Consider the following 144,179-nt stretch of genomic DNA (forward strand, 5'->3'; position numbering starts at 1 on the left):
GAGTCAATCACTTAAGCGACGGAAAGCTATTAGAATCCCGTACGCGTCCGCTATCGAGTTGCAACTGAATGTTCTTTGTAAAACCGTCTCTCATCACCAGTAATTGTTTATTGATTGTCTGGTGACAATAACACTGGGGATTAGAAATTGGGTGAGGAGATAAGGAGTGGAATGGGAATATAAATGACCCAACCATGGGTCAATGCGCTTAAGGTAGACAAAGCCGGATACTTCGTGGGAGACCACGAGTTGGTCCACGTGGCTGGATGGTAAAAAGAAGCCTTCAGATTTTAAGTGTGTCTAATTGGTGCTCCAAGTTAAGGGAGAGGAGATGGTGGAGATCTATGTTGGACAAACTGAGCTGTACCCTACGATGTTAATGATGTCCCTAGGCAAAATTCCGCTCTTATTCAGAATTAGAATGCCGTCCTCGTTCACGTTTAGTTTCAAATTATCTAAAAAATTGTTAGGCATCTATGGTAAATGAACAAATACACCAAAAATCTTTAAATTGATATAGGTACACACCATCTACTGAGAATTAGAACATTTCCACGAAACTTACTCACAGACAATTGTGGTTTTAGGTTCGTGGAGGCATGTTGGTCTGACAGCTTTGGAGGCACCCTTGTGAAAATTTTGTCTCTGTGATTAACTGCACCGCTATTATTATATGTACGACAATTGATATATTCTCAAGATTTTTTATGCTTCCATTTTTATTTTTTTAAATAAGATGTCAATACTGTATAATGAATCCAATGCATTGTCAGCTTCATCGCTCTAAAAAGTTGTAATATTCGTTTCTTCATTCGTCACCTTTATGCAACGCATGACTTGCCTACTTACACGGGACGTCACTGGATGGTGGCCACCAAATTGCGAGTTCAAATAGAGTGTCCCACCAAAATGACTTATTATTTTTCAACGTTCGTTTAGTCAAGAGTATGAACTAGTATGTTAATATATATTATAATATCGCGAAGAAGCTCATAATTTCTGCTTTCCATATACATGTACACAATTAAATAATTAAATTCACATGTGAGAGGACGGTTCTAGAAAAACGAAATACGATAAAAAAGAAGCATCTCCTGGTTGGAGAATTTAAGAGACTTGTTTCATTGCAGAGTTACACTTTAAAACCGATGCTTTAAGATTCTAAATTGTCATGATAGATAGTTTAACCTATTTTATCTTAAAAAATCTCATTTAAACAATAGAGTATAAAAATACATTTAGCTGATTACCAAATATTCTTTGTAAGTTTGTTTAATTTGTTCATTTGCCATACTTAAATTAACTGACATAGCATGCTGTGACGTCCCGTGGGGGTAGGCAGATTGAACGTCGCTTGGGGCGGCAGTTACTCGAATGGCGGCAAATCGAGGAGAATCGTTAGATAAGTATAATCAATGTCGTCAATTGTCATTGAGTATATTACATAGAAATAGGTACCTACCTAAACTTAGTATTAACGGAAATATCGTTCCATTAAAAAAAATAGCCTAGGTAGGTACTGCTTGGAAACAAACTGTATTAATAAACATATAAGAGGTTTAAAAGGGATTTAACGCGATGTCCAGTTTACTTCCGTTATCCTTGAAAGTCACGTCCTTGATGACCAGGAATGACACGTGCAGATTTACGAATTATATTTGAATTATAGGTAGGTACATAAGTACTTAGGTAATAATTAATTTATCCAAATATTTTTGCCAGTCATTCGCGAGGTTTGAAAGCTGTCAGGCGTATTTTTAAATGTACTTATCTGAAACCGTGGACTCACAATATTGTCTATTATGGCATTTAAATTAGATTTTGTGGTATATATTTTGTTAGTAATGTATCCATATAACACATTGAAAGGGTGATAAAAAATACTGTATAAAAAGTGGGGCGGTATTTTGGCGCTGCCTACGGGCGGTATTTTGTCTAGGGACGTCATTGATAGCATGCTTTGAGTTACCCCATCTCTACCTGTCATATATATGCCGCCTTCCATGACGATATAAACGTGTCAGAGTGAAAAGATTTTAGTATCACACTTCCTTGTCCCAAAACAAAGCTGCACGGGATTGATGTACCAACCATGTACCTTGGTGCTTAAAGAAAGAGCTTATAAAACTTAAAAAAGAATCTTGACTTGCTCTGCCGTCATTTAGCAATTGCGATTATCATAATATGTCTTAGATTTGTTTCCAAGTGTTCTTAGAAGATATAAAACGCATGACAGGAAATGCACTAAATGAGTAGAAGAAAGTAAGCCTTCCTTCGTCACAGAAATAATTAAATTGTTGTTTATAATATAGTGGATAATTTATAATACTGTATAATATATAATGATGGTAATGGTAGTTTAACTATAAATGATATTAAATGTATTGATGTTTCGTGACAGTAACTAATAGGCAAAAGGGACGTACACATAACTCAGAGGAGGAGGGGTTTACATGAGTAGAAAGTATTTTTGGATGTTTCTTATAAACTTATTCATTCCCTAGACACCCATTTATAACAATATTCAATCACTGGTTATTGAAGTTGAAAAGGCGAGATATAACGTTAGGATATTTTTGAAATACATTTTTTCGAAACTCCCGACATAATCTTATTTTTTTTAAATGTGTTTAAAAAATAATTGTGTAATCTTTGTGGAAAAAAATGGTTGTTCAAATTTACAATTTATTAATATATCGTAGATGTTAGCGTAGTGCAGACCAGTATAAATGGTTGTAAACTTTTGCCACTACACGATCATTTGTTTTAAGCTAAATACATCTAGAATTACCTTAATGTAGAGTCCACATCGTGCAAATTTCCAGATTTTAACAAACCAATTATAGTCCACGCGTCACTGCTACTAATTATGAAACAAACAAAAAACAAAAAAAAATCCCCAAACACATCCATTGTTAGTTGTTACGCATATAATATGTTTATGGACATATATATTATATTTGTCTGGGATAAGCTTAAATAATTACAAGATAAAAAGAACTTTTTATATACAACGTTTTTAAATTTCCTGTTGAATCATATAAACTTTACTTCACTAGCTTAAACGATCAAAAAAAAATGTACTTGATAGAAATACTGAATAATGAAATGTCATTTCATATTGATTTCCATAGTAACGCACGTACATATTATTTAATAATTTAGTTGCTAGGACCCCCTAGATTGCAAGATTTGTACCGGACAAAAAAGAATATGACCTAAGAAAAACGTTGTAATAAAATAGACAGATCCCTCTGTAGTAGAAAAAATTAGTTGTTTTAATTTATTGCCATCAGTAATACATAACAAATGAATTTAGTATATTATGCGTTTTACCAATAGACATTTTGGAATAATTCAGGCTATATGGATATTATTATCCATGACTATATCCGACTACATTTCACTTAAGTATGCGTACATACCTACTCTAGTTTAAAATTAAGAAGAGATCTGTATGTTGCTACATATTTTTTCCGACTTGTTTGTCCCTTCAAAATAGGGAGCATTAACTTTTTGTTTTCCGAAAGTACATAACTAACCTGCCATTGATAATGCCAATTGGGAGAGCAATAAGTATGCTCAATCAAAACGCTTTAGATATTAATACAGTGCACTTACGTGATAGTGAGTTTAGTTGGAGATATATATTTTTAAATATGGTATACTTGTTCACTCGATGTTATGATTACTAATATTACCTTGTATTTTTACCACGTTTATTAGCTCGTATTCTTGTTTGTCCAGTACAATTTTTTTCTTGTTTGTCCAAGATTTGTATTGGACGATTGAAGATTTTTAACTAACTTCCCGACTAGCTAGACATTTTAAACTTTTAGAATATATCAGAACACGACGACAATTCATTCTTTTAATACTTTTAGCCATTTTAAAGCAGAACTGAATTGATTTTCAGTTAAATCTGTTTTGTATGAAAAGTTATTTCGGAAAAAAATCGTTAAAAGTAAGGTTACTTACGACTTTTCGGAGATTAGACGCAAGTGAGGCAGCGCATCACAGGCGACTGTCCAATGGTTTCTGTCATTCAATTGCATTGAATAAACATTATCTTAAAATGGCATTTTATAAATAATAAATAATACTAACACATGAAAAGTGATATCCCATCTTTCTTGGAGTGTTTAGTAGATTTTTTTTACAATTTTTAACTAGGCACATTGGCATTTTGTAACACAATAATAACGGTGGAGTCGAAACCTGACAGTCAGAAATTTTGTATGGGCAGACCCAGTGGTGTCGCCAGACCGCTTGCAAGCAGAATGTTCATTTGAGCGTAGGATACCGATATTAAAATATGAATTTCGCCATCCGGCAGACCCGACACAAAGTGAGTGTCATTTTATTTTCTAGATGCTTCGTCCATATTAATGTCATTGTGTGCAATATGTATGTCGAATCTTACAAGCCCACCTCCATCCTTCGCCACTGCTACACAACAACATTTACTTATTAGGAACAATATTATTAACTAAATTGGTACGTAAATCTGTAAATTTTTCAATTTATTACAAACTGCCGATAAGTTTTCTTCTCCACTGGACAAAAAATTCTTATTAATATGTTACCTGTCTCCGTGAAATATTTTATTCCTCGATGATAAGACGTAAAACCTCATTCACAGCCTCTCTTTTAGTCACCGTAACCCTAATCCTGATTGGCTTACCGTAAAGACAGTCTAAGTGAGGTCTAATGGTCTAATCTCGGTACGTAGTGGTATCACGAGCTAGTATTGCGGATAGAAAATCCCACCGTGACCCTTTCTCCGGGCAGAGTTTTACACGATATCAATATGAGATTTCTCTATAAGAAATATAAATCAGGCAGATTATATACGTGAGATAAGTTTATATGAAAATATCTGTTGCAGGCTTCTTATGGGAATTCCAATATTGAATTTTTTTAACTACTTAAAGTGCTCATTTTGAAAAGGGTTATTTCGTGATCTGTGTGCATTATGCGTGTTTCTTCTATATAATATTTTATTGTCTAAACTCTACAGCATTTTATTATATTTTGTATTCTTGGCTTACGTGTCTCTCAGTGCTGAGAACCCGCGATGGCCTAGTTGATGGAGCGAACGTCTCTGAAATCATTGGTCGATGAATTCGATTCTGTGAATGGCAAAATACAATGCGTGTTTCATACCGTGCAATGCGCAATGATTTTGGAGAATGACTGACCACCATTCATCACAAAATGTACGCCTATTATTATTATTATTTTTATTATTATTATGACCATCACTCACAGACCAGATGAATAAATGTAAAAGCCAGTCCACATAGACCAAGACAAAATGCAAGAAACTCAAACCCCGCCTGAATGTTCTCAAATAGTATCTACCAATATTGAATGTGCGTTAATTGTGCATAATAAAAATGCATATTATTCTGATAAAGACGTTACCATTTAAAATAACATATTTTTAACACGTGTTTAAGTTTAGCCCATATTTCTCCACATTCGAGAATTAAACCTTGCATTTTGGGTGAAGCTGTATACCCAAAATGCGACCTACTTTCCAATATTTTTGTGCTCCCTGTCCTCGCTATATGTATTTATGTTAAATTTAACAGAGTAGTGCGACGTGATATGGAAATATGCATGTTGGGCATCGAACAAAAAGACTACAAAATAAACGAGTGGATAAGGAGGTACGCGATCTGATAAAGGTCACTAAGCATACGAAATGGAAATGGGCTAGACTTGTCACTCGATAAGTGGATAACCAACAGACAAATGCGATTATACAGTGGTACCCAAGGAGCAGTAAACGACCAGGAGATGCCCTAAAATTCGCTGGATAGAAGAACCATTAATATTTGGTGGATATAGAGTCGGTATACGTTTTATAACTTTGCACTTTTTTGTACTTTTTACTGCACTGATACGCCTATTTACCTGATGACCTCGCAAAAATTAGATCAAATGATATTCACTGGTAATAATATAAATAAATAAATCGATATCAATACTATCGATTTAAGTTTTGTACTATTCCGTTTAAATCGTTTTTTGCGACCCGGGTTTTGCCTTTCGCCATCTTCAGGCACTGTACAATCACTAAAAGGCTAATAAACACTGACAGTGTTTGAGTGGTGATTGTACACAGTGCCTGAATATGCCGAAAGGCGAAACCCGTGTCGCAAAAAACGACTCAAATGGAATAGTACAAAACATAAATCCATTAGAATTATAAATAGATAATATATTTAAAATATATATTTTTAGAATATATTACATCATTTTCATCCTAAAGTCGGAGTGTAAAGTTATGAAGCGTATACGTATACGTGGCGATGAAGAACTTGGGACCGAGAAAAGTGTACGGAGGTAGGAGAGGCCTCTATCCGGCAATGGATTGATCTTGGCTCGATGATGCCATTAAATGTCTAATAAGCTTTTGCTACCGATGTTTTAAAAATAATAATAAACAAGGAAACTTTCGTCACTGCTAGGTGTAATTCCAATAACCATCTGATAATTTTGTCTATTTTACTTCTGTATTCTTTTTGGGTCGAATAAGGGTGTAAATGAAAATTATCCTACCTACTAAATAGTACGCAGTGTCAACATTAAGAAAAGCTACGAGTTAAGACAGACAGTGTTTTCACGAGCGGGAAATAAAAATCGACGTAACACCACCTCCAGGGATTTTCCATTCGGTCTCTGAGCGCGTTGTTTTTCTTTTCCCGGATTTATTATGCAAAAAGAAAAAATCTCCAGATAATTTAAACAAAATCTTGACTTTTCGGCAACCGAAGGAATAGGTACCTACTCCCTAATTATGTCAATAAAACTCTTGTAATTTCTTATTCCGTTTTACGTTCGTACAGGCCATTTTGGATAACTGTATTATTATTTGTAGACTTAATGAACGTGAAATAAAATTTCTTCCAAGATATCGTCAATTTAAGCAGTGCTTCTTAAACTAGGGGACATTATGTTCAAATATATCATCTACCTATTATATGTAAATTATTACAAATAAAAAATTCCAAAGTTAAATAATACACTAAGTTCAACATTACGATGCGTATTTTTGTATACTTTTCAATGCATAACTTTCTTTGTTTTTAACCTATTTTACCACTAAATTTTAAAAAAAAATGTTATGTGAGGAGTTTGTACCGACATTATGCTTAATCGTTCAGTGAAAATATTATCAAGAAAGTGTTTTTAATTCTCCTCCCCCCCCCCCCCCTCTCCATACTAGTTTATAGCATAACTCTTGCATCAAACATCAATACAGTATGTCCAGTTCGTGAGAACTTGTGGAAGAATGTGGGAAAGGGGCAATTACATCCTCAGATGATGAAATTATAGTAAAAAATGAATCTTAAATTAATTAACTTAAATTCTTAAAATTTAATACTTTTCCCGTATAAATCGTCTAAATTATTATTAAAAAATACTATTTTTGAATACTTATATTCTATGTACCTAAGTATATGAAAACAGCGTAATTTACAAACAAAGAAATATGCTTACCGTTTTTTTTTTAATCTGTTACAGTTAGTGAAAAGCACTGCTTTAAAGTATAACGATGTGTATCTTAGTCAAAACAAATTTCCAAAAACTGATGTTGAATAAACAGTAAATGCCAGTGACGTGCGGTCCATAGATGCTGTAGATACGGATCGTCACTAGAAATAGTCATTTAAGTATTTACTGTGTTATATATTTTTTTGTGTAATTGTGTGGTGTGGTGGCCCTCGTAATCTAATACATAATGCGCTGACTTTTCATCCGGGGACTCCGAGTTCGACTCGGTGATGTCACATTAAACATTTATGTGATTTTCTCAATGCCTGAATATTTGTGATTGTTTCTCTTTTATTAATAAATATACTACTATTTCACTACACTACTGTCATTGGTTATCATGGCCTGTTGTAGTTTTAAAAAGATTTTTTTTATTTATAGATTTAATTTAACAATACTTATTTGGTATTATGTTATATATATATATATATATATATATATATATATATATATAGTATCAATTATAAATAACATATTATATAGTTTTAACATAACATATTATATTATATCACAGTACCTAGTTTGTAGATCAAATATTAAGTAGATAAATATATTTTAACAGATTGCTTACAAGCAAAAATTACCATTTGTCAATGATAGCTACCTAAGTGTTAAGTTTGAAAAGGTGTTTAATTACTAAAAAAATCCTCTATACTAGTCCACAGAATCTCATGCAATCAACCTGACATTTTGTAATTGGTATAAATATAAATCCATTCCAACTAATCAACGTTAATTTGACAATAAATTTCACTAAAGAATTAGCGGTGACAGCTATTTCGGAATCAAAGCTCTATTGGAGTGCACTGACAGAGAGCTTTGAAAGTTTTGGCTCTAAAGCCCGAAACAGCAGTCACCGAGATAATAATGAAATTTCTAAAATAATAAATTATATTATATGTGTAGAGATTGAACTTTTTTGTTAACAATATAAATAAATCAATAATATCGTCTGTGGGTACGTGGTGGAATCTGAATTTAAATTATATAGGTACCTATATTGATTTACGTTTTGTACTATTATATTTTAGTAATTCCCTAATAGCCCATTACATTATCCAAACTGAACTTTTAGAAACGAAGTTTTTATATATTATTATAGTAATGATATAGTGGGGAAAGCTAGTTAGTGCGTAGTCTTAATATTTCTTCTTAAAGCCTATATTTTCTTACTTCAGTTGATACACTTAGTTTACTGATTATGGATTATGCCTCTAATTTATTTAACATAAATAGTGATATCTCTCATTACCTAATTTCAAACACTTTAGCTAGTTCCATAATTTATGGTAAATGACATTTTAATGTGCTTACTGAACGTATTAGTGAGTATAATAATTTATCTACTATGGTTTTTCTTTCTAAGTAATTCAAATTTTCAATACTATTGTTTATACTTTTTTCGTTACTTATAAAGTACCTATAAAGTTCTCACATTATTTTTTGTACTAATTTGTAACTTTTTAGAATTGCCTTGATTTAATAACAAATTTGATTCCCTTTCCCTATTGGAATTGAAACATCGTGGGCATCGTAGTTACTAGAATTAATTTTCTTAAGTCATAGACGGATCGATAGATTACGAACGTTTTTCCATATTCTGATCCGAACGTCCAAATCTTTGATTGACTGCTTAACTATATAACTATCTCAGATGATTGACGTTATGTTGATAAGTAGCATATATAAATAAATAAAGTATGTCAAACCGGACTATCATCTCGAATCACGGATTTTGCACGTTGGGAAACTCCCGTTTTATTTTTATCAATGCGATAATTTTCCATTTAGCTGTTTCAATGGTGCATAGAAATGTACAGCTGCTTTCACATATCACTAAAGCGGTACAGAAAAATCTCGCGGCAAATTATCGCGCGATTTTATATCGCGGCGATGAAATTCGCTCCGTGTGAAATAGGGGTAAAGTATTAGAGTACTAATTCACACAATGAAAAATATGACTTCAAGTTACTCTCAGTCACCTTTCTTGTTTTTTTTACAATACTATAATTTTGTCAATAATATCTAAGAATTTAATATTTTTTAAATATAATAGGTAAGTATATGAGTATATTCATCTCTTCCTTCTTGACCATGTCCGATCCTAATGAGATCATAATATAGGCCTCTACAGAGTGGAAGTTTGTATTAGCAGATTTCTTGTTTTTACAAGAAAGACCGAGTTAGCCACTTGCTCAACCTATTATCTACATACTCTGTCTCCAACAAAAATTTAAAAACAATGTATTAATTTGCATCTGTCAGACCCGGGATTCGAACCTGGTACCCACTACATTATAAGTGCCCATACGCACTTGCGGCAGATCGCCTCGCGGCTAGCCGCGGCGGCCTGCCGCCTATCGTTTTTTGTATGCCGGCAGGCCGCCGCGGCTAGCCGCGAAGCGGCCTGCCGCAAGTGCGTATGGGCACTAAGCCTACGAGTAAGCCACTCAGCTATCGAGGACATCAAATGATTATATTCAGTACATATTAAATACATAATAATAAGCTTCTCCTTCTTCGACCATGTCCAATCCTAATAGGATCATATGGGCCTCCACAGAGTAGAGGTTTGTATTAACAGATTTTGTTGTTTACGAGAAATGGATGTCAGCCACTTGCTCAACTTATTAGTTCCATACCCTGACTCACACACAAATTGAAAAACAATATGCGTGCTTGCCAGACCCAGGATTCGAACCTGAGACCCACGGTGTAATAGTCCAACGCTTAAGCCGCGCGGCCACCGTGGGGGTTAATAATATACAATATAATAATAATAATTCTTCAAAAAATTTAACATAATTGTGTAAGGATAAAAAATAACCAGTTATTTGTCAAAACCAGGTAATAATTTTATTGAGAAAGTACTTTCACTGAATACAAGCGAGTATTTGTGTTTTATTTACTTGGTCGTTTATAATTTGACGGTGAATTTATTACTCTGACGTAAATTTATTATTCTCGAGTAATATTAAAGGTATACCCCAGGCTAAGAAACTATGTAATACCTTCCCCAAAGCGGAGAGTTGTCATGACTAATCCAATATCTTCTTATTAATCTAGAAAAGCTGTATTTACGGACCTTCTTTTCGCTTCGTGTGGGCGATGGTACAGAAATAATTATAATTTATTTATTTGCGGTATTATCTAGGCTTATTAATTTTGCCTACACTATATATGCCTTCGGACGCCTAACATCAACGAGTACAGTGTAAACCGGTAAATTACAAAAGCTTGTACAATATTTCTACACCACAATATATTCTCAAACTTCTTTGACTTGCGACACCGTTTTAACCAAGTAACCTGCCAGTGACGTATAATCCATATACTAGGCGATTATATAAAGCCCACCTTCTTAAGAAATATATATTTTAACTGCATATTGACATATAATCACTTGATTATTTTATATTCTATAATAATTATTTAATTTACCAACGACATAATATGTCGTATAATAATGTAGGAATGTATTATACAGATTACAAAATATTCAATACAAAGTGTTTAAAAAATATACCACAGCAAGCCATTTGTCTTGACCTAAATAAATGTCGGAATATTCATGAAGGAATGGTGATATTTTTTCGTATGGACTTCACGTCACGTGACCTCAATCAGGCTGTCGGATTGTATGACATATGGTAGGCTCCTATCACAGAGCCTAAACCTTTGCGCATAATATTATTGTCATGACTACACTTTGTCGAAAATAATTAATAAATAGATAATTTTAAAAAAATCACAATATATTATCACATATTAGGTATGTATATGTAGATTGTTTTTAAAAATAAAAATAAATTGTTATCTAATGCTTTTTGATGTGTATAAATATTTTGAAAAATACGTAGGTAATTTAAACTCATAGATCAATTTTATGTCGTCAGTTTCATTTAATTAGTGTGTCGTTGTCATTAATGTCTACCTGTTCATTGGTAATATCGTATTTTCTTTTTATTTCTCGTAAGTATCTATACCTGACAAGTGTGCTCTTTTTCTCAGATCTCTACACCCTACCTCTTTCCAAAAGTCACCTTTCGCCACTGTAACCTACAACCCCCGTGAGTATGTACTTGTGTTGGCGTGACTCCTACGCGAAGCACTTGTCAGGATGTTGTTTCGGCAATATACCGTTTATATTTTATAAGATTGTGACGGCAGGTTACAAGATAGCCACAGGATTTTGTATTGAAACACTTAAGGACGTTAACTGAGTAAAATTTATTGTTATGAATTAATTACGTGGAACACTAACGGTTAGTTAATGTTGTAAGCCTAGTTAATTTAGTGTATGTCTTTTAACGTAATGGCGGTTGGAGACTGTATGACTGACTTTGAATGACTGAAAACACTGTGTTGAAATATTGTATTATTTTTCTGAGATAGTAGAAGAGAGATACTAAAAAAGCGGACCAATGAAATTGTAATAACTGTTGTATGCTGGTGATTGGTGACTAGGGATTTCAATCCCGAACTCTTTTCGATACCTATGAATCCCGGGATTGGTAAACATAATCCCGAAACTTTCGGGATTGAGATTTTTATCAATTTTTATGGAAAATAAAATAAAACCGGAAATATAGCAGAAAAAATACTTTTAATAACATACAAAAACATTAGAAATAAACTGAGTTTGAATGGAGTTTAATTTATTACCCATGTAAAAAGATGGAAAAAACAATGCTTCGCACTTTTAACAAAGTGATTCCACCATGTTTTTTAATGCATTTGTCATTTTTTTATCTTAATTGAACTTGTATTAATTTATTATCTTTTCATAAATAAATAAAACTGTTTCACTTTCACATTATTACTTATACTTATTACAATATTATTTACTCCGTTAAACCAATGTATTTCCAAGATTGAACGTACACAACATTAACAATAAATGTCTTAAATAGTATAAATTATACTAAATTTATTTTTGACCGATTTTATCAACGTTGTTTGTGTATATAGAAATTTTATATTAACTATTGAAAAAAAATGCCAATCCCGGCATCGTCAAATCGTAATCCCGAAATCCCGGGATCAAGATTTTGGCTCGGGATTGGATTCACTATTATTGGTGACTGAATAATTGGAGAGCTTTTTTGGATAAAGATTGGTGGCAGGACTGGTAGGAGTTGTTGGAGAAAGCTAAGAATTTTCTTAGGTTTTTTATACAACTTTTTATATACAACGTTTTTAAATTTTCTGTTGAATCTTATAAACTTGACTTGACTAGCTTAAACGATCAAAAAAAATGTATTTGATAGAAATAATACTGAAATGTCATTTTGACACTCATATTGACTTCCATAGTAACGCACACAGAAAAGAAAATTCTGAGTTCCCTGGTAACGCACGTATTTATTAATAATTTAGTTGTTAGGACCCTAGCAACCAATAATAGTGGATTGGATTACGGATTTCTTCCGAAATAACTTTTCATACAAAACAGAATTAACTGAGAGTGAATTAAATTCTACTTAAAAATGGCTAAAAGTATTTAAAAAAATGCATTGGCATCATGTTCTGATATATTCTAAAAGTTTCAAATGTCTAGCTAGTCGGGAAGTTAGTTAAAAATCGATTGCAAGATTTGTACCGGACAAACATCCACCGGACAAATAAGAATACGACCTAATAAAAACGTTGTAATATCTTTGATTCTGAAATTCTATTCCTAATATTAAAAATCCTATGGCACGCCACCGATTATTATCATGGCCCACTATAGTCAGTGACGCGAAACTGTAGACTCCGATGATAATGCTAGTTATTGCTTACACTTCGAATGCAATATGATACACTAAAATGATGAATATTTCATACTCAAATAAATGATAATATTTTGTAAAAATTATTTTTAATCGACAATCTTCATTTATTGCGAACAAGTTACCGCATCTCATTCGAAAATAATTAAGAATTGCCACTAACATCGTAATTCGCAATTATTTATTTTTTGTACGTAATTTAACACGTAAGCATAAAAAGGTTCACCATACCTGCTCTAGGCCATCAGGACTCTAGACGATGAATTTATATTTTTTTTAATTATTATATAATTACATTACAATTATTTTTTATTTTTCCAATTTATAATTTTACTATTTTACACAAGATTTAATATTGTAACATTATTATTATTGAATATACTTATATGAAGTACACATCATTAAGGGGCGGCTGAAGAGCTCGGTATTCAAATATAATTTAGTATGAAATCGACCTCGGCGTCGTACGCACGTTAATTTAAATCGATCTTTTGGCAAAAATCACTAATCATCGGAGATTTTATTTAAAAAAAAACATTATTATTAGTATTATTACTATTGTCGACCTTCTACATTATTATTATTGTGGACAATCTTACATTATTATTTGATAAACACCACCTGCACGTGTCCACTGATCAGAAAACAGGGCTGTCAAAATAATATAATATTTGTAAAATGTTAATTTCATCATAGTTTTTAATCAAACCTGTGCAAGTACATACTGATAACTTGGGTGGATATCGTGGCAAACATACTATTGATATATCTACGGGTATATTATTATTATAACCCAATTCAAATTGAACATATGTTGATACTCTAATACTATTATAGTATCTTTATGATTTCGAGAAAATAATACGATGGAATATATTATATAATCCATTTTGGTTGCCAGTTTTTACTGCGATGAATCACTGTGTTCCTTACTGTCTTTTTTTATTCGTAGGTTTGTTTACTATGTACACCGAGAAATTTCCATTAATAATATCGGAAATGAGTTGGAATATAATGCAACCAAAACTGGAAAAATTCTATTATGGGTGTTTACTTTTTGAATTAGTTGACCCCAGAAAAACAGGTACATGCCACTACGTGAACCACAGTGGATATTATGCCGGGTCCAAATTGGCAACATGTTGCCGGCAACCTCGTTAAATTTTACGATAAGTATGATAATTATCGTAAAAAATTTTAAGCCATTATGATAATTATCGTAAAATTTATCGAGGTTGTCGCGCGACATTGTTTTGCGCCAGTGTGGACCCGGCATTAGATGCACAAAACTTAAATAAAATATATTATAAATTAAATTTAAAAAGTACAATATAATTAATTGCGTTGGCAGCCCTGTCCGACACTTTTTCTAGGGACAGTCATTTTTTATAGTCATTTTTTATATGCCCGCCAGTCCGATGGATTAATAAAAAAATAATGTGTCTAGTGACTGTATGTTAATAATTATTTTTAGGCACTCTTAATATAATAATATATAATTTCGCCCATTGGCTTTACCTACCACTTGTTTCACTAGTATAAAAGTGAAGTTGCGCAGGCAATAAAAAGTCACTTTCTTTTTATAGGCAGACAGTAAATTCTACGTTTTAAAAAATATGCATTAGAATTAAACAATACCTATTATTTTTAATACGTAGGTCCTAAACATTACAAATAAACACTATTCATTAGTAATGGTTTTTGGATAGCACATGAAATAAAAATGTAGGTAGATATGTATGTCAACATCCTTAGTATATTTAGTTCTCGGACAATTTCAGGTTAAAAAGTTATTAATATATTATTAAGTTTATATCGTGGCTAACACATAATCAAAAAAGTTATCATATCCATCATATCAGTTGCAATACTTCACACTAAAGAACTGATAAACATATTGAATTTAGTAACATTTATTAGAAAGTACTATTTTTTGGTCACCCCATGACAAGCTTCACTTGTAGGGAGTTTATTGAGACAAACATTGGCGGCAACCTTTTTATATTAACTAGTAGACCAGTTATTATGGACCACATGTAAAAAAATCATATTTTCAATTCTCAAGGCCGATTCTGTAGAGCGTCCTCTTAATATACTTACCTATTAGAAAAAAATTTAACCTAGTTAGATTCGAACACACTTCCTCTTTTCGGTGAGTGCTTGGTTTTATGTTAATCATAAAAATAATATCGCACTAAAGCTTAATACGTTTTTGCAAATAAAATGTTATAAAAGTACCTTCTTATCATAATGATCATCGGAAGTAGATTCGTATAAAAAACTAGAAGTTAAGTTATTAGGATTCTTAGTATGTTATAAATAGAAGATAATTATGAATAAATCATAATAATAGTTAATTCTATCCAACTAATAAATTCGAATCCGGGATGCGCAGCTTTATATCTGGATCTTCTGTGCAATACTTCAATATGGTAAGCAGATTAAAATACACAAGGTGTATTTTAATTATAAACCTACTCATTGAAGTTAATTCACTAAACCACACCCGGTTTTAATCGGGCGTATCACGGGATCCTACGTTTGATGTGTATCCGCTTTTTTATGACTGGGAATGTCTTAGGAGCTGTTACCCAAGACTGAGAATGATATGCACTCAAATGTGCTTTGACTGAATTTACACAATTTTATGTAAAGATTACCCATTAGAGAGTGGAGCACGTAGAGGCAAAATTAAAAACTGTAGTAAGTAACAAAAGCTAAAACCAAACTGCCGAACGTTGGCAATGTGAAGCCGCAAATTTTCTAAACGCATCAACGGTCCAAATGACCCAATAGCCGACTTGAGCAGCTCTACCCTTTTCATACACATTTTAGGACATTCCCAGAGGATGTGATTTGTATCCTGTATTTCTCCGCTACATGGACATGTTGAACGGGTAACCCCAAGACGGGGTAAGACCAAGCCCATAGACCCTTACAGCGAAGCCACCATGTCCAGTCAACAATTGACTGGTGTAATGATCTAGAGTCAAAGCGGTTATCTCCATTCACCATAATGATATTTGGAAAATACATAATATATTGGTACATAATATATTATAATATATTCAGAAATATACCTACTTAGAATTAGTAGAACTATTATATAATATTCGACGAAGTGGGATTCGAGCCCACATCAATCAAAAGCTCTTACCGGGCATGTAGGTATTGTGTATATTAATTAAGAATATTATATTTTCAAATGTTATCTATGATTTCTTGTTTTAGAAAATAATAAAAATAATGAAATGTATAATTTATTTGGCAACCCAAAGAATCTCACTTTCGTTACTGTATTAATCATCATTAGACGCCGTAAAGTTTCATTTCTGCTTTGTCATGGGATAATTTTCGCATTAATACCGCAATTGCCCGGGCATAAGATATGATTTGGTTAATCAAAAACGAGACTTTTACGGCGTCGTAAAAAAGGTAAGGTGCTTTTTAAGTAAGTAGACAATGTCTGTGCGAACGTGAGAAATGGCAAATCTACCGGATATTGCTTGTGGCATTCGAAAAAACAAAGATTCCAACAGCGATAAATAAAACCCCATAACTTGTCAAACAATCTATTACTTTCACTCCTATTTTCTATACTTATACAAATAAACATTAATAATATTAATAATATTAGAACACATTTTATTTTTTACAACAGTTTTTTTTTATATTTTATAATATAATTCGCTGAGGTGCATGATTGTGGAAATTGATTTTAAATTCAAAACGCTCGAGTTTCGTCTTTCAACACGTTAAAAATATTTATGATCTTTTATTCAAAAATCTAAAGATATCACATGGCAAAACCAAGGTAGCAAATAACAATTTGTAATATTATGGAGATTTTTACAATTTTAAGAGTTTTTTACAATTAACTGTATTATACTATCTAAATTGCCATCCAAAGCAGTATCATTATCAAAATATTTAAATAAATTATATAATATGTTTGTTTACAAAATATTATATTTCATTCAAAAAATATGTACATACGTACAAATTTAATCAAAAACAAATATTATTTAGTAAATAATAATAATAAATTTTATTATTTGGTATTTAATATACTAAGCTTAAACCGTAATGTTAAAAAAATAATATTAACGTTCTTTTAAATATGCGTTCGCAAATATTTGCTGACATTTTTTTATTTAGTTTTTTTAAATGTACCTATCCATATTAAATAAACCTTTCACATAATTCAATTTACACATAATTATTAATATTATATAGGTGCACATAAGTATGGACATTCCAATAACGAATGAAATATATAATAATTATTGCCTATATTAATTTGATTGTTCTCACATTCAAAAAAAAAACAAATTAAAAAATATATTTTTTTTCAGTAGGTACCAGATAAACAATGTTGAATTTAATAAATTATTTTTTATTTAATATCAATATAAAAAATTTAAATAACTTATCTGAAAAAGTTTCAACAATTTATTATGTACGTACCTCTCTTTAAAAACTTCGTTGTCGCCTTATAAAAGTTAACTCACTCTCACTGGTCTACATTAAAAAAACTTTCAAAAAAAAACATCACAAGTCCACTTAATTATAATAAATTCACATATATTATTTAATCTGTACAGTAAAATATTTTTTCTCACTCAATTTATTAATTATTTTTGAGTCACGAAACTGTTTAAAATATTGTAGTATCTTTGACCACTGCTGTGCACTTGGCTGAATAATTGTTTATTAGAACAGCCGAATATTTAAACAAAAAAAAAGTATTCCGCGACGAAAATTCAAATTACAACGTTCGTGTAAAATTTGAAAACCGAACGCTCAGCGACCGGAGGAAGGTATCGCGTCAAATGACAGCGGGCAGTTATACTGCTGCATGTCGTAGTATCTCCGAAGCGGCGGCTCGTACAAAATTCACGAAAATTTAATATTATACGCGTCTGCGCATGCGCCGCGAAAGCTCGATCGTGATTGGCCGCAGCAATCTCGTATGCGTCTATTTCCTACGAACGTCGAGCGTCGGATATTTTCACGTTATTATTTCGGGAAATTTTGACGCAGGACAACGTCGCTCCCTCCCTGCATTATATTGTTAAAAGGGGTGCAAATTTTTCATATAGCGCGTAATATGACAATACAAAATAAATTATAATACTCTCTTCTGAAACTGAGAATCCTACATAATATTGTTATCATTTATTTGTCAATTGAATTTCAATATTTATGTTTTTATTCGCCTGTTCTATTAACGTGCGTGTCTCTCTCCTGTACAGATCGCTACAATTCCCCGAATTGAGACAATTTCTGTAGTACGAGTATTTCGCGTAGCCAATAAACTTTTTTCTTCCAACGCCTGTACCATCTTCTCTATACGGTCTTTCATGATGAATGATTCTAAGAATTCATGATTCTCTATATGAACGCGAAATACAAAAAACATGAAAATTTATATCAGAATATTTTAAATGTACATAAACAGTTTTGTATACAACAGTTTAATATAATATTCATTTGTCCACACACGGAATCACGGATGAATCTTGTTCAAGACTAGACATTAGGTACCTACCTACGAAAAATGTATCACGTAAAAATAAACATCAATTCTCTTAGTATAAATAAATTCATTAATAATATTGACCCGCAGACATTTTGTATTATTCGATTAAAACAAGATTTTGAAAATTCATCATCATCAGTCTGAATCTATCCACTGCTTGATGAAGGCCTCTTCAAGCTGCTTCCACTTCTCTCGGTCCTGTGCGTTGCGCTGCCACGTACTTCCGCAGAACTTTATCATTTCATCTATCTAGCTGCCTCTAGGTCTACCTTGCGGACGCTTTGTACCTCTAGGAGGATACCACTGGATGACTAAATTTGTTTCACGATTGTCTCTTCTTCGAGCAATGTTCCAGCCCATCTCCATTTGAGGCTTTTAATGAACTTTAATACATCGCAAACCCTTGTCTGCTTATAGGAAATCTTAAGAAGAAAATCTTAATCTAATCTAAAAAGAGATTCTTAAACTTAAGGGAAGCTTAAGAGGGAATCTTATGAACTTTTAATAGTAAAACACTTGGTGGCGATTCTGCAATATTTTTACGACGTTAAATTTGTGGCCACAGAAATAATGTATATAGTATAATAACCTAGTATAGGTTGGCGCATTGAAAATAGCAGCTATAAAATAGTATTTTCGACATTATAGTCATCATAGACATCAGTATGATGATTTTTCAATTTGTTCATCTAAATATCGATGTATTTGACTGTATATCTATGTGTGTATAATCGACGTTATCCATTCTTTCACAGATATTTATAACTACGTTAATATGAAGATTTCAATTATTTAGTGAATCATAAATGCTAAGTTAAAATGCTTGAGGTGTTTACCAAATTCGAACGATTTCAGTAAGAAGTTTACTATAATGCGAAATGACTTGCTGATAGTTTAATCATTAGTGTCAATTTGTAATCTTTTTCAGCTACACTTTCATATATTATTATTTATGTTCCATCTTCTAGAATCTAGAGAAAGTTTTCATTAACACATCTCGGAACCCTGCACTATTTTGGTAGTTCATTCTTTCATCATTTAGTTTCAGCTTTTATTTAACACATCATCCAGGGGCTCCGGCTTTGATTTCCAGTGAGGTCACAATATATTTAAATGATTTTCTTAAAGCCCGAGTGTTCATGATTGGTTCACTTATATTACTAATTTCAAAACACTACTGTAATTGGACCCCATGGCCTTAGTAGTGATAAAAAGAACATATAATATATATTATATAATATATAATTTTAAAAAAATACAATATTTAAAGTAGAATATATCATTAGGTACTGAAGATTATGGTCTTCATGAAGAGTTGCAAATATGGACATGATTCCCAACCAGTTGGTCCTGGATTCATCCGAGGAGACTATAGACCCAGTTGAATTCTTCCTTTTTCTCTTTTTCCATTTATGGCTCCAATCATGACCAGATATCCAAACTATCATCTCTTACTTGCTTTTATGAGTCACATAGCTAAAGAACTGCAGAGTTCGTCCGAGACAAATGATTAAGATGCAATATTTTATCTTTTACATACTTTTCAAAAACTTATTTTTTAAGGCGATACTTCAGTGAAACGGCAAATAATTTTCAACTATAGGCGCAAGGAAATTTTGGACTCACTGGGGAGTCTGAGAGCGAACGTCGAAGTGTAAATACGTCAATTATAAAATAAATACGAAAATTATTTGCCGTTTCACTGAAGTATCGCCTTAATACACTTGGTAATCTAGCGGTTTTCTAACACTACAAAAAATCACGATTCCCAATAATTACGGTACTTAGTGTAGTAGTAGCAGTAAAAAAAACACAGATATATACAACTTGAGAACATCTAAATATGAAGCGCCTAGTTTCAAAAGCCCCTAAAACGGTTTTTGAAAATTTTTGAGTTAGATATGTAGTTAGATGGATATTTTTGTGACCTATATGTTGGCCTAAGATTAAACTTTAAAAAACTCCAAAATTCGTCAATACGTATGATCAAAAATTAGGGTAAATTTCAAAACCCGATAAAATGGTTGGGTTTGCTTTTCAAATACCGCTAAAATGGAAATCCAAAATACTCTCTAGAATGTAACAAATTAAAAAATAAATACATAAAGTTCACAGATTTAATAGATATGTTTTTTTCTCATTTTTCTCAGAACTACCTAAAATCGTTTTAGGGGCTTTTGAAAAAATGAATCGAATCCGAAACTTTTGATATAAGAAACCAATATCTTACGAAGGTTTACCATTCTGAACATAGTCCTCTATCTACAACATTTTAAAATCATCGATCGGCTAATTTTATGTTCTATGTTTCCGCTGCAGAAAGACATATACAGGCGGGATAAATGTCATGAATAATTTCACGGTAAAGAGTAAAAAATCCTTTGTCTTTGAAAAGATTAAATTTAATTTATTATGTACACATAACACCGTATGTAATGATACTTTATAACAGACATTTTATTATCTATGCTTGTTAATTCCTTCCGCTCATCCTTGTTTATGGAGATTATTACTTAAATCTTATGGCATATGGGTACAGATTTTCATTATGAATAATAATGGGATGGGAAAACAACAGGATACAACAGAGCGCACTCCAATCTGGAAAACAAAATGCTGACAATAATTGTGAACATAATTTCTTAATAAAAAGTATTAATAGAAAAATATTATTTAACAATCTGTTAATATTATATATAATTTTAAATTTTCCAAAAAAATAAGTCTAAAATACATACATATCTTATGTGCAGTTCCAATTTTAAAAACGTTATTTTGAAATTGATTTTAAAGATGTACAAAATAATATATGAAAATATTTATCATTACTGTCATTTGCATACACTGGAAAATTGAGAAGTATTAATTAAATTATATGTATGTTTATTATATTATATTGTGGTTGTTTCTTAAAGCATTTGGTATAGCATGAGAATGATTTATTGTAGGTACAAAACATTTTTGCTACTTGTATAACTTTATAATAATTTCGCAGAGGTTATAGATTTTTTGTGATTGTTCTTAATTTAAGTTAATTATTTTAAAATTTTAATTTCAGGGGTTTTCTTAACAATATCTCTACATTTAATAAGAAATTGAATTGATCGAATATAAACTGAAATTATCTAAAAATATTTGCGGATAATAGTATGTATGACGTATAAATGACTTGCAGCTTATTTAATCAATAGGCTTGGTAAACTTTTCCAGCTTCATTCTCATATATTTTGATCTTGTCCATCTAAAGAAGGTTTTCTTCAATTTTATTGTCTCAAACATATACTAATGAATATATAACCATAGTTTTCTATTGACCAAATAACATAAATATATCATTATCGTCTGGTAGATATTACTTATTTCTCGAGTAAATTCAGACGTTAATAATCACACGCGAAAGCTTTTAATCACAAACAAAAGCTCGATTACTTGGTTGTCGTGATTTGATCCTAAAATACATAGAATGTCGTATTGCAGGTGAAAAGTCAGGAAAATAGGATAGGGATGAAGATGTTTCTAACTCACGTGGAGGAAGAGAGATTCTCTATGGGCGGTACGACGTGATACCCTTTTCAGGGCAGCCGTTGACAGGATGAAGCTTTCAGATATGATAGCCAACCACTTACGAGTAGAGATGTACAATAATTATAAGAAGGAAAATAATAATATTTAGTATTATGTCTTTGTAAATATCTGGAGATACAATCTTTAGTAAATAATGCTGCCACCCAATGTAAGAGAACGCTGATGATTCTTCTTCTTCTTGATTAGGTAGTCGTCATTTAATCCGCATTATTACGAATAGAAAGATTGAGAATTTATATTTTTAATAAATCCAATATAAAAAGAAATAAATCTTATTATTATAGTTACTAATATAACTTTTTAAAGACAGATATTATTGATATATCTCATTAGTTAACACCATTAAATTCCAAATACGTTGTCATTATTTTCCCAGTATTGACGATTTTACACCTCTCGAATGTAATATTATTATCTAATGATCCATTATTGGAGTTTTGACGATGTATAGCCAATTGATAGTGTTATTAGTGATAAGGGTTTCTACAAACACTTCAACTAATCATAATCTGTTTGTTTTTTATTGTGATCCTTGACTTAATAGGTAAGTGATATTTTTTGTACTTACTTTATTGTATTAATTTATTTTCTAAGTTAGAATTAATTAACTGTATTCGTTGTTACTGTGTATTTACCTTTTGCTGAGTGCTCGTAGTGCCTGAAGATGCCAAAAGGCGAAACCCGGATCGCAAAAAAACGACTCAAACGGAATAGTACAAAACTTAAATCCATTTGGAATATAATAGATAACCTTAATATTAGTAAATTAATGGGGAATTCTAATATAGAAGTTTTTTATATACTAACCCATATCTCGTGTTGATAATCATTGGAGTAACCGAAAATTCTTCATGGCTCTTCCGAGCGTTCGAAGTCCTGGAGAGAGTTGGAGAATGTCTTCATCTAATGAAGTAGTGATGAATCCACGTGGAAACTTGAATTTTCTACCAACTCCTCTATTCATCTTTTAGTTATCGCCCGGCAGTTTTTATATAAACTGTATTAAATAAACAAAGTAGATTCAATATGAAAGTAGACTCTTATTAGAAATAAAAAATTACATTATACACTATAAATAATATGTAGATATAGGTGTCCAAAAATAAAGATTTTAGTGCCACACTTCCTTGACACGAGGCGAAACTGATCGGGATCGATGTAGCAACCATGCACTTTGGTGCTTAAAGAAAGTGAGGATCTTAACTTGACTACAAAAAGTGTCTTTTGTATCTGTGTACTCTACCGAAGCAGATGAGTCAGGAGTTGAAAGTGAAAGTGATTATTCCGTCCTCCATAATATGATGCAGAAACTTTTCAAATGCCACAAAGTTGGCACCAATGACATTAATATGGACGAAGCATCTAGAAAATAAAATGACACTCACTTTGTGTCGGGTCTGCCGGATGGCGAAATTCATATTTTAATATCGGTATCCTACGCTCAAATGAACATTCTGCTTGCAAGCGGTCTGGCGACACCGCTGGGTCTGCCCATACAAAATTTCTGACTGTCAGGTTTCGACTCCACCGTTATTATTGTGTTACAAAATGCCAATGTGCCTATTAAAAATTGTAAAAAAAATCTACTAAACACTCCAAGAAAGATGGGATATCACTTTTCATGTTAGTTTTATTTATAAAATGCCATTTTAAGATATTGATGAATGTTTATTCAATGCAATAGAATGACAGAAACCATTAGACAGTCGCCTGTGATGCGCTGCGCTCACTTGCGTCTAATCTCCGAGAAGTCGTAAGTAACCGAGAATCTGTTTCTAACGCAATGAGTCATGACACTAATACGCCATTACAATAAAGGTTATATTACTATAAATTCTCGAAGCTTGTATCTCATAATGGAAATGGATACGTCATATGGTCACGTGACATCTACCTATACATCTGTGAATGACTTTCATGCACAATTTCTCGTGCGCGCCGGTATGAAGTGAGTTGTCCATTTAATATGTCATTGGTTGGCACCGATTGTTATCAAATCTGCGTGACCAATTCGAGTGCTTAAAATCAAGCAACGTTATCTGTAAAAATAACGTTATTTTAGATTCTCGACTACATGATAGTCAAAAAACTTTATGTCAATATTTTCTAGTTTTTTTTTAAATCGTCAGTAAAGTTTAACGTTAACTACATAAAGTTACCCTTAAAACCATACCTATAAATTTTAACATCACTATAAAGCAAGATAAATAATACACAATAAATTATAAAATATGAACATCATCATCAGGGGCGCGACAACCCGGTGTGGGTCCTGGCCTCCTCCAACAGCTCCCTCCACCTGTCCCTATCCAGTGTGGCCGCTTTCCAATTTGGTACCCCCAGAATACGGCAGTCACTGGCAGCTCCATCTAACCAGCGAATCTGTGGCCTCCCTCTTCTTCTACGTCCTATTGGATTGCTGGACATCACTCTCTTTACCGGTTCAGTGTCATTCATACGGTGCACATGACCTAGCCATCGCAGTCTCCCAATCTTAATTGATTGAACTGCGCTGCAATCTTCGTACTGCCCGTAGAGCTCAGCATTATATATTATCTTCTCCTCCAAATGGTGCCATCCCTGATCGGATCCTGATCAAATATGAACACTAGGTTTTAAATAAACTCGAACACTAGGTTTTAAAAAGAGTTACAAGAAACTAAAAGACGTTTTTTTTTCTCTTCTCTAAAGTAGCTCTTTTGTAGATAGTGTTGTTTGACATTAAGCCCTAGAATTAGGCCAGTAGTCACCATGGTTGGTCAAGAATTGACTTACCCAGTATATTATCTAAAGGCTGCAGAACATATCTGTAAAAGATCTCTTTTGAGACGGATCAACACTACTTGATTATTGTATTATTGTACTATTGATCGTTGTATAAGTCGAGGGTCAGCACCATTTCTAGGACAAGAAGCGTGTTTACTGTCTGATAACGTCGTCTTGTACCTAATCATTTTTCAACGAGATCAATAAGAGTCATTAAAGCGCTTCCTACTCAAAATAATGATTTTATTATAGGGTGCTATACCCTAGGGCCTAGAGGCGTAAACAGGAATCCCCATAAATATTGTGCAGTGAGATTTTATATCGCTTAGTTGCAGGAGAGTTAAACCTATAGTGGAATGTGTACGATTTGTGTAAGTACGTCTCCATCAGTACAGTGAAAAAAAACAAACTTCATTACCATAAAAGCATATGTCTTTTCCTAGGAAAATGCTACAGTAAAAAAATCTTACAACTCAAATAATGCTTGGCTTTAGAAATATTTTATTGGCACTGCATATGTATATTTTATTTTAGTTATATTGTTGGTAGCATATTGTGTGCAAATGTAAATACATACTGTGAGTAGCTAAGTAAGTAAGTAATTTGTACAAAATACATCGGCCGTAACCTTTAAGCCATGTGACGACAATTTTAGCATCAAATAAATAATAATATGCCTTTTTACTCCAAATTCCCTATAGCTTCCGCATTCAGGGGTGAATTGGTCGTATTAATTATTGTAATAACTTTATAACCTCTAGGAAATAAAAACAATAATATAAATTGTCGATTTCGCCCTTAAGGGGAGCATATTATTTGCCTTCTCAGAGTGGAGGTTATATAATATGTATAATATATATTTAATAGCAAATAATGTTTGCTATTCACTAAATGCATTGTGTATTTGCACTAGAACTTACACAATTCAACTGGTAATACGCCAATAATCCTCTGTATAAAAAATCTCGCGGAAATCAACCCCTCGTGTAAAAAAAACCACGTATAAAAATAAGATCACTAAATAAAATTTTCTTTTCCAGAACAAACATTATTTACCCATTCACTGCGGACATTTTAATTAATATTTAATTACCACATATAAATAAAATGCTAATTATTATCCTAAAACCTAATTAAATAGGATGCATTTTGCCCCCCGTGGCATCATACCCGCTACCCAAACCGTCAGAAACTTCCGCACGTATGCCACTGAGTACTTCGCAATATATCCTGGAAGTATACAATTTAAGGAAGTAGAGAATATGGCGTAAGGCGAACTTCCTTGGATGACGAATATCCTTGACTGAGAGAAAGGCATTTCACACAGTCAATTCTAACGTTGGGAGAACTCAGCTTGCAACAGTTAAAATTCTGAGCTTGTAAAAACCACATAATGTTTTTTTACAATGTGCGCTTGATTCAAAGCATGGCCCCAAATGCACAGATTACGAGCATCTTCCTGGCACCGTAGGTAACGTCTCCATTTCCATTTGTCTCTTACGAGTTTTTTTAACTTAGCCCCGAAAATGATGTCCTGATTTTCTCGTTAAAATATTTCCCTCTCTCCATCCGTTCAATTATTACTTGGAAATATATCAGATCAATTATAATCTAGACAATTATCCTGTCTGATCTATTTAAAAATAACACATTCATTTTACATAAAATCTAATCTTTCCTCATACAGATTTTTACGTGTATTTAAATAGTGCTCCTCAAACTCTGGTCCTACATTCTAAATCAAACTGAAAACTGAGTTTGTAAGAGAGCTTTTGCGTGTGAAGTTCTATTTTACAACGTTTTTATTAGCTCGTATCCGTATTTGTCCGGTGGTTGTTTATCCAGTACAAATCTTGCAATCGATTTTTAACTAACTTCCCGACTAGCCAGACATTTGAAACTTTTAGAATATATCAGAACACGATGCCAATGCATTTTTTTAAGACTTTTAGCCATCTTTAATCAGAATTGAATTCATTTTTAGTTAATTCTGTTTTTTATGAAAAGATATTTCGAAAGAAATCCGCAATCCAATCCACTATTATTGGTTGCTAGGGGTCTGGGGTCCTACCAACTAAATTATTAAAATATACGTGCGTTATTATGGAAATCAAAATGACATTTCAGTATTCAGTATTTCTATATTTGTTTGTTTTTTATTTACATCATATCAAGTACAAGTTTGAGCACATTGAGCATAATAATTGAACAGAAAATTTAAAAACGTTGTATAGAAAAAAAACTTTTATCTTGTAATTAATATAATATAGAAAATGATTGGTTTTATATTTGTTTTAAATCTGTCAAAAATTATTTTAAAGCAATACATTTTTATTGAAATTCTTACTTAAAAAAATGTAGTTATTTTTTTATTCAGCACATTATATACCTCCAAAAAATTTTTAAGAAGAGTAAATTTGAATGTTTTTTATTTTGTTTAATCCATAATTATTATTTTACTATTTATATTGCCAGCTGTTTTAGGCTATAAATCCCTCACTACTCGATAACAAGAAAAAACCTTTTGATACTACGAGGGTGGGTCAATAATTCCTTAGAAAAAAGCATTAAAACAGTTTTTATTTTTGCATTTTTTTTTTATTTCTCAACATAATCTCCTTGGAGCTCAATACACTTGGTTAGACGTTTCTCAATTTTTTTAAACCGTCAGAAAAATAAGTTTTCGGAAGGTCCTCAATATAAGCATTTGTCCGATCGATGACTTCTTCATTTGAAAAAAAACGTTGTCCACTTAGCCATTTTTTTAAGTTTGGGAAAAGGAAAAAGTCACTGGGGGCTAAATCTGGCGAATACGGTGGGTGGTCGACCAATTCGAATTTAAATTCATTGTCCTGATGAAAGAGGATTTTATTCCTGTTTAAATGAGGCCGTTTTTCTTCAATTTTGTTTTTTAGCTGGTCCAATAAAGATGCATAATAATCCCCTGTTATTGTTTTTCCTTTTTCCAAATAGTCAACGAAAATAATTTCACGTGCATCCCAAAATACAGTAGCCATAACCTTACCAGCTGATTTTACGGTTTTCGCCTTCTTTGGACATGGTTTGCCTTCGCAATCCACTGCTTTGACTGTTCTTTCGTCTCGGGAGTATAGTGGTATATCCATGTTTCATCTACAGTCACAAAGCGACGAAAAAATTCATCCGGATTGCGTTGCATGAGCGACAACAGGGCTTTAGAGGCCACCACCTTATTGCGTTTATTGTCGCCTAAACGCGGCACCCATCTTGCAGAAATATTTTTCATGCCCAATTTGTCATGTAAAATAGAAATGACGCTACCTTTTGAGATCCCTGTAACCTCAATTATCTCACTCAACTTTAATCTTCGGTCACTTAACACCATATCGTGGATTTTATTGATCATTTCTGGTGTAGTCACCTCTACAGGACGTCCTGAGCGTGGTTCATCCTTTGTTGATGTACGACCACGTTTAAATTCATTTAACCAGTTATAAATAGTTGCAAGTGAAGGAGCAGATATGCCGTGAACTAAATCCAACTCATTTTTTATTTCCTTTGCTGTTAACCCTTTTATATTAAAATGTTTAATAACAGCTCTAAACTCAATTTTCTCCATTTTCCATTTTTCCATTTTCCACAAGCAAATTTTTTTTTTAAATGTACGAGAAACACACAACAACCCGACCAATCTGATTGAAACTTCGCAGCATACTGAATCGGTAGTGCCGCTGCATGAAAACAAACCGCTTACAGTACTAGTCGCGCCACCTGTCGGCTTTTCTAAGGACTTATTGACCCACCCTCGTACCATAATAATTGTAGTGTTCTAGTACATAATCGCTAATTAAATCATTAATGATGTTAAATTTTTATTATTTATGATTTTTCAAACATTAGAAATATATTCTTTACAATATCCGGTGCTAATATAGGCATCCACAGGGTGGACGTTTGTATTAAATGATTTTTTTGCATTTCTATATCCAGGACTCGAGCCTGGAACCCACTACATTATAAACCGACGCGTATTATTATTCACATATTACTAAGGTTACATCGATAAAAAATGTTTTTTAAATTGTCGCGTAACCAATTCCAACGTCAATAGAACAAGCAAGTATTTTGAGATGTAGTAAATTTTAGAAAAAATATGTACAAAAAAACTATTTTTAACCGAAAATCGAACCCGGGATCCACAACACTATAAATAAACCGACGCGGTAGCCACTCGGCTATCGTAGGCGTAAAAACTACAAGCATACAAATCCGAACATTGCCCGCGTGTCATACAAAAATGGTCCGCGACACGTGTGACAACATGATTATTATTGTGTAATAAAAAACAACTTCACACGTTACATTGTTTTCTAACATAGATACATCCGAAACCCAAGTATTTAGATATTGTATTTCTTTGAATAGTTATATACAACTATATTTACAAAACATTTTTATTACATGATATTATTATAATATTATAATATACCGGTGCGCCCCACAAGAAACTTTAAGCAGCTCTGCCCTACAAGATTATTGAAGTGGTGGCAACGTAATGTATAGTCATAATATATAGCTAGCTGCTTCGCTTAGTGAATTTTTATCTGGTTTTAATCTTGATTCACTAATGCGACCCTGTCGTCGATCATACATTCACGTTTACGACTATTCCCCCATAAAATAAATACGTATCTTTAGTATTTGCATTCGTTTTACGCGAACAATTTCAATTACTTAATGGAACTCTACATAAGTGATGCCCAACCCTTTCTCTTGACATTTTCACCCTTCGCCGACGGTTGTCAAACTTTCGAGATGTGCGGCTGACAGTCTACTCAGACTATCACAATAATAATAATATTATTATCTATGTAATTTATTCAGTAAGCATTCGCAGTTTTTAAACACATCTTAGGTATCAGTGAAAAACTAAACCTGTGGACAAAATATTAATAGTTAATGATAAACAATAAAATAGTAATTAGATACATCTAGTGATGGAATTATGAAACCTAAAATTTGGTACAATTTATATTTAAAGTATTTTAAAATAAACACATCTAAAAACGTTTAGAATTCAAAGATAATCATATGATTTAAAAAAAAAACTATTTGAAAACGATAGTACGTTTAATGATTATTTCAGAGTATTGTTAGATATTTTTATATATTGAAATAAATTGTATTTGTTCAACAATTTCCGTCGGGATCACTATTTATTTTATAATTGTTTGGTATTTTAATTTGGTATGATGTCCAACTACTAAGTTTAATTCTATATGGATACAATATGTTTGACTAATAAACATAGAACTCTTTTAATGGTTGTTTATTATTTAATATTTATTTTAATATTACATGATAGTTTGGCTTTATTATTTTGATAGTTTAATGTCCATCGCGGACAAACACAGTAGAAAAATGTGAGAAACGATTATTTTATTGAGAGCTTATTTGTGAACGCTTGATTGAAAGGTTTGATATCGACTACTCATTATAATATCTAATACAATGTACTATGATAAGTTCGAGTGACGAGTAGTTAATTATCGTTTGTTCTATTTTAGGTTGATAGATATATACTATAATTTGTATTTTTTAAATTAAATATAGATATAATCTATTTTACATTACAACGTTTTTATTAGGTCGTATTCTTATTTGTCCGGTGGTTGTTTATCCGGTACAAATCTTGCAATCGATTTTTAACTAACTTCCCGACTATCTAGACATTTAAAACTTTTAGAATATATCAGAACACGATGCCAATGCATTTTTTTAATACTTTTAGCCATCTTTAAGTAGAATTGAATTCATTTTCAGTTAATTCTGTTTTGTATGAAAAGTTATTTCGGAATAAATCCGTAATCCAATCCACTATTATTGGTTGCTAGGGGTCTGGGGTCCTAGAAATTAAATTATTAATAATATATACGTGCGTTACTATGGAAATCAATATGGAATGTCAAAATAACATTTCAGTATTATTTCTATCAAGTACAATTTTTTTTTGATCGTTTAAGCTAGTCAAGTCAAGTTTATATGATTCAACAGAAAATTTAAAAACGTTGTGTATAAAAAGTTCTTTTTATCTTGTTATTATTTATTAGTTACTGTACAAGACATCGTATGCGAAATGACTTTCAACGAATAATTTTACCATTGGATTTTTTTTCATCATACAACATTTTTTGTATCACTTTCATATACTTATATTATTTTGGCTCCGGGACAAAAGATCGTATCCAGTGCGTTGGGTTAACTCGATAACTGAATGACTATGCAATAAAGCTGTACCTCCACATATGGTATATTAATTATTGAAGAATGTACCAGAATATAATATTATTTTTCGACGATTTTAACAAATATCCACCCACGTGGTATCGGTTGTCTATCACTATCCCAAATTTCCGCGAATCGTATATTATTCCGTTTTCGAGTAGCGGAACTTTTATTCGAAAATATCGTCCAACTACCTACTGACTAGGGGTTTCAATTCCGAGATACCGGTCAATCTCTTGATCCCAAAGTCCCGGCATTGAAACTGACGAAATTCCAGTATTTTAGAATTAGTTTTTATATTATGTTTTTTGCCAATTAATATCGAATATTTTCATAAACAAAAAGAACATAGTTAACTTTATTATTAATTAACTATTTTTTATTCAATGAATAATTCACAAGATTTAATAATGTAACATTCTAATTATTGAACATACATAATTTTGAAAACACTTCTGTAACTGTAAATTCTGAAAACAGTTCTGGCAGAACACACTAACTGGAGAATACTAGTTTTGAGTAATTTGACTTTGAAGTTGTTAAAATGTTTGAAATAATGGTCTATCATGTGAGTTTATTATGTAATCGTAAAAAGGATGACTTTAAAATAAAGACTGTTTATTTATTAAGAAGGTTTCCAGACGGTAAAGTTTGAAATAAGGAACATTTTGGTACTAACTCAATATGTCATTTTTTCGAATTAGTGTTTTCTGCCACAATAGTGACGATATATTATAACCAATAGAAGAAATCTTTTTGAAGAACCTGCATCTCTTGGGTATCGCGCTCACGTACATAGTCCCCTATGCTAAAGGAGTCATACTTAATTACGACTAATTTTAACTAGTTCACTCCTGCGGAGTGTTTTACTTTTTCAAAAAGATTTTTCTATTGGTTATAATATATTTTCTCAGAAATGTTTTCAAAATTATGTATGTTCAATAACTTAATTAAATGAAAGGGTCAATTTCTAGATGTAAAAGAATATATTATTATTATAATAGTATGGTCATTGCAATTCACGCAAGCCACGTAAGTGCAACAGGTCACAAATACTCGTAGTTGAGCATTCCACCAGTGGTTACAGGTGTACAGACAATGTAGCCACTATTACAAACATAGTCAATGCGTATGATAAGATGCACAGATAGGTTAAGTTGTGATTATATTGAGATGCACGTCGCGTACTATTACGTGACATTCGCTATGGGGGAAAAATGTATAATGTCGTTTTTCTTGCTGTTAAAAATGTTATCAGAATGATGTTGCCATCCCGTAGCACATTTTGAACCTTTAAACGAACATTTTCAGTTAGCAAAATTTGCCAAAATCACCAGAACAACAATGAGGTCACCTCGCGTTGTACCGCACTACATCGACACCTGCATGATTCAATGATCGTTTTTTATCATTTTTTACATGCCTACACATTTCCGACTCATGTGAAATGAATGATGAAAATGTCTTGAAATTGTTTATTTTATATGTTACTAAAAACCATGGTAAAAACGTGAAAATTTGATTTCACGAATCTCGAAATCCCGGGTTCGGGATCGGGATTGAGAATCACAATCCCAAAATTCCGGTATTGAGAAATCAGTCCAGAGTTTTAATCCCTACTACTGACATGCTTTTTTACAGTGCGACCGATTTGACTCTTCCAGTCAGTATTAAAAAATATGTTTTTCAGAATATATTTAATAAGTACGATATATTATTATGCTTGTCAGCAAGAATATACTTTGATGGCATCGATGATAGCTGATAATGATGTTATAAAACTAGTGAATAGACATTGCTTTAGAATAACAAAATAAATTATAACCAATATAGGTAGGCACATACAAATAACTAGAAGTACCTATTTTGTTACAAGTTAAATAAAATGTGAAGTATCTAAACGACTTAAAACTTTTAATATTCAGATGCTGGCAAATGAGATATTGACTAATTCTTCGTGACAATGAATGACAAATGTTGTCAGTGACGTCCCGTTTGGGTAAGTAGGTCATGCATTACATAAGGGCAGCACTTTATAAAGGGCGGCAAAAGAAGGAACTATTAGAAATATTATAACTTTTAAGAGCAATAGGTTTTTTTGCAACGTTTTTCTTAGCTCGTATTCTTATTTGTCCGGTGGTTGTTTGTCAGGTACAAATCTTGCAATCGATTTTTAACTAACTTCCCGACCAGCTAGACATTTGAAACTTTTTGAATATATCAGAACACAATGCCAATGCATTTTTTAATACTTTTACTCATCTTTAAGTAGAATTGAATTCATTTTCAGTTAATTCTGTTTTATATGAAAAGTTATTTCGACATCATTATTGGTTGCTAGGGGTCTGGGGAACTAAATTATTCATATATACGTGCGTTACTGTGGAAATCAATATTTTGATCGTTTAAGCTAGTCAAGTCACGTTTATATGGTTCATTAAAAATGTTGTATATAAAAAGTTCTTTTTATCTTGTAATTATTTATATACAAAGCAGGCGATTTGGTCGCCTTATTAGAAAGTATTGACATCTTAGTTGACAAAATAATCATAGCATATAAAATCTTGAAAATATAACTATTGTTGTGTTGTCATACCTACGTAATGTAATGGCGGATTATTGCATAGGCAAAATATTCACAAGGGTGCGTCAAATATGTCAATGCTACAAAAAGACCTCCACGTAATTAAAACAATCACTTTTTCTTTAGTAAGTTTCGTGGAAATGATCTTATTCACAGCAGTAGGTATAATATGGTGTGTATATTAATTTGAAGATCTTTGGTGTATTCATTGTTCGGGATTCCCGTATGGTGATGAAAGGTCTGGTAGTTGTTGTTCGTATGGATTGTGATTCGCAACTTTATTACTGGACAAATAATGTAGAATTGGTACTTATATAGAAATGTGCGACGTATCTATTGTCTAAGTGTGCGACAGTTAAACGGTGCAAATGTGTGACGTGGTGAGAGAGTGCTCAGTCCGGGGCGCAATGAGAGATGACAATTAGATACTGCGCTGGCTGTAGATGAATATTTAGTAAATTGAGGTCAGCTCCTATATCGCAAACTTTTAAGTTAAGGGTGGGCTGGACATCTGATAATTTAGTTATCATTATAGGAAAGAAGTAGTGCATATTGCAGTAGCGAAGGGTGGAGGTAGGCAGTTAAGATCCGCCATAAATAGTACACACTAAACTTTGTCAGTCATACGTATTTGTTTTCATTGAAAAAGACTATAATTATATACAGATGGTGTTTGGTTAATTTTTAAATTTAATTGAACCCTATGGAAACAAGGCCATAATAATACTCATCTATCTATAAAATATCTAAAATTATGCAATTAAATCATACATAACTTTCAATATTTTAAATAGATTATAGATTTAGGCAGGGCTTAATGAATTTAAAAAAATAAACCAACATTATGTGTAATATGTATGTAACGAATGTTGTAATATATGTATATGAATATATGTAACGAAAACAAATAAGTATGAATAAAAAAGTCTGCACAATTTTGTCGTATCTCCGAAAATATACCAAAACTATTATGGTTTGGTTTAGGCAAGGTTTATTTGATTTTTAAAATTAATCAATATGTAAATTGTAGTCTTAGTTCAATATAAACAAATACGTATGACTAACAACGTTTAATGTGCACTTTTTATGGCGGATCTTAACAGAATAACTCCACCCTTCGCTGCGGGCATATTGTATGAGTGACGTTATCACATCATAGAAGTAAATAACGATTGTCGTTAAACCAATCACAGTTAGTAGAAAAAGCGAAAGATAAGATAACAAAAATTACATATTATGTAAATACATTAACGGCCCACATGCTCAGCAAAATTGAGCTTTTATGGTATTTTCAGAGCATAACCCTGGACATTCCTTAAACGTTGTAGATAATCTATTTATATAATTTTGAAGCCTTATTATCCTTTATTTTTATATCAAAATGGAGCTTTTATGGTATTTTCAGAGCATAACCCTGGACATTCCTTAAACGTTGTAGATAATCTATTTATATAATTTTGAAGCCTTATTATCCATTATAATATTTATTTTAAACATTTGATGACTGCATTAAGTATTTTTATTACATAAAATAGTATTCTTTTAAACCTCTCGCTATATTTTTTTAGAATATAGTAATATTTCAGTACGTCCATGTGAAGTGGTGTTAAGATTTTTTACATTTATTAATTTTTAAACGCATTTACAAAACCATTAGTAAAATTAATATTATCAATTCGCGTAATACGTATTAAATAAATTAAATCGCAGCTTCTAAAATGTATGTATAAATGTTAACATTCAGCTTTAGGCAGTAGACAAATTAGATAAATAAGAGGAAGAAATAGTAAACACGTGAATAAAATAGATCCTTCCGTCTTTATGTATTTATAAATGAAAATTTAAGCAGAGTTCCTCAAACTTACAGGGATGAACTGTGAACTACGACCGCTCTAATGCTAATTTGCATATTTTAGTAGGTAGGTTTATTTAGCGTAATCTGAGTACGATATGTAGGTAAGTTAAAACAGAGGCGAACTTGTGAATAAAGTGGCTCTCAGGCATTGAAACACAGGTACGTCACTAAGTGCGGAGTACCGGCTCGCGAGTTCCGGATCGCAACCTTTTAGGATCATGAAAGATAAATAATAATGTAATCCTGTTCCATTTCATAAATTAAACTAGGTATTTTTTCTCCCTTCACAGAATGTTTCGTGGCCACCACGTGAGTCAGACGGTTACATGTAAATTGTACGTACTACATTTCACCGTAGCACAGTTCTCCAAGAGCTTTCTTATCGGAAAGAGATGACGGTATACCTACTATACGGTCATCTCTATAGCACCAAGATGAAAAAAATACATCTTGTTGGTGGAGCATTGCCCATAATAATGTTCAAATTTTAACCTAACCTAACCTTATCTAACCTAACTTAACCTAACATAACCTAACAAATAATCCAGGATATCGGTTGTTTTCAAAATTTGTTTGCCGCTGGCTTCCTGTAAACCGATAAGAACCGTGTTTTATTTAAACATGAATTTTATATCAGTGAAGAGGTTGGACGGTCTTTAATATACGACCATATATTTCTGATACAACATCTCACTGTGAAGTGTAATACGGCGAACTGCATACGTACATTTGGTTTTGACCGAGTACAGTCGTGACAGAATCGTAATGAGAACTTAAACTGGGATCCACCGTATGAATAAAACCATACGTCTCCGTATTATAGGTGACTACTTGATATTTTTGAATGTTTTTAAACGTTCCATTTTGTGAACAAAATTACACAGAACGCAGGACTGTGTCTTATACCTACTACAATATTCAGGTAAGCGCCTACCTAATATGCCTCACACCAAACGACATCTTTTTGTGCCTTTAATTAAAACATTAAATTTGAAAAAAATGTTTTGTCTTTAAACCAACGGCTCTTTCGCATAATGTTACAATTCGCCCACCATGGTATAAATAGTGGTAGCATATTACACTAGCGATGTGGGTTTCGGGTTTGAACAGCAGCAAACCCATAATATTATTATTATGTCGCGTGTCCGGAAATGTATACGTATGCAGTTCGCCGTATCACATTTCACTGTAAAATGTTGTATCGGAAATATATGGTCGTATATTAAGAGCACACCTACTTCAGTGAAACGGCAAATAATTTTCAACTATAGGTGCGACGAAATTTTGGACTTCGGAGAGCGAAAGTTAGCAGTGAACACGTCAATTTTTTTCGTGATGGCGACGGAAGTATTAATTCTTAAATCGTGTAAAGATGACTAAAAACCGTTACCCATTTACTTGAAAAGAAAACATGTCAATAAATATATTATTATTCTTACTAATAGAATAATAAACAGAACATTAAATGTACGCATGTTGGATTTATATGACAAATTATATTTCGTTCGGCACGCGTCATTTGCACAATCCGTGCATCGCCTAGCCACGATCTTTTTAGACCATACCTCAACTGAGGTATAGCCTCAAAGACCGCCCAACCTCTTTGGGTCGTATAGTACTGAGATGACATTGATGTCTAAATAAAACATGGTTCTTGTAGGTTTACAGGAAGCCGGCGGCAAACAAATTTTGAAAATATCCGATATAGTGGATTATTTGTTAGGTTATGTTAGGTACATTATTGTCTGCAATGCTCCACGAACAACACGTATTTTTTTTCATTTCTGTGCTATACGGTACACCTACTATACGGTTATCTCTTTCCGATAAGAAATCTCACGGTGAACTGTGCTACGGTGAAATATAATACGTACAATTTACAAGTAACCATTATGTTTTACTTTTTTGATATTATAATAGGTGTACATATATATTATGATATACATTCCCAATTTATCTAAAGAAAACTTGAATGTAAACTAGCCAATGAATAATGTTTTGAATTATGTGATAAACATTATTCTGTTTTGCTTGGTAAAACTACGTAATTATATGTATATAGGTATTATCTTCATACGAGACCACTTTAAAAAACACATATTTTAAAAAACCTATTTTACAATATTATGGTGACTAAGAAATCAGAAAGTTAAAAGTTTCGATGCAAAGATACATTTTAAATGATAATAATATAACATCGTAAATAATAAACTATTTCTATTATTCAACAAATAATGATTTAATAAATAATGAAAAAACATGATTTGAGAATGTTACACTCTTTATATTGAACGTACATCATTTGAAAACACCTCAGATATATTCTGTGACGTCCCATGGGGGTAGGCAGATTGAGTATCGCTTGGGGGCGGCAGTTACCCAAAAAGCGGCAAATCGAAGAGAATCATTAGGTATATACAGAAATAGCTACATAAACTTGGTTATATCGGGAATATCTTTCCATTAAAAAATTCAGCTTACTGGTTGGAAACAAAATGTATTAAGTAGGTACTATAAAAGTTTTAACAGGATTTCTTTGTCGGGTTCGCGATGTTCGCGATGATCTAGTTTACTTCCGTTGTCCTTGGACATCACGTTCTTGGTGAACAGCAATGACACGTCGTGTATACATAATTTAAAATTTATCCAAATATGTTTGTCAGTTACTCGCCAGTTTTGGAAGTTGTCAAGTGTATTTTTAAATGTACCTATCTGAAACCGTAGACGCACAATATTGTCTATTGAAGCAGAGATGGCGTTTAAATTAGATTTAGTTGTATATAAATATTGTTAGTAATGTATCCATAGACACTTTTCTCAGATATTTGAGTCATAAAAGGATGATATAAAGTACAATATAAAAAAATGTGGCGGCATTTTGGCCTAGAGACGTCACTGGATATATTATAATAGGGTCTAGGACGATTTGGCACCGGAAAATAAATAGACGTTAGGTACTTATAGGTAGGTACTTTAAAAAAATATTCAATATTATTATTTATACTGAATGATTATATTATGATTTAATAGTTGGTAAGAATGTGAATATGCAGACGTAAACAATGATTTAATCGTGCATATGTTTAAGTTCCATCGAAAAAGGAGTTTTTTTATTTAATATAAAGCCTTAGGCATGGTAATTATCAATCCGCGATAAAGAATACATTATGTTAAGAGTAAAATGAATTGAAACTACTAAGAAGAAAATAGAAACTGATTAAAATACCTCGTCTACACGTGTCTACGACAGTGCGGCGTCCAATTGTCCGGAGGCCAGTCGTCTCATTCCCTTATAATAATATCATACTCGTATCTACTAGAAAAAATCCTTCTTGAAGAAATACGATGCCCGACGGGACTTGATAAGCATTTCATGTCGTAATAGTTAGCATGCCCGTAGCTTAATTGGTAAATCACAATTGGGTTTTCTATACTTTTCATAAAATTAAAATTAGTACCTTCAACTTGTAATTTTATTCGTATTTTAACATGTTTCAAATAGTTCATTTTCATGCATGGAGGCCAACCAAAATATGATATATTATTATTATAAATATTATTTTTTTAAATCTAGACTTCGACAAAACATTGTATACTCATACTAATTAATATAGCTAAAAATGTCCATCTACTTAGTTCACCTGTAGAAAAATTGTATATCCATGTTTATTATTATCATTTGTCAATAAATTAGGTACCTACCCTACCTAGGTAGGTATTTCAATTATTAGCAAAATCTGATTTAGTAATTCCACTTTCCATATATAAAATCCCTGGAGTGACATTCATTATAAAAGCCTTTAATTTTGTGTGTCTATTGTTATTGTAGGATGCAATGGCGTTGCCAAAAGGGTTTTTGGGTACTACGTTTTTTGTTATGACGGTATGAATATTTTTTTTCACTCTCAGTGCTTAACCCTTTATAGGACAACTGTTTTTTAAAGATATGTGCTTAATTATTTTTTTTATGTATTCTTTATTCATTTTGATGAACAGAAAAAATATTAATTTTTTTTGAAAAATTTTAGCTTTTTCGTAATTATCGATTTCCCAGCGGTCAGTTTTCTGAGCGGTGTCCATTTAGGTAAAAAAATAGTGGTTCTCGGATTTTTTTTTAATAATAAAAAGACATGTTTTTTAGGAAAAAAATATAATTTCATTTATTTCTGTTACAATAATAATCACTTTATTAATTTACAGAAGTTTCTCAAAATAATAAACATTTCTAAAGCGTCAATTACATTGAGCTTCTTTACGAGCTGTTCGTTGGCGAATTTATAATCTGCCTGTAAAGTCGCCCAGTAATCATCGAACAAGCTAACAAGCAGGTTGTAAACACTCTACCGAGAAAAGTTGAAAGCCGGTCAACTTTACACGCTACACGCCGGCGTGTGGGCCTACAGCGTCTGCGCAGTAGAGCGCAGTAGCAACATCCCAGTAAAAAAACTAACTACGTTCTGTCAAAATAGTCGCTGGTTTGTGGCTTCTCATCGAATGGAAAGTTTTGTGTGTAATCATCAAATCGCAGTAGCTGAATCGCCTGATTTTAAATTCGCCAACAAACAGCTCGTAAAGAAGCTCAATGTAATTGACGCCTAAGTCTTTGTTAGCTTTTTCTTTTGTTCAGATAATTGGCACGGCATAAAACACGGTAAGAAAAAGGGATACTTTGCAATTTGTTACTGAGTTTTGTACCAACTTCAGCGTAGTGCTACAATAACCACATCTACTAAGTGTACATTTTTCAGGATAATGATTTGAATTGATATCGTCAGGAAATGGAGGTCGACCAACCCTTTTCGTGAAGTAAAAGATCCTATTAGCTGATCAGCCAACTTTTTCTAAAGTGAAGATGTGTAATAAGTTTTTTTTTCATTATCCAACACACTTGGTATTCTGTAATTCCTTCAAATAATCTCAGGAATGCGTCTTCACCCATGTCTTCCAGGTCTTTCACACTAAAACCTCCGCTTCTCCCATTTTCCATCCTCAGACAATAAAAAAAAATTATGTTCTGCAAAATAGGCTTCTACTTATACATATAACATTCTTTAACTATGTTATCTCATTCTGAGTTATGTATTTCATAAAATTATTACAATTTGAATGAAAACAAAAACAATTATTTTTACCGGTAATGTTTATGGAAATCATTTTTTCATAGAATGCCACATCTCATCAAATAACTCGATAGCGACTAATTATCCACAAAAAATAACTAGTAATTATGAAAGTTCACTATATTGTTATATGAAATTAGATGTATTTTGGTTTAGAAATTATTTTTAGTGTCTATATTATGTAAATCAAAAAGGGTCCAAATTATACAATTTGAGGTTAGATTCTCGACATGCCACTCAATAATTTGATATTATTTTATTATTACACATACAATTTATAGGTGAAATACAAAAAACTATATATTTATATATGTATTATAAATTTATTTACTTTGTTTTCAGCAAATAAGTCACAATTTTCGAAAAACAAGAACTTAAAAACACTGTTGTTGAAAAACTGGCAGCTATCATGTCGCTAAATGGACACCGGTCAGATAACTGACCGGGACGCATTTTTCGTAATCTACTCAATATGTGCGAGTTTTAGGACCGTTGGTTGTTAGATTCAAGACGTCTGTTTGTTATCTGAGAATGATTAAAACCCATAAAGGTGTTTATAACTTGTAAAATTAAAGAAATATAGACCTTAATGTTGCCGGTCTCAAAACTATCCGTTTTTGGGATAAAACATCTGTTCCTGTTTCCTTTTAATTTGATTTAAAAATCTAAAACTCTTATTGTTGTGTAAACATCTTTATTTGTATTGGTTTTACATACACAATACAACGCTATTATGTTAGTCATAAGGTTTTTTTTTTGTTTCTTTTGCCTTATCCAGACTCACGCACATCGGTTTATGAACAAATTGACATTGTGTTGGTACAAGCAAATTGTTCGAAAGACTAGAGGTGTTTACAAACGTTTTCTATTCGAGAATTTATATTATGTACATTTACGTCCGATACGATACCTATTCTGGATCAGAACTATTTTCTCGAGTCAAGCCTATTTATCAGGCACCATTAGCGAGGGGTGCAAGACTAGTAAATACGCTCCCTATAAAGACATAAGACATTTTCAATGATGTACCTACGATGCATTTTGTTTTTAACTTTTTTTTATAGTATGAAATTGTTTATGTTTTTTATATTATTATTTTCTTCTTTTCTCTTGTGAGAGTAATATTTGTTACAATGTAAATATCATGTTGTAAATGTCCTGAATTTTTATTTGTTATTTCCACAATGTTTTGTTTTCTTAAATAAATAAATTAATTAATGACCATGTAGTTTCGTTGAAAACATTGTTCACATACAGATGTCCTTGGTCTGAAATATGATTTTGATATACGAGGATTGTTTGAAAATTTTATTAAAAAATATACTTATTTAACAAAACACATTTTTGGAATAAAAACAATTTTATTTTCCAACATAGTCTCCTTTGGGTCTACACCAGCGATTTCCAAACTGGGAGGCGCGGAGTGTTGCAAAGGGAGGCGCGAAAAGTTTAACACCAATGTAGCCACAGGTTTGCAGTTTGCAAATGCCTAGTTTATAAAGAGCATCGGAGCCCGGGCATAACACACAACACAAATTTACTCTAATAGTTTTAAAAAAATTCGCTTGCGGCGCTGCTTTCTTTTAGGCCTATTAAACATTTTAAATATGTGGTTGTGCGTTGCAATTTGATGTGATACCTTTCTGATGATTGCATAATTTACTTAAACAGTACTTTAGAGCAGTGCTCCGCAACCGGTGTGCCGTGGCACACAGGTGTGCCGCGAGACGACGCTAAGTGTGCCGCGGTGTATCGCTTCAAAAAACAACACAAATAATTTTGTATACTATACAATATGTACCTACTTACTTAATAGCCAAATTTGCGTATAGGGCTTGTAATATATTTGAGAATGAAAATATATTGACGTGCTCTGATAAATTATAAGGAGTTAAGATCTCTGCAAATGTACCAAAGGAACTACCAGACCACCATTGAAAACAAATAATTAATTTTGGATCCGTCTCAAAAACATTTAACTTTTCTGCAAAAGAAATTTAATCATTACTTACTTTAATACGACTGGATTCGAACCCCTTTTGCAACCAATGCCAAAAATTCTGTAGAAGCACTTTCGCTATAAATTCGAAGGGAATTGAGAAACGACGGGATGCTAAAACTGAACTTCGCCGATGTTTCATTGGTTAATAAAGAATGTCCTCGGATTTCCGACAAGGCTATCGTAGTTCAGCTCCCATTTTCTACGACATATCTAGTAGTTTTTATATTGATAATACAAATACATGGAAATATGTATATTTAGTTCTTCGTCGTGTGCTATGTTGTTTGTATATTTAATTATTCATCAAATAAAAAAACATACATAAATGTAATTTTGGTGCATGGTCCCTACAAGGGGGGGCTGACAGGACTCTAACCTGGGGACCCAGGCCCAGGGGGGGGTGGCGTGGCAGGTCAACAGATAAGTGAGATAAACAAAAATTTAAAATTTGCTCCAATTGTAAAAAAAGTCGCCTGCGGCGCTATTGTACTACGCTGGTATTAATATTTTAAAACATGCGATTGCAGGATACAATGTATTATTATTATGTCAGTACTTGACCCGACAACACTAACCATAATTCGAGTGGATATATTAATAAATACAAAAAAAAATGCTAAGCATACAATCAATACCATTAATTTTCCCTCGGTCACCATTAAAAAACGCTATTTTAGAGTATGTGGGTTCCATGTTTTGGTGTATAAATTGTTTTACGTGTGGTGTGCCGCGGTATTCTGGGAAGACCTTTAGTGTGCCGTGAGTGAGAAAAGGTTGCGGAGCACTGCTTTAGAGCACCACACTGCCTCTCAACGATAGGTAGGTGGGCCCACCAAAGATCCTGCCCTGGTAGCCTGCTTCAGGAAGTGGGGCCTATGATAAAATCCATTTGTCAATGAACGATGATGAATTTGGATTAACTACTATTGAAACGGAAAAAAATGATTGAATTATCATGTGACAATACATTGAAACAAAAACCCTCGTTCAATTTTGGTTGCATTGAAGTGAAGAATAATATAATACTTTGTCAAGAAAAGCAATGTAAGTTGTTACTAAAGTAGGTACCTACTGCAACTATTGCGAAACGGGATTTTCTGCATTAGTTGCAATGAAATACAAACATCGATCCCGTTTAGTAGAAAAAGAGCACTTTGTGATAATAAACAAGCACATCCATCGCATGACAAACAAATTAATTTAAAAATGAATATAATAAAAGTATGTAGTAAAATCTTGTTTATTTTTATAATTAAGTTTTTTTCGTTTTTGTATTAGTACATTTTTGGCTATTTTTAAAAAGGTATTATTTAATGAAATAATGGGGGGAGGCGCCAAAATTAGATTTTTCTAAAAGGGAGGCGTAGTAACATAAAGTTTGGAAACGACTGGTCTACACGGTTTTTTATTTATTTCTTATAGCCAGAAATTTTGTTTATGTCGAACTCTCGAACTCGGTTCTTTCCGACAAGCGATTTTTTTTAAAGTTGTTGTCACCTCCGAAAAGGGGGGGTATAGGATGATGCGCTGGACCCCCCCCCCCCCCTGATGATGTAAGGTCACGGTGATCGTCTGCTGGCTTCTTCTTTCGGGGACATGCTTATTGATTGACAACGCGGAATTACAGGCGAAAATAGGGCGTTTATTTGTCGGAATACATTTACTATAAATTTACAGCGTAGAAAATATTTATAAAAATAAATAAATTTAAAATGGCGGTGACGTCGGCGAGCGCGGCTCCGCCGCCGACGTCACGCTCGAAAGTTTGAAAACCGAATGACCCTCTTCTAGAGGGCCATGAGGCCTTGGATCCTCTGATGATGCCATGGTTTAGGCGGTAACATTGTCAAACGGAAGAAGTCACACGGAGCCAAATCCGGGAAATATGATGGATGAGAAAACAAACCCAATTCATGTTATTCTCCCGTTGCAGTGGTTGATACTATGTGAGACGGCACGTCGTCCTGGTGGAAGATAACTTTTTGTGTGCAAATCTTGACCGTTTTTCCATCAACTCGTTTATCAATGATCTGAGTACACTTTATATGACCTTGTCTTGTCAATTCAAGAGTAATCAGCCATAACGATTCCTTGAGAATCTAAACACAACTGTGTGCATCCGGCAAGACGTTATTCGTATTCTTACCACAAAGCTTTATTACTATGTTAGTGAAGCAAAGAATGGCGCTTAATAAGGTAAGACTATAGATTATAGATTTAGGTACAACGGTCAATGAGAAATGGGCCCAGTGTCAGGAAATAAAAACTAGAATTGAGATCGCAAGGAGCGCCTTTCTCAAAATGAGACGCCTCCTTAGCAATCGAGATCTTAACGTAGGTCTGAGACTGCGTATGGTACGTTGTTATGTTCTATCAATTCTTTTCTATGGTATGGAATTATGGACGCTAAACCAAGAGATGTCACGGAGACTTGAAGCTTTCGAGATGTGGCTGTATAGACGCATCCTCAAAATTCCTTGGACTGACCGGGTGACAAATGTTGAAGTTCTCAATCGAATAGGGAAGGACCGAGAAGTTCTACGTAGTATAAAAACCAGGAAACTACAGTACCTCGGCCACATTATGAGAGGACAAAAATACAGCATTCCCCAACATGTCATTCAAGGAAAGATCAATGGGAAGCGTAGCAGAGGACGGCGCCGCACTTCGTGGCTTAAGAACCTCCGTGATTGGTACGAGTGCAGCTCCACCGAACTGTTCCGGGTAGCAGACGACAAATATTAGATCGCCTTGATGATGGCCGACCTCCGCTAGGGGATGGCACAATAAGAAGAAGATGGTAAGACGCTTGCTACGGGTACGGGGCAGATCACATCGCAAGGATGAATGAAACGCAGCCGCTGAAAACATTGCAGAAAAAAAACCGGAGGAAATAGGTAAACAAAATGGAAAACCGAACTTCAAATGACTTGACTGCGTGAATAGAAACGCTATCTAAGAAAGGCAGACGTGGAGGTGGCCAATATACATTCCAGATTATAGACCATATTATGACCATTGGTGTAGTATAACAGAATTTACGGTAGGTACAAATATGCTTTTATAGAAATGTGTCGACTTTTTTTTAAACCAGCGTACGGATAGATAAGTACTATTTTATTTAGCACTGAATGATGATATTATTTTGTACCTATATACATTCTTAATTATTTTTGTTGTAAATAAAGATTTTAAATTATAGTAGACACCATCCTCTAAAAAATCTTGATTACGCCACTGGGTACGAATCCTTCCGTCTATGTGGAACCTACATATACGTAGGTAATTAAGGGCAACGAAAGCAGAAAATTTCAAAGCGTGTTACAGACAATCAATTTCATTAGCCGCCTGTATCACTCCCCTAAAAATTCAATTACAGGAATACCTGTTGCAAAAATAAAAATCATAAATACATGAACAAAAAGCCATGACTAATTTCGTTGGATAAAATTATGGAACAAACTTAGGTAGGTATGTGAATGGATACTACAAAATAGAAATTGAAGGGGTGATTTTATTTGAGGCAGATAATGCAATCGATTCATCAGAAAAAATAAAAGGGGGCCTCGAAACAGTTCGAATCAGTAAATCAATTACTAAATTATACGAAAATATTCAAAAGATCCGTTTTTCTCACAAATTGAGTAGACAGAAGATAAATACTTTATTTATATAATATATATTTATTTTTTATATATTACAATAAGTATATTACTAAATAATCATGTCCTTACTTTTTCGTACAAGGTGGTTGTTAGTAATTTTAAATAATCATAAACACCCAGGTGTTGAGAAAATCACATAAATAACATATTGCGTCATCACTGGGAATCGAACCCAGAGCTCCCGGATGGAAGGCCAGCGCCTTACGCACTGCACCACGAGAGCCGCCTAGGCATAACATCAAACGGCCCTGTAACATGACCACTTAATCAATACCTACTCTACACAAAATCGAAAACCACTAACATTATTAATTATAATATGTGTCACTGTCATCCTCAAAAATAATTAATTTTGATTAAGAGCGTCCGCACACATAGCCACCGAACGCGACCACAGCTCAATCACTAGTGTACGCGTTGAGTTACGGCATAATTTTTCAATGGGTTTCAATGAACGCTCCGCACACCAGATGCTTGAGTGGACACGTCGTGCTCGCTGCTAGTGGTCAACACTAGTGGACGAGCGTTTGCGCACACTAGGCATACACGCCTGTGACTCTCAGTCTATCTGCGAGACGAATGAACTCAGGTAGTGGCCGCCACCGGTAGCTCGACTCAGTCATATGAGGCCACCACTAGTGGCTCAACCCAACTGCTAATGGCGGTGGGCTTAAAGTCAAGCTCTAGCTCTGATATAATGTGATGATTTGTGACGAAAGGGGGAGGGGGATCAGAGAAAATGTGAGGTCACTAAGTAAACAAAAAATATAAAAGGATGTGAAAATACAATATTGGAGATAAGGATAGGTACCTAGTAAAAAAACATTTTTCCTGTTTTTTAACGTTTAGGGGGAGGTGTGAAAAATGTGACGGAATATAGACGAGGTGGTAAAAGGTTATGTGACGAAAAAGGATGATGGGGGGGGGGGTTAAAAAATAGCCAAAATCGTATGACGCCATAATATGTGGATATTGTGATTAGTGGTGTTTATTCTATTTTTTATCGAGGAGGAGTATTAAAATCAGTCAGTGCATCAGGCATCCACTTCGCTAAGCCCGCCACTGAGTAAATGGCTTGTTTGACATAAAACCTGTATATATTACCATTATCTTCACGGTGACATGCGTCTGAGAACATGTTTGCAAAAAAAAATACAAATTGTCAGCAGTGCCGAATAGTACTAGGTATAATGACTACATTAATTCATATAACTGTCATAATAAGTGTAATAAGCATCCTATTACTCGCACATGTACATATTATTATATTATATCAGAAACTAGTGTCATCTATGAACAGTATTGCCAAGAAACCTAACTCACAATAATTGTTTAAAAACATCCAACACCGCACTATGGCAAAATAAGATGAATATTAATAAATCTGTTTACCTAAATGAATTTATTGCCCCTTATATTATACTTACTACTTATCTTATATACCTTATATACTCTGTACTATCTTGTTTTTTAAGCATGTCGCGTCACAATATGAAAGCAAACATTGGATGCCCCAATTCATGAGTGCCACAGGTCTTCCACTGACATAGATGTAGACTACCGAGAGAAGTGGGACCAACCCATTGAGAAGGATGTTCGACAACCAAATCACACAGGTCACGATCCTCAGTCATGAGGTCCTGACAAAGAAAAGGTAGTAATATCCCATTCACCTAAATAATTTGTTCTACACCCGAACGAACTCCAAATTTATTTATTATTAAATTTAGGTACCTACAGATATTCCCAGAATAAAACTAGAAACATGAATTTTTTGTGAATGGATGGTTTTATTTTATTAATTTTGACACATTTTGAAAACAAAACAAGATCTACTTGTTGCGGAACCAAAGCATTCACATTATTATATAATATATAGGTAGCTACAGTCGCCTGTGAAAGGACAGACAGTGATAATTATTTTATATAATAAAAATTGTAGGCAACCAAATATGCATCTTATTTTAAAGAATATATAAATAAACAATTTTATCGTTACATCATATTATTAAGTAGGTATGTCTTAATTATATCGGTGGTATTTGGGCATAACCTGATAACTGCAATATATTTAATTTTCAGGAGAGCAATTTTAAAATTTGAATTGCTCCCATAAATCCCGGTTTGATTTTTAGTCTAACATTCAAAATACATTTTGAAATAAATAAATAGAGAAGAATATAACATGAATTAGATTTTTAATTATTTCACTTATTGGGGAAATAATGTCACTTATCAGGAGTTGATCGAATAATAATTGTAAAACCTATCTTTGAAAGTATGCACTTACCAGGGTTTGACCACAATTGAGTCAAACTTTTTATTACACTTTATTAAAATGAATACATTATAGACTTGAACATTAAACACAAAACACAAAAAAAGTATGTCTGAATAGTATATAGATTAATAAAAGCAGATTTATAATATAACTAGCTGACCCGGCAAACTTCGTACCGCCTCAGAATCAATAATCTTGTGTTAACTTATTAGCTGAATTAAATTCAGTTTTTTATTAAGTTAAAATGAATACTCAAAATGAATAAGTTCAATAAATGTGCAAAAATCAAATCAAAATGAAAAGTATTTTAATTACATTGAACTGTACACACTGTACACCCACGATGACCTCGTGGATTAAGCGCCGGTCTATAGTGTCGAGGGTCCCAGGTTCGAATCCTGGGTCTGGCAAGTTCACATATTGTTTTTAAATTTGTGCATGAGTCAGAGTATGGTTCTAATACGTTGAGCAAGTGGCTGACATCCATTTCTCGTAAAAATAAAATCTGTTAATACAAACCTCCACTCTGTGGAGGCCCATATGATCCTATTAGGATCGGACATGGTCAAAAGAAAAATAAAATGTAATTCACGTGGCAGCAAGGCATTTGCTTTATTGAAGCGAATCGAAATGATTCGCGTAGCATTGTTGCACTACTTTCTGTTAAACTATTTGCTGGATGGGTTGCACTCGGGTCGATTCCCTTCATTAAAGCACCTTGTGATATACGACATTTTTTGTTTTGTTGTCAGGTGTGAAAACGAACAAAGCAGATGGTTTGCCGACACATGAACATGCTACGTACAATTGATCGTGAGAGAAACATTCATTTTATAGATTCAGGTCACAAACACACAAGGATTGGCCTTGTAATTTGTTGATCGACATGCCGAATGCAAGACGAATTGGAAATTGAATTCGTTTAAAATTGAATAGCATATCGGTTGGGATCATCAAAATTCTCGGAATGAGAACTTCCTCACCTTTGTTCATTCCTTTGATTATCGCCGCGTGAATCACATTGCCCGTGAGTTGTCTCACCATCAAACGCGTTCCGTTACATAGTTTTGGTTGGTTGAGATTTCAAAGCATGATGACTACCGAGCCAACCTTCAGTTGTAAATTGTGCGGTGGCAAGCCAGGCAGATCCAATGAGTTTAAAAATTCAGTTGGATAGTTGGTTGCGTCGTCTTCGTTTGTTACATAGTCGATAGATTTGAAGGAATGCAGTAGACCAACGATTTGATTTTGAATTGTGAAGTTTAAGTGATCCACATCTTTGTTCTTTGCCGCAAGAATGCTCGTTCACTCAACCAATTGTGATTTTTGTGATTAGAAGTGATGTTCGGTAACACTTTGTTGATGATGTCGTCCTTAGTTGAGACGAAATTGCAAAAATTCAGCGGAAACGAAATCAATCCGTTCGATTCATCGACAGGAACACGGCCTTTACCGATAGTCAGCAATTACTTGGAGAAATCTTCGGCAGATGGATCGTTTAGCAATGCAACTCGCATGTTTGTAGTCAGCTAAAGTTTCTTCACATAGCGCCACAGAGTCGATGATTTGAGGCAAGCATTTATTTCATCGGCAGCGGTCGATCTTGGAATGACTGGTAGTGTTTGGCGGAAATTTCCAGATAGTAGAATCATTGCGCCTCCAAAACTTCTTGAGTCATTGCGCAGATCTTTCATAGTTTGATTGAGTGCTGTCAATGCGCGTTTGTGCGCCATTGTGCATTCATCCCAGGTGATGATTTTACTTGCTAACAAAACTTTGGCCTTTGCTGAGTGTTTCGCAATGTTGCATGTCGGTTTTTCAGTCGTTTGCAGGTTTAAGGGCAATTTCAACATTGAATGAGGCGTTCGGCATCTTTCTAGTAACGTGGCCGCTATCCCAGAAGCAGCAACTGCTACAGCATTTTTGGATCTCGCACGAACGCTACGAACAGTAGCCAAAATCAATGACATGAGGAATGTCTTCCCAGTTCTACCGGACGCGTCAAGGGAAAATAAGCCACCATTTCCATCATCAATTGCCTCCATTAACATATCGTACGCTTTTTTCTGTTGGGGGTTCAACAGTGGTACATTCATTCGAACTGATTGGTTCAATGCATCTCGATCATATCCACGTTCACGTACCTATTCTCGATTGAAAGCGTCGTTCATTCCACGATATGGCGTTGGCTTTCCTAACTTGACTAACAAACTGCTGCACATGAGGTGACACATGTATTCGATCAAAAGCAAAGCCTGGTTATATAATATCTCCTCATTCACCTTGAGATCAGGATTTCCTGAACTGACACGAATTCGATGTAAAATGTCTTCTGACATGTCATCCTTGTACTTGTTCTACAGTTCAGGTGGATTCGATGGGAAGCATGTCGAAATAATGATAGCAAATAATGTGCTAATTTGGCGATGCAGAAACAATTGCTTCAGCGATTGTCATATCCCAATGAGTATCGTTTTCAAGCAAATTGAACTGTTGACATGAAGCACGAAATGTTGGGCACACTACACCATTGACAGTTAGACATTTCGACTATCATTCTTTCTTTTGTTTGTTTGTTTCTTGTTTATTTTCTGGTTTATTGTTTATTGTTTCTGTCATGTATCAGAGATGGCGTTGTATATGTATTTAATTTTTTTGTGATTTTCTTTTATTTTCGATTGCGCGAGATCCATCGTTCAAATGCATCGATATCAGTCAAAAGCCGTTCCATACAAAATGTATGAGAAAATGAATTTTCTTCATAATCCGTGATTTATCCGATGTTTTAATAGTTATTCTGCTATTCGGGGTGGAGACAAATCCAACAAATCAAAGATCATAAAAATCGGTCCAGCCGTTCTTGAGTTATAAATGGTGTAACTAACCCGACTTTGTTTTATATATGTAGATGTCAGGAAGAACATGCACCAACATAACCGCTACACACATAACTAAGAGCACTAAAAATACTATTCCTCATAACTATCATCACTATCAGTATCTTCATCAGGAACGGAGATGGAATTGTTAGTCAAACTTATGTAAAAATTATGGTAGACTGGGTCTAAAAATTGTAGCAAAGATATCAGATCGTTGTATTTTTTTTTGTCAATACACAGCGGTCCTGAATAAGCTTGTGGGAATGAAATTGACGACACATCACTGGGCCGTCCTCTTCTATTGAGTGAACATATTCGGAAAGGTTCATCGTTCAAACTGTATTTAAATTTTATACATCCAAGTCCATCACTTTTAATCACTTGGATCCAAAATAATATTAAAAAAAAATAACAAAACATCAAATGGCTTCATAAGATATCATTTATAAACAAGATTTAATTTAATAGCAGCCATTTTTCAATGTGCGAACGTACAAAATAAACTTTGCTATTGCTATCTAGTAATAAAAATAGACAGTGGTGAAGGGTTGAGGTAGCCTGTGAAGATATGACACACATTTCAAAAACTAATTAACACTATCTGCAATCTGTATTCTTAGTTTGATGAAAATAAATAGGCATGACTGACAAAGTTTAGTGTCCACTATTAATGTCAGATCTCCACAACCTACCTCCATCCTTCGACACTGATTACAGATCACAAGACTCTCTCTGGTTATATGTCTAACTCTTCAGCGTTAAAAATATCAATTCTAGTCTTATAGCGCCTGTACACATGCATGGAATTACTGTCCGCAATAGTGCTTGTTTTAAACTATTGTGACAATAACGGTTTCCATGTAAAAGTGCTGACTGTCTCTCCAATCTCATTCTTAAAGGGTAAGCAAGACGCGATGTTGTCATTAATTTTATACTACTATTTGACAGGACGTATTGAAAATCGGTTAACTTCAAAATGAGCAGTTCGTTTTTTTACCGACAGGTTCGCCATTATTGTTCTACAGCGCAGGCGCACATCTTACTTGTGAATAAAAAATCAGCACAATTCAAAAGCTTCCAAACTTGTTTGATCCACGCACGCAATCTTTCTAACTGTAGGATAATAGATACATGTACCCCATACATTTTCTTACTGTGCACAGTAAATCCATGCACATGTAAATGGGGTATTACTACAATAATAAATTATTAGTTTAACATTTTGACATTTAGAGTTTCTTATAATGTGCCTGAATTGCCTCGATTTTCTGCACTTTCTAGTTTATAACATGTCTGTTTATTTTCGTGTTGAAGAAGTTATTAGTGAAGATGACCTTTCTTTCCATTGCCCTTGTAGTCCAATGTGTAAGGCAATGGCTTCTCATCCGATTGACAGTGTGTTCACAGTAGATAATATTATATTATGTTCTTTTCTCATAGCCTGGGTGTTTCTTTGATTGTGTCACTGTTACATACTACTATTATTATAATAATATTGTTTCACTACTACATACTACACTATCATTGGGTTTCATGGCCTGTTGCAGTCTTAAAAAGAGAAGAAAATAAAAAAGAATTCAAATTATAAATATTGCTCATTACCACATCTCAAAAAAAGAACATTGTGAAAGAATAAGCAATCTTGAAACAGGTGAATTTTAACCTTAACTTATGAAGTTCTTTTACATCATAATAATCTTATAAAAATATTAATTATCTGCATTTTCAAGAATCATAAAATATTATGAGTTCAAATTCAGATAGCTTTGCTTTTAAATCATCAGCTATGTTAGTTCATTAATAAATAATTGATCAGCCATAAATCTTCAAATCTCATTCTGAATTCGAAATCGAAAATTGTGTCAAACAAATGAACAGTAACAAAACCGGAATAGTTTAATGTCTAATTTTCCGATTGGTAATAATATTATGTTTTCATTATTTAAAATAAAATGTTTCATTCCTCACAATTAAGATTAGTAGTTATTTTAAGTGTTTCATTATATTTACAGCATTTTAAAATTCTCTTTTGATTATCAGTGCCATCCTAGTCAGAAAAATGACAGGGTAAGTGAAAATGTACCGTTTTTTTCTTCTAAATAAAAATACCAGTGGCTACCCAATAATCTATATAATATCCTTAACAATAGGTATATATATCTAAAGACTGTCAAGATTAATACATTGTTGTGTTTAAAGAAAAATTCAATTTGATTCACGATGATTCTATGTATTCTAAACTCTATTGGCTTGTCGTGTCAAAGAACCACAATATTGTTTTTTGTAAATATTACAATGGCATGAATATCATTATATTTTAATGCAGTGAACATGTTTTTATTACAGGTGCGTTCCGAAATGTAATTCTTGCACAAGTTTTGGAAAAAAACAAATTTCACCAAGTAACCTGAGATGTGGATCGAACGGAAATGTTTCCCAAAAAAAAATTATCCAATGCTGTTGCTGTCCGAAGAAGGCTGTCATCGCGAGGAAAAAGGTAAACTAACATCTAATACCCAGAATAGATTTAAGTTGAATAACATATTGAACAGTGGAATTTCAAATTCTCAACTGAATAAATTAGAAACAGCAAACACGGTTTTTCAATAAGCTTATCGGCTCTTATTTATGAAGATTTTATAATCCTAATAATCCAAAATCTTCTTATTAGTGATTGAACTTTTTATCATTGAATATTTTGACATTAGAAACTAATAATCTAAGATATTCACAATATAACGATTTAAAAAATATGTACTATAATAATAATAATATACCGAATAAAGAAGTATACCGAGTAGATATGTCAAATTATTTCTGAAACATTTCCACATTACCATTCGAAGTGACTCTCATGCAAGTGAGCTTTTTTATGTAAATACAACTTTTACAATACAACCCACAAACGAATCAATTAGATTGAAAATAGCCATTGCTTTCCCAATTGCAGGTTAATTATATTCTTTTTCAGAAAAAAATGCTTACTTTCTGTCATGAGAAAATCATCCATACAGTATCAACTTAAAGTTTCAATTTGGTTTGTTCCAAAAAATAAGAGTAAATTCTAATTAAATACATCCTCGTGTTTCAATTGAATAAAAAATTAGAATGTGCGTTTCATAGAGAAATGACAATAATTTAAAAAAATTGCGTGCTTTATTTTCAGCGTTATTGTCAACCATCTATTCCGGAATCGTTCGCTCCTCGTCCCATCTATCGCAAGCCATGTGCGACGATGGATGACAACACTGTATACAAATTGTCTTATAAGCCAGTCGCCAACATTCAGCTTCGGAGCGCTGCTGTGGTGCAACCGGGAAATTTGACTCTGTCCTGCGGTAGAATGTCCGGTGATACCATCCACAGTGTGAGAATTTTTGTTATAAAAAATAGTCTTTAAATAAATTGTTACTTACTTATATTCTGGGGGCTATCAATTTCACCTGATGATTAAAATAATTGTGCAATTTTAGAGTGATTGTTCGACTTGTAAATCATGCTATATCTATATAACACTTAGTTTATCATTAATAACCTATTTTTATTTAATTTTTAATTTAATTTAATAATTAAATTCATTATATTGGTTGGTACTTGAATTGATATGAATTTAGTCATTATTTTACTTTTCAACCTTTAAAAATAATTCTCATTTAGAGTGTGGGACTTTGACAGACTTTGTACTCCATTATGTTATACTCACAACCTACTGCTCTCTCAAGATTATTATTGTTTGAATTCTTCAATCTAAAGCTACCATCTATTTTTGGTGGAACAATATTTTACCTAAATATTTTATGATAAAATTAGAAAATTCATTGCTTTGTTTATATTATTTATTTTGATTCCCTTCAAAAAATGCTCTTTACTTACACTCATAGATGTCGATACTGTATGTCGATAGTGTTTTCTTAAAAAAATAATTTTCTTGTTCATTTTTTTCAAGTAATCTTTCTATATAAAGAAACTATGGTATGTTGGTAATATTGTGTAGTGGCTTAAAAATTTTAAAGGTTTTTTCTCAGTGCTCTGGTGAAAAAATTGGTTAACTAATGTGTCACATATCAGTACACTCTCTTTTCAATAGATGGCACTGTTGTATTTATATGTCATAATACCATAATAGATGACATTATAATAAATTTAATTATTATTAGGGCTATGTTATTGTAGTCCTAATCTAATAGTCACCTTCATAATATTATAATGACATGAAGAAATTATTATAATATCATGTTTTCACTATGTATAACGATTACAAAACATTGATAAATATTTGATTTCAGCTGTCGTATCTCCCAAACAAAATAAAGCTTCCTAAGCCGTTCATTCCATGCGACCATGATTTGACAGGCAAGGGGCCAATGCAGGAGATTACAACTCATAAGCATGATTACGTTCCGAAACCACTCAGCGTGAGACGTCCATTCAGTGAATCGGGCAATTTGTGCAACTCTAAAATGCCAATTTCAGGTTCAATCTTACAACTAATTAAATATAATAGGTTCTTAGTCTTTTATGACGTGATGTTATTTTAAGGTGGTGTCAAATAGTGACAATGATATTCAACTGACTTTACCTACTATTTATTTATAAAATTTATAATAAAACTCTCGAAAGATCAGATTGCTGCAGTAACAGCAGACATTGATAAAACTTAACGATATTAAAATTCGGCCACTCAATCACTTGTATATTCAAAAACTTACCAATGTGAAAATGTGGGACATCACTGCAATGTTCAATGTTCTTCCAGCGATGTTGTCGTCTCTTCAATATGTAGGTATCCAATTAGCATAATAGCGGATAATAACTAAATCGCCTGCAATGGACAAAGGTAATGTCATTTGTCTCAGATTTGAATCGCAGGTCTGGTAAATTCGCTTGTTGTTTCTCAACGTGCTTGTAGACCCAAAGTATGGACCTACTATGTTGAGCAAGTGACAGTCTCTGTCAAATGTTCATGTCAAAAAATTTGTTACGAAACCTCTTCTTGAGGCGACTAAAGTCCACGCCGGATTGTAAAGATGATTTCAAAAAAAGATGAAGTAGCATTATGTTTACAAGTTTCAGGCCAACTGAGCATTGAGTGCAAGAATATAAAAAGGTACCGAAATATTTGGTCTATTGCATTGTAAAAAGTACCTACATCAAAAAAATTAATTTCACTAAGCAGAATAACCTCATTTGACGATATGTCTGAACCAAATCCAGGGTGGGCATTCCAGATATGCTTATTATGATGCAATATGTAGGGCTTGAAAGACTTCTCACTCTGCAAGTGTGGTGAGATTCAGATCACAGACCACATCGTGAAACTTGTACGCTTTCACCGGAGGAGTTCCAGACATACGCCGAGCTGAACCGGAAGCTATTGTGTGGATTCATGCTTTGGCGGTTTCATTGTGACTTGATGTATAATTATGTAGTTTGTTTTTCTTTCCCAATTTTTATTATATTACCCTCGCCATATGACTATATACGAGGGTGGGTCAATAAGTCCTTAGAAAAGCCGACAGGTGGCGCGACTAGTACTGTAAGCGGTTTGTTTTCATGCAGCGGCACTACCGATTCAGTATGCTGCGAAGTTTCAATCAGATTGGTCGGGTTGTTGTGTGTTTCTCGTACATTTAAAAAAAAAATTTGCTTGTGGAAAATGGAAAAATGGAAAATGGAGAAAATTGAGTTTAGAGCTGTTATTAAACATTTTAATATAAAAGGGTTAACAGCAAAGGAAATAAAAAATGAGTTGGATTTAGTTCACGGCATATCTGCTCCTTCACTTGCAACTATTTATAACTGGTTAAATTAATTTAAACGTGGTCGTACATCAACAAAGGATGAACCACGCTCAGGACGTCCTGTAGAGGTGACTACACCAGAAATGATCAATAAAATCCACGATATGGTGTTAAGTGACCGAAGATTAAAGTTGAGTGAGATAATTGAGGTTACAGGGATCTCAAAAGGTAGCGTCATTTCTATTTTACATGACAAATTGGGCATGAAAAAAATTTCTGCAAGATGGGTGCCGCGTTTGCTCACAGTCAACAATAAACGCAATAGGGTGGTGGCCTCTAAAGCCCTGTTGTCGCTCATGCAACGCAATCCGGATGAATTTTTTCGTCGCTTTGTGACTGTAGATGAAACATGGATACACCACTATACTCCCGAGACGAAAGAACAGTCAAAGCAGTGGATTGCGAAAGGCGAACCATGTCCAAAGAAGGCGAAAACCGTAAAATCAGCTGGTAAGGTTATGGCTACTGTATTTTGGGATGCACGTGGAATTATTTTCGTTGACTATTTGGAAAAAGGAAAAACAATAACAGGGGATTATTATGCATCTTTATTGGACCAGCTAAAAAACAAAATTGAAGAAAAACGGCCTCATTTAAACAGGAAAAAAATCCTCTTTCATCAGGACAATGCCCGTGTTCACACATGTTTACGATCAATGGCTAAAATTGAAGAATTGAAGTTCGAATTGGTCGACCACCCACCGTATTCGCCAGATTTAGCCCCCAGTGACTTTTTCCTTTTCCCAAACTTAAAAAAATGGCTAAGTGGACAACGTTTTTTTTTCAAATGAAGAAGTCATCGATCGGACAAATGCTTATTTTGAGGACCTTCCGAAAACTTATTTTTCTGACGGTTCAAAAAAAATTGAGAAACGTCTAACCAAGTGTATTGAGCTCCAAGGAGATTATGTTGAGAAATAAAAAAAAAATACAAAAATAAAAACTGTTTTAATGCTTTTTTCTAAGGAATTATTGACCCACCCTCGTATTATATGCGAACATCTATGTAAATACTAAACATTCATGTATTGATATTTGCGCCTATCTTGGTCTCAGAAAACGGAGCTGGTTACGGCCACTAAGTGTGCATGCAGCAGAACATCAGTTTTTTTGGATTTGTCGAATGATGTAGGTACATAACTGATGAATGATTTACACGAGTCCAAATAAACAAATTTAAAACATTTTATTGTACATCGAATGTGTCTTCAGCTTTTATCACCATCTTTTTGATTGAATGCTCTGTTGTTTAAAATCAAGATATATTTTTAATGCACTAAATGCCTTATACAAGATCGTTGTATATTCAATGGTCATATTTTAACAACACAAAGTAAATTAATATCATAAAATTGGATTTTATCAGATAAAACGGTGAACAGGATGTCTTACGCTCCGCCCGGATACCAGTTGAAGCCGAGGTCGTTCGCCCCGATCAGGACATACGACCCGCCAAAAGCCAGCATCGATTCTGCCACAGTCTACAACTTGAGTTACATTCCCAACCCGGTGATCGCGAGGGAGAGTCCGTCGTGGGCCAGAAAGTCCGCCTACCAGAAGCCGTGCGGAGTCATGAACGGCGATACGGTCTATAACCTGTCCTATGTTCCGCCCGGTGAAGATTGCGAAGACGACAGCCCGCCCTGCCCGGCGGAAATTTGCTGCTGTGCCAGTGATACATTGATAGGTAATCGGTTTGTCTCTCTTCGCTTGGTGCGCATGCGATGGGGTGGAAAACTTTTATCTGACACTGAGTGACGATATTCAAATGAAAATATAAATAAATTGACACGATATTAGTTAAATTGTTTTTTGCGGCATCAAACTTACCGCAGTAAAAAAAGAACAGTAGGAACAGATTCTTAGATTTTGATCTCTGATGAAATTCGCGGCCTTCAGGTATTTAATCAATATTATCATTTTCTTTTACGGTTTTGCTTCACTCGCCTTGCCCTCAAATTTTCTTATTATTCTGTATTTAAAATACTGTCAAAGCGCTTCAAAAACCATGTACCTACCTATTTAATAATAAAATAAAAGCGGTTTATTCGTTTGCCAATATCGACACAATTTAAGGATTTCAAATTTTATCGAATGATCTAAATCATTGTGTCAATTAAGAATGACATACAAAATGCAGAAATATGTACATCTAGAACTTTAATCAGAAATATTCTAAATATTTTTTCTTGTTATTGCAGCTTGTTGCCCATATACCGTGAAGTGTGCACAGGAATACGAGCTTGAATACCCCAGAGCAGGTTGTTGACGCTTCGAACGGAGTACACCATTTAAAATCAATGTGTTATATTTTTTGTTACTTATCTTAAAACGAAATTTGTCTCGTGATTATTATCGTTTCTTTGTTATAAAATACCTGTATAACTAAAACTACTCCCGACGATGGATATGTTATCAAATTTTGAATTCAATATTTATTTTATATAGGTACTTATTTATATTTTAAAGTTAAATACCCTATTTAAAGTTTTAACTATGTACAAAAACTGGGCACCATAGTTATTTTTTAATTTTTCTGATGTCTTTGATGACCCTTTTAAAATTTACCATTGTTTATGGCTAGTACCTACTTAGGAAAACATTAAATATTATATTACCTTAAGAACCGTCAATACAAAATTGATTGTCTAAATACAGTATTCAATTGTATCTAATTAACTCAATCTCAACTTTGGCTTTTACACTTCAATTTGAAATATAAAATTTCTCATAAAATATCATTTCCAACTTCTTTTGTAAGAACTGAGTGACGCAGATTCATATTAACTTCAACGTGGACCATAAAACAAATATTATAATATGTCACTGTATATTTTTTTAATTTTACCTCTGCAACTATGTATAAATCAGTTTCAAAACTAACAAGTAGAATTTTGTCATTGCTTTTATAAAAAATCAATTTAAATTTTAGCATAATTTTAAGAGCATAATATTATGTGAGATGTGAAGAAGGTTTTAAATAAATAAAATTTCAAGTCAATCCAATAATTAAAGTTCATTATATTTATCATCAAGTTTTGAATATGTAAAATTATTCAACAACAGTCTTTTGTTGTAGTATTTATTATTCCATATAAAATGGAAAATTTCGTTGATTTTGTTTGCAAACAAAAAGCATATTTAATTGATCTAGCTGAAAATCAAAAAAAGCATACAACATAATAAATCAAGGTGCTGAAAAATAGTATAAAATTAAATATTTAATAGATATACTTGTCAAATATGAACGACACGGCTGATATGACAATTGTGTCTTCCCATATCCATTTTATTTTCATTCATATTTGTAAAAGTACTAAAAAACATATTTTATAACCACTGTCAGCACCGAGTTTTTCTAATAATAAATATAGGGAAAGGGACTTTGGGAAATTATTATTCATATTTACATATAATACTATAATTACACACAGATATTTTTTCAAAAATTTGGAAACGTGGCAAATGCTTACATAATAAAACTAAAAGCCGATACATAAAAAACAGTAGGTATGAATAATTTGGAGGTATTTCTTTAGACTAGTGAATTGAAAAATTAAAAATCACAATCAAAACAATATGTAAATATGAAATTGAAATAAGGGACAATAAGGAAAATGAATGAAGAGAAGCAGAAATCAAACAAAATGAAAACAATACATTATTAAGCCTTATTTTTTAAATATATATTTAGAACAAGAAAATGTATAATTACAACCATTGAGGATATTTAATATCGATAAGTATAAACTATTGTTCAAAGTGAAGTTGTGACAATCTATAAAAGAAAACGGCCACTTTTTTGCAATAATCTCTCATTATTAATATATCCGATTACCAAAACGAATGGCGCTGTCGCGTATATGACTACGGATCTCCGTTTACTACTCAACGTGGAATGTTCATCCTCATATACAATATACGTGAAAAATCTAAGTACAAAATTCACATTCATTATGAAGGAAGAACGGGCTAATATAAAATGTTGGTGTCACTTCTTTCCTTAATTCCTTCGTTTTAATTAATTTCTCCCGTCTTATTTTTGCTCGCACGTCGACAGCATAACCGAGACGGGGGCTATTTTACATATTGTGCTTTTACTCATTGAGACTCTGGACTCGTTTGTAAACATGACTTTCATAAGTTTAACTTTAGTCACTTTTTAAAGCGACGGGGTTTCTATCTATGGCTTTATTTTTTTTTTCTTTACTTAGTTATATTATATCAGGTCACCAAACTGTAGAAATTGTTATATTTCATTCCTATATAAGTAATTATTATTTCAATCTGACAAGCTCAATATTTTTATTTTTTTTTTTATTAAAATGTCAACCGTTATTCAATGAATAGAGAAAAATACCCACCACGCATAATAACTAAACAAATAGCGTTATTATAGTAAAACTTTAGTAAAATCTCTATCATGATTTCTGATGCGAGCACTCATTAATATTTACATTATAATAAATAATTATTATGAATCAAATCAAATACTAAAATGGACATTGGACAAATACTTCTTGTTTGCATCATCATTCCAGCGTTTTTAGTCATCTCTATAATACATAACAATCTATTATCATTCATGAACTGAATTTTTATATCATTATTAAAGTCATACTATAATACCAAATGTATTTCCATCGATCCTTGTTTATTACTTAGAATGTGTTTTACAATATTTTATCAGAAAATAGTGAATATCATATTTTTTGTATAAAAACTGTAAATTCAGACTAGGTATATAGAATTTTTATTATAAATAACAAAAAAGTCACTTATTATGGTGTATTCCACCGCCGTAATAAACAATTGTCATTTTTAATGAATTTTATCAGTATTGGGTATTTTTCAGGGTTCCTTGAATGGTGATTTCGTTGATATTATTTATTTATCTAAAATTGATATTTTCAGTTGAAATCTTACAATTGCTTGAGGGTAATGGACACTAAATAATTTTTGTGCATTTTCAATATAACATGAATGATTATGAGCATTAATTTATCAACATACGGTGCTGTGGAAGTTTTAATTCAAATCGATTATGAAACGACAACGGAGACAAATATTATCAGCTTACAGCTTATTTATAGGTGTCGGTATAATATTGTTTTGGACACTCGCTAAAAGTAAAAATAATACCTAGTGCGCAGCACCGTAATGCTTTTGGCAAGGAATTAATTCTCAGTTTCATAATCTGAAGTGAATTAACGTGATATGTCCTCGAATAATGAATATATTTTTTTTTTATTCAGAACAGTCTGCCGGGTTTCATATTATTCTAAAAAGAATACGACCCGCAACAGACTTGTCGATTTTAATGTCTGATACACTTACCAACTTTAACAAATTTGTTTAATTATTAATATTTTTTTACATAGTGGAGTAATACTTTTCATCACATGAGTACAAAACAGTCTTACCGGGAATATTGTTATACAACTCCGATGTAACTATGCTCTGCTGCCAAAGAATTATAACAATGTGGGAGTAGGATTCTAATAAATCGGCACGTTCCTCATTTTACTTTCCCACCATAGTATCTCTTCATAATCATCAAAGATTCTCTCTGACGATACGTACTTTTTCAAATAAATTCTCTTTTCACCGGTTATATTTCTCTGGCAGTAAAGTATAGGTATGTTATGGGAACACATTGGTATACAAGTCTTCAAAATTGCAATTTGAACATTCATAGAACATTTTTTTCCAAATAAACTGCATAATTTACATTGAAAAGCTTATGTTTAAATAAACGATGAAAATTATTGTAATTGATAATTCGGGATTCAATAATACTTCCATCAGAATACCTATAGAGATAAATATTCTACGATCAATAAACAGCCTGCAATATTATGAATTCTAGTAAATACACGTTTCTATAATGAAAATACATTTCGTTCCATCAAAAAAATTTATTATGTAAATGTAATATTGATATAAAAATCTTTTTGACAACAACCACACTCATCCTAACTAGATTTCCTTACAAAACTATTATAAAAATATTTTTGTATCAATAAAACACTAAATAATAACACATTATTTTTGTGACCACGTTAAAATAGTCATAAATCAACATACACCGTAACCAATTCGATATTCCACCTCGACGTTGGCAGAAAATGCAAATTTGACATGCTTGAATAATATTACGCCAAACTGCGCTAGGAGTGACCGACCAGTTTTGAACGAGCATGTACAGCTAACATACTTATAATATTATTTTTTATTAACTAGTTTTGGTGTTTTAGGTTAGCAATTTATTTTGATATTAGAATACTGTCGATAATTATTATTGCTATACTGTTTGTTTATTATTACATAATATTTAGTCTACCGTACTGATAATAATTTTCCCAAATATGATCAGTTACAATAATTATTCATCTTTATTAAATAAAGAATTTTACAGAACATCGAATGTCTTCAATCATTCCTATCTCAAATATTACAACTTATCAATATCGAGATATTATAACTTTGCTGTTAAAATTCATTTTTAGTCAGAGTAATAAATATGGAATGACTTGAGACATTAGAAATACTGCACTTTTATGAATGACTGAAATAAAATTTGTTCTCACATAATGACATAGTAATACCTCATTAAACATTGATACATGGAAATAGTTTCTCGATTTCGAGAACTTTTGAGCCACACTTGAGCATTACCGAGGCAGATATATTTACGTATTTGTCTATGGAAGATTTTAATGATATATTATTAATGCTAACCGCATATCACACAATCAAATACTATACATTATATAACACTAATACCGGAACATCCTTCGATCGTCATCCTTTCATTTGCAATAGAGAAGAAAACCATAATTTTCATAATAATTATACCTAATATAATTTGAGGAATATTAAGCCTCAAATTAATTTGTGCGTCATTTGATCAAATTCTGACAATCAATAATTTTTATTGAATTATCACAATGTGTTTGACAGCGTTTTTTTGATTTCCTCGTCTACTTTAATTCCATATCGCAGTAGACAGGAGATTTTTGACCGATTGCTATTATATTGAGTCAAAAATATGATGGCGTTAAAATAATAATATATAATATCTCTTTTGCAACATTCTATTAATAACAATTACATATTATATTAGTTTTTGTCAGTTTTCTATTATGTCCCATATCAGTGTTATATAAACAGTAATCATTAAGAGTGATACCAATAAATTTCATTTTTTTCTTATCCATTTAAGTGATAAATATATAAACCTATGAAGTCGAAGTTATAGCAGCACCTGCGTATCTCTCCATTGTTATAATAGAGAAGAGAGTTTATTCAAATGAAATCTTCCATTAACATTTTTAGCACCAGCAATACAAATGGTTCAGAAAGTTCCACCAAATACTATACCGTCAGGCGTCAGTGAACGGCGACACAAACCATATCATGATATAGAATCATAGACTCTCTTAAATGTGTCTGTACTAACTGTAAGATAAATTACTTATTTCATGATAAATACTTTTACGAGATCAATTGTAACAATAATTGTTACATTATGATTATAGCCTTGAAATATACTTTTAGTTTAATTTAAATTTAATAATTTTTTCAAGAATCTATCGGCGTATGATTTATATTTAAGTGGCCGTTTGTTTCATTTACCATTTTATACTCGTTCATATATCACCAATACCAGACATAAGTAATAGAAAATGCTACATAATTCCTTGTATGATATTTAATTTATATGATACAGTAGCAGAATGTGTATATAATATTATATTTCACAGTGGTATTATAAATATGGTATATGTATTTATATAATTATTAGATAATCATATGACATAGAACTAACCATGCATAATGTCTTATATGTCTGTTATAGGTATTATTTGGAATTCCAATATTATCAAGTGTTATTTTTCATACAATGCAAATTGCATTGCCATAAATGTGCCAAGTATTAGTGTTAAATATTCAGGTATAGTATTTGTTTTTGTATAAATATTGACTTACATCAAGTGGTGAACATTCAGCGATACAAATATTTCTGGAATGAAATGTTTTACTTACGAGTTATTGGCCATTAACTTTTTGTACGTGATTTTTTTTATATGCAATCTCCTTTTAGCTAATGTCACAGCCTCATTTTTAGCCTACGAAGATTTTTGTTTTTAATACCTTTTGTTTCCTTTTCTCCCCACCGCCCTTCAGATTGTTCTCTGCACATTCAGTGATAGTGCGTTTATTCATTTCCAATATAATATAATTTAATTACACATTCTCTGCAACTATTTATTATCACCGTCTGACAACGCGAGCTATTTCCTATCTCAAATATATCTGTTATTTACACTATCACAGTATTGCCATATTGATTCCAATTTTCTCCGCTCGGCCTTTGAAAGCTTCGCAGTCCAATCTTCAATCGACTCTCTTCATAAATACATTCCTCAAAAATAAAATAATGGCAAGATGGAGAAGTTTCCTCGATCTCAGCGAAGACTTCTTCGAAGGACATCGCTTCACTGCATGGCATTCTGGAATAACGTTTCGACAATGACAACAATGACAACCCGACTGAAATGAGTGATTTATATTTTTTTAAAGCATAAAAACACTCATTAATTTTACGTTGCATATCTTATTGTCTGTTTTAATAAATTATTGTATTTAAATAAGAGTATTCATAATAATTATTGCATTCATTATTAAAAATGTAATATTTTTAGGCATAAGACGGCGTCGGGTTATGAATCGTGATACGTTATTTCAGAAAACCATTCAAGTCATATTCGATACAAATAAACGCAATATCAGATAATTTATAAGTGTTATATCTTCTCAATTCTCAATCTAACCCGAGATTAATGGCTATATATTTATTGCACGTTTTGTATTCTTTGTAAATTCTCAATTTAATATCAGAAGTAATAATTCTTACTCTTATCTAACCATTTAAATATATTATAAAAACACGGTCGACCCGAAGCAATCTTGACGCATCCGACAGAAGCTGATGAAAATATTCACCCGATACGGAAGGACGTTAACTAACACTCGACTCTGAGTCATAATCAGGGTAAATGAGAATATTATGTATTGCGTTCCTTAAAGTTAACAGTTATATACCGAGTTCATTGCACGAATATCGTTATAATTCCTCCCATGTAATACTAACGACTAGAGATTAATAATCATTTACACTTAAATACGAATATGAAAAAGACAATATTAATATTATTATTATGATGTTGGAGAATAAAAGGATAGAAGCTATATTGTATGCGATGAGAAAAAATTGAAAGTCGATGCGTCAATGAGGTGTAAATAGCTCAGTCGCTCCGGGACCGCGGGATTCTGTTAGGCCGATACCTGAAATCACTTCTTAACATAGAGGATTTTGTTAAAAAACATTTATTAAGCTGACTATCGCTGCTAACTACATGCCATACACGAACATAGCAACCACTTTTTTATGTCAATTAAAAATATATCTGGCAGAAAGCCAGCTTCTTCATACCAAAACAACAGACTCATCATTTACAGCAAAACAGTGCTGTAGACATAATTTTTAATGTTGAACATCATATTATAGTATTCAAACAATATCTGATAGTCATGAACGTTAGATGCCAAACTCTTTCTAAGAAGAAAACCACACACTAATACGTTTTAGAGTAATGTGGTGTGATAGTTCTAGATTCCCCAATGAAATTATTGAAAGTGCATCATAAAACAATCGATGGATGATTGTAACATACCTACTAAAATGTTGCTTTGAAAATTTAATGAATTGAGCAAATATTGTGATGGTTAACTCTTTTGATGTTAAAATTACTTTAATCATAAATGCATAAATGCAAGTATAATTTGAATAAGTACATAAAATAGTAATCAATGAAAACTAATTTTATGTTGTACCTACAATTACAAATAATATTTAACATATTATATATTGCAGCCACATTGAATAATATAAATTCAATAGGTACGCCTATGTTGTTCATCCATCTCCTACTCGTTGGAAGTTTACGCATGTGATATGGAAGCATTATCCTTTTGTGTTGTCGTATTGTAGGATAATGTAGATTTTTAAATCTACAGAATTGATATATTAATAATAAATATCCAATGAAAAGTTTGTCGCTGTGCTCGTGTGTCATTGCGATATAATGTGGCCTAAATGACAAAATCGAAATTGTAATAAGTATAATAATATTAATAAATATCCAATGAAAAATACAAATACGACGAAGAGCTGATTATGATAGTCAATAATAGGAGAATATAAGATAAGTATAACATGGACAGCTAAGTAATTAATAATATAACTGTAATTTGGCTAAATTTGATAATTGTTCAAACAGGAATACGTCGATGATGAATCGATTATAACCGTTCAATAAGAAGATTATGTAATAATAATTTATTTCCGCCATCGATTAAACATTTAAATATTTACGGATGCATTTAAAAAGATTATCTGATAACAACATTTAATTCTAACCTCTATAAAGCGAACACAGTATCGAAAGAGACGAAAAGGATTAGCTTCGGCATAATTTTATTTATTATGCCGTTTGCTATTATACTTAAATCCAAATTAATATAATATATTATAATATTTCACAAACGATGCGATTAAATATAATATAACTGAACCAATTGCGTAAACGTCATTTTGACAGCTTCGTCTGACATTTTGCATAGCCATAGACTATAGAGTATAGACATTTTAAGTTTTATAATATTGTGTAAATATTTTACATTGTCTATGACATGATTTCCTTCTCAATCAACATATTCTTCTCTTTTTTACAAGTCACTTATTTTGGGTATAATACAAGTCATTTGAGTTTGACATTTTCCAATATAATAAAGTATTTTAATAGTCCTAGTGAAAGTCATCATAGTTGGGACTAATTTTAACTTGAAAAACATTTTACAGTAGGTATATTATAATACCTACTCGTTGAGGGTTATTTGTAGCCAATTCTACAGTCAGTCTACTGCCTCCGTTCGACTTTTCTCTTCCTCGTGATATGCCAGGTGGAAAATCAAAAATTTTTCCGGGTAGATTTTGTATTATTACCATGTTGTTCTCATGGGATAGTAGTTAGGCTTTGGTGTTACCTATGCACTATGCGAATGCCTATCAAATTGGCGCTTGCGCAAATAGAACAGGATAATAAGTTATTAAATAAATAAGATCTATAAATCAATGTACGCAAGGTGAGTAATTTCCGCTAGCTAAAATGATAAAAGGCGGCAGTCTCTAGGCGACGCCCCTCTAAACACACAAAATACGAAACGCAACGGCGCGAAACCGCGGCCCTAATCTTAAATAATATTATAATATTGAAGGAAGGGGGCCGCGCGGCTCAGGGCGGTCTACATGCCCTTCATCTTGTTCGTCTTGAAGCTGACCTGCAGCACGCGGTTGCCGAGGGTGTACCCGTTCAGCGATTGTATTGCCACCACCGCCTCGTCGTAGTTGGTCATCGTGATGAAGCCGTAGCCCTTGCACTTGTTGGTCTGCAGATCCCTGATCACCTTCACGCTCTGGACGGCGCCGAACGGACCGAACAGCTGCCAAAGGACGTTCTCTTCTGTCTCGGGAGCTAAGTTGTACACGAATATGCACCATTCCGATCCCGGCATCGGGAGGACGGCTCCGGCGAGAAGATCTCCCGCTAGCGGAGAATAGCGTTGCAGCCCTTTGTTTATTGCCAAAAGGGACTTTCCGGAAGACAATCTTGGTAGAGGGGTTGGAAGTCGCAAGTGCGGAAGATAAGCTGCGAGAGGCGCGAGGGCCTTTCCACCGCTGCTGGGATTATTGGCGAACTTCACTGTGATAGGTTCGGTGGCCCCTTTTGGGACGGAGCCGTTCAATTCCTGTATCGCTCTCTCGGCTTCCGCGCGTTGGTCAAAGCGAATGAATCCCACGCCTTTGCTCAAACCTGGAGCGTCCGCTCCGCCAAACGGTCGCAGGGCGGAATTATCACATAGTATTCTAGATGTTATGATCCGGCCGTAGGGACCAAACATGGTCTCCAGCTCCTGTTGGCCCATGCTCTTAGGCAAACCTGACACGTAAAGATTGGCCCCTTTTATCGCCTCGCTGGAAGGACGCGCAAATGATACTTTTATGGTCTTATTTTGGAGCCTGAGCCCGTTCAGAGTTGCGATCGCCTTCTCCGCATCTTCTGGTCGATGATAATTGACAAAGGCGTACCCCAAGCTCTGCCCTCCCTGCAATGCGTGATTCAAAGCATCCGGGAAAGCGGCCCCTTTGTTGCGAATCAGCTTGCAGCTCTCCACTTCGCCGATGCTCGAAAACAAAGACCTTATCTCCTCCTGCGTCATGGCCTGCGGCAGATAATTAATTATCAGATTGGTCTTGCTCTCCTCCGCCGTCCCCCCATTCTGCTGTTCGGCTTCGATGACTTTAGACATCATGCCGGATTCTTCGATCTCCAGGATGATTTTGTTGTCTCTTCCTGTCACAAATTTACCACGCCCTCTTTCACTCGCGCGCGAACCCACCTCGCAGTCAATTTAACAATCTATGCTAAAGTTTTTCTCTCGTCAAAAGGAGTGTTCGATTTCACTGAGTCGACCGGTAAATCATAAAAAGAAACGCGAAATAAAAGGAAATAGAAACAAAAACGTGGTAAACAAAAATACACGACCTAGTCGACCAGCCGCTAGCCTCACTGTGGCAGTCGCCGGCGGGGTATTGATCGAGCGCGCCCCTTAAAACCTCCCTTGCCACTTTTCAACCCCCTTCTCTTTGCGAGCACCCCCGGCTGTGAGTAGATCCGCGACTTTCCACAGATTCTCAACAATCGCTTAATTTCATAATAATATGTTTGATATATAGCGTTAGAAATGTGTATAAAAATACAGACTTATATATTAAGTAGGTACATAAATAATGGCCTGAAGAAACCCTCAGTGGAAAAATAGGAGATAGCCTAGGCTCGAAGCCGGCTCGCGCGGTCCAGTCACAAAATATATGCAACTCGGAGTGTGTTGCTACGATGAGTTTATTTTCCATTGTACGGTATAATACAGTGTGTAGAATAATAATCTATTAAATGAATTAAATAGGTAATTGCTCGAGAATTTGAATCAGATGACCTGCCCCGATGAGGGACTGGGTCCGAACGCTCTTTTGTTTTTCTGGTCCCCATGCGAAGTATCACAGCCCGGCTTTTAAGAGGCCGTGTTCAGATAGATTTATCCGAATTTTGCTATTAGGTGCAAAATTTCTGGGGCCGACGCTCGGCGTTAACATTCGGGGCAACTGGTGGAATCATCGTCTTACCACTCTTTACTTCTCTCCTGGATGTTCAGTGAGGATTACTTTTGGAATCCGTTTTTATGGCGTACTGTGGATATGCCATGTCTACATAATAATATATAAGTCGCAGGATTTACCTAATATAAAATTTTACATGATGTACAAGTTTTATTGTGTCTTATTCCACATTTTCTTCTTTCCTGTCGGCTGTTCTGAATTTTTAGTTTTGGTTTTCATACATATTATAAATATTACCTACATACCTACTTAAATGACGAAAATATTTTTTTTGCCCACGCCAGGTTAATATGTAATGCGAATATGACACCAAATGCAACATTCGTTAGTTTTTAAATTCTTCTGTCATCGGGTAGAAATAATGTACCTACAACAAAATTGTAATTTGGCACGACACAGAATTTCACATACCTACCTACTTAAATACGTCTTCATATAACATGTTCGATCCTATGGGGCTCCATAAAGTGGAGGTTGTATTAATAGTGTTTTTCATGAGAAATAGTTATTAGCCAATTATTGCTTACCTATTAGCAGTGACGTCCCTAGACAAAACGCCGCCCCATTTTTTATACAGTATTTTTTATCATCCTTCCACAACTCCAATATCTAAGAAATGTTTTGTACGGATACATTACTAACAAAATATAATTAATTACCACTAAGTCTAATTTTATTTAAATGCCATCTCTGCTTCAATACCAATATTGCAATTCCACGGATTAAAATACATTAAAAAATATACCTGACAACTTCCAAAACTCGCGAGTGACTGGCAAAAATATTTTTGGATACATTTTAAATTAGGTAAGTATGTACCTACCTATAATTCCAATAGGTATGCCTACTTCGCAAATCTGCACGTGTCATTGCTGGTCATCAAGTACATAACGTCCAAGACCAACGGAAGTTAAGTAGACATCGCGAACCCGACAAAATATTTACAGTTCTGTTAAACCTTTTATGTTAATAACATTTTATTTCCAACCAGTGAGGTGAAATTTTTAATGGAAAGATATTTCCGTTATTACTAAGTTTATGTACCTATTTATACATATATCTAATGATTCTCCTCGATTTGCCGCCCTTCGAATAACTGCCGCCCCCAAGCGACGCTCAATCTGCCTACCCCCACGGGACGTCACTGCCGATTAGGTCCATAGTACTCTGGTTCCAACACACATTGAAAAATAACGGCTATCGTTGGTCAATATATGGGCAGAAATATAAATGTTGCTGAAAATAATACTAAGATTTAATTTTGATGTCTGTGATTTATGAATAGTTTTCGAACCACAGTTTGCCCTGTCCTCGGTTCACGGCTACTGCCAAACAATTCGGTCGCTAGCGCCGGAGACTATCAATAAAAACGTCCTCTTACTTCTACCTCAGGCACTTACAATTATTGTTATCAGACCCCTTTCATGTTCCGACGACCAATTTGCAATCTAAAATTACATTGTGAATATCATCATCATTCATCACCCCATCAACTATCGAACTCATCATAATCAACTCTCAATAATTGATGACTTGAATACAAGGCCTTTCCAAATACTAATTTGTTTTGATGTATGCCCTAACAATGTGATTTTATTACTACATTCTAACGATCAATTTTATAAATTTACGTTATGACTAATCTGCACTGAATAATGAATAGAAGCCTCCAAATTGACTGTTCCTTCAGTTACTTCTCGAAGGATTTTTTACAGGGTCAAACTTAAACTGATTGTATTGTCAGATCGACATAACGTGTTATTCAGGAAATAATAGAAAAATCTCCGACAATACTTATAATATAGTTTCTATCGATCGCAGATACTTAATACGTAATATGGTGTCCTTCAGGGCTCTGACTTGGAGCCATTTTTGTTTACGATTTTTATATAATATATCAATAGATTGGAACATGTACCTACATTATAACAAACTGGATTTAAATATTGATAAACGTTATATTTTGTCATTTACTATAACCAACATCAAGAGTATTGTTACCAGTTCTTATTCGATACACGGTACAGTTCTTTCGTTAATAATATGATTTGTAAAGGATCTTGGCACTACAATTGACAGTAAAATGATATTTAGAAGCCATTTTGGTTCTGTAACAAGTCGCTACAAAAGGTTGAACTTTTCTTGCATACTTTCCGGGTCTTTTCTGATATTACGATATTAAAACTTACCTACTTATATTGTGTTAGGTCAAAGCAGGGTTGACAAGGATAAACAAAGATTATCATTACATATCGTAAAAAAACACAGTTAAACCTGAAAACAGTATCTAAGTTGGTACGACCTCAAAAAATCCTAATAATATCAATGTTTTCTTTATAAAAACATATTTTTTTAATAAAATTTAAAGCAGAGGTGGTTTCAATCAAATACTGTATAGCAATTATACCATTCAGCATTACAAATGTGACATACTTCGATACCTATTAATTATGTTTTGCTGTCAACAAAACCAGAGTGGTGGAAGCGATTATCAGCATTTCCTCAGTCATAACCTAGATCAACAGTGTCTACGTTTACCAATATATTTTTTGAATATTTTTAATACAGTATGCATATATTTTTACGCCGTAGATATGATAGACGTAGCTGTTGACACGTTAAATTTTAGTGGCATGAATGAGGATTACTTTTGTGTCAGCTAAGAAGTTTATCATTACTTTGTGAGATATTGTTACATAGTGTTTTGCCTGTCATCAACAATTACTTAGCGTGATGACATGATGATGAAAGTGATGACTTTTCCAAATATTATTAAATATAATACAATTTATTAGTATGGCTGGGGGGTGGCGAATTCAATAAACAACTGAAGAGAACGGTTTATATTTTAAAACGTAATATTAATAACAACTTCTTGTTATGAGACCTTCACAAGCCAGTTTCGGTTAAATCTCCAAAGTATAATTTACAATAGTTTACATTATGTTTTCATCAATAACATCGTCTACAGTGTAGACTCCACACTCTACGGTAAGGCTCTACGATAGGTCTACGGCCTACGCCAACTAAGTTCTACGCTGCCTTTGAAACTTACAACATAACATTTTGACTTATACGGTGTTTAGTATTACGTAACTTGTAGTTTATTATTGCAAACAAACAGTTACATATTATATTAGTTACATTGAGAGTTAATAAATTATATATAGAACCAATAATAATAATTAAATAGTAAAACAAAATAAGTGACTAAAGATATAAAATTAAACGATATAAGTACATAATATATAAATTCTTATGGATTTTAATTCAAATTCCATCAAGTAATTTCGGTCGATATTATTAATACATATTATATATAAATAAATCAATATTATAGCATTGCGTTGTTATAAATCAGTAAAGTACAGTAACATTTAGTTGATTACAACTTAAAAATTACGAACACACACGATAGAAATGATATTTTTGGTTAGGTACATAGATTAATTATTGTAGCAGCCACAGTAAAATGCAAATGATATTTTTTAATCAGAAAAAAATGCTTAACATAGTACCATCTATTCAATTCCATCAAACAATTTTATATTGCCATCTGTTAAAACTTACATAAGTTAACAGTTTTAAAAATCGATAATTTATTGGTTTGCATATATAATAATAGTTTTTTTTGTATATCGATCAAGGACAATCATAATATACTTCGATATAAAATGCCGCAATCGGCAGCGTGTATTGCTAATGTCTATGGATCGATCTGGCTCGTCATATTTACTTTGTATTTCGATGATGCACTCTTCCGTGTATTTTGGAAAACAGTTTCCCTTCAAAAATTATTTGCATAAATACAGCATTGATTTATGAATGATTTATCAAATTCAGTTAAATCACATAAATTTAAAAAAAGAATATTATTTTTTACGATAAATTTGAGGCTAGGTATAAAGAAAGCTGAAAGAATGAACTGAAAAGTTTGTTGTAAAATTCAGATGAAGTGACGTAACAAATTACAAGGCAATTCATTTTCCAAATCATTGCAGCACCGAACTTCTACCATCGGTAGGAAAACCCAGACATTGTCGATAATGCAGCGAGCTTCACTATCACTTCGTTTTGTTCATACCACATTTTTCATAAAATTACACACTGATTTTCCATCATTCAATATGTTATTTACATTAAATTCTGAAGAGTAAACAAGTGAAGTTATCCAAATTTCGGTACAAATTTGTTTTTTACACGCAATAAAGTCAGTGTTTCGCGAACTGTATATGTTTTCAAAACCGTAAAAAGTCAGTTATCATTTGCCTATAACGCCTTTTACCGTAACGGTCGTTATTTCGTATTTTTTAAGAAGTACGGCCCGATAACCATGATCTCTACATCCTGAAGCGGGCCCCCAGGCTAGGATCTTTGGCGGCCTCCCTACCTATCGTTAAGATTAAAGGCAGTGTGAAGATCTACAGTTGCGTATTCCAAATAGTGTTTGAGGTTAAAGTAAGGGTATTTTTTAGCGATTTTTTAATACACCCACTTGAATTATGGAGTTGCCGAATATCGACAAGCAATAATCAAAAATTGCATCGCCCAAACACATAATTTGAAATGTCAATATATTCGAAGTAAAAAAGATTTTTTTTACTATTAGTGCAATTTTGTGATGTGTACTTATCTCATTTGTATCCGCTATGCCAGGGCCCCCTTAAGTTCGGGCCCCCAGGCTAGAGCCCAGGGAGCCCCCCCCCCCTGTGGGGGCCATGCCGATAACACCATCAGCCCAAAAACCACACAAAACAGTATCTTTCGCAGTATGTAACGGCTTCTCTTGAATCACTGGGTGAATCACTTGAATCAGTGGGTTTAAATAGGGTGGGTGAAAGTGTCCCTCATCTTTTGCCTGCACTTACAAGACCCAATCGCCAAATCTGCGATGCTTTCCGTGGTCCGTTGTCTTTGGTTCTTGCGTGAATCTGATCTTATACGAGTGCAAAATTCGCCATAATGAGCCGTATGAGATGCCAACTTGCTACGATCTTCTTGGAATCGACATTTCCGACTACCTTCTCGTAAATAATCAGAAATACATAAAATATATGGTAAGTTTCTACTTGCATGTAGGTATATTTAATTCGAAATTGGTTTTCCAAATATATTTAGAAATAAATTATGTAATTCAGGAAATTTGTAAAATGTAGGTAGAAGAGTAGGAAATGAAACCGAGTTATACCTACTTATGATACTAGCTCCTGTCGACGGGCGTATACCTATACTCGTCGAAGGCCTCGGCTGTGACGTTTGGATGTGTTTACGAAGCGGAGAGCAGGCGGATCGAGGACGGGCGGAGTAGGAGGCACCAGCATTGTACGGCGGCTCAGGAAGAGCGTAGTAGACGCCACTGCGCCGGCGCTGGAAACCCCATTCAGCGCTCGATCGAGCTACTGCGCGCGAAGCCCGGGGGATGTGACCCTCAGCCGGTTCTGTAAAGCCTCCAACTAGACGGTCTCGACTATTTTTATGTTTCCGGGTATCGCGTCAATTGAGCAACTCGTGTTACGTGGGATTTAATTAGAATAAATAAATATTGACATTTTAGACGTAGATATTATTAATATGTGACATAACATAACAATATTAAATCATTAAAAAACATTTTTCGCTTACTTCCCGTACACAGAGAGACATGACATGAAATTCGGTACACACGTGCTAATGCGGTGACAATATATTCTATTAATATTTAGGGGCGGCCCGGTACTCTTAACACGGGGTTTTCATACAACATTCTTTCGTTAATAATTTAAACTAAAATTTTCACGGATATATGTGTCGCTAGATTTCAAAATCAGCCAAGTCCATAATAGATAAATAGGAGAAAAACAGCTTTTTGTTTTCTCAAATACACAGTCACAAGGGTGAAAGTTTATATTATTTCGAGTATAGAATATTTAAAATTAATAAATTCCACATTTTGATAAAAAGCAGTAGTTTCACAATTTGAAAGCAGTAGTTTTACAGCAATTCATAAAAAAGTCAAAAATACCTAAAGGTGGACTTGGCTGATTTTGAAATGTAGCGACACCTATTCCTTATGAATTGGTGACATAATATTATATTGATGTCACTCAACTTTTTGAGATAACTATGTTGGTAGGACCACCATACAATATTCTAAAAAAAACGATCTGAAACCTTCACTAGACTAGTTTCTTCATGAAAGGTTTTAAGAAATAAATATTAAAGTAATTAGAGGTATTGGACTGCCGTATGGAGCCTCATTAGTGTAATATTTTTAAATGTAAGCCAATATTATATTATTTGTCATGGTCACAGAACAGATAATAAATAGAATACCGATAGGCTATATTCAATACGCTGCACGTTGAAGCAGGGTTTTTGAATTTGTGAGTATCCTACGAAAACGTAAAACGCACGCATTATGCACGTGCAATAGTGTGTGTAATACATCAACATTAAATGAGCGTAAATGCATAATGAGAGCAGTTATCAGTATTCGACGTAAAACGTATTCTTGACACGTGTGTAAGTTTAACCCGGATTCTTCGCGATTACGGATCGCCGTACCCGTTGGGTATTTCAGTTCCCATTATTTCAGAGATCCCTGGTCATGGTCCTTCTGTAAAGTTATATTGTCAGTTGAACATTTACAAATTTCACTTTTGATTTATTGTTAGAAAAATATAGGACTGAATTGGTTTGATGCAACAATTATCGCATTCCGGACGAGAGCTACCGATCCATTTCGCTCGAAGATTTTTTTTAAATAATTATGTAGGTATATTTAATGAAAGTATTACATTATTAAATTTTGTGAATTATTTGGTCAAACCATAACATAATATGATTAAAAAACATCCTCTAAATCACTTGTAATAATTTATTATAAAGCTTTCTGAAGGCCTAATATACTTAGTTAGATTATCTCAGATATTAATATGAGACGTCCAAGATACTCAGAAAGCTATTATAACCACTACATATAAGCTTTTTAGTAATTCAACTCCTTTATATTTGAATATTCCGCCATTGTTTAAAATATCAATTAATATCTTTTATTTTGCTAACTGTCAATTCATGGTGGAACTGCATTGAATTGTTGTTTAATTTAATAAAACATTTTTTTTGTAGTAGGTACTTATTCCACTATTAATCAATAAATAAGAACCGGTTTCGTCCGTCTCGGAGGGACATTTTCAACTGAATACTCTGAATATTGAATGTTGACTACTGAATATTCAGTTGAAAATGTCCCTCTGAGACTGACGAAACCGGTCCTAATTTATTGATTAAAAGTGGAATTAGTAGTACAAAAAAAATGCGTCTTATTAAATTAAACAACAACATAATTAATAATTATTGTAGGTACCAAATATTTTGGACAATGGTCAAATCATAATAATTATTATCTACTATTATATTTTGTCAACCTATAATGAAACATATTATTATGTGAATTCAATGTGTAGCTAGGTACAGTATTTTGTACATTTATATTTTTAACAGTTAACTTTCATGTTACATAACAAGTCTCTTTGTGTTACAATATTATTCACCTTTAACCTTTTTGTGAATATATAAAATGGTTATCGAAGGATTGAAAAAGAATTAGTATCAGTTATTTTTGAATTAATATATTGAATACAAAATTGTATCTCCTTTTATAATGGATATAATCATTAATCAAAATAATGAAAATATTATAACATTAGTACAAGACAGGCCTGGGCAAACTGCAGCCCGCCGAGTATTTATATGGGGCTCACGAGCTTTAGTCGTATTTCTGAAAAAAGTTTGAATATACATGAGTTGCAACATCGAGAAGAAATCTAAAAATTTTACAACACTCTTAATTCGGACAAATTCTAACAATTTAAAGATTTTTCCCGAAAAATGTTGACTATTTTTTGATAAACCTACATAGTATGTGAATAAACACTTTCAATTATGAATATCAATAAAAATTCTTTACGATCATTTACAAGCAGTTTCATTATTCTCATTAAATTGTTGGCTATTATAGAATCATTTATTTTTTTATATTGAAATTCGTTTTACGTGATAATAATATTAATAATGTAGGTACCTATGTCTAAAAATAATATTTTACTTGCAGCTCGCCGTTAATTTTATATTAGTACTAATGTGGCCCTTCATCCAAAAAGTTTGCCAAGGCCTAGTCTAAGATATTACGAAAATAGCATCTAGAATAAATGTATATTATAAATTTTACATACTTACATAGTGCACTGTGGATTGGAAAATCTTATCGAAAGAAAGGGTAATGATGCCTAGTATCGGTTACTAATATCTATCGAACGAAAGTATCTGTCAAAAGTTATCACTGTATAGCAGTGGCGAAGACTCCATACTAGGCGATTATTTTAAAGCCTACCTATAGTAATATTTTTAAATTGCATATTGACATATTTATATACTTAATCACTTTTAAATAATTTATTTTGCCAACGAGAGATGAGATGTCGTAATATATAGGAATGTATTACAGTATTACAGAGTTTACAAAACAATCTGCAAAGGTATTAAAAAATATACCACAGCGCGCCATCTATCTTGACGTAAATAAATTTCCGATTATGTGTGAAATAATTCTGAATTATTTTCGTATGGGCTTTACGTCTCGTAACCTCAGCAAGTCTGTTGATTTGTATGAAATAAGGTAAGCTCCTATCGCAGAGCCTAAAACATTCGCGCATAATATTGTTGTCACGACTGCGCACTTTGTCCAAAATCATTAATAATTAGATAAGTAATTAAAAAAATAATTTTAACGGCGTTTAATCTAATATTAATAAATAAGTAAGTATAGATTGTTTTTAAAAATAAAAATAATTTATCTAATAATTTTTGATGGGTATAAATGTTTTGAAAAATACGTAATTTAAACACATCGCTCATTTTTATGTCGTCAATGAGTTTTTGAAGTTTCATTGAATTAGTGTGTCGTTGTCATTTATTAGTGTGTACCTATTCTCGAAAGTATGCCTGACAAGTGTGCTCTTTTTAAAAGATCTCCACAGCCTACCTATTTCTAAAAGTCACCCTTCGCCATTGCTGTATAGTGTATATGTATTCATTATAACAATTAATATGAAATATCATGATTAAATCAGCTGGGATACGGTCCAGTGATAGTTTATTTACGAACAATTTAATATAACTATAAAATACGTATTATCTCATGGCAAATTCAGAGCCCAGCATGTTGCGATTTCTCCAATATTATGAGTCAATTGCAAACTCCAACGGAAAGTTTACCGAATATTTATTAATTCAGAAAACAATTAAATTAAATGCATAATGCCAGTGGCGTTCCTAGACAAAATGCCGCCCCTAGGCAGGGCCAAAATGCTACCCCATTTTTTATACAGTATCTTTTATCATCCTTTCATGACTCCAATATCTAAGAAATGTGGTGTATGGATGATACATTACTAACAAAATATAATTACCATTAAATCAAATTGTATTTAAATGCCATCTCTGCTTCAATAGACAATATTGTGAATCCACGGTTTCAGATGCATTTAAAAATACACCTGATAACTTCAGGTAAGTATGTACCTACCTATAATTCGCAAATCAGCACGTGCCATTGCTGGTCATCAAAGACGCGACGTCCAAGGACAACGGAAGTAAACTAGACATCGCGAACCCAACAAAAAAGTTAGTCTTGTTAAATCTATCATGTTAATTAATACATTTTGTTTCTAACCATTGAGCCCGATTTTTTTAATGGAAAGATATTTTCGTTATTACTAAGTTTAAGGTAAGTAGCTATTTTTGCATAAGTATGCCTAACGATTCTTCTCGATTTGCCGCCCCCAAGCGACCCTCAATCTGCCTACCCCCACGGGACGTCACTGCATAATGCACCTGTTGACAAAAGAGGTAGGTATTCATTTTTTATATCCATGCACTGCGGTGCATGGCGGTACCCAGCGAGCAGCGATGTCTACGAAAAAATAATATTTTTTTTTGCAAATATATTAAATTTTCATGAAATGGAAGTATGTATACAATAAGTATATTAAATTATTTAAAATAATCGACCCGGGCTAATATACCTACTGAGTAAAGTACAGTATGTATACACGCTCATTTTCTATGGCCGGCCTTGCGCGCACGGAATTATAGAGCGCATAAACGCGCGTGTGGCATGGCATACATCCAGTTAATATATTATTATAATCATGAAATTTTGATTTTGGAGATTTACAACGTGGCATCATAATGCTATATTATATTTCTTAGCTACCTGAGATACCTAAAATACTTTTTGTTTCAAAGAAATATTTTTCAGAAGTTGTCGTTTAAATTCTCAGTTTACATTATAGCCAAGCAGTAAAAAATTAATGACACACGCGGATTTTTCAACATAAAAGTTGATACAACCTATTGTATCAGAAAAATCACCGTTCCATTCACCACTAGACCGGGGTTATCTCAAAAAGTCCCACCGAAGGGGGGGTGAAAGAGCCCTCTTGGACGCACTACAAGAGGGATGATCTTTTCATTAAGCTTTTGTACATTTAAAATGAGGGCGACATTTTTTTCTTTTCATTCATCAACCACTTACTTACCTACCCACGGGTTGTTTCAAGTTTCAGTTACAACCCTTAAAACGAGAAGCCTTAAAGGGTGGCACTATTATTACTGACCTAATTCTTATTTGAGAATAGCTTAGTGGTTTTATTTTTTGCATCACTGAATACATTTACGAAAAAAAATAATTTGGCATTTATTCTCCTAAGTGGAGCAAAATAGCAAAATGTGATCATTTACATGGCGTGAATATATTGATAAGTCTAAAAACATCAATTCTCAAGGCAGCTGTTTGTACGTTTGACTTTATGTGGTAAATCAGATTATAATATGTTTTTTGATGTTTTTAAATTTTAGTAAAATGTTTATAAATTCTAAACAACTTGAAATTTAAAAAGTTTCCTTATTTACACCAACTTTACAAATAACTACCCTACAAGTAATGTCTATGTTGGTTAATTGAAACAATAATGTTGCAAGATGGTCTACAGAGGTCATTTGGATGATACTGTGTTCCATGTGTAAGCAAAGACCAAATTATCGATTAATATAAACTTATTTGCAAAAATTTAACGATAATATTATGTTCATTTTATTTAAAAAATAAAGTTCGTATCAGTGTGTCTATTCTACACACAAGGCGGCTATCGACGGCTAAATTAATAAATATTATCATATTTATGTATTGAAGTGGTTGATTGTGACAATTAATTAACAATTAACCGCCTCAATACATAAATATGATAAACTATCGGCGATAGCAGCCGATAACCGCCTTGTGTATAGAATAGAGCTTGAATAACTCTATAAGTATAATATTATTTTAGTTTTTTTATATAATCTTATTCATCTGTACCCATTTTATTTAAATTGTAAAAAACTTTTACAATACAATTAATCTAAAAAAATAATAAAGTAAGTACTATTTTGTATTTAAATTAAACTCGCATTATTTTTAATTCATGCGATTATGTAGATATGAATTATAAAAAAATATTAAAGCTTTACAGCGAACAGCTGATAGGTCAAACTAATTATTATTACAATCTGGTCGTGTTTCAAAAACAATACCATCTGACATTTCCAGCTGTAGAATAATATTAAAATTAGGTAATTACGATAAAAAGGGGGGAATTTACATACGTGGCGTGTGTATAATCGTGTTTTGGCATTAGTTTCAAATATGTACCTACGTAGATTTATAAAATAATATGGTAAAAGTACACATTTAAAATTGGACGAAACTGTGCATCAATATATTTTTTATCGAGCGAGCTTTTTATGAAACTGAGATTATCCGTTAGTTGAAATACGTAATAGATTTCCAAATTTGTATAATTATTTATAATTTTCTTCAACATATAAATAGTTCCATTTCTTTTTAATATTGACAACTCTGTCCCTTGATGCAGCTGCTCTAAACAGTGGTGTTGTGCGGAAACTGAACCATCCTAAGAAGCTTTCTAGCTAGGAAGTCCTTCTTCCATCAGAACCTCTACTCCCTTGAATGATCAGTTGCAGTACTTTCTATTTATAATTTTTTTATAATTCGCCTAAAGTATTGCAATTTTATATTATATTAATTTGAATTTTCTTCAATATAGCTTAATTCAAAGCTCTCTCAAAACGACATCGATTTAATATTGCTGTTTGTTTATTTTTTTAATTATGTGTATAACTCTTTGTTTGAGATTATTTACAAGCCTTATTAATAATTCACTCTAATTGGATATTCCATTCATGTAGCGTGAAAGTTTTCTTTTTGTGACCTGTAAAATATTGTTAGAAAAACAATGCAGTAGGTAATAAGTTATAATAGATTATAATAAATTAAAATAAACATTTAAAATAATAAAATTAATCTTACAATAATCTTACATTAATTACATTATTATTTATTACTCATATGGCAGGAACATTCTCAGATCAGAAAAATCCACACAAAATAACATTGTCAAGAAATACTTCTTACACTAGAGCGGCACCGCTAAAGCCACAATCTCTGTCTTCATCACCTTGATTAAAGGTGAAAAGATTCAATGATACATATAGGATTCAGGTTTCAACGACATACTCAGTAGTTTGGATTTCTCTGCACTCATGCAAAGTAGATATGATACCTATATCTAATTAAGTACATATCAGCGTCGATATATATATATTTATAATTGTAGAATTCTGTCAATATATATTATTATCTAGAACCTACCACGATGATGTATGATTAATGATTATATTGTATCAAATTCTGAAACTTACCTAATCTGTGACATTTAAGAATAATACGTTGTACGAACCTGCTATATTGTAAAGAAATGTAGTTAGTAATAATAATTAATATCAAAATTGTATAATTACATAAAATAGTTACATAATAATTACATAAAATAAATACGCGGTATAATATTAGTATTAAAAATATGTATTTCAATCATAAATTAACAAATACCATTCCGTCAGCTGACTTGAAAATCCTACCATAAAATATCAACCTTTTAAAATACCAACATCTGACATTTTCAGCTGAGTAATAAATAAAAAGAGTAAAAGGGGGCCAAACTAACAGTGAATGCATGGTGGATGCACATTGCGCAGACATTGCTTAAAACGAAAGTGTTGTATCTGCGAAATCAATATTCGGGGTGCGTTGCGCTTTTCACCCTTCCGTGAGTGCTACGACCCCAAAATGACTGCGTTTTATTACAGGGGTTGCAAGTCAAGGGTAAGCTTTCGGACCAGCTGTTTTATATCTGACTTATTTTTCTGCTCTATATTTCTCCCACTTTAATAACAACGTATCCTGTAATATCATTATCGTCGTAATTTTTCCAGGTTCGTTTACCTTCTCGTATTTCATGGTGCTCGGATACATTTTATAATATGTTTTGTCTCGCACAGTGGCGATTGTCTTTGCTCTCGCAAAGGATGCAAATAATGATTCTTCATAAAATTTAAAAGGGTACAGACAGTTAAAACCGATGTCAAAAGTATTAAATTATACTTCAATTTAAAATAGATGCGCATTTGTCTTAAATTGGTGTTTTCTTAATAATATCGATTTGGATTTTACAGAACAAACGCTCAATATTCAACAATGTAAAATCAGTAATGCCACTAAACACCCTACCGGTCTCGCACTGTTTCTTTCCGGAAAATTTACGTCAATGCGGGTAAAAAATTATAATAGAATACTATACATTAACGATCATAAAAAGCTACAATCACAAACTGGAAAATATTAAAAAAAATAAGTTGCGATAACGCGTTTTAGCGAATTACATACCTATACGATTTTGCAACCCCTGCCATACGAGTAGTGGACTTAAAAAGTAGTCATCGAGTCATAAAGAGAGGGCGACTTATCACGTCACAATCTGGGGTTGTAGATAAAAACGCGTGCCTTTGTTTCGTACCTCCTGCCATGTGGGGTTGCTACTCAAATATGTTCGTGACGTAACTATAGGATAGGATGATTATAAAAGTGTGTACCTATCTAAACTATCATATTACAAAACTTGTACAGTTATCGTTGCAAGCTAATACATCACGATGACTCCGCTTAAAAGATGATATCCAGTTTTATTCAACAAATAAGACAAGATATTAGAATATAACATTCTATTTACACATTGAACATACATACTTTGAAAACATCTCATACATATACCCTCTTCTTCTTGGTCGTACACTTATGGCTGATGATCGTGGCCACATTTTAATTTTGATGAATTTCTAATTATTCCTAATGACTTTCCATCCTTCTCGATCTTCTGCTTCTCTTAGGGCAGAATGAATGGTCCCCCCCAGTCAACTCTTTCACTTGGTCGCTCCAGCGCTCAGACGCTTTTCCTCTGCTTCGCCTTCCCTGGAGGCCATCCAAAAACCACCAGTCTCTCCAGGTTGCACGGTCCGCGCCTGACAATATGTCCAAAAAACTGCAGAATTCGTCTCAGACATATTGTCGAGAGCCGCTCTTTTATCTGCAGTCTCTGGATGATTGACTGGTTCGTCCTGTGCTCCGTCCAAGAAATACGAAGCATTCGACGCCAACACCACATCTTAAAGGCATCAATTGCATTCCGCTACCTACCCCCTAGAAAAGATCAATTTTTAGAAAATTGTCGGTTAGTAATTATTAAGGAATTAATTGATACCTGCTTTAATTTAATGTACAAAAAACAATATCCAGCATTGTAACGAAATTTGATATCCATGTCATGTAACAACTACTGGTTAAAATCGTTGTAATTATGTAAGATGCCCGAAGCTTAATTGGAAAAGCACTCTAGCGCGATTCTAGTGGTTACAGGTTCATTTCTCGTCCGGATTTTTTCAAGTGGTTACATGCGTGAGATGTTTTCAAATTATGTACTTATATGAAAAATACTTTATTTATTTATATATTTACACACGTACGCGCAAAAAATATAAATAAATATACGTTTCTTAACAGAGTTTTTATAATGAAAAATATTTTGAAAAGAATACTATTATTTGGTAATTTTAGAACTGCGAAATACGAATCCAAGTCAAATGAATTTAGAGACAGCAAATTTTTAGACTCATCAGAAAATAAAACAAATCAATATTCAAAGACTTTTTTTAATGTGTGTTTTTGTGTCTGTTTTAATCTTGGGTGTTATAAACGATATTATGTTAGTCTTTATTAGAACTTGCCAAGCAGGACCGATCTTAGCTAATACGAGGCCCGATTGAAGTATGTGCGCAAGACCCCGAGAATATTATTTTTTTCAACTAAAACAGTTGAGGGGGGTATTGATTATCTATTATTTTAATAATTCATTACCGAATTTTTTTGTTATACTACTAGATGATATTTTTTATCGGCAAATTATTCATAATTTAAACTCTTAGCTCATTTAGTACAAACAGATAAAATTGCATTAGAGCAAAATAACTACCTACTGACCGCTTTTATTTGTACAACAATAACTCATTGTTTTATACTGCATTTCCCATGATACCATTGAGCTAATTTTAATATGTTTTAAATAATAGTTCTGAATAGGTTTATTATAAAGATGGTTATACTGCACAAGGGCCCCGCATTTATAAAATGTTATACTTTATAAATATTTGATTTTTTTTTTAAATTTTGGTTAGTTTAGTTTACAAAACGTAATTAAATATTTTAACAAATACAACGACTCTCTTGACACCATAATAATAAAATACCTAATTAATTATATAAGTACACGTTGAGGTCACCCTGTAGCATTTTATATAATTCATAAAAGTAAAATGACATGCAAAACACTGGGTTAAGTATTCGAAATGTGTTATACATTTTGTATTGTTGGACAAATAGAGTGTGATTCATTCTTTCCTACAATATAGAAATGACTGAAGGGTGTCATAATTTATTATATTTTTTGTTTAAATATATTTTATAAAAATGTTATCCGAATGGACATTGTGACGCACGACCGAACATTTATAAATTTATTAAGTATGTTTTTAAATCACCATACAAGCCTTATACCCGTTCAGACGTGCATGGATTTACTGCTGACAGTACGCATTATAATATATGTATGCTATAAAAATAAAATACACGCGTGCACACGTTGTATCGTGCAAGTTGCAAGATTGCATGCATGGATCAAAAAAGTTCAGTAGCATCTGAATTGGTCTGAATTTTCACACGATAGTTGGAACTTGCATAACGTATTCGCATGCGCAGTAGAACGATAGTAGCAAACCTGTCGGAAAAAAACGAACTACGGTATTTTTGACGTTTACAATTTTTCACAACCAGTCAAATAGCACCATAAAATCATAGCAACCCGTCTCGCTTAAACTTGTGTGAACAGTAAGTTATTATCAAGTTAGTTGAATTTACACACTATTGGTACCAGTAAATCCGTGCATGTGTACAGGCGCTTATGTTACGATAAATCATCGTATCTTATAACTATTTGCCGAATTCATGGATTCGGCTCGGCCTACGAACAGAAAAGTTCACTGGACTTAAGACATAGGTGCATATCATATCATAGCGAAAACACAACATTATTTTGTTTTTTCTACGTAAAACACTAATTTTTAAATCATTTTATGGTAGTAATATGCTCAGTATAATAAACCCGTACAAAATATGTTATAAATATCAGCAATGTTCAACAAAATGTTATAAAATCGACTATAAAACAATTTTACAGTTCGTTTGAATTTGAATTTAGAAGCCAGTGTGCGGTCTGTACAAATTGACGGGTCGATGACCTCTACGCCGCGACGAAAAGAGACAAAGCTATACTATTAATAGTACAACCAAAGAGGACCACACTACTATTTATGTATAGTGGGATAATGCGATACAAAAAAACATTGTGCGATCGAGATAACGCTATTGGAAAATTCTATTGTGAAGAAGAGATAAATAATGTGAGGGATGAAAGCCGTAGAAAGAGAAAAATATAGCGTGAGAGTGTATACTGTTAGACAAGGATAGATAGTACGTCGAAACACAGACAAATTTCTGGGGTTGCCTCAATTGAAATGTTCGAATTTTCGTTTTCTGATATTATTTGATTGCAAATAACATTGGACGAGGGTTATTTTTCAATCTCATTTTATAACGGGGGTGAAGAGTGTACACAAAACCACACACCAACCTGTTTAATTTTTAAGCTTTATTTTTCGCTATAAAAAGGGCAAGATTTACAATAAATGTGATAATTCTCTTCTGTAAAATTGAATTAAATAATTTATCTAGCAATTAAAATTCATTCTGTTATATTTTTTTATTTCCTTTGTTACTTGCAACAATATTATTATCAAAGATGTCGAATGACAGAAAACTACAGAAACTAACTAAACAGAAAAAAGACTAATAATTATTTTGCATTGAAGATTCTAAGAAGCAAATTATTTCACAATCTTGCTATGAGCTTTATTTGCTAACGAAACTTGAAACTTAAACTTGCTATGATTTGTATGGATTAAAAAAATGTTAGGTAATAATAATAATATTAATGTCATCAATTCAGTGTTGCCAACTGCTAACTAACTGTATTAAAATTAGCTAGATGACAGAAGAAAATGTTTATAAACTGGCATTTCAATAAAATATGTCATATTTATTAACACTGTTTTTACAAGTAGGATGTGGTATTTTACAACTAATACAAGTTATAAAATTGTAGTTCCAAATTCAACCACCCGGGGATTTATGTCGGTATGTATTTAACGTAATTTTAAAATTAAAGGTTATGTTTCTTATAAAATATCACGTCCATTACAATCAAATCAAAATATAAGTGTTATAAAAGCTATCATTATTTATTAAAATAATTAATTATTGTTTTTAAATGGTAATATTCTATTAGTGAACCTCATCAAATTTTTAACTGAAATATTTTAAGGATTAAATTGTTTTTCCATCGTCATTTGTAATTCGTTCCCATGAGCATTATTAAAATCTCAAAAATGCAACGAAAGAGACGGTCAAATAGAATTTGCAATGAGGAAAAGCAGGATGTATAATTTGGCAGCATTTTCCTGGAGCTGCGTATGAGAGAGACGCCGTTAGTTGAATTTGGGAGGGCTGAAAAGAGAGAGATGACGCCTTTAGGGACGAATCCTTGGTAATATGCAACCATGCAACTCTGCGTTCTAAAACTTACACAACGAGGAAAATTCTAAAACTTCATTTAATAAAGTAACTGAAATTTAATTTCGAAAGTCTCAATTGGATACCATCGAATATGTTTTAAAATTACATATTCGTGTATAAGTAGGGGTTTTAGGAGCAATTTACAATGTTGGCTGTATTGTTTCATAATTCTATTATCTTCTTAATCCATGTTCAGACCTACAGTCCCTCAAAGAACACTGATCGCTCGCCAGCCTTCTTAAACCTTTCCAGGTCGTGCACTAATTAAGTAACTATATCATATGTGTTATATGAGTAATATTTAGCGCCCTTCCAGGACACCAAAATCTGGTTCGTTTGATTTTAATATCTTGGGGCAGAACCAATATCTTGTGACGATAACCTGCATGATTTCAGAGGTGATTTTTCATGAAGCAGATGTACAGACATCTCAAAAGAATGTTAATTTTTCACAATCCGAACACTGAAAATCGATTTTTTTTTTAAATCTTTGCAACATAACATTATTTGCTATTTTTTAATACCCAATCGCACGGCGATAAATTCGAAAGGGGGCCTCAAAACTTGTCATCGCTTAGGGTCTCTGCGTATAAAAAAAATATTAAAACAATATAACTAAAATAAAATAATTATTGAAAATCCCAGAAAAATCACTTATCTTCGTAGAGATCGTATGGAAGCGATTGAAAAAATTATGAAACATCATAATAATATTATCTAGTATCTACAGTTACTATTCGTCATATATTTTAGACCGGTTTATTTGATCTAATATGTAAATTTTATAAAAATTATAATTATTGGTCACTCAATTTAATAAGTAGACATTTTTATTTTAGTATTAAAATATTGTATTGGATAGTAATTGGTACTTATAGTATTAATTCCGGGATTTAAAAACACTGAATCCGAGACTACAATCCCTGCGGGTCTATTCTATACATAAGCCTGCTTTCGTCCGCTAAAACCGCTAACTAGGGTATGTTTGTATCAAATTATTAACACGTATTGTAACAATTATAATTAGCCGGTATTAATTGTTGCAATAAATGATATATTTTAACGGCATGCCCCCTGCATGTGCTAAAATTTAGAGCATGAGCGATAGAGAGAGAGCGAGAGAGAGACAGTTCCGACTGATTAACTGATTACAATACAATTACAATTATAATATTTCAATATAAAATGTATGTAAAAAATACTAACACATTATCACGTTAGCACGTTAGCGGTCGATAGTCGCCTTTTGTATAGAATAGACCCGCTGGTAGAGTATACGTTTTGTAACTTTGCACTTTTTTGCACTTTCTACTATACTGATACGAGTATTTACCTAATTACCTCGCATAAAATTAGATCAAATTTAATGATATTTAGTTGTATTAATATATTATGTAGTAGGTAATAAATAAATAGGTAGATAATATATGTAAAAAAAATATTTTTAGAATATTAAGTAAGTACATGATTTTCATCCTAGAGTCGGAGTGTAAAGTTATGAAGTATATACTCTAGCTAATTAATAAATTAGCCTAAGCGACACTATTGAAATTTATTTACGGCAAATAGAAGCATTGCATACAGACGTGTATCATAGCAGCAATGCTTGATTTTGAAGATGAATAACCACATCTAACAAGAGTAGAAGTGAAAATTACGCAAATATCCAATTTATACATTTACACTAGGTACAAGAAAATAAGTAAATTTTCTACGATTAGTCTGTGTGTAATGATAATTATTATTATTAGTGATTTTTTCGACCATCCTACATACTTTGAGATGCAGTGTGCAAAATATAGAACTGCATCGTACCGTAGACTGTGAGCGTAAAAGAGACAGACCCATATGACTGAATTGGAAAATGTATTTGCTAGAAAGAGACGTCTGCCAGCCAAAATATCCCGGACCGTTTGCTGGGAGATTTATTGAGCTGGCACAGGTTTCGTAACAAGAAAACGTATTCAACTGTGATTGGATATGTCAGTAATTAAACTTTTTTTTTTTTTTAACTTAATAGGTATTTAACTTACAGAATTTGAAAACACTTCTGAGAAATATATAACCATTATACAAAATCGTTTTTGAAAAAAGTATGATTCCTAGCAGGATACGATCCTACGTGATTTTTTAATGGTTATACATTTCTCAGAATTGTTTTCAAATTATGTATATTCAACAAAAGAATGTTACATTCTTAAATCTTGTGAATTATTCGTTTAATAAAAAGAATACGAATGAAGAAGTAGGTACTGATAAGTCATACCGAAAATTGTATGATAAATAAAAATGTAAATTAGTTACCATGTCGTTTCTAAGCGGAGCATATAGGCCTCTACAGGGTGAAGGTAATGTTGATATTTTTTAATATGAGGAATGTTTTTGGTCATTAGCTAAACCCATTGGATCATTACATTAAATCAGACATAGAACAATCATCATGTGTGTTTTAACATATGCCTTCAGAGAAGGCTACTCTACCGACCAGGCCACAGTGTGTGCTCCCATAATATCCTCAGTAATATTTTAGATACTACCGGAAAATCAAAATAATAAAAAAAATGGGACAGTTAATGTGTAAGGTAAAACTAATCATTTCGCAAACTAAAAAAAGATATTAATCTGAATCACTATGATGTCCTATAGTTTCTCGTCATATCGTAATAACTACACGTCATAATGATCGTATACACCATAAAATACTATTATGTCAAACCTCTCTGTTCTAACGATAAGTCTTATTTCGTTTTAATTAGTCACTAATGGTATTCTTTTTTATACAAGTGGTATTTGTTATAATATTTGGATGTATGGTTTGCTTGTAGAATTATTTTATTATGAATTCTGCAATATCCCAATAGCTAGTGCACCTTTTTGGCATAGATACTTACTATACTTGACGTATATAACAAAATATAGATCTCGTCAAATTTAAAAATATAATATACTTTCTCAAAGACTAGCTCATGACCTTTTCCTTGTATGGATATTATTACATAATATTATATTATTGATTTAAAATTTAGCTAACGGACCTAATATTAACGCCATAAATCGTTTCGTTTTCCGTTTGTCAGCTGTGGTTTAGCGATTTTTCGCGCGCGTGAAATTTCACTTTGTATAAATTATTTTCCTTCACGAAAAATTAAACAAAATTTTACACTGTAAATTAGATTCATTAAATAAACAGCAAGCCTCGGTTTATTTTTGGATTTTATTATTCATTTTTTCATTCCATATGAAACAAATACCTACCTGATTAAATTACATTCAAATAATGTGGATACTAACGAAAGAGTTTGGACTATACTGACTATACTAAGATGAATCATGTCAAGTTTTTGTATTACAACATTTGAGAGCGACTCCAAAACGATATTCTTCATGTTCTTGGCGCTACGTTCTTATGTAGGTTTTGGCCTTCTTTAGCATCCGCATTCATCCAGGTCTGCCCAAATCTGCTTCCCTCAAGTGTTTGATGAGTTCTTTAAATCCAACTCATTCATTCTATATACTTGGCCCAGCTACCTAAGGCTGCGCAATTTAATAGACTACGTTGTGCGGGTTCTTGTAATAATATTGTATCTCCATCCCCACCCTCACAGTGGGTATAGGTAAATCATTCTACAGTGGCACCATAAGCGATTCGCGCGTGGATTGAATTGCTTGCGACAATGCCTGTTTCAATGCTAGCAACCAATACCACTACAACTGCAAACCGCATTTGCCGTACCCATGGTGCCACTATAAAACGATTTACCTATAATTGGTAAGTACGTGGATGCCCTACCACGATAACGTGTTCCGACGTTCTCAGCGGTTATGACTCTCGGACTAACTCAAATTTCATGATTAACTATTTCGTAGCCAGCCCTCCGCATGAGTCGATTTTAGTGAGTAATGTTTTACCAAGTGCATAGCCAACATGTCAGTGTTGCCATAATATAATTTACAAAAACATCGCTTGTAAAATTATAACATTTGAATAAATATTCGATATCTGGCAACACTACGACACGCACACTGTCACACATATTTTCGAATAACCCAGGAAAGGGTCGCGGAGGAAGCGTGAAGGGGGCGACGCAAGTGCATGAAAAAGTTCGTCATGTTTCGAAGGACAAACACATGCAATAGCTCCATCTATATTTTTCAATAATCTAAGTTCGTAGCATTTCTGCATATAAACACTACATCTGTTTATGTTTATAACCTATATCTATGGTGACAATGTCAATATTGATAATATTATATTATAATATTACCTATGCAATCTTCATAACAACTATTACATTGAGTGTAGGTACTGTAGCAGTAAGTACATATCACCAGACAAAGTGTTTAGTTGATCGCTCGGTTTCGCGACTAGTACAATAATAGAATACGTACGACAAACAGCTCTGCTTAACTGACCGTTTGAAAGAATATAATGCCACGTAGCACAGTGGATAAATTCAATGACTCATTTCAGTGAATACTTAGATCGATACGTTATGGATATTTCAACTCGAATAATTGTTCAATTTTAAATTTCAATTTATTTTTCAATTTCAATTGTGGACAATATTGTCGACATTACAAATTATAAGTTTAAAACGTTCACAACATGACATAAAACATTATTATAATGAAAAAAGTAATAAAAACGATAAAAATGAAAATATAAAGAGAGAACATAATATAAACATACAAAAGCAGTGAAAATATAATTATAAATCTATAGAAGTTCAAAGAAGTACACCGAGTTTGCTTAGGAGACCATATTTTAGAATTTATCTATTGATGCCCATAACAATTCGTTATTAAGTTCGAAATAAAAAAGAAAATGTACATGAAAATAAAATCTTATTATCTATTATGAAAAACCACTTCAGTGGGTACACAACACAATAAAAAATCATTCATTGCAGTACGCGAGTGCCTGAATGGAGGTGTTGAACATGTCAATAGAATAGTTATACGAAAGAGAAAGAATCCTTGGCATTCAAGAACAAATATAGAAGTTCGATTTATAAAAAAAAATAACATCAAAGGAGTCACAATTTTTTGTCTGTCTAGTGGAGGCACAAAACGGGATCATGCTCTTTAGTCCGGAACAATCGAAGATTGAACGTACAGTTTTAATCATAATCAAAAATGTTATGTTAAGTTTGTCGGCTTGTTTTTAACTAGGATATATTAGTATCTTATGTTGACTTGTTACTAATTTTTGCAATATTATGATATGTTGATTTTATTGTACTTTTTTTAAATTTCGAATTTAATGATAAATTGTCATTTGTTATTGTTATTATATTTTACCTGCCTGTTATATTTTTTATTATTATTCTGTGTTTTACTCTTGTGTTTTATATATTTTCTTTTATTGATACATGCGCCGTTTATAAATAAATAAATTTCATACTAAATAATGAAAAAAAAAATTATATCCTTATCGCAATTTTGTGATTCGATGTTATATTATAATTAGCAATTTTTCTTTTGCCACAATACGAATCATTAAAACACTATAAGGCAACCTCTTACAATTCTTAATAAATAAAAGGCTATAAAATGGAAATGTAGTTATGATAATGTAACCAAACAAAAATGGCCACACAAGGAATGTCAGTAACCTTTTCGATTTTGTTTTGTCGTCATACTTTGTATAGATAAGACGAAGCTACTCGTTGAAAAAGTGTTATTGTTAATCATTAAATTATTGTATAATATTTTATAACATAATAACATTAATAACAAACGATTGGAGATTGCATTTTTATATGAAAACTGACATAAAAGCAACAATAAAATGTTTTTTCTGTCCAATACAATAAAATATGAAATCCATGGAAGATAAATCAATATAATTAATTACATAATACCCTTGTTGATTATTTTTTCAGCTGTTTAAACCAGTATCTTATGATATTATATTTTTACTATAATATTCATGAAATAATATTATGTTGCATTACGAATTTCATTATAAATGTACCAATGTTAAAAATATTTTTCAAAGCCATCATAACAATTATATGAAAACGTAACCCATATGGCGGTCATTCTTGGATCGCTTCCAATACGCAACCATCAACGCTCGCGCAGGCCAGTTTTATCTACTCATCACAAATACCACTGCCAAAAACATTCAGCCAATTCAGTCGTCCGAAGATACTCTTCGGGTACAGTCGTGTAGAGAATACAGTGCGTATTAAAGTGATAAACAGCGATTTTTAAATCAAGTGACGATGAGCAAGAAATCGAAACACCACAAGCCTAAGGGTCCAAGAAACCCTCCGCAAAATGCGACATCAAATGATGAACCAACCCTAGTACCGGAAACTGAGCAAAGGGTGCCTAATCCAAAGCCGGATCCACCACCACCTGTTGACGTGAAGCCCGCCCCTGAGCCTGTGCCGGTTGCAAAACCCGCAGCACCTGTTAAAAGTGAAAGTGCACCTGCTGCAGGTGAAGCTGTTCCAAGTGCTGCTCCTGTTAAGCCTAAAAGGCACCGAAATAGAAAGAAGAAGCATACTGATTCTACAGGAGATGCTGGAAATATTTCTGAAGGTGGCAGTGCAGAAGTTAAGCAGGAATTCCCAGTCAGTGATGTGAAAAAAGTTGAGGAAAAACCAAAAGTAGTGGAGCAACCAATTATTAAGCCGAACGTAGAAAAAGTGGCTGAAGATAAAAAGGAAGGCACAGGAAAGGGTAAAGGAACTGATCAGGGTAAAAAGGGTGATAATAAAAAAGGTGAAAATAAGAAAGGTGGTGGGGGTAAGACGGAAGATGATAAAACCAAGGCAAAGCAGCCGGATAAACAAGAGGTGGTTTCTGAAAATAAAAATAAAGGTAATCAACAGCAAGTGAAAGAAAATGTTGCGCAAACGCAAAAAGGTGGAAATAAGAAGAATGAGAAAGTTGAAGAAGTAAAAAAAGATACACAATCTGCTAAGACTACAATTCAAGTTGAAGAAAAGAAAGAAATTGAAATTATTAAAGATGATAGTTTAACTACGGACGAAAACGATTCAACGGGTTTTGTAGAAGCAAAATCCGGTAAGAAATCCAAATCTAAGAACAAAAAGGGAAAAGAAGTCAAAGAGGAAAGTTCTCCAGCTAAAATCGATACATTACCATCTGTAGCTCCTGAGCCAACATCTAAAGCTCCGGTTGAGTCTGCAAAGATTCAAGAAACACCAGCCACAAAAATTGTTGAAAAAGTTCCTACTGCAGAAGTCCCTAAACCTGAAAGTAATTTGCCTGTAAATGTCAACGAACAAAAGGGCAAAAAAGATAAAAACAAAAAAAAGCAAAATGAAAAAGAATCAACACCAAAACAGTCAAATACGCCCACACCTAAGGCTGAAGTTATCAAAGTTGATGAAATGAAGGAGTCAATAGCTCCAGAAGCGCCACCTAAAACCGAAGAATGCAAAAAGCAGCCAGTTGAAGAAAGTGACAGTTTAGATGATATACTACCGTCGTTGGCATCATCGATAGAAGAAACACTAAAAAAACTTATTGTTTGTGAATCGGATGAACTTTTTGGTCAGCAATTACAAGCCGAGGAAGAGAAAAAGCGAGCATTAGAAAAAAAAGTTAACGACGAAAAAAAAAAGTCTGACAATTTGGTGCCTCAAACAATAACAGAAAAACCAGTTACTGTAGAAGATAAAGGGGATAAGCCAAAAGATGTGACGACAATATGTCAAATTATAAAACCTCCTGAAGATATAAACCTATTATCTAAAATATTGCATCCTGAAGACATACCTAAGCCAATACCACTGCCATTTGTTCCTATTCATCCAGTTCCTGAATCGCCCACCGAAGCACCTCCGAAATCTCCCGAAGTACCAAAAGGTAAAGAAAAGAACAAGAAAGGTGATAAACAAGATCAGAAAAAAGGAAAACAAGAACCGGCCTGCCCGCTTATGAATGTCCAAGCAGATGCTTGTAAGCTTCCACCAGTGTCCGATAAAAAGGAAATGCCTAAACTATCAGATATTATGCCAAGTTTTTCGGGTATTGCAACTTCATCAGCTGAGAAGGTGCCTCAAGCAGATATTAAAGCTTGTCCAATCACAGAGAAAGTTAGTTCACCGAACACACCACCGCAGTCACCAAAAGTAGACAATAAGCAATATGACCCACCTGTGATGAAAAGTACTATATCTGATGAACTTATATCAGCATTATTATCTGATATTCCTCCAGAATTTATTGCAAAAGAATTAAATCCTGAAATACAACCCCCAGTATGTAGTTTACCTGTAACTAAGTCAGAAACTGTGAAAGAGAACTTACCAGAATGTGTAACAAGCCCAAAAGTTTCAACTCCAAAAGATCTGATTTCTGAAATGTCCTTTAAAGCTCAAGATACCATTTCTCAAATAAAAGATGTCATTCATGAACAATTAGATATCAAAAAGCCTATTGATGTTGTCGACAAAAAGCCTGATGTGTGTTCAATTAAACCATCGTTGCCCACATCAACGTGTGAGATTAAAAAACAAGAAATTATTGCACCGATAGTTGAGAATGTAAAAAAAGTAGAAGAAGTAATATCAGTAGTTTGTGAAAAGGGAGAAGAGTATAAACAAAAAAATAAGAATAAAAAGCAAGACAAAAAGAAACCAGATCAGGCCGAACAAAAACAGAAAGGTAGTAATGAAGCACTAGTGCAAAATAAGGGAGCTTCTGAAATAGTTCCTGCTGCAGTCACTGAGCAAAAAGCCGAAGATGTCCCTAAGAAGGCTGCTGAAGAAAAAACTAAATGCGACCCAGCCGCCGAAATCAAAACTGAAGTCAACCCACCTGTATCACCAGCAAATGTTGACTCTAGTAAGCCAACTGACTCACCAAAACCAGCCAAACGACAGAAAGATAAGAAAAACAAACAAGGAGGAAACAAAGATTCAGAATCACAGAATGTACAGACACAGTCTGCTTCGTCAGAAGGAACTGCTAGTGCCCAGACACAACAAACTACAGAAAAAACTGCAAACAGTCAAAAAGACAAGCAAGCCAACGATGGCAAATCAAAGACAGAGCAAAAATCAGGACAAGACAAAAATTCTAAGGGTAAGGGAAAAACTCACTCTAATACCCAGACAGATATCACAGATGCTGCAAGTGGAACTCAACAGCCCCAAGAGACTGATTCAGAAAAAGTTAATATTATCAATCAGGATTTTCAGTTGCTTAAGGCCACAGATTTAGATGCAGATGGATCAAGTAAAGACGATGGTAAGGACCCTAATAGAAATGATCCTAAAACAGGGAAGAGGTCGCCGTTTAAAGATCATCCAAAAAACTTGCTTGGTCCATCAAACATTCCTGCCAAATCGAATAAGTACGACTACAAAAAAGAGAAAAATAAAGACCCCGAACAGGCAGCTGATACAGCCAAAACAAAAATGAAAGATGTCAGTCCGCAGCATATGCCAGTCGTTTTGGATCAAAAATCTGGACAAAGCCCAAAGATGCAGAAAAGGGCTGAAAATATATTGACAGAACAGAAAACTGTCATTAGCAGTAGTCCAGATAAAAGTAATATTGACAAATCTATTAAGCACAAGCAGCAGTGTGTAGATATCAATAATAATATAATTGAAATGGACGAAGAAGAAGAGTTTGTATATAAGTACAGCTTTAGAACAGTGTTTATTGCGAACGCTTGCCACATTTGTAAAATACAGCTGAAGGAAGACAGGGTCGTTTGCAGATTTTGTCACTTGGTTGGATATTGTAGCGAGAAACATAGAGATGACGACTGGATGCAACACCAGTCATTGTGCTACTCCATCTGTACATTATCACACGTTAAAGGTAAGAATTTTCTAAACACTACATTTCTTTTTAATCTTGTCGCTACAGCCTCGTGTGGGTATTCGCCCCCTCCAGCATCTGCCTCCATCAAAGTTTGTCCAGTTTAGGACTCTCAGAGGCTTTAAATCCAAAGTATACACTATTCCTTCATCTTGTCAAAGATTAACAAGGTCATTCCGTTTTCGCGAATGTCAGTTAATTTGTCATGTGTGACTGTGTAGACTGTCTAGCCAATTTTATGAACTGTACATCATGCGGCCTCCTGTACAAAGCGTACATGTCCTTATTGTTTCTCCATCTCCACCCCGATTCTTCTATATTCTATATTATTGTTGGTCATTTCTTCTTATTCCAAGACGATCGTCATGGATTATTTATTCACCTTTTCAAATATATTGTATTATTGTGACAAACAATTCTTCTTTCTTTCGACCATGTCCAATCCTAATAGGATCATATGGGCTTCCACAGAGTAGAGGTTTGTATTAACAGATTTTGTTTTTTACGAGAAATGGATGTCAGCCACTTGCTCAACCTATTAGGTCCATACCCTGACTCACACAAATTGAAAAACAATATATTGTGTACTTGCCAGACCCAGGATTCGAGCCTGAGACTCACGGCGTGATAGTCCAACGCTTAAGCCGCGCGGCCACCGACTGTGACAATTGGATCCTTTTAATTATTTGCATTGCGGCTTTTTAAATTGACGTGAAAAGTGGATGGCCTACAAAAGCAGATTTTTCGGCCAAAAAATACACATTCATCCTAGATTTCTTTTGCCTCTAACTTCAACTGAATTAGAAAGCACAAATAATTTGTCATTTCCAATGATTTTGCACACAAAATAAGAGTTTTACCTTCTCGCGGTGACTAAGATTCCGACGGGTTTAAGCACATTATTTGCTCAAATAACTTGCATAATTTTTAAAATATATAGAAAATAGAAAATACATAACATTATCTTACTTGTAGATTTAAAATATAAAAACTGCACAATAATAATAATGTGTTCTGTTCCATTTGATGAACGCATTTCTTGCCTGTTTAATCCAGCATCTCATTTACATGCCTTTGACCCACATTTCAATAACTATTGAACCTACATATATTTTAAATTATCTACTGAGGTCGATCTACTCTAGATGAGGGCCTCACCCAGCTCCTTTTACTATTATTTTCTCATTGAGCTATAAAACTCTAACACATCATCGCTTACTTCTGTCAGTCTCAATATCCATTGGTTTCTGTCTTTTGGTCATTTATTTTGTCTTGCTTTAAGGGTTCACGTTTTTCGTGCATATATGAGCACTATTTGTACACATTGGTTGAACACTATTCATTAGGCACAATCAGAAGACACTTTTAAAGATATTAATCAAGTGCCCAAATGTGCAATATGCCGGTTTGGTTCTGCGAGCAATTTTGTCATACATACATTAAATTGATATTTTTGTTCGAGATACACGTAGTTGTTGGCCCGCTCGATTTTTAGTGTAATTGGTTAAGACCACTTTTTGGTTAGCAGTTTGTCACTACATATGTCTCTGACAGTAAAAAATTATGTTTAAAAAGCTGCGAAGACATCTAATTTCGTTATGATTATTTTTAAGCCAATGTATGGATAAAAAACGACAACTCTGACTTCAGTCAATTAACCAGATTCGAAGATGCAATGCTGCAATCGGATCTTATAAACCGATTTCAAACTTCATATATATATATATATATATATATATATATGTGATGTTTCATAACTACAAGGCTAGCATACTCTGATATACGTTGCATTACGGCCAAAACACAGAACTGCGTAGGAAGATGCTGTAATACTATTATTCCTGGCATTCAATTAAACGTTCAAAGATAACTTCTGAAACATAAACACAAAATTCCAATATTTAATGTTTAAAATTCGAAATATAATTTGAAAAACAGGACTTTAGTCATACAATAACAATCGTTTATAGAATCATTTTGTTGTACAAACAAGAATTTTCTCACATTTGTACATTAAATTATTTACAATGGCAAGTCGAGTTTAACATTTACCAGCCGTCACTTTGTGGAAAAAAATAGCTGTATAGAATTATATCATAAATGGTTGACTTTTTAAAAATAAATAATAATATGTTGCTGAACATAACTAAAAATATTTTTGATTATATTCCAATTAACACCAGACGGTTTTTTGGGCAAATCTTTCAGTAAAAAAAGGGAAAATCCATTATATTCATAATAGACTGTTGTTATTATTATGTACTTACTGTAGTTTCAAACAATCTCCAGACGATGTGTCCAACTTGGCAGTTTTTCATAGTATAAGACAAGTAGGTACTAATTAAAACCGAATGTGGTTATTATACAGTGCATGTGAATACATAAAATAAATAAAGCACTACCTAAGTATCAAAAAATCTGATTTCAAAATGTAGAAATGCGCCATGGTCAATAATAGCCTTTAAAAAGTCCAATGTACCACCAATTAATTCTGTATGGCTAAGAAAAAAAAATATCTAGGACCTAGGTGATATTTTTGAAAGGTACTATGTGCCACTTGATAACACTCATTTCTTATGAAACAGTTTCTTTCTATCAATCGATTAATATTTGTAATTTTAAATTCTTATTCACTAAAAACCCTTTATCTCATTTTTTACTTGTGTTACGTGTAGTAGTTATTGAAGGTTGTCATTTTTGTTTTTACGCACAATAAAATCACACTAGGTGTATATAATGCATTAAAACTCGACGTCTTTTTAATTATGTATCTACGTAATTTTGGTTATTTGTAGGAATTGACCACATCTATGGCGACGCCAAATCGCTGAGCGGTCAAGACTACCGTCTCCTGAGAATGCAGGCCATAGTTTCGTGCGAGAAACTCCTGAAGAGAAAGCTGTGCCCCTGGGAACAAGAGGTCCTCTTGTATCCGAGAATATGCTGCGAAGTCAGCTGCAGGGAATGCAAAACTAGCGAGCTGAAAGACTGCGAAATGTGTGGGCAGGTAAAAAAAGATTTCATAGAGCTATTTTCGATCAAACTTATTTTCAAACTTCGTAGGTGAATGTTGTGTTTTCAGAAAAATCTCTACACAAACTGTACGATGATATTTATAACGCTTGACTTCCAAACACATATTATGATATAATATTGCCTGACTATGTTATGAGAGGTAATATATTTTTTTTCATATGTAAATTTACTATCCATCAGTGACAGATAGTTCCAAAGTAACAAAAAAAAATGTACATTATTTGGGTAGTCATACTTCAAGAATGCAAGATGATTTTTATTACAGTATTTAACGAATTACAAAAGTAACTATAATTATATACCTATATGCTACTTTTTTACATGTGTATATTCACATATTTTTTCTACTTATTAGTATATTTTAACTACGAATATTTATCTTCCAATTTTATTTTATTCTTGAGATAATAATTACAGCAGAGTTTTAAACCAAACATTTACAGTTGAAGACAAGATCGCCGTCCGTAGAATGTTATTTTCATATAACCCACTATCTATGCAAAACAATCTATGAAGCCATTTTAACTATTACCCTAGTTGCCTTCTTACATATTCGCTTTCATATATCTACAAAATTATATTAAGCCTTAAATAAGTATTTTAACATATTCATCATTCATTAATGTTTTAATAACCAAACACTCAACTCACAAACTTCACAAATGACAATAAATTGGTAACAGAAGCACAACATCAATAGCAGACTACCATTTCATTTTTAAAGTGAAAGTTTTATACGCATGGCAGGGTAAGGGGAGGTATATTCGTGATAGATTTTACAAAGTACATTATGTAGCAGTGGACTTACATAATATTAAAATTTGAATATATCTTAGTTAAATGGCTGGATTGAACTCTACTCTTTATGATTAGGTATTACATATAATTTGTAAATTTAGCAGCTGTTAAAATAATAATAATTATGTTTGAACACGAGGAGTAAGGTAATATCTTGATAAAAGAAGTTAATATCGTGATAAAATAAATACAAAGAAAATCAGCGAACATACCTAAAACGAAATCTTTGGTAGAATGAGATTGATCTGTAACGAAAAAACGTCACTGCCAACCCGACAAATAAAATGTGAGCTCGAACCATAAACCTTTCGGTTTGCAGTCAAAAACCCACAGCCAGCTATAGAGTATCTTCCACGCAACCTTGCCATTGTACACAGTGACAAGGATTTGTGTGTATACGCAACCGTATAATTGTATTAGTAAAAGCCAGGCACTTGATTGGATTACTCGGTACGCCGTATAATTGTATTAGTAAATTCCAAGTTCTTGATTGGTTTACTCATGTTTTAATTCAAAAACATCAATTCCAAATGGCAAGGTTATGTTACACAGACTCAAATTAGCAAAAACGTTTTCTGTTATACTTAGTTTAACTTGATTTTTAGTGACACTCGTAAGTAGTAATACAGTGTATGGTTTTATCGCAGGTTTCATATTGCGCTAACAAACCAGATCATCTACCGGCAAACCACGCGACGTGGTGCCAGTCTTACAGGCTGTACCATCGTCTCGTGACTCACCAGCTGACCAGTGGAAGAATCGAGCCACCTCTTCCTTCCATGATATTGCCAGATGGATACATTTTGCCGGACAAGTGCTCCACCCTTTTTGACGATCTTTACGGATGTGTGACAAGTAAGAAAGAAATATTTAAACATCAAATACCTTACCTTTATGTATGTATATCATTAGTTCATTTAACACGCTTTTAATGATTCTAATACTAGTTTTGTTTTAACCATAGAGCAAGAAGAGTAATAATAGAGAGATTTTAACGAATAAATGCGTAGATATATTAAAATGTATGCCCTACATATTATTCGAAATACATATTTTGTTGTCTTCTCATCCACGACGCTACATTCCAGGGCGGAATATGGCCTTTCCATCACAGGATTCACAGGCACTCACTGACTCCTGTCTTGCACCACTTTTCTTTAGCTCATACACCTTCGAATATGACCTCAAGCTTCTTCCAGCTAGTCAACCCATATATTCGTTGACGTATTTTGTAATATCTTATTATCCCAATCAATATGACTGTAATCCCCATTACAGATGGCGTCAACTGTCAACCAAATTTATTAATACTTCCCTTGCGAATATATTGTAATTAGAATACTATCAAATAAATATTTAAGAATTTTGGATTCTCATTATTAGTGAAAATATGTAATTTCGGAAACATCTGTAGGTACGTCAGAGCAAGAGAATCTTAAATAGAATTTTGCTGAAAATGGGAAAATATCGGTCAGGCTAGATTCATATTTTTGGTCGTGTCCGGAAACTTGTACGTATGCAGTTCGCCGTATCACACTTCACCGTGAAATTTTGTATCGGAAATATATGGACGTATATTAAAGACCGTCCAACCTCTTTGGTTCGTATAGTACTGACATTAAATTCACGTCTAAATAAAACACGTTTCTTGTCGGTTTAAACTTTACAGGAAGCCAACAGTAGACAAATTTTGAAAATAGCCAATATACTGGATTATTTGTTAGGATAGGTTAGGTTTTCATTCTTGAATTATTAATGAATTTTGCCAAAATCAGCTATGCAAATTAAATTAATGTTCATATTAAATCTAATAAAATTGTCATCTCTTTCCGATAGAAAACTCACGGCGAACTGTGCCACGGTGAAATGTTTTACGTACAATTTACATGTTACCATTTTGGGTATATTCATCACAGAAATGCTACTGAAACATTACTGCCTAAAAAAATCTTTAAATTTGTTTTCTCGAAAGTGTTCTTGTTTTGTTCTTACATACAAATATTTTCGAAAAAAGCATAGTAGGTATCTATAGTTGGTATCTACTTAATAAATATGTTTCTGATGATTTCAGCATTGTGTATTTTCATAAATAAGAGTCTAACATTATTAAATCTTGTTTATATTAAGTATTGAATAATAAAAAGAACTTTTTATATACCACGTTTTCAAATTTTCTGTTGAATCATAATTATAAACTTGACAATTCTATGTATTAATAATTTAGGACAAATAAGGCAATTGTCAACAAATCATTTTTTTGCTATTTTGCAACAAACAAACAAAATATAGAATACTGAAATGTCATGTTGATTTCCATAGTAACGCACATATATATTAATAATTTAGTTGCTAGACGACTCACTTAGCAACCAATAATAGTGGATTGGATTACGGATTTCTTCCGAAATAACTTTTCATACAAAACAGAATTAACTGGAAATGAATTCAATTCTACTTAAAGATGGCTAAAAGTATTAAAAGAATGCATTGGCATAATAATAATAACTTAATTAAAAACATAGAAATATTTTAATGATATTGTTCGCGGCAGTCTATTTCCCATAAACCACCTCCCGTGCCCAGATATTGTTTCCGACGAGATGAACAGGTTCAAATTTGATACGTATGTAGATACATTTAGACCAACGCATTTCGTCTAAACCTTTTTTTCTCGTATTGAATTTAAATTGTGCGACCACGTTTTCTGGAATGTAGACACGGGACAGCCTGTTGGTCGTCTTCCTGTTGTGTCGAGACGTTTCCGCATCGTTGAATGGTCATCGCACTCAAGCAGCGTGCCAAAGAGATCTAAATCAAAAATCAATTAACGAATGGATATTAATTATTTTTTTATCGTGAAAAGAGATATTTCTTTATCCATATAATGTCGCTAGATTTCAAAATCAGTCCATAATAGATGAATAGGAGAAAAACAGCTTTTTGTTTTCTCAAGTACACAGTCACAAGGGTGAAACTTTATATTATTTCGAGTACAGAATATTTAAAGTTTATAAGTTCCATATTCCGATAATGCAGAAATGTTAGAAAGTAGTAGTTCTTCAGCAATTCACAAAAAAGTCAAAAATACCTAAAGGTGAACTTGGCTGATTTTGAAATCTAGCGACACTGAATTTCTTACTTAGATAAGTTTATTATTCCATTTACATCAGTAATTCCCAACCAGAGTTGGGCTTCCAAAAAGCAGTATTGAACTGCACTGTGAAATAGGTAGGTAGGCATAGAGTGCATTCACACGCGACCTTTAACAATGGCCGCTTTCGTTTTGAACGTTAGCCAAATTTAAATTCGACTGCAACTCAACTATCAAATCAATTAAATTCGTTATTTAAATGCACTTAATTGTCTAACCTAAGCGACGAATAAATACGTGTGTATATAACTATATGTATTATGATTATATAATTAATCAATCACTGTTTCCACGCGATCACTGTACAGAGATATTTAGTTAACCATTCCTCGATTTAGCTGATGCGCTCTCGGTTTACTGCGCATAACGTATTTCCATTTCACATATTGTGTCACACGTCAGTAGGGCGTATGTAAGTTGTTTTAATGAATATCGGAAAATAACCGTCTGAGCCGGAAATCTCACTCGCCACCGAATATGGTCTACTGATCAGTATGAGTCAACTATATTATTCATAAAATGACTGTAGAAAGCTTTTGAAATGTAAAACTAAAGACATTAGCAAAAAACAAAAAAACGACCCCATTCCCAGATTGTATGGCAGGTATTCCTAGTTTCTGCGCGTACTAGTTTCCTGAACTGAAGATCATTTAAATATCGAATGTCAAACTCGCGCCAAAAGTGCGAAATTCAACAGAAATACAATCGAACTTTTGACACGTAGGCCCGGGAAAACGTTTTTGAAAATCGAACAGTAAAGCCGGTTGGCAGCGCTCCAAATCGACACGCGGCGAGCTTTTTGAAACAACTCTATTAATAATCCTTTAAAAAAACAACATAATAATATATCCGTCACCGGACTTAAAGTGATACATGGTTTTAGAAATCATAATATTATTATCATTAATTATTACGGTCTTATTGAAAATGAGTACCTACAACCAGTTTAAACATACTATAACCATACATAATTTTGAAAACACTTCTGAGAAAATATATTATAACCAATAGAAAAAATCATTTTGAAAAAAGACACCCCGCAGGATCGGACCTGCATCCATCGGGTATCGCGCCCACGCACATAGACCACTATGTTAAAGAAGTCATAATTAATCGCGACAAATTTTAACTATTGGCTTTTTAATACTCACTGAAGCGCTTTCAAAATTGAGCTACTATTGGCGATCGGCTTTTGTATTTTAAATTAAAGTAGGTACTACTTTAACTACTAACCGACGTCACGGATCACTCCAAGATTTTTTGTTGTAACTTACTTGAACTTGCTAATAATTTTTAATTAACTAAGTTTTTTATTCACAAGATTTAAGAATCTAACACTCTAATTATTGAATATACATAATTTTGAAAACACTTCTGAGACCAATAAAAAAATCTTTTTGAAAAATCGATTGGATGCTTACAAGCTGCCGTAGGGTGTTAAAAACACATATGAGACTTATGTCGGAAGGATTCCTAAAAATCTTCTACTAATTATTGTGAAGAAGCCACACATTTCAGAAAACTTCCATTGTCAGACATAAATATAATATTCAATGAACCAACGCATGTCATAAGTTAATACATAGGTGCTCTACGAGCGGCATACACAATCTAAGATTTCGGTCCTAAGGATAAGTCGCCGAAAAGGATGACTTAACTATAAACTATACTGAGTATAGAGTTAAGGAATCCTTGACCATAGACTACTTTTATTATGAACACGCCTTTTTCCGTATTACCATTTTACCACTGACAGCTGCTGTCAAAATAAATTCGCGTGCTATAAAACAGTCCATACACTCATATTCATTTAACAATTTATCTCAATATGGATATTGATAGTGTTAATTCGTTTGGCATGTACTTGCATTATATAATTACCTTGTATACGCCAGCCCGCAGAAATACAAGATGCCAGATGATAAAATGACACTTGACGCTAGTGTTACCATGTTAAAAAAAAATACCTTGCGGTGCCTGTGGAATCACGTATAATGACTTATAACGGAAACATAAGAATATTTATTATAATTAAATATTAATATGTATTTATAGTTATTGCATTTATAAAATGCAGTTGTCATATTTTTGTCATCGTTTAACAATTATAAAATAATTTACCTAAACTATTGGAAAGAGAATTTTTAAACATGGTATTATTTTCAATAGAAATGATCTTAACTAAGGACAATGTTTCTGCATAGTGTTTTCTGCTAAGGAAATTTTAGTTATGACAAATGTTTCTGCATTCCGCTCTACAAGTCTACATTGTTACTTTTTTCAGACATGGACGACTGTCACTACGCCACACTAACCCAACTGTCAACAGCGCCTCTATCGGCACTATACGCCTACCAAAAAGCAATTGCAGCTTTGCAATTGATTGAACAAACATCTCCTGAAATTCCTACCGGAGGCCCGATTGACCTGAAGGTAAGAAAAAAGGTGGCATTGAGTATTTAAATTACCGGAACACACTAGTTATCATCAGTATATTATTATATTTATAACGAGCATAACAATATTACAATATATCTAAATTGAACTATATTTATTAAATAATCTTGGAATAAATATAATATATCAGTACCAGAGGGTATTTTTTTAAATGTCACGTCTAAAAATAAATGAAAGTGAACAAGTTTCCAAAAAGTACTTTGGATGTGGGACACACATTACCTCCCCAGATCTTTCATTCAAACCATTAAACACTGACATAGGTTCAGTTGTTTTTCCATAATTTCAAGTAATATATTATGAAACTATAAATAAATGTCGTGGAATAATGTGAGGATGCACCGCACTCTCAGTATATAATATTAATGGACCGCACGCTACTGTATTTACATGCGTTAAACAGAATTCAAACATGTAACTGCTTTGTATCGAAAATTAGTGTGTTATTCTCAATATTGGATTATACGCATAGACATGGTGTATAAAATGCTATAATTTCTATATCAACAAATATAATTTAAATGTTTTGGTACTAAAATTTTCAATCGTGTATTAATTAATTTTGAAGTCAATCTGATCAACTGATTCACCGATATAATAATATAATATGTATTCATTAATTATTATTCAACAACTCAATTATTTGATTTTCTAAGTCGTACTTGATAAAATTTGCCTTGTGAGTAAAAATACATATATGTGGTTATTACGAGTATTAACACATTTAATAAAAAAAAAACAATGCCCTTTTGTTATGAAAAACCTTCGAATGTTTTTCATAACAAATAATAATCGAGTTTTACCACGTTAATACAAGTTCAATCAACATTATTCTTTTTTAATTTAATCCAATTAAAATAAATTCAACATATTACATTAGATTATGTTGTGTAGTCAAAATAAATACCACAGTATTTCTTGTAATGGCCATCGAAATAAAATAACAAAGTTTAGGATTTTATACTCGAACTGAAAAATTCTGTGTTTTTGGCACAGATTCAAATATCTCAATTTCTATTTTCTAATTTCCACATAATAATAATATTTATGTAAGTGCTCAGCGTATACCAACCGTAAGTATCCAAACTTCAAAGATTTAAAAAAAAATATTACTGCACTTTACTCCCAATGCACAGAATGTGTCTAGTTGCATACTTTCATAGTTATTAGTTACCTGAAAAGCTACTGAACTGCTAAGTTTATTTGGTTGCGTGGAAAAACTACCCCGTAGATTGGGAAATTATAAACACAAAAAAGAAATTGAAAAGTGTTATTACAATGTGAATTTATATTGTATAGTATTTTAACAGAATCAACCTCCAATTTGGTATGTTTTAATTAATTTTAAATGCAGTTTTACCTAATAATATCCCTTTATTTTGTAATTTATTTACCTATTCGATTGAAGATTATTCCATAAACAAAGCGTCATTAAATTTGACATGTCGTAGATGACTATTGTTCAACACTTTTCAATTATCTGGATTCAAAACTGTCATAAAACAGATACCTACATCAAAAACTGTCATAACGATTACCATAAATGATTCTCCTTCTTCTTTACACAATAATTTGTTTTCTTATCACTATTACGATGGATCAAACATATAAAAGCAATCAATATTGATCCTGTTTATTGTTTCCATGAAAAGTAATATAATATGCCAAATAAATCAGACGCGCACACAGAGAGCTGTTCTAGGGTTCCGGACCGCCCCGTGATTTGATATATTTGGGGAAAACAATAATTGCTTTGATGATTTCGAATACTCAAACAAAAAATTTTAATTTTTTACAAATTTAATGTATTTCTTTACGACATTTTTTTTATAATTATTTATCGCGTGAAATGAAAAATCGAGCCACGCCTACAACAGTTCTATGTACGCACCTGGTTTTGAAAAAATAATTTCGAATAAATCGAAATCATGATCATCAAATCTAGATGTACAATTCACCACAACTTTCAGATGAACACACCACATATATGGAATAGAGTGATGTGTTTGGAGAAGAGTCCAGGTTTGCATCCAACTACAACCCCTACCTTCCACTCCCAGCGTTGCAACTGGCAAGGGATGCTAGCAACGAGTTTTAGTCTTCATGGTTAGATTTGATTGTTTTATGCAATACAGCCTTATAATCAGCTGCTTCCATCAACGCTTACACAAATTGAAATTGACATCAATTTGATTCTTCTTACATTCTAAGTTTTGTCAATAATTATTCATAATGTTATAGAATTTTAATTAAAATAATCACTGATGAAATTTTGCCACGACAAATTTATAGGCAAACCACCACCTGCTATTACATCCTTTTTTTTAAATTAGGTTTGTTTAATAGTCAAAATATTTCATAGCTAATAATTTTGAATTGTCACTAGTGTTTTGTTTTAATATAAAATATACAAAATTAAAGATTTTACTTGAAACTGCTCAGATGTTTTTTTGTTATTTGATCTGTTGTTTTGGTCAGAGGTTGGCAACATTCCGAATAATCTGAAAGCAGTTCAAAACTCCATGTATCAACCGATTTATGATACTTTTCAACTCTTAAGTTTGATCAATATTAGGGCAACGGGAACAGTATCAAACGTCATCATTATAACCCATCAACTTACTTAACCAAAAAAAAATATTTGTAAAGTATTTTATATAGAGTTATCCTAACGAAGAAATTGAATTTATACTTTCAATTATAAAATTATTACTTTCAAAACTACTTACCAATTAAACGCATGTGTTATTTTGTGGGAAAATGTATTCGCTTTATTTATTTAACAGCAACTGACATACCTTTAAATTGATTAATAATAATAATTCCTACTTATATTTTTTAATACACTATCTTTTATGTGGAAATGTATATCGATGTAAATAGAAAAATCTGTCTTCAATTTCCAGGATTAATATTTTTTTTTAAAACTGCTAAAATCACTACCGGTGAACATGCGTACATAATAAATGTGCATGTTACTTTAATTTGTCACATTATTGTTTTTACATATATTTTCAATAATAAATTTTAGTAACTATTATATAATATATCAAGATATTCTTTGTACAAACGCGCCATCTCCGATGTGATCGACTCTGATCTTAACCTTGTATATGAAACATATTTTCTTTTAACATTACAATAATCATTCAGTACTTATATACTATTTATTTTCTCAAATGTTTCTTATACACAATATTATAATTATCTACAATGTTTTTCATGTTGTTGTTTCTCACTGTATCTATCAAATCTACATCGCAATAAAGTTATTCAGATAATTTATTTATATCTATATATTATATTTATAAAATACAAAGTATGTTTATTTTTGTACATTCCATTTTTGATTTTTTACCACAGATTAAAATAAAGTTTGCATATTTTGGATTCAGTGTAAATTTAGTTTTCTTTTGTTTGATCTTTTACCTCTGTCAGAATTATTTCATTTTGACATAGTGTGTGCCGATTTTGTTATTGAAAAATGTAATTATTATTGTTTTGTTATATACGATAGATTATTTATATCGATCAATGTAACGATCTAGTGCAAAGCCGGGTACTTCAGCAAGTATAATACATAATATTAATGTAAATCGTAGACGGATGTGTATCCAAACTATAAATAAAATACAAATTCATAATATTATCTACATTCTACACATCTATTGAGTGTGTACTAAACACAAACATTAAAATAAATATAAAATGAGTTACGTAGCTATCGTATATTTTTAGTTATTAGAGATCTAATAATGTTTCAATCTCTGCGGTCGATGTGTTGTTTTTCAATGTTTTACTCACCACTTACGTCACAGCATTTCATAATAAAATTTATTCATGAAACAGTCACGTATATAACAGATCTATTTTGCTTGTAAATTCATATTTTGAATGTCAAGCGGGTATCAAGGTATAAGAATCATCCTAAGCGACCGAAAATAAATATCTGGGATTTTCTTTGAATACCAGGGTTAGCGGTTTGACGATGGTTAATTCGCAGCACGTAATATAATAGTTTAACATCAAACATATTTTTTTTAAATAGACAAAAATTCAACATAATTTAACAATCAGTTTTCTTTAAACTGTTTTAATAATTCAAATAACTCAAAAAATGCCTGCGTCGCCATTATCAAGGCTTGACCTACAATTTAAAGCATCCATTTCGTTACATTAAATTTAACTCAAATAGAATGAAATCACTTATATATTATATATAAATGTGATGCGAACTTTCATATATTCAGCCCATGTTCCATGCACCGTGGATTCAAATCCCGCGATTAAATCATATTCATCATGTTTTTAAATTAATCCAAAGTCTTAGGAAAAATCCTGATAACCAAACTCGTAAAAACGTACGTATATAAAGATACAATATATACACTACAGACACATATTATATTCTCTAGTTAAATACTAACTCTAAAATCCCGGTTCTATGATAATTCTGTTTGAAATGTTTACATATAAACTTTGTTTTTTTAGTAAAAATGCATTTTTTTATTTAGTTCTTTACAGAATTTAGTAATTTACAATTAAATTGTACATTTCAATAAGGATCCAAACCGAATTTTCTCGCGTTCCTATATTTAAAATATTAACTATTCGATGACATATTCATATTTGTTTTGTTTGTCTCTTTCTTGGATAGAAAGAAATCTCTCTACATCGGATGGAAAATCTTATTAGTGTAGTTATTTCCTTATTGAATTAGGACATCGATATATTTCATCTTGATGCGGAAATTATTTTTTAGCACGAAGTATTCAGAATTCATTAAAACAAATACGTAAAGTTGACGTAAAAATAGGACACTTACAACAGTTTGGAACCGCTGTCAGTCTTTGCTGACAGTAAAGAAGAGTGAAAATTCTTGTCTGCTCAAAAGATCTTGACTAAATTTACACGGTGAATGTATGTATCTATTTACCTAATTTTGACAATGATATTTCGTAATATAATATGTTGGATATTGTTGTTTTTTTTTTAATTATTTAGAATTGGAATATTCTTAATAATAATATATAAATTAACAAATAAAAAAACAAGTTATTGAACACAATAACAATCAAAAATATAAAGTGACCATACGTCAAGAGTAAGTGTGGGTGGTATGGATAGATTGTTTTTAAATTGAGGAAAATAACATACATACGCACAGACTACAGAGAAAGTACATATTGCTGCAAAAAATATATACAATAAAAATACGGATTTCGGTAATAACGTTTTTTTAGATATAAGGCTATTTTATCGACAAATTCATTTTATAAAAAGACGTCTGTCAACATACATATTTTCATTATATTTCAATGTATTTTTCATAACACATACAAGACAAAAAATACGTTGAAAAAATATTTATCATAAGCACAGCCGACCTCATTTCCATTTTGAATTATATTTTACAGAAAACTATTCCATTTATTATGATATTTTCAGACAACCGCTCCATCTCCAATATAATCGGTTATAATCTAAATCTGAGTTAAGTGGTTCATTATAATTGTATAAACATAGTATGTGCCTTTTGCTGCAAAATTAAAAGTAATTGACCTACTGATTGTTAGAAATGCGAAATCTTTAAATACTGAAAAACAAGACAAGCCTGACATCAAAAGATATTCGAGTTTTATTTTGGCAGCTGTTTTTTTCTTGTCAGAAAATTGGTTCAGATTAGCGTTTTTCACAAAAACACTTTTCTTGCCAAGTGTGATTCCGAATGTGTTTATTTACATTTTTCCGAAATCTTAAAACATTATTGTATTTTTTTATAGAACATTTAATCACAGTAATTAAGTACATATTCCGTGTGAAATACATTATGTTATTAATTAATATCAAACATAATAATATTATACACAACTACTCAATACACATAATTCAATAATGATCAGCACGTATTTGAAAACATTATCAACTCACTGATGCAAAATATATTTTCACAGTTATTTATACAAAAAAATAGTACCTAATAACAAATCTGTATTCTAAAACAGTTCGATTTTAAATTACTTGTCTCATAGTGTCCATTACTACAAGTCAGTGGCGAGGGGTGGAGATAGGCTGTTAAGAACTGACATAAATAGTGCACATTAAATTTTGTCGGTAATACGTATTTGATTTTATTGTACTAAGACTACAAATTTACAGATGGAGTTGGTTAATTAAAAAAAAATGAATAAACCCTGCCTAAACCAAACCATAATAGTTTTGGTATGCTTTGGGCGATCCGACAAAATTGCGGACACTTTTTCATTCATACTTATTTGTTTTCGTTGAATTAAGAATACGTCATATTACACATGTTGATCAGTTTTTTAAATTTATTAAGCTCTGCTTAAACCAAGCCATAATATATAAAATATCTAAAATTATGCATGATTTATTGTCATAATTATAGATATTTTATAGATAGACGAGTATTTTTTTGACTATTATCTATTATGTCTTGGTTCGTAATTTAATGTTAAAAACTAACCAACACCATATTATGTAAATTGTAGTCTTAGTTCAATGAAAACAAATACTTATAACTGACAAAGTTTAGTATGCACTATTTATATCGGATCTTAACAGCCTACCTCCGCCCTTCGCCACTGCTACCCACATATAATATTTTAAGCTTTAAATACGTACCTTCGTACATAGGTGCCTAATATGTAAAAAAAAATACATACAATACATCCATAATCAAAATAATAAATGCAGTTGTAACATAACATTCATAACACTCACACACAGTTTTCAGTTTTAGCCGCCTCATAACAAAGCGCTGTCTTCTAACTAGCCAACGTCTTCCAACTAGTATAGATGTTAATGTATATTATGTAATAATTTCAGAAGGACAAACTCGTTCTTCACATAGTCGGTGCTGAGTTACAATTTGAGGCAGACAGCTTGAACAAGTGGGAAGTGTTTTTCCTCCATCTGGTCCAGAACCTAAAAGAACTGAGGGTTGTCTTTATCGGACCAGAACTCAACACTTCCAATCTGCCTATTGATCTACTAACGAGAATCAAGTAATTACATTATGTATTTTTTATAATATGAGAATAATAGGGGGGACATGCTCAGCGTAGGTCAAAATGGAGCTTTTATTGGATTTTCAAAGCATTATCCTGGACATTCCTTAAACGTTGTAGATAATCTATTTATATAATTTTGAAGCCTTATTATCCTTTATATTTATTTTAAACATTTGATGACTGCATAAAGTATTTTTATTAAATAAAATAATATTCTTTTAAACCTCTCGCTCTAATGTTTTAGAATATAGTCATATTTCAGTAAGTACATAAATGTGCAGTGGTGTTAAGATTTTTTACATTTATTAATTTTTAAACGCATTTATAAAACCATCAGTATAATTTATGTCGACATTATTATAGTGAAATATTTACGATAAAAAATTCTATTGATAATCTCTGTGATCCCAAATTTGACAAGAATTAGGCATTTTATTATTCAAAAAATGGGCATGATTAACACATTTGAAGATAATTATAAAGATATTAATTATAAGCTATGTAGTTCACCATTCAAGTCTGATAAACATCCTACGAATAATGATTGCTTTATAATAATTATTGACCTAAGAATAAGGTAGTGTTATTTTTTAAATACGCCATTTCTTTTGGCATTCCCCAGTGGTTAAGCTACAACATACGACCGTAGTCATAAATTGACAAACTAAAACTGAAGTAGGGAGTAAGATCATGTTGACGCGCGTGTTTGAACATGTACCTAACCGATTTTTTTTAAACGGTACATGTACAATACACATAATATCATTTCTGTTTTTTAAGATGATCAATATTTTATTTAGAATATTTTTGTTTAATTATAATCGTTAAACGATCTTACTATTTTAATTTACAGTGTTCATAATGGTGATATGTTTTTTTCATTAAATCTATAAATCAAATCTAAATTAATACCCACTTATTAATAACGCCTACGGTAACCGAGCGGCATACGCGTCGGCTTATAATGTCTTGGGCCCCAGGTTCGAATCCTGGGTCTGGAAAAATACACATTATGTTTCAATTTGTGATTGGAGTCAGAGTATGGACCTAATAGGTTAAGCAAATGTCTGACATCCATTTTTCGTAAAAACAAAAATCTGTTAATATACCATCCACTCTGTGTAGACCCGTATGATCTTGTTAGGATTAAGCATGGTGAAACTGACATTTTCAACGAGCAGTATTCAGTAGTCTTTTGTATTTGTGTAGATAATCGATGAACAATACAATATCGCTTTATCTGAAACTAGTAGATGACTATAAAAACTATAATATTATTTGATTGATTTCTGCCCATCGTTTGTTATGCTTTATTATTATTATTAAAAATATGTTGATACTAACCTCTACTCTGTGGAGGCCCATATGAACTTATTAATTTAAAAAAGTGCATGTGTACCTATATGCTTTATTTTTATTACACTTTACAAGTAGTGACATATAAGCCGAATGTATTAAGATCAAAGATAGTTGTCCGAATAATAAGCATTCTTTGTCATTACACTGTGTCGTTGTAAAATGCGTGCCCAGTTATATATAAGTTCAGTGCAAATATCTCTCATTTCGATACAGATTGGCAATAATTACGTCTTGTGGGTCATTTTTCAACCTAATACTAAATCATGAATGTATCTTTTTTGTTCTCTTCAAATAATATTTATCTTCACAGTTGATTGTAATTATGCGAAAGTATTTTGCGTCTTTAACCTTTTTGTATTATTTTAAACTTCAAATTGACCTTCTCGGGGATATTAAACTGTGATAGTCTTTCCCATTTAAGAATAAATTAATATTGTTAAATATAATATAATATTGACGCAGCATTGTTTTACTCATTTTGCATAATATTGAAATGCAAATAAACGAAAAGGGTAAAAATCGAATTATAAATTATTTAGTCTTTCGCCAAAGTATTGTACCTCCATTTTATGTTTATCTGTAATGTCAGTTAAATACTAAACAATATTTATGTAATGTTTCAGAGTATGCCCTTCATGTCGACAGTTGAACAAGTCGGTGAAATTTGAATTCCACGATGGACAACTGTATCACGACTATGTTGAGTCAGAAAAGTTCTCGAAGCCCGACTTAAGTGAGTAACCTGATAATAAGTTGATTTTAGGTTATTATTCTGCATCTCTCAAATTTGCATACATAACTGTATTTTTTCCATCGTGTGTATTTCACCAAATGGGCTGAGTGAGTGACTTATAGATTTACTCGTAAAACAGTATGTTAAAGTAGTTTCCACTCTCCACAAATACGATCAAAAATGGTAAATTATCTTCGTTCACCAATACTAATGGACACTATATTGATGGTAAATTTGACTGTACTACACTGAACCATACTGTTCACTTTAAAAAGCACTATCAGAATCATGGTCCCCACAAGGGGAGGGCTGACAGGGCTCTAGCCTGGGGGCCCGGCGTTCGAGTCGACCAGATAAGTGAGATAAACACACATCACAAAAATTTTAATTGTGTTGATACTCGACGACTCCATAATTCAAATGGATGTATTAAAAATACATAAAAATGCTAAAAATACACCTTAATTTTACCGTGTATAGTCTGAAAAACGCTACTGTAGAGCTTCACACTGACTTTACCCTTAGCGATAGATAGGGGGCTCACCAAGGATCCTAGCTTGGGGGCCCGATTCAGGATGTGGGGGGCATGATCAGAATATATGACAATGTATAGTAAAGCAAATAATCATTTGTGAATACTTTTTTTTAACCCAACGGTAGCCGAGCTGGTAGCTATCAAACCGTGGGACGTCGCTTCGATCCCATAGCTCGGCAAAAAATACATAGGTATTGGTTTATTTTCAACGTGTGTTTGATCTAGTCACTAATAGGTTTTAAAAAGGCTATCAACCATTCCTTATAAAAATAACTGTTGATAGTCCTTCCACTCTGTCGAGGACCATATGCTCCGCTAAAGCATTCATTTATCTTTTAACATTATTATTTAGGTCACATTTTTGTATTAGTATCATCCTGATTATGACACATTGACTGCTGACTAGATAATTACTTTTTAATAACCACATTTAAATAGCATGTTAATTATATCGAATGGCCACCTTAATCGTTACGTCCCGGGTGCGTCTTTAGCGTCCAATGCATTAAGAAAGCATGGTGCTAACGTATAGGAGATACCAGGATCTTTTTCTGTGGGTCTATTCTATACTTATCGACCGCTAAAGTGATAAAGTGATAAATATTATCAAACTTAGGGTAGGTTTGTATCAAAGTATTAGCACTTATTGTAACAATTACAATACGTTGGTTGTATTGTTGCAATAAGTGCTATATTTTAACAGCAACAAGAGAGGTGCTGTTAAAATTTAACGCTTATCGCAACAATTACAACCAACGTATTGTAATTGTTACAATAAGTGCTAATACTTTGATACAAATCTACCCTAAGTTTGATAATATCTATCACTTTATCACCTTAGCGGTCGATAAGTACAGAATAGATCCACTGGTTGAATAATAAACACTTTAATTAACTACAAGAAAAATAACTCAACACTTACTATATAAATTATTCAAACTGTCGATTCGGGATCGGGTCATAGTATTATTTTTTTCTTCCCCTTTTTTCACTTGCTAAATAGGGGTCGAGTGAATGAATAACAAGCAATAGGTTCTCATTAAAACTGTTATAATATTATTAAAATCATTAATTAGAATAAAGCTTTATATTATAATAATCACCGGCTGCTTAACACGGGGAATCTAGTATGCTTACAAAAAAATATATATATAACCACAATTTCTTATACTTATTTCAGTTTGCGCATTTAACGCTGGTCTCCACCGAGCCACCGGCTACGCAGGCCTTGACACCTGGCCCGAGACCATCGCCAGCGCCCTACGCCTTCGTGTGCCAATCTGTGCGACAGCCTACACAGAGCACGAAGCTCCGAGGGACCTCGCCAGGATCCTCCGTGCTGGCGTATCCACCAACGTTATCATTACGCCAACTCCAAATCCATACGCCAGCCTGAGGCCTGACAGGAACTTCATATCTGACGATGAGATGCCTCTCATCTTCAAAAACTTTCATTATTCTCTAGTTGTTGGTTGCTAGCTTACGTTTTTAATAGTAATTGAGAGAAAAAAACATTTATACAATGCTGGATCAAATTTTTTGTACTATTTTACCAATCATGATGACTTTTTTGTCAGCCTAACTTTGGTCATAAATATTTTTCTTTTTCATGGGATACATTTTTATACTATATTTTAATTTTTATATTTGTGTATTTCATTATTTTAAAAAATAGTGTGACTCAAAGTTATACTAATAGGCAAAGTTATTTAGTTCTAAATACAATATGTGTAAATAGTACAAATTAAATACTTTCTCAGATTCAAAAGCATTGTATGGAGAATAAAAAATTTGAACAATTTCGATTACAGTTTATCGGTGTAATAATTATTCTTCTATTCTTAATTATTATAATACTAGTATGAATCGTTTTTCTTTTAAAATATAAAAAAAATATTAAAAACAATTAAGTTTAGTATTAAACAAAAAAATCAATAAATTTTTAAATGTTTTATCTCTTCGTTTAAGAGAAAGAAGAAGCAGTGGATGTGTTCAATAATTTCTAATACTTACGTATAAATATTGGTTTTAAAACAATTATTTAATTATTTTTCATTTTTAATGTTATTGTGTGCTTGCTTTGTTTTTATTGCATTGATTTTGTTATTTTACTTTTATTAAAATCATTAAAATAATCACTCATTCATCGCGTGATTTTCTACAATCATTATAATTATTATATTCATTTATAAATAAAAGTTTTTTAGGAGTTAATTTGTATTTTTATTTTAAATCCAAATCCTGAGACCAATGGTGTATCATTCAGTTAGTACATATATCAATGTTAATTTCATTTGTACATTTTAAAGGTTAATAGATAATTTTAATTGGTAGCTATGACATTAATCGTTCAACAGTGAGGCGGGACTTTTTGCGTAGTGGGCCATTTTTACATTACCAACATTTACTGACAACACAGGATACAATAGTATTGCGGTAAATATTATTATTATTATTATTATTATTACACCCACTGTGGCCGCGCGGCTTAAGCGTCTGACTATAACGCCGTGGGTGCCAGGTTCGAATCCTAGGTTTGGCAAGTACACAATATATTGTTTTTCAATTTGTGTGTCAGGGTATGGCCCTAATAGGTTGAGCGATGACTGACATCCATTTCTCGTAAAAAACAAAATCTGTCATTACAAACCTCTACTCTGTGGAGGCCCATATGATCATATTAGGATCGGACATGGTCGAAAAAAAAATATATTATTATATTCTCTTCCAAATCTAAACATATTATCATTTCAAATAAATACATACATATTATGTTATTATTTAGATGTTATTGTTTGTTATTTTGAAAGCCGATCAACACCATGGGCCTCACCGAGAGATGCTGAGAAAGGGTTAGTAAATAAATATTGTTTAGAAAAGGAATTTTGTCACTTTTGAAATTTTTTTCAGTTTCCAAAATTATGATAATGTGGGCAGCATTATATCATTTTCGAATTGGGAAGGAAGCAAAAATATTGCATATTTTTAAAATACAACGCACCGTGGGTGTAAAACCAAGGCATCTGCAATTTTTTCAATTTCGAGATTAAATGCAAAACAACTTCAAAAGTTGTAAACTTGATAATGTAAAAGTGAAGTAACTGAAAGAACATGCAATATAATGTAGATATAAACTAAATATTATGTTTTTTTAGATACTCTATTTGTCCTAACATAACGAAGTCTTCAAACCCTAATATATTCAAAATATGTCTTTTGCACTTGCCTTGGTTTTACACTCACGGTGCGACAATTTAACGCACATCGCAACGTACGACACCAAACTCTAGCAATGGTGATATTATAACTCCACACTACGATATATTATAATATTGTTGCAGCAGTTGCTCGACGTTTCTCCCTTTTCTAAGAATTACAATACATGTAGCAGTGTAGTTTGTTCGGTATTGGCTAAAATCTCCCTGGAAAACTATTTAGTAGTATTGCTGTATTTAAATAATACATCTGTTAATTTACTTACTGAAATAAATGCCATTGCAGGTGACTTACAATGGCAACGTATAACCATTTAATACCATACTCATCATCATCACACTCGACTCTTATTTGTCGTCATTTTGTTATTGTGTGTTTTAGTGATTATATTATATTATTTGACATATGTTGTACATATGTAGTAACTAGACTAAATATATTGTAAATAAACTCTGTACCTATATATAAAATAATGGCATAAACAATATTACTATCCAAATAATTATTATGACACCAATAATTAAAAACACATTTTTGTTTTCATCACAATTATTTTTATTTAGCATAAAAATCGACAATTATTAAACGAAGTATTTAAAAGCAAACATAAATAAACACACTGTGTCCATAGTAACACGATTCGGGTAACATTACCCAATCAATCTAACATTGTTCCTACAACATTTGTGTTTGTTTTCACCGTAAAATAAGGCAATATTATTTTATATTACTATATAAAGACAGTTTTGCGTTTATCGGTCAAAGTTATCCCAGACAATTTTATTGTTTTAAAGAGATTACAATTTAAATTTATTTATTTTACGTATATTGAACATTATAAATCACAAATTCAAAACGTTCACAACATGGCAAAACCAAAATTAAGAAATGAGTAACAATGTGGAACAAAATAGGGTCAGAGGGTCACAGTTACCCGAAACGGTAACCCGAATTAAAATTCTAAAAATGTTGATAGGTATAAACATTTATAATTATTCATTATTAATACAATTAGTTGCAAAACAACACATAAATCTTAAATACGAATAGGACTAGAAAATTGATGTTTTACATCAACCCATGTAATATAGTTTTTTAAAATAAATAAGTAATAACCATTAAAACTACATCATGTTCAGCCACTGGATGATTTTTTTAAATATTATTTTACAATACGTATTCTATTTTATCATGTACCTACATAATAATAGGTGATCTCCAAGTTGAAGAAAACCTTGCAATAATAATATGCAGACGATTATTAAGACTAATGAATGTAATCATTAGAATTTTGCTACAAACAATAAAATTCATATCGCATTGCAGAATCGTTTGTAGGAAAATTCACACTAATCACACTTGTGCTGTGACATTCTTTTGACATGGTCTTGTCAGGGCCACATTCACCAAATAAAAACATAAAAAAGTTATACAACATAATATAGGTACGCAATATACCCCTCCAAACCAATCCGCCCCGTACCATACTCGGTCTTGATCGAGAGTATCGCAAAGTTTTACGATTGGATGTGAAGCATCAGGAGTTTTTTTACGCCAGGGAATGTATCAAGAATGTTAAGGCTGAGGACGCCACGCACTCTAGTGTGCTTTGACTGAACACAAGAACTTTGATGAAAAGTGCCTATGGGAGAGAATAGCACGGTAAGCTATCAAAAATAAATATCCGTCATCATTATTTAGACGAACAAACACATAAAATCGTCACCTAACTAAGTAACTTACCCAAACAAAACATAATAGGACGCGAATTTCTTAATTTATTTATAAACAACGCTGCCAACTGAGAACATAATATTATCTATTTTCTATACATAGTTACTAATACATACATAAAATCGTTTTGGAACCGCTATCGAATATTATTACAATTGACCACTATAACTGAACGGTAACGTATCGCCTTATAATGTCGTGGGTCCCGTGTTAGATTCCCGGGTCTGGCTAAATTCACATGTTTATTTTCAATATATATTTAGAACTAATAACTAGGTATTATACGAACATCCATTTCTCCTAAAATTAAAAATCTGTTAATACAACGTCCACTCTGTGAAGGTAATGTAATGCAAATTTATACAGAAAGCAGACAATCCACACAAAACACAAACAGAAAAATTAGCACTTGTGTGTTAGCTGTGATTATTTAAAATACACCAATATTTCTGTTGTTTTAGTTTTTTAAATGTATTATTATATTGTTTAATAGGCCATTTCTTTTATTCAACGAATAATTCACAAGATCTGAGAACGTAACATCCCATATTATTGAACATACATAACTTGAAAACACCTCAGATATAATATACCTTCTAGAAAAAATTACATTTGAAAAAATACGACGTCTGACGGGATTTTAACCCGAATATCTACTGATATCGCGCCAAAACGTTTTAACCATTAAGCTACAGGCCTCCTATTTAATTACGAAATGCTTACCAAATTGCGTTATTATTGACTATCGGTTTTTGTGTTTTAAATCAAGGATTGTTAATTACCTTGATTACTAACCGACGCCCGGCTCTTGTCAAATATTTAGTTATAACGTCTACTTGAACTTGCTAACAATTTTTAATAAAACATTTCTTTTATTCAACGAATAATAATAAGATTTGAGAATGTAACATTCTATATATTGAACATACATAACCTCAGAGATATGCCTACTATAAAAGATCAAATTGGAGAAAAATACGATATCTGAGGTGTTTTTATGTACATCTTACTTTAGTGTGGCTGTTTCCAGCAAATCAACGATGGCATATTCTGCGATCAGAGAACATTTTTATCATGAACGCAGAACATAGAAAAACCATGTTACATCATAATTTACAAATTGTGGACTCTCTGTTTTCTGCATTTATATTAGATATTACTTTAAAAAAAATCAATGTAACGGTTACAAAAAAAATACTCGCAAGGATCAACATGTAAACTTAGACATAAGTATATTATAATATGTACGGAAGTATGAAGTATGGAATATTGATTATTGGAATTGTTCTGAAAATAATATACACATACCTTAGTGAACGATTAAATTATTACTGCTAACAGAAAATATAAAATTAGTGCTTTTAATATACATGAATTGGAGCGAATTATTCACATAAAAATCAATATACTGTGAACTTTTATGACCTATTCAACCAAATTTGAAAATTCAGTCTAAAGTCAAATAATGCCACTACAGGCAACTGGGGCCAAAAATATGTCAAAGATATACGCGTGACACATTGTTTATACTGCAAAATATTAGAATATAAATGCAATTTTCACAATACGCTGTAATTTTGGACTCGAGAGATCCATTCCTACTAATTTATTCGAGAAGCAATTTTTTTCAAATCATAAAGAACGCAAATGCCTCATCTTCGGTATTTTTACCAAACTTCATCGACACATTTAATCACAAAATATTTTACCCCCTTGTCTATTTTTTTTTCATCGGCTGAATGTGAATTTTCCAGAATTTTGCACCCATCCATCGCGGGAACATTACGATAACCTACGTGAGATTTTTAATTCCCCCCCCCCCCCCCGTAATCAACAAATTGATAGTTGAAAATTATCGATTTCATTATAGTCTCCTCACGGATTGTTTTAATTCTCATCGGTGTGGAAAGTTTTACCCAGGGAATATTATATGATAACCACAGAGAGTTCACATTTGCATTTAGCAACCGAAAGTGTGTCTTTGTTTTAAAGAAGTATAAAAAAATCGTATACTGATAGTTAATTAAACTGACTACAAAAATGTAGCTAAGAGATCAGAAAATACAGATTTTTTAAATATCACAAAAAATTCTACGTAAAACTACAGAACAACCTCATTCAAAAGCATTTTTGAAAAATTGTCGTATTCTTTCCCACACAGACATAGAACTGACATCATCTTCGATCATTGTTCCAGCTTCTTCTAAATCAGTCATGATATTCTTATCCTGTGCAGTTTTGTTTTTTATACCATTTACAGAGTTTGTCAGATCATCATCTATTAAAACTTCTTCCGAGTCACTGAGAGAAAATTCAGAAACTGGTTCAATATTTGAAGTAACTGAATTTTTAAAAGTTGTAGTTTCTTCAAATGTAGTTCTTATTTCAGATTCTGTATTAAATTTTGTAGTCTCTGCCAAAACAGAACGAGTTGGCGAAGGAGTATTAGTTGATAATGACCATTCTTTGTAAACTGAATTATTAATAGTTTCGGGTTTAAAATTTTCATGATCTGTTGTTAGTCTAGGGATTTTAGTTGACATAGAATTCTCTTCCACACTAAAATCTTTCATGTAAGATTCTGTATTAATGTCTACATTATTTTTAAAAGTAGACTCACTCGGAGTAGGAAATTTAGTTGTTAAACTAGTAGTCTTAGATTCTACAGCACTTCTGTAGGTTTCCATGTTAATACTTGTCGTTATATCTGGAATATTTGAAGTAATTAAAGAATTTAAAGGAGTTTCATTTGTAAATTTAGTATCAAGCAAACGAATATTCTGTGTGACAACTGATTGTGAAGAATCAATTTCAGATTTTGAGACAGATTCATCAGATTTAGTTGAAACGGGAGTCACAAAAACAACGTAAGGAGTTTTTGACGTGGTCCGGTCTACATTATGAGATTCTTCTTTCAAATCCACTGAATTCCATAGTATAGAGTTAGGTTTAATTTGAATTCTTTCCGTAGTGACAGAATCCAAAATGGTTGTCGTTTTAGAAGTCGTATCCGGCACTGATGTTACAGCAGTAGTGATGGTTTGAGTATTAGTTTCTTTAGGAGTTACACCCGATAAAGTGGTCTTCGAATTTGAAGGCTCATTTTCAGTAATCGTAAATTGTGGGTCTGTTGATCGCTTTTGGGATCGATTATTATAATTGGTGCCTGACGCAGTTGTTCTTGATATCGTTGACTGTGCTTCTTCTTTAATTGTTCCTGAATACTGAAAATCTGTATCTGAAGTTAATGTTGTTGTTGCTTTATTTATATCGTCTTGTAATAAACCTTCGACAGATTTATGGGAACCTGTTGCGACAAATTGTCTGACCACGGGTCCTAATACATTTTTGACATATTCTTTCAGAAGCAGGCAATGTTTCTTTGACTTCACGTCGTTTGAACTTCCCCATATTATGGCTCCAGCTAGGCCACTTTTGTTCATGTGGTTTAGAGAGTTGTACAAATCTTCCTGAAAAAACATAGGACAAAATGTTTAAATTATTGTAGGTTCATAATATAAAACAAAAAAAAAAGTTCCACTCGAAAATTTTGTTTGCAAGTTTGACAACAGAATCAACGACTTAATTCAATTTAAGCACACAATAGATTTTTTGATAATAGTGTACACAAGCGCCGAAATACCGCAAAAGAAACCAATGAGTAAAAAGTAAGCATATAACTCCATGTCATAGTTGTCGTCCAACTGCTGAAATCGCCTATATTATACGTGCATGGAGTGCATTTGGGCACCTGAATAGTATCTTCAAAAGTGACCTCCCATTGTTTCTTAACTATATAAAGCGTTCAACTTATGTGTGCTACCAACGCGCACGTATGCGTGTAGAACATGGACTCTTAATGTAAGAAAAATCCAAAAATTACGAGTAGCGCATGGTAAAAGTGGCATAGTAACGTGGCATGGAAAGGTGCATCGTGGGCATAACGCGGAAAAATCTCAAAATAAACCAATGGATAAGGAAGCAAACAAGAGTACGCGATGTGATAGAGGTTGACTACTAACTATCGAAGAACTAAGGACCGGAAAAGAGTTAGGTAAGCCGAAGGAACTATGGATAGGCCTTCATACAGCAGTGGATCGATCCTGGCTGATGATAATGATATACCTACATGCATTGATTTACTGGCAGCAATAGTGTGAAAATTAAATTTTCGTGACAATAATTATTGTTTTCTATTGGTATATATAGCTACACTCTACAGCGACGAATGCACACATATCACGCCATTTACAACTATTGCGTGAAAATTCAAAACACGCTAAACATTTTTGATTATTGCATGCAGTCTTGCAACTTGCACGACAATAAGTGTTGATATTTGCATTTTATTTTTATGGTCGCGACAATATTATATACTGCCAGCAGTAGATCCATGCATGTGTAAGTGGATTATTAGGCTATATGCCTAAAATATGTAAGTACATAAATCTCAACGAATATGTAACCTCTGGTCAAAAATATCGCCAAACAGTGAAACCACAGAATTGACTGATTTATTAGACTGATGATTCAATTATGAGGAAAAAAGACGAAGGATATCTCAATTCAGTGGTGCACAACTAATAGATTGAATGATTTTTATACTTTACAAACATTTTAAAATAAAATAACGAACCTTTGTCAAGAATACGTCAGTATCATCCTGGTATTTGTACCAGACATATGGATAAATAGTCGGCGACAGCTTAGACTTCTTAGCGAGTCTCATGGCTTCCTTTACTCTGCCTTGAACCATCTGAAGTCTTCCTTTTGCATCCATAGACTTCCTGCTCATATACACCGAGGGTAGTAAAATATCTGATCCGTCCCACATCCACTGAATGCTGAAATAAACACGTTTTTCATTCCATAAAATAAAATATATCATATCATAAATACAAAACTATCGATTTTCATAACTATGTTAAACACGACGTTATGTTTGGGATGCATTGGACAGTGATGTAATAATACAGTGGTGAAGGGAGGAGGTAAGCTTTTAAAATTCGACATACATAGTACACACTAAACTTTGTCAGTCATATTTATTTGTTTTCATTCAACTAAAAATACAATTTGCAGATGGTGCTGGTTAGTTTTTAAAATCAAATTAAACCCTGCCTAAACCAAACCAAAATAGTTTAGGTATGTTATTGGCGATACGACAAAAATATTACACACTTTTCAGTCATGCTTATTTATTTTCAATGAATTAAGAATATATTATAATATTACAGATGGTGTTGGTTAGTTTTTTTTTAATTCGCATATATCAAACCATAATCGATAGAAAATATTCTTCTATCTATAACATATCTAAAATTAAATTAGGTTTAATATCATAATTTTATATATTTTGTATATAAACGAATATTTTTTTGGCTATTAGGTATCTACTAAGGCTTGAATTAAGCAGGTTTTATTCGAATTTTAAAAACTAACCAATACTATTTACAAATTGTAGTCTTAGTTCAATGAAAACAAATATGTATGACTTAAAAAGTTTAGTGTGCATTATTAATGTCTGATCTTAACAGCCTACCTCCACCCTTCGCCACTGAGTCATGACAGCTAATGGAGGAATACGCGAGGGTGAATACTACTGGAGAATAGTTAATTAGGGTGAGAGTAAAAAGAAACTAAGAATATTTAAAAATTGAAACGGATGAAAACATAATCGTATGGCTGACTAAATAAAAGTTATGAAATCCATCGATGAGATTACAATATTATTATAACCTTTCCTAGAGTTGGGTTTCGGGAATTTCCCGACGGGAATTCTCGAGAAATTTTCGAGATTTTCCATCCCGAATCTCGAGAATTGAAATTTTTAACATTTCGGGAAATCCCGGATCTCGAGAATCTTTTCTCGGGATTTGGGATTTTTTTATTATCAAATATTAATTGAAAAAACGATTTTCTCTATGAAAAAAGTGGACAGAAAACATAAAACGTACAAAGAGTGATCGGGGCATTTAGCACAATTAAGCCAACGTCGACTCAAAATGAGCGCAATTTTTGCAAACGCAGCGATTGACATTCCATTTTAATAAGTAATGTTTTTAATTATTTTTGTTGTCCTACTTCTATTTTGTTTGTCATCTTACATGAATAAAAAAAAATCATATTTTTTTGGAATTTGTCTGTTTTTACACTGATTTTAGGATTTTTACAGGTTTTTTTTAAATTTCCCGATATCTCGAGAATTCCCGAGAATTCTTTTCTTGAAATCCCGAATCTCGAGAATTCAAAATTTCATCATTTAGGGAAATCCCGAATCTCGAGATTGAGATATTCTCGGGAAATACCCAACTCTACTTATGCCTTTCCTAGGAGACTATCAAATATCTACCAAGCTGATGAAAACATAACAGCATGTATTTATCTCTGGTGAAAATGCAATTTTGATTTGGTGGTATTATGTCACCATTTAAGTGAATAAATGAATAATTATTAGTTGTTTCTTTTGCTGTGGGTATTTGTCATAGGAATCTTGTGGAGCTCTTTTTGATCGTTAATCCACGGCACATTCAAGAAATTTGGCTGAGGAAAATGCAATGAATGAGTGAGTTTTAAATCCATTTTCCTACCATTATTGAATAACACTTATTTCTCAAAATAAAAATAAAAATAATGCATTCAGTTTTTAACATTATTCCAACACTGACTCATCAAACATATTAACATGACACATTGAATCAATTCTATAACCCTTCTCGTTAATCCAATGCTTGTTTTAATTGTTTATCGTTATCTATGACATAATTTCATACCACTAATTATAATCACAGAAACAATATGTAAATTCTCTATTGTTCCGTGTTCTCTATTTAAAAATGAGAACTCCAAGCATAATAATTGTTTTTTTTTTTCATTTTATGGATTATTTCCGCGTGACTTTTCTGTTCTAAATTTAAAACTTCATATTATGTTATATTTCGAGCAGAAATAATACACATAAACATAGGTAATATTAAAATATATATAATATATCAATAAAATATAATATATCAATAAAAATATATGATGACTACTACCGCATGGTCACGTGGCGATTTTTGTCGTTCAACTATCTGTTGAATGTTGAACAAGAAATCGACACGAATCTTCCCATGTATCGATTTAAGTTGAACCGTTAATCAATATGGCGTTAAATAAAATAAACAAATTTGACATGTAAATGTGATTGGCGACTTTTTATCACCTTGGTTACTCTTATGCTTAAGCTAAACCTTTCTTGAAGCCATCAGTTGACTCGAAGTCACTGTTAAAAGAACCTTCACTTCAAATTGAGTGTTTCACAACCATAGTGAGCGAAGTCCATTCTGGTTATTTTTGAGTAAGCTACTTTCAAACATAAAATTTGAGTATTTCTAATTCTGTAAGGGTATGATTGCAATCCTGAAGTGTTATTTCGAGTACATTTAAGTTATTATGTAAGGGAAATCATACCCCCTACAGAATAATAATTACTCAAATATTATGTTTGATCCTAGCCTACTCAAAAATAACCAGAATGGACTTCGTTCACTATGATTGTGAAACACTCAATTGCATGTTAGCTCACGAATCAATTTTCTTTCAACATTACTGTCATTCAACATGCGGTTGAACGACAGATATCGCCAAGTGAGAACACGGTATTAGGCTTTAATTAAATTAACTGCACGTCGTTTCGCATTGCAGATTCGCATTTGCTTAAATTTAAAAAATCCTCATTTTATCATCCTATAAAATAATAAAACTGTATATTCTCAACATACTTATTGTTTTCTCTTCGTACTTCATCAGAACAATCCGGTTGGTTTTTGCCATTTGCCATATTGAAGCAATATGGAAAGGCGTAATAGCCCCACTTTGCAAGAGGTCGAGCCTCCCTAGCCATGGCCAGGGTCTCCTCGACGTACGGACGGCCGGATTCCTCAAACCGTTTTGATGCCTAAAATATAATAAAATCATGTTAGACTACATGCTGTTTTTAAAGCCTACTTTTGCGTATATAAAAATATTATGTCATTCCGGGGATACTTTAAATTAATAACGGTTTTTATAAGCTCACCTCTTTTTCAACCCACTTTCTGGGCCAAAATGGATGTCGATCTTGTTCAATCTGGTATGAAGTATCCTTGTATGCTGTTAATTTTCCGAAATTTTGTCTGAAAACAGGCCTCCATGACTCGAAATCTATCACACCGAGACCTATAATGAAAATTAAAAAATATATAGGTATGTATATATTAATAATAATATTGTGTACTTTTATAAATCTTAATATTTCATCATTGAACGACTTGGTAAAAGCCATATATTAAATAATCCATAATATATTTTAAATACTTAATTATATAAATATTCAGTTTAAATTTAAAGTGTACGCAAATTAAGAGCCAAATTCTAACATATCGACGTAATGTAAAATTAGCTGATCATGAAACATATGTACATTTTATCAATACGATAATCAATAACGTGGGAACGTCCGAATAGCAATTTTCCGTATTTTTTAAAATCCATGATGGCCGAGCGACTTAAGCGTTAGCCTATAATTTCGTGGGTTTCAGGTTCAAATCCTGGGTCTGGAAAATACACATATTGTTTTTCATTTTGTGTTTGAGTCAGAGATGGGCCTAATAGGTTGAGCAAGTGGCTAAAATCCATTTCTCGTAAAAACATAAATCTGTTAATACAAACCTCCGCTCTGAGGATGTACATTATGATCTTATTAGGATCGGACATGGTAAAAAAATAATATACAATAATAAATGTATAAAATATAAATTGAATTGTTATTTATTAATATTTATTTAATATATCAGTTGTTTATTTGCATAAATGCATGTACTACGTACACGTAATACAGTATTTCAAAAATGTTAAACTGGTTTCAATAGTTTGAATAATAGAATAAGGCATTCAATGCCCACGATGGTCGAGCGGTTACCGCGTCGGCTTATAACATCGTGGGTCCCGGATTCGAATCCCGGGTCTGGCAATATTGACGTAATATTTTTATGTGTGTTTAGACCCAGAGCAATGGCTTAATAATTTAACCACGTGGCTAACATTCATTTCAAAAACAAAAATCTGTTAAGACATCATCCACTCTGTGAAGGACCATATTGTTATGATCTTGTTAGAATCGAGCATGATAAAAAAAAGAAATTTTCAATTCGCAGTGTACAGTGGTATTTTGTATATAATCGATTAACAATACAATATAGCTTAATTAAAAACTAGTTAATAACTATGAAAACTGTATTATTTTTCTGATTTCTGTCTATCACATGTTATGCTTTATGTATTATTCGCCCAGAAATTGACTAAATAATGCAAATGCCCACTTATTTAGATATGTAAACAACTTTGTCCAGGCATAGGATAGGACCCTTAATTATTAAAACCGCGAATTTTAGTACCTACCTATATAGTATGTTCAATTTTTTTATGTAATATCTAAGAAAATATCATTAAAAATTGTTAAAAAATCAATATTAATGTAGAATGAATTGTTAAAGTTTGGTCCAAGGTCGTGCTAAAAAATAGCTCTATTATTTTCATTCTGGCAGGATATGAACTCAGACCATTACCATTGTCAAGTGCATAACTTATTATCATCAAATGAGTATACTGGTTAATTATTGAATTTCGCGAAATTCAATTGTTTCAAAATAACGCTTCGTTTGTCGTTTTAATCTACGACTGTAGCCAAAAGAATACATTAGAATGAATTATCAGGGAATGCAATAACAGTGGTTATACAAATTGGATGGCTTTGTGTGAAATACAACCATCCCACTTACTGGACATATTAATATTACAAGCTTACAGGACTAAATTGATTCTTTTTTATGATATCAAAACAGGATGTCGCAATTACTAGGCGTGTGTGGTAATGATCCCAAATTTGGCAAAAATGACACGTTGTATTTGATCAAGATCCAAAACCAACTATGGATCGGAAAAGTATCAAACAGCCATTCCATTTAAAAAAAAATTTAAAAAAACCTTTCTCTATGCCCAAATGATCGGGGCAAAAAAATGAACGAGGAAATAATTAAAAACATATATATTATCTAAAAATAAAACACGATTTTATTGCAAAATATTAAATTATTTTTTATATATAATTACGATGGCCATATTTTGTTAGTGTAAAGTAAAAATAGAGAATATTATTATTGTAGAAATAAATCGAAAGCCAAAAAGTTTTCTCAAAAAAAAACAAAACTTCATTCACTTGTTTTTGCTTGTCTTAAAAATTTGTTTTCCTTCGTCTGACGTTTGATATAGTTTTTAAATACAATCATGGCTTTTTCAATATAAACAAAACAACCTAAAGGGAATCGTACTATAATAATGGATATATAATATATAATAGGATAAAATATGAATAGTAATCGTACGTATACACATACATTCTACTGGTTCTGATAATTCACAACAACTTTAATAATAATAATATGTAATATAGGAAAAATTCCAAATAATCATCTAGTACTAAAATATCTAAAATATACCTAATTATTAGATAAGATATACATAGCAAACATAATATTGTCATATGATAAAAATGGTCTTACCGTTAAATGCTCCATCTGGAATCAGTTCCTCAATATGTTGACTAAAAGTATCCAAATGTTCTTTAAGGTTTCCTTCTTGAGGAACACCTCCGTTTCTCCTGAATAGTTCTTTTTGGGTGCCATTCTCCAGCAGGGCTGGGAATTTGCCTGGATCATACAGAATCGATATACTGTTCCCTCTAAATGTGTCCCCTCGATTTTGCTGCAATCCAAATGTCGTTGACAGTTCATCGAAGTTTAGGCCATACTGCTGGCATTGGAAGGTTGGAGAATTCCAATAAACGTTGAAAGAGCGAGTATCAAGTCTGGCATCTACGATGTAGGGTGTATTTTGGACGGATGAAGATCTTGCAACCCTGCAAATGAAACAAATAATTAGACTTAGTACTATTAAAACTTTTCTTTCTGGCAGTGGTTTTCTTAACATAAGATATACAAAAAAATAAATAAAGAAGTATTGGCTTCACACTGATACTTAATTTCTTATGCTGTGAATGCTGTGATTATATTATTATGCACGTCGCGCACTATCACGTGAAGTCACAGTAAGCTGCCGATACAGAAAGTATGTAATGTCGTTTTTCTTGGTGTTTAAAATGTTATCAGACTGATGCTCCCATCCCGTAGCACATTTTGAACCTTTAAACCAGTCTTTCTCAAAGTGGGCGCTGGAGGCTTTCAGGGGGGTAGTAAAAGGCTCAAATAAAATTAGGGGGCGTTAAGTAAATCTAGAGGGGTGACGTCAGACAAATTCTATCTACAAAAATCTGACGGAATCTAGACACGACACCACTTGAGATGCGATGCGAATCTCTCAACTGTACCCTGGGTTATGGTCGGTTGTTCAACGATTTTTGATAGCATTTCCATCGTCGTATTTGTGTGAACGTGGATTTAGTGCTGTAGCAACGTTCTAACTAAAAAAAGAAATCGGCTGCAAGTTACTGAACGCGGCTTACTGACTTATGGCTGTTTTTATATAAATTCGAGCCTGATATTAACAAACTCATCGAAATGCATTAGATTCATCCTTCACATTAGATAAGTTTTAAATTCAAAGCCTTCTTTTAATGTTAAATAAAAATACTTTGATTAAGTATGAGTTTCATTTCCTCCCATTGAAACATTCTTTGAATTCAGAAATAGGATATGGGTCACACCTTATCTATCCTATCCATATAATAATGCATGGCTTCGAATAAGCCTTCTTTTAATGTTAATAAAAATACTTCTAAATGATTAAGTATGAGTTTTATTTCCTCCCATTGAAATATTCTTTGAATTCAGAAATAGGATATGGGTCACACTTTATCTATCATATCCATATAATAATGCATGTTTAAAAATTATATTTGCAATAACTGTTTTTAAGACACGCAACAGTTGGTAATGTAAAAAGGTAAAAAATAAAAGTAATGAAAAAATATTTGTGGCACTAGATTTTTTTTAAATCTCAAATTGGGCGGTTGAATCTCAAAATTTATATTGCTCTGATGAAAAAAACCTTTCTATGCCCACTGGCTCAACTAACCCCATTGGGTGGCTCAGTTAACCCCACCTAGTCTGTCAACTGAGCCATCTGGCGTTTGTGACATTAATATAAATTTAGTATGTAAACATCGTCTTTTCTACAGTTTTTTGATAGAGTTACATGACCAAATAAACAACTTAACTGTTTTAAAGGCTATCATTTCTTATTTCGTCATTAATTAGGACCTATACTGCTTTGACTAAAATGATGATCAAGTGACCCCGCTCTGCCTTCTAAACTTTCTCAAATATCTTCACATCTGACACCGATACGTATCAATGATACGATTAGTTGCGTTAAATATGGGTGTATTTTGTTTTTTGATGTAAAATCAAATATGGCGGTTTGTCGTTACACAACTTACAGTTGGATTCACTTTACTGCGAAAAAATATTTTAAAAAAATTAAGTCATTTGAAACCGATAGAAAATGTCAATTTCAACGAAGATATTAGCACCGCAGGCGAAAAAAATAACAGTAACCTGCCATATTATTCATTCAAACATTTTTTTTTCGATATAGGTAAATAAATTGTTAAAGTTTTGGAATGCGAAAATATTATTTATAATCAAGGAAACTACATACCGTCTGTAATTTTCTACAAACACGTATCTCAAAAATCACAACTTTTCAGGAGAGGCAAATAACAACTTTATTCTCTCAGTTTTTAATTTAGAAATAAAATTTCTTCTATGAAATATCCATTTAGTATACACATATTTTCATGAAAAAAATGTTACGTTTCTTCAATTATTTATCGCACTATACTTTCGACCGATCAGTCATAATGTCGGAGATACGAGAATGCGTTGCAACTGTACTGTAAATATTACTGCAGCAAACACGTATCTTGACTTACGAGAAAGAGATTCTGTATAGTTACAAACACGTAACTCAAGATACGAGTCTATAATATTTATAAAAGTCTTTTTATTGTGATACGAGTTTTTGTTATTGCTTAAATCTGTTATGTTGTAAAGTATGTTTTGAGATACGTGTTAGAGGAATATGTGCGTATTCAAATTCTGAATTCATTACATCAAACAACTCAAAACTGACAAAATTTGAGATACGTGTTTGTAGGAAATTAGCGACGACACGCGCAACTTAGACGAGAGAACCATACTCATAATGACGTAATGGTAACATATCTACAGATAGATAGCACCGCAGGAGACGTTTTTTCAATGATCATTGATAAGGCATAATTTATAATTTATCACCACAGTTTTAAATTGTACTAAATGCGGTTTAGTATATTTTTTTTATAATTTCATCAGGCTTGAAGATTGAAAAGTAAATAATATTTGCGATTATTGTATTTACAAGAGAATGCAATTCCGCGTAGCAGTTAAACCGATTGATAAAATAATTTACCTACTGTAATCTGAAGAGAGTAAATATTATAAATAATGTATGTAGGTATATTATGTTAGACTATTAGAGAAAACAATCGTGGAATTTTATTCACCAATGATGACCGATTTAATGCAACATTTGACAAACGATAGATCAGCTAGACGGTTACATAATATTATCAGTGACGTCCTGTGTGGGTGGGTAGGTTATGCATTGCATAGCATAGGGGCGGCACATTATAAAAAAACGGCGAATGAAGTAAACAATACAAATATTACAATTTTTGAGAGCAGTGGTCGCTTCATACCGACATATCGACATCTTAGTTTAAAAAAATACAAGATTAAAAGAAATTTTTTTATACAACGTTTTTAAATATTCTGTTGAATCATATAAACTTGACTAGACTAGCTTAAACGATCAAAAAAATGTACTTGATAGAAATACTGAATAATGAAATGTCACTTCATATTGATTTCCATAGTAACGCACGTATATATTATTTAATAATTTAGTTGCTAGGACCCCTTAGCAACCAATAATGGTATCGAAATAACTTTTTATACAAAACAGAATTAACTAAAAATGAATTCAATTCTACTTAAAGATGGCTAAAAGTATTAAAAATGCATTGGAATCGTGTTCTGATAATATTCTAAAAGTTTCAAATGTCTAGCTAGTCGAGAAGTTAGTTAAAAATCGATTGCAAGATTTGTACCGGACAAACAACCACGGACAAATAAGAATACGACCTAAGAAAAATGTTGTAAAATAACCGAAGCATTAAAAATGATGACAGCATAACTATTATTGTATTGTAATGGCGGTTTATCACACAGATGAAATTTTCACAAGGGCCCTCCAGCTCCACAGATCTTCACATACCTAAAACCACCAATGTTTGAGAGTAGGTTTCGTGGAAATGCTATAATTATCAGTAGATGGTGTCTACCTCAATTATTGGTGTATTGATAAAAATGAAAGGGGACGGTTTTCTAAATCTGCTTAAGGGTGGCACTTTGCTTAGGGACGTCACTGCATGAGTGCGTTACGTCTCTGTTTAGCGTTTATTCTAATCGGACGTATTTGGAATTGAGTAAGACCAACGTCGAGCTGCAGTGTCTTGTGCCTTACCACCAACTCAAGTAGAAAGCCGATACATTTACAACGACTGGTCCTCCTTTTTCCGCCCCTCCCGTTGTTGTCTATATATGAACTGTCATTGTTCTATAGAGTGCTCATACTGATGCGTCTGTCGTATTCACACATGGAATGGTTTGATTTGAATAGATAAGTTACATGATAAATAAGACACTAGCATTAACACACCTTCTACAAATGTAATGCATAGATCAATGCTATATATTTTTTTGGAAATCGATATTACCACCGGTTTTTGTGTGAAGGACTAGTCTGACTTTGACAGCTGATGAATAACAGGAATGTATATTATTTATTTGTAAAAATGATAGTTAATATATTTGATTTGAGATTTTTTTTATAATTCAATTTGAAACGAGAAAAGGCGAATCAATATGTCAAGCAATCTGGGATCTGATTTTGACAGCTGAAAAGTGTACCACTCGTTGCTTGTGCAAAAAGTTATGCTCAGGTTTTATTAATCTAAAGATGGCGGTGGCATTACCCATAACACGCGCATGACAATACGACCGAAATTACTGTACTATGCCGAAGTATTCATGCGCGTTGAACTTATTTAGTCGATAGAAAAATGTTTAATCAACGTCAACCATTTAAGCTGCAAATTTTGTTCAATATACATCTCGTATGATTAAAAAAATTTAGGTTTGTTAGTATTGTTATTAAAAATTCAGAATTTGTTATATAATTTAAAAAGTAATTGACATTTCGGTATCGAACCTTTCTTTTGATACAATACTGATACCAAATATTGATACCCTTGACGAAGAGTGAATGTACATAGAAATCCAGATTATTAATATTATAAGAGTACAATTCAGTAAGACAACTATTTATAATACACTTAGGTAGGTATATAATATTACTCCACCAGATGTTACTTCATTTCAATAGACAAAAGTGACCTGAATTATTATCTATGTATTGCAGTCGCAGATTCATGTGAAGCATTTAAAAATGTATAGACATTTACGGAGTTTATGATTGACAAACCAAGCATACAATGTTATAATTATTTTACATTACAATAAGTATGTTTAGTATAGGGTTATCAAATTTGTATTATAAATTTTTTAAACGTTATAGTTACCATATTTTTAGCAGTGTTGTTTGGCAAATCATCATGAAAAAATACATAGTTTTACAGCGTATACAAATTGTTAAAATGTATTATAACAATTAAGAATGAATCTATTATAGCTATGTTTCGGACATTACGTTAATTTATGGTCTAAATAATCGACCTACAGAGTTTACTATTCTTAATTTAATTAAAAAATTCGATTCAAATGATAATATTTATGTTAAAAATCTAACCTGTCAAAAACGTAAACGTACTTACTATTGAAAATATCGATGTTGTGATTAAAAGTGTGGATTAAAATCAGAACAATCAACTTATTGAGAGAAAATTTGACTATATAACTCTTATTAATGTATTTCATTTTTCTCTACTTTACAGGAGACCCCAAACACAAGTAAATTTACATTCCACTGACATTAAGAAGAAAGTGTTTGCAAGAAATATGTATTGACCTATCTTTTATCTATTGAATTCTTTTATACGTTTCTTTGTCACTTAACGTAACATGTCATTTAATTTCCAGTAGGTACCACACGTAACTCAAAATTGTTAAAAATACGATACGTTTCTTTGACTCTAAGGGGCCGAATTTGATAACACTTATTATCCGACTATATGGATTTGGCACCATGCCGGAGAGTTCATAGTACTGCTGAAGACACAAAGAAGCTATGTTCGGCCAATTTTTATGAACGAATAACGTGGGCGTACCCTATTAGTACTAATGTAGAAGTCGTTCTTAAAATCATGTTTATCCAGATACTGACAATAAAATTATAACTGTAAAATTAGGATGAACATTGCAATAATTTTCGGATAGAAACTGGACCTCACAACTGGAAGACCTCACAAAATTTACGATGATGCCCATCTATAAGGGACTAATTATTGTCAACTTCGTTTTTTTTAATAAAATTCTTAGTAATTTATCTAAAAATCATTTTTTATTGCAAGTCATTCTATGCACATACTCGGACGATTAAAGAGTTTCTTGATATATTATTTAGCTTAAAAAAGCAATTAAAATTTACTCGAACGGCTATTTAATATGCTGACTGGTGTTTGTTTTTTTCTTCTACGTAACGAAAAACAAAATTTCGCGGTGTTATGATTTATTATGTTTAATTATTTAAATCATAATATTCTAATCTTTTGTTTTCCAAGAATTACACTTAACTGTACCATCTTATTGTTTATGTCAATTTTCAATTAAATTACCCGAAAATGATATTGTGTTCGAATTTCGAATATACATAGTATTGTTTTGTCAAAAAAGTCATGCTTTTCATGCACCTTGTTTTAATAATTACTAGAAAACATTTTTAATTAACTCATTGTGCCTCGATTAATAAAAAACAGGTAAACATGTAAATACCTACACATAATTGGAGGTCTGATTACTTCCGGAAAATTACTAAGACGTCTAAATGGAGTAATATTTCAAAGTGTAGATAATAAAAGACAATTAGTCGAAACAATTTTGTTATCAAACAGTAAGTTCAATGACTTTTATATTTGGTTATTTATAATTACTTTAATTGCCGTTAAAGTGGTTATCATAACCACTATTCTTTTACGATTACCGATATAAACGGAACATACGGATTCCTGCAAGAGATTGTTACGTGGATCATCTTTGAATGGAATGACAATAATAAGATGAAGAAAAACACGTGGAATCCATTGTCTGTAACCAGGCAGACATATAAGTTTAAAAAATGTTTAATTCATCCGCCAAACGCGATTCGAATCCCAGATCCCTGCGTCCCAAATAATTTTATGATTTCAATATGTTTTAACAATATGACTATGTCCATGGCCCCCACATCCTGAAGCGGGCCCCCAACCTATCGCTAAGGTTAAGGGCAGTGTACTGTTCTACAGTAGTGTTTCCCAAATGATATTCCGCGGAACTCCAGGGTTCCGTGTAAAATAAAGGGTATTATGTGTAGTTTTAACAATTTTTGGTATTTGTAATTAAATCCGCTTGAATTGTCGGCAATCATATTATGCAGCACTGATCGCGACCCCCTTTTATAATAGCCAAGTAACATCCGACACTTCGCCATGTTGGATAAATAGTCATTTTTATTATACAAGAAACACACTAAAAGTAATTATAAGATAAAATTCCACTGTCGTAATAGCGCCGCAGGCGACTTTTTTGACTATTAGAGCAAATTTCTTGTACGTGTTTATCTTACTTAACTGGTTAACCTACCACGCCGGGCCCCTTCTAAGCCCGGGCTCCCAAGCTACAACTATGTCAGCCCCTTGTGGGGGCCATGACTATGTTATCCTACAAATAATTTGCAGGGGGGCTCGAGGTGGGGTCAGGAAGTAGCAAGGGTCTTGAGGCCCCATTGGGAGGAAGTGTGGGACCCCACCAACTAAATATAAATACTTCATCAATAATACATCTCAAAACAATAAATATAAAAGTGTGTATAATTTAGGAATTTCAATAAAATAATTTATAGATTGCTCAAAATAATTGTTAGTAATCAAATCAGTAAAATTAAAACTTGTAATTATGAAGAATGATGAACCCGGTATTATGCTACTAATTAGTCTACGTTAGGCTCTATATTTGTCAGTAGCATCCTCAAATCACCGCTATCAACTATTTGCAGTCGGTTCCTATTTTCAGTGAAAACACTTGTGTACGACCGTCTTACGCCCACGTACCCATCAACGCACCATCTGACAGGGAACTAGCAACCCCCTCATGATTTAAGCCTGGAAGTAGCCGACTCATAATAAAAAGCCGTCGGGTGTGGGGGTTATGAATTATAAGACTATTGAATATATATTCCACCAAATAACAGGATGCTCCGTTCATAGCAGTATACCTAATGGCGTTTCTAAAATATACTATAAACATACTACGTAAGCGTGAGGTTCGATAGTTTTATCACGAAACAAGATATGGTGGGAGGCTAAGAACGAGAGGAAGCGATGCTATAAGCTTGATTTAAGATAAGTCGACAATAGTAACCGCAACAATAATCGCATTAGCCCTGTATAATTACAGAGAAATCAAGAATTCTACGCATTTCATGTTTAAATGGTTCGACTATAGATAGCACCAGCCGGAGATTTTAGTGACAACTCATAACATAAATTGAATTTTAAGTTCAACAACTTTTTTTGCTCACAGATCCACAAGAATTAAGGAATGTAACATTCTTAATTTAACATACTTACATAATTTGGAAACACCTCATAAACGCACCCATTAACTTGATTTAAAAATTTAGCCACCTGCACCATACCTAATTACTATAAAAATTAACAAATTGCTATGGAACTGAAGTTTTTATGAAATTTGTTTAAAGATTTTTTCTAATAATATTTTATTTTTCTATTAATATTTCTGATGTGTTTCCATAGTATTTATGTTAATTTCTTTTATTGATTTATGTAAAAATCAATATCACAACATACTTATTTTTGACTACTTATAGCATTTTTGCTAATACACAGTGATACTATAATTAATGTGTGAAATGAAAAATCTATTCAATAAAATATAAGTTTCCATGCGCGGTTGATATTATATTTAAATATTTGCAGGTAGAGTATGGATACAATTCTCCTGGCATTGCGGCCACAATGAAATCAGTTTGAAACTGTGTTAGTGTCATTTTGAAAGTAACGAACCAACACATAAATGAGTCACCTGCACTGCCAGAAGAATCTGTCACCATTTTATCACTCTCCTATAATATACTCTTAGTAACTTTCAATATTCTGTGAAATTACATAACAATAATTAATTGTATTATTAATGAATTTTATTACGAATGATGTCAAATTGAATAAAACAATAAATACAAAACAAAACCCGTTATGTATTATGTAGTATATAGTATTATGAATTAATTTTATTATGAATGACGTCAAATTTAATAAAACAATAAATACAAAACAAAACCTACCTCGAAATCCCTCTGCCTTCCGCAAATGTCAACAAACCGACAACAACAAAAATAAACACTAAAGAAAAACTCTTAAGACAGCATTGTTCAAATGTCGTTTGTTTTCCCGCTTTTCTTTCGATAACAATGCGCCTCGAATTATTGTTCAAAACACAAACCCTCATTAAAGCCATACTGAATCACGTTTCGGAAACTTTATTGATTTGGTAACGCAAATTAGCGCGGGAAAATTGCCTCACTTTGGCGCGAGAATTTACGCGCGACATGTGTCACTCGGACGACGGTTCAAAACAATTGATGATATTTTGTCAGTCGTTGTCGTTTTATATATAGTATGACAGCACATTGGCGATGCGATGACTAACAGATAATAGATAATCTAATTGGAATAATATCTATATTTTTTTTACGATTGCGTTCTGCCCACCGTTTCGTGGTTTCAATTATTATGATTCAATTTTAATGACTGCTTCCTATCATCATAGCCATAAATCCACTGCTCCATGAAGGCATCTATTTTATTTCCGGGAAACCAATCTCGTCGATCCAGCGGCGCTTAGCTACATTTCGAACGTATTCTACGTTAAATCTTTTACTGACTTACTTCACCCTGTCACGCCCCAGAATTTGGGCATAGGGTGAGCACAATTTGGCGTCACTTCCCACGGTCCGTCGCCGAATCTCACGCCCATGGCCCCCAGAAAGGGGGGGCTGACAGGGCTCTAGCCTGGGGGCCCGGACTCAGGAAGGGCCCGGCGTGGTGAGTCGACCAGATACTAAGTGATATAAACACACATCACAAACTCTCTCTAACAGTAATAAAAATACTATTTTTCTTCGATAATGTTATTATTTAAAATTATGTGGTTGTACAACACAATTTTTAACTGTGTATTGATACTCGTCAACTCCATAATTCAAATGAATGTATTAAAATATACAACAATATGTACACTAAATATAAACATTAATTTTACCGCGTACACCATTTGAAAAACGCTACTGTAGAGCGTAACACTGCCATTATCTATAGTGATAGGTAGGGGGGGCCGCCAAAAATCTTAGCCTGGGGGCCCGCTTCAGGATGTGGGGGCCATGCTTACGCCTTCCACCATGCCAGACACGTAGCGGGTAGATCGCTTCTGTAGCACCGCTACAGGGTGATGGAAATATGCAAGTTACTATCTACATATTATAGATTAATTAATTAATAGAAGATAATTAGATTTGTCGAGCATTATCTCTTCTTTGTCATGCTTTCTGCCCATTTTCATGTATTTCTGTATGCATTAACGTCCGTGCAGTAGTGTACAAAAAAATAATCTGTCAAGTGCAGGGTTGCCAGACATCCATATTTATGCGGGATTGTCCCGAGCTCAACAGACAAGTCCCGCATTGCCTCTAAAAATCCCGACTTCACAAAAGTTGTATATGTAAAAAAATGTACGTAAGAATCTATATACTTAGTTGAAAAGGCTCGCTTAATTTT

At 32.7% G+C, this 144,179-nt stretch overlaps 4 protein-coding genes across 4 annotated transcripts; 2 read left to right on the top strand and 2 right to left on the bottom strand.

The window, feature by feature from the left end:
• Positions 1 to 54,235: 54,235 nt before the first annotated feature.
• On the top strand, positions 54,236 to 60,688 carry LOC147075084 (uncharacterized). The gene is made up of 5 exons (XM_085943096.1): positions 54,236 to 54,380; positions 55,050 to 55,250; positions 56,170 to 56,356; positions 59,051 to 59,371; positions 59,886 to 60,688. Exons 2-5 carry the CDS (start codon positions 55,119 to 55,121, stop codon positions 59,951 to 59,953), a joined length of 708 nt encoding a protein of 235 aa, XP_085799222.1. The 5' UTR covers positions 54,236 to 54,380; positions 55,050 to 55,118; the 3' UTR covers positions 59,954 to 60,688.
• Positions 60,689 to 67,215: 6,527 nt separating this feature from the next.
• LOC147075085 (uncharacterized) lies at positions 67,216 to 120,294 on the top strand. The gene is made up of 8 exons (XM_085943094.1): positions 67,216 to 67,340; positions 95,051 to 98,981; positions 101,777 to 101,988; positions 103,463 to 103,670; positions 108,251 to 108,411; positions 115,273 to 115,451; positions 117,440 to 117,549; positions 119,265 to 120,294. Exons 2-8 carry the CDS (start codon positions 95,396 to 95,398, stop codon positions 119,561 to 119,563), a joined length of 4,755 nt encoding a protein of 1,584 aa, XP_085799220.1. The 5' UTR covers positions 67,216 to 67,340; positions 95,051 to 95,395; the 3' UTR covers positions 119,564 to 120,294.
• Positions 68,942 to 70,288, bottom strand: LOC147075086 (ELAV-like protein 2). The gene has a single exon (XM_085943095.1). It carries the CDS (start codon positions 70,120 to 70,122, stop codon positions 69,055 to 69,057), a length of 1,068 nt encoding a protein of 355 aa, XP_085799221.1. The 5' UTR covers positions 70,123 to 70,288; the 3' UTR covers positions 68,942 to 69,054.
• A 3,746-nt stretch (positions 120,295 to 124,040) lies between the features above and the next one.
• Positions 124,041 to 135,150, bottom strand: LOC147075087 (hyaluronidase B-like). Its single transcript, XM_085943308.1, has 7 exons — positions 135,146 to 135,150; positions 133,615 to 133,970; positions 131,094 to 131,233; positions 130,798 to 130,973; positions 127,671 to 127,878; positions 126,321 to 126,504; positions 124,041 to 124,084 (listed from the first exon to the last, which is right to left on the bottom strand). The coding sequence occupies exons 1-7, from the start codon at positions 135,148 to 135,150 to the stop codon at positions 124,041 to 124,043; spliced, it is 1,113 nt and encodes a 370-aa protein (XP_085799434.1).
• Between the last annotated feature and the right edge of the window lie 9,029 nt (positions 135,151 to 144,179).

The sequence above is a fragment of the Rhyacophila brunnea genome, unplaced genomic scaffold, assembly GCF_057557595.1.
Source record: "Rhyacophila brunnea isolate RB1 unplaced genomic scaffold, BYU_Rbru_1.0 scaffold_15, whole genome shotgun sequence".
Classification (NCBI taxonomy): domain Eukaryota; kingdom Metazoa; phylum Arthropoda; class Insecta; order Trichoptera; family Rhyacophilidae; genus Rhyacophila; species Rhyacophila brunnea.

Bases quoted from the DNA above. Each gene is read 5' to 3' on its own strand.
- LOC147075084 (XM_085943096.1), top strand. From the start codon at position 55,119: ATGGATGACAACACTGTATACAAATTGTCTTATAAGCCAGTCGCCAAC. The intron at 55,251-56,169 runs GTGAGAATTTTT...ATTTGATTTCAG, and splicing joins CCGGTGATACCATCCACAGT to CTGTCGTATCTCCCAAACAA. The intron at 56,357-59,050 runs GTTCAATCTTAC...GGATTTTATCAG, and splicing joins CTCTAAAATGCCAATTTCAG to ATAAAACGGTGAACAGGATG.
- LOC147075086 (XM_085943095.1), bottom strand. From the start codon at position 70,122: ATGATGTCTAAAGTCATCGAAGCCGAACAGCAGAATGGGGGGACGGCG.
- LOC147075085 (XM_085943094.1), top strand. From the start codon at position 95,396: ATGAGCAAGAAATCGAAACACCACAAGCCTAAGGGTCCAAGAAACCCT. The intron at 98,982-101,776 runs GTAAGAATTTTC...GGTTATTTGTAG, and splicing joins TACATTATCACACGTTAAAG to GAATTGACCACATCTATGGC. The intron at 101,989-103,462 runs GTAAAAAAAGAT...GTTTTATCGCAG, and splicing joins ACTGCGAAATGTGTGGGCAG to GTTTCATATTGCGCTAACAA.
- LOC147075087 (XM_085943308.1), bottom strand. The intron at 131,234-133,614 runs GTAAGACCATTT...TTTTCATTATAG, and splicing joins TCCAGATGGAGCATTTAACG to GTCTCGGTGTGATAGATTTC. The intron at 124,085-126,320 runs GTTTATTACAAG...CTCTGATCGCAG, and splicing joins TTCCCATAAATCTGTCGAAG to AATATGCCATCGTTGATTTG.